Source organism: Saccostrea echinata, unplaced genomic scaffold (assembly GCF_033153115.1).
Source record: "Saccostrea echinata isolate AGI-Se365-2 ecotype Australia unplaced genomic scaffold, CSIRO_AGI_Sech_v1 ptg000047l, whole genome shotgun sequence".
NCBI classification, from domain to species: Eukaryota; Metazoa; Mollusca; class Bivalvia; order Ostreida; family Ostreidae; genus Saccostrea; species Saccostrea echinata.
The window spans coordinates 5,024,646-5,154,490 of record NW_026889796.1 but is presented as its reverse complement, the minus strand read 5'-3'; the positions used below and the strand labels follow the sequence as shown (position 1 = coordinate 5,154,490).

Genomic DNA, 129,845 nt, shown 5'->3' with positions numbered 1-129,845 from the left:
ATTGCGTGAATTATGATGGTTTTTGCCCCACTCCTTAAGCCTAAGGGAACAGGGACTGTGAAATTCATAATTTTGTTCCGTTCACTCATAGAATTGGTTCAGCAGTTTCAGAGAAGCTGAAGATGTACAAATGTTAACACAAGACGGACGACAACCGACAAAAAACAGATGGCAATAGGTCACCCGAGTGACTCAGATGAGCTAAATTAAAAACAAAAATGTCGATCATTCAAAATGTAATACAAGGAAAAAATAATGCTATCAACAGATATCGAACCAGAGTCTAGGAATATTGAGTCCATTTCATCAATTTGCAAAAAGTGACGATAAGAAACAATTTATCCCTTCGTCGTAGGTCAGGGGTTTTGTGCTCATTCTATTTCCACAAAAAATAGAAAACCTGAAAACAAGAATGTGTTTGTGAAACACTGATGCCCCCGTATGGCAACTTATAGCGAAGATTAAACTTTCTCAAATGCAAATCAAATATGTTGGTACCAAAAGTAAGGCGTGTGTCGAGGAATATACCTGTGAAGTATGAAAGCCCTAGCAGCAACCATTGTAAAGATATGGAAAAGGTTCAAGTTTTTCAAAAATAAGTCAAATATCAAGGTCAAAATTAAATGTGCCCAAGGAAAGGCCTTCTGCAAAAAAAAAAATACACATGTGAAATATGAAAACCCTAGCACCAACCGTTCAAAAGTTACGGTCACGAGTAAAGTTTTCCAAAAGTAGGTCAAACTAAGATCAAGGTTGTTGGTTTCCAAAGTAAGGTCTTGACACAACGATTACAAATGTGAAGTATGAAAGCCGTCGCACTAACTGTTCAAAAGTTATGTCCAAGGTTAACGTTGGGTAAAATTTTGCAAAACTGGGTCAATGCCACGGTCAAGGTCAAATATGATAGTACCCAAAGAAAGGTCTTGTCACAAGGAATATACATGTGAAATACGAAAGCCATAGCTCCAACCAATCACAAGAGGCTCATGGGCCACATTGTTCACCTTAGCACATTGGCTAGGAAAAAGCACAAATCAATTCAGCATTGAAAAGTTTACATGGAAAGGGGGGGGGGGGCAAACTTGAATTTAACACTTGGAGGATGCTTCCATATCAATATCAAAATGGCTTTGCTGTTCTTGAGCAGATGATTTTTTTAAAAAAAAATTAACAGATTTTTTTCCTATATATTCCTTTGTTAAAAAAAAAAATGATCCCCCGTTGTGGTCCTTCCCTTCCACTGGGGGGTCATGATTTTAACATACTTGAATCTACCTGAGGATGCTTCCATATCAATATGACTAATCATGGTTTTGCTGTTCTTGAGAAGATTTTTTCCTAGTTATTCCTTTGTAAAAAAAATTTACCCCCCCCCACTGTAGCCCCTCCCAACCCTCGTGGGTCATGATTTAAGCAGACTTGAATCCACACTACCTGAAGATGCTTCCATATTGATATGACTAATCATGGCACTGCTCTTTTTGAGACGATTTTTTCAAAAAAATTTCTATATATTCCTTTGTAAAAAATTTGATCCCCCAATGTGCCCCTTTCTACCCCCAGGGAGTCTTGATTTAAACAAATTTGAATCTACACTATCCGAGATTGCTTCAATATTAATATGACTAACCATGGATTTTCTGTTCTTGAGAAGATTTTTAAGGTTTTTTCCTATATAAACATATGTAAAACTTAGATACCCCATTGTAGTCACACCCTACCCACCCCATGGGGGGGGGGGGAAGGTCATGACATAAAAGTTGAATTTACACTACTACCTTAAGATGCTTCCATATTGATATGACTAATCATGGCTCTGCTGTTTTTGAGAAGAAGAAATTTCAGGATTTTTTTCTTATAATTATATATGTCAAACTTCAATCTCCCATTGTGGCCCCATCCTACCCTGAGGGTCATCATTTGAACAAATTTGAATCTACACTACCTGCTTCCATATCAATATGACTAATCATTGCTTTGCTGTTCTTGAGAAGATTTTAATATATAGTTATTCCTATTTTTTTTTTATGAAAAACTTTGATCCCCCATTGTGGCCCCGCCCTACCTCAGGAGTCATCACAGATGTGAATCTACACTACCTGAGGATGCTCTGATATCAATATGACTAATCATGGCTTTTCTGTTCTTGGGAAGATTCTTCCTATATAAAACTTCAATCCCACATTGTGGCCACACCCTACCCCTGGGGTCATGATTTGAACAAATTTGAATCCATACTACTTGAGGATGCTTCCATATTAACATGATTAATCATGGCTTTGGTGCTCTTGAGAAGATTTTTTTCCTATATATTCCTATGTAAAACTTTGATCCCCAATTGTGGCCCCACCCAAACCCTGAAGGTCATCATTTGAACAAGCTTGAATCTACACATGTAAAGGTTTCCTATAAGTTTCACCTTTTTTGGCCCAATTGTTCTTAAGGTTTTTAAAAGATACCACCAAATTTTCACTATTTCTGAATTATCTCCCCTTGAAAGAGGGCATGGCTCTTCATTTGAACAAACTTGAATCCCCTTCACCAATGCTTTGTGGCAAGTTAAGTTGAAAATGGCCCAGTGGTTCTTGAGATGAAATCAAAAATGTGAAAAGTTTACAGATGGACAGACAGACATACCAACAAAATGTGATCAGAAAAGCTCAATTGAGCTTTCAGCTCAGGTGAGCTAAAAGATTTGTATATACAGGCCTAGATGTCAGCATTAACTTAACACGAAGGTGGCAGGGGATAGCTTTGTACTAAAGTCTCGGTCAAATTTCTTTAAAAAACCAGAAGTCTCTGATGAGACTGTAGCTCTACTGGTCTGTTTGTATAACAAAAGAAAAGTAGCACTTGGATTTGAAACATTGCAACATGCAACAATAAATAGAATTATGTATCTTAATGTAGTCTACTTTTGTGACAAGTTATTGAAATCAAATGAAAACTAGGAGTAGTAGCGTTTTGAAAGTATTTCACGGAAATTTCTATTTTTAGTACCGGTAACCATGACAACACCATTCACCCAAATAAAAAAAAACAGAAATACATATTATGTATCGTAGTGTATTCTAACTGTGTGCCAAATTAGATTGAAATCAGACCAAAATTGTAGGAGGAGTAACGTTTTAAAGGAATTTCACAGACATTTCTATTTTAAGTAACCATGGCAACACTGTTCATCGAATTCAAAAAAATGCACTAAATTATGTATCTTAGTGTAGTCTACTTGTGTGCCAAGTTATATTGAAATCAGACCAAAACTGTAGGAGGACTGGGGTTTTAAAGAAATTTCACAGAAATTTCTATTTTTAGTAACCATGGGAACACCGTCCATCGAAATCAAAAAACCGATGCACTAAATTATGTATCTTAGTGTAGTCTACTTGTGTGCCAAGTTATATTGAAATCAGACCAAAACTGTAGGAGGAGTAGCGTTTTAAAGGAATTTCACAGAAATTTCTATTTTTAGTAACCATGGGAACACCGTCCATCGAAATCAAAAAACCGATGCACTAAATTATGTATCTTAGTGTAGTCTACTTGTGTGCCAAGTTATATTGAAATCAGACCAAAACTGTAGGAGGAGTAGCGTTTTAAAGGAATTTCACAGAAATTTCTATTTTTAGTAACCATGGCAACACCGTCCGTCGAAATCAAAAACCGATGCACTAAATTATGTATCTTAGTGTAGTCTACTTGTGTGCCAAGTTATATTGAAATCAGACCAAAACTGTAGGAGGAGTAGCGTTTTAAAGAAATTTCACAGAAATTTCTATTTTTAGTAACCATGGCAACACCGTCCATCGAAATCAAAAACCGATGCACTAAATTATGTATCTTAGTGTAGTCTACTTGTGTGCCAAGTTATATTGAAATCGGACCAAAACTGTAGGAGGAGTAGCGTTTTAAAGGAATTTCACAGAAATTTCTATTTTTAGTAACCATGGCAACACCGTCCATCGAAATCAAAAACCGATGCATTAAATTATGTATCTTAGTTTAGTCTACTTGTGTGCCAAGTTATATTGAAATCGGACCAAAACTGTAGGAGGAGTAGCATTTTAAAGGAATTTCACAGAAATTTCTATTTTTAGTAACCATGACAACACCGTCCATCGAAATCAAAAAACTGATGCACTAAATTATGTATCTTAGTGTAGTCTACTTGTGTGCCAAGTTATATTGAAATCGGACCAAAACTGTAGGAGGAGTAGCGTTTTAAAGGAATTTCACAGAAATTTCTATTTTTAGTAACCATGGCAACACCGTTCATCGAAATCAAAAACCGATGCACTAAATTATGTATCTTAGTGTAGTCTACTTGTGTGCCAAGTTATATTGAAATCGGACCAAAACTGTAGGAGGAGTAGCGTTTTGAAAAATTGTTTACAGACAGACGGACAGACAGACAGACAGACAGACGGACGGACGACGGACACCTTACTATCGCATAAGCTCTTCTGGTCTCTGACCAGTAGAGCTAAAAACTGAGATATCCCGTTTGATGTGAAGTTTTAGCGGACAAACAGACGGAAGGACAGGGCAAAAACTATATACCCCTGAATCTTCAATTACAGGCATAAAAAACATAGGTAATCAGAGATTACAGAGCTCACCTCAACGAATGCTGTCTTTAAGTAAGGCAAAGTCCCACACTAAACTTATAATCTAGTAGTGTGCATCCCTAGATGCAACATTTATGCAATTTTGGTCTGATAGAGCTTGCAGTTACTTAGGAATGGACTTATCTAAAAACTTTAAACTAGTTACTCATCCAGAAAATGCAAGTCAAATCCAGCATCTGAAGCAAGTTTGAGAGTGTTCGTCCCTTGATGCATCATCCATGCAAGTTTGGTTCAGATAGGCCTTATAGTTACTTGGAATTGAGATCTGCTCCAAAAACTTTAACCTGATCACTCATAAGGAAAATGTAGGTCAGATCCAGCATCTGAAGCAAGTCCAGTAGTGTGCATCCTTAGATGTATCATCCATGCAAGTTTGGTCAAAATAGGGCTTATAGTTACTTGGAAATGAGATCTGCTCCAAAAACTTTAACCTGGTCACTCATCCAGAAAATGTAGGTCAGATCCAGCATCTGAAGCAAGTCCAGTAGTGTGCATCCTTAGATGTATCATCCATGCAAGTTTGGTCAACATAGGACTTAAAGGTACTTGGAAATGAGATCTGCTTCATAAACTTTAACCTGGTCACTCATCCAGAAAATGTAGGTCAGATCCAGCAGCCGAAGCAAGTTCAGTAGTGTGCATCCTTAGGTGTATTGGCCTATAGTTACTTGGAAATGAGACCTGCTCCAAAAACATTAACCTGGTCATTATTTAGCTGAAATTGCAGCATCTGAAACCTTGACTGGTACATTGAAACACACTAGAAGCATCCCCCATGCATCTCTGATTAATGTAGGGCATAGAAGTACCTGAAAACTGCTCCAAAAACTTTCACCTGGGACACCGATGGTATTACATAAGCTCCCCCAACTTCGTTGAGGTGAGCTAATTACAGTTTTTTTCATTCTTCTACCTGAAATGCATTTATTGAAGTTTGATGACTTTTGGTCGATTTTGCAGTTAAGAGCCAATCAGGATCTTGCAATAACTTAATTCAAGGTCATAAACACCTACATTTCATGTGCAACACACCTTCTACCCAAGATGCATCTGCTGACATAGTCTGATTATTCTAGGCCTCATAGTATTAATTATGAGTCAGACACAAAAAAGCTAACAGACACACTGGAGGACATGAACGTACCTCAATACATCCTGTCTTAAGATGGGCATAAAAAAAAATATCACAAATTATTTTCATAGTTTATTCTTTCATCCAAAAGGTGAAACCAAGCTACAAAAAATGGCAAATGGTATCGCTTATCTTTTTTTACGTAAATTTTTGATCAAGTTTGAAAATATCACTGGATAATAAAATTAATCTTTTGTCAAATCTGATGATTAAACTTTTGTCCAAAAACTGATTACATTGAAGGCTGGTTGTAGTGGCACCATAACAAATGGATGCGAGACAAAATCCTAATTAATAATATACTAAAACTGTTCCCAGCTTAGCTGGCTTATTTTCTCCATATTCTACTATTTTCCCTACATAAATACTAATATCAATGCACATGGACAAAAGATACATACACAAACAATGAGGAAATGATCTGCACTACTTAAAATATAAGATGATAAAATTATGGCTACAACACTATAAATCAAACTAAACAAGCCGAGTATAAAATGAATGATTAATAAAATGATAGCATAAAAATGGGTAATGTTTCTGGAACACAATACATGAAAAAGTGGTTGAAAAGGAAAGAGAGAAAAAGAAAGTATTGAGATGACTATACATAAATATCTATACAATTTTAAAATTTCCAGACTTTTCATGCATACTGACTACTCTCTCACAATGTACACAGAATAAATATACAATCTTATTTGCCAATGAAAAGTAAAATGGACATTTTCATCTTGTAAGATTATTTCCAAATTATGTCCAAACTGGACAAGAATTTACATCCAAAACTTACATAAAATACTCTTATAATGAACACATCTGTGGCTGCTGCCTGAACACATTTTCTTTTTTGTAAAAGATTGCTTGCTCTTAAAAATCTTGTTACTTTCACCAATAAATATATAATTATTTCAGCTACATTTGATGAATTTGCCATTTATAAAAAAAAAAAAGGTCTAAATAAATACATAAAATACATCATTCATATGAAAAATTGGCTATCAAAAAATTTCAGAAATCACCCTTCACTTCCTCCGTAAGCGTGTCGTCCTTTTAGCTGGAGTTGGTGATTTTGCCACAGCTTTGCCTCTAGTTTTCTTGGGGGAAACTTTAGGAGTGGGAGCCGATTTCTGAGGTGCAGCTGTCTTGCTTTTTGCTGCTTTTTTGGGTGTTGTTTTGGCAGGCTTCCCTGTTGCCTTGGCCCTGGTAGCTCTTGATTTTACAGGACTTGCTTCTTTTACTGGAGAAGCAACTTTACTTTGCTTTGGGGCTGCAGCTTTCTTGCCTCGAGTAGTTTTTGTGACAGGGCTTTCTGATGTTACTTCTGCAGGTGCATCTTTAACTGGAGATGGAGCTTTGCTTTTCACTGCTTTCTTAGGAGTTGCTGCTTTTGTTACGACAGCCTTTCCTCTCCCTCTCCTTGCTTTTACAGGACTGACAACAACTGGCTCTTCAATGGTTTTCTGCTGTTTGGGTGAGCTTGGGCCCTCTAATGCTTTTCCCCTGGTAGCTCTTTTACGAGAAACAGCAGGAGAGGCAGCTTTCTTAGGTGTTGCTTTAGCAGCTTTACCTCTTTTCACTGGACTTACTGCAACTGGTGCTTCCTTCTTTGGAGTAACTTCTTTTTCTGCTTTTCGCTTGGTTACTCTGCTCTTTTTTGGACTTGCTACTGGGGTTGCAGCTTTCTCTTCTACTGCAGATTTCACTGGTGCTGCTTTTTTAGGAGTTGCTTTCTTTCCAATAGCTGTCCTTCCACCTCTTCTGGTAGTCTTGGGACTAACCACTGGTGTGGCAACTTTCTCTTCCACTGCAGATTTCACTGGTGCTGCTTTCTGAGGAGTTGCTTTCTTTGCTCTTCCACCTCTTCTGGTGGTCTTAGGACTAACTACTGGTGTGGCAACTTTCTCTTTTACTGCAGTTTTCACTGGTGCTGCTTTTAGAGGAGTTGCTTTCTTCACAGCGGCTGCCCTACCACCTCTTCTGGTAGCCTTTGGACTGACTGCAGGAGTTGTTGCAATTACTTCTTGTGTCTCGGCTTCTGCAGCTTTCTTTCCCCTAACTGTCCTCTTCTTGGGACTAGCTGCTGGTGTTGTTAGTTTGACAGGTGAGGCTGCCTTAGCTGCCTTTTTGGGCAGAACTTTTTTCGCAGTTGCTGCCTTCCTGCCTCTAGTTGCTCGTCCCTTCACCGGACTCTCCTTAGCAGGGGAGGTAGGTTCCTCTATTTTCTGACGTTTTGCAGCAGCTTCAACATCATCCTCTCTAGCTACTTCTCTCCCTCTTTTTTGTGCAACTGGTTTTGCAGGAGAAGCTGCTTTCTTTGGTGTAGGTTTTGCTGCAGCTTTCCTCCCCCTAGTGGCTCTACCTTTTACTGGACTAACTTTAACAGGTGTACTCTCTTTCTCTTCATTTGCTTCTTTAGAAGCTGCTTTTCCTCTAGTAGCATGCTTTTTAGTTGTGGGTTTGGGAGATTCTTTAACAGGTGTTGCTACTTTCTTAGCAGAAGCCTTTGTGGCACGTTTATGCTCTTTCTCTACTGCTTTCTTCATTGGCGTGATGCTCACCACAGGCTCTTTATCTTTTCCATTTTTGACTGGTTTCACCACCTCTTCTTCGACTTTTTTCTTAGCACTCATTGGTGCTACAATGGCCACTGGCTTGGGGGATGTCTGCACAGTTGCAGGTGACACAGGAACAGTTGCCTGAGCTTGTCTTCCTCTCTTTTTCAGGGTATCTACCATAAATAAAATAAACAGTATGATCATTGTAGTCTACCTCTAAATTTAATTTGCCTTGTGACTATAACATTTTTTTTAAGGCTCAATGTTTGCTTTTGAAGCTTTAGTGTTCAAGGCAGTGAGACGTGTTGTCAGTTCATACTCCATAGAAATGTGGGGAAATTCCACAAATTAATGATACTTTATATTTAGGTCAACAGGATTACCTTTTGTTAAATCAAGGTTCATGAGAGCTTTGATGGAATTTTAGAAATACTGTATATACATTAAGGATGTGTGATTTTATCGGTATACCGGTATATCGCGATTTTTTATTGCGTGATACGTATCGTGATACGGAGACTAAAATACTGGTATTTCGTACATAACTATAAATTCCGGAAATTATTCATTTATTTGTTCAAACTATGGAATGACTATTACAGGAAGTGTAAAAAAATGTTGAAAACAGTTAAACAACGGCATCCAAACAAGCTTTATATCAAATTAATAAAAATTTAAAAAATAAAGTTATGTTTTTATAGCATATTTTTAAAAAATATTTTGGAAATTCATTTGAAATTGTAGTAAAAATTGTGTGTAAAAATATCACGATTTATCGTGATATTTGTGGGGGAAAATCGAGATATATCACGATACGAAATTTTTGCCGATACCCATCCCTAATATACATGCTCAATTTCTATTTTTGTGCATACAGACTAGTTCTCTGTCCACAAACTAGTTATGTACATATTAAAAATTCACAGATATTATGGTAAACAAGAAAAAAATAATGAATTTCTTTCTGCATTTTCCTCCGCCTCAAATAAGACAAATATTGCAAAAAAACTTATGTTTAATTTACATGTACATAAAAAATTTAAATCATTATCAAATCAATCTATTGACCGAATCATGAAATGCCCAGTTTTAAAGACATTAAATTTTTGGAGGGGATTGGTATCTACACAGTTAATTACTACACATTTTTGTAAAAAGAGCTAATTTTGAACTTGAATAGATCATTAAAAATCCAGGTGAAGTTTGAATCTGAATGCTCCATTTCAATAAGCTTCAGAATGTGATTCGAATTGAGAGCTCTAGTTTAAATTAAAATGGCTCATTCAACACAGCAAGCATGGTGACCCTTGTTTCTGCCAGGCTACACAGGCACTACAATTAGTGCACTGAAAAAGCAAATTATCCCTTAACAACTCCGTATAAAACGTTATGCTTAAATTGGACTTAACCTTAACTAGAACTGTTTCTTACCTTTCTTTTGCTTAGCTGGGGTTTCTTTTCTGGCAGCAGTCTTCTTTGCTGCTACTCTGCCTCTATAATTAACAAATATTAAATTGAAAATTCATTATTTCATTCATAAAAGCTTTCTTTTTATGCTTAAAAATCATACCAATACAAATGAGGAACTATAAATGCATTTTTACTTTTCAAAAAAAAAGGAAAATACAACTGACTCTGTGTGATATACACAATTTTGTTCATTTATACTATAAGACCTGAATTTCAGACCTGTACTGTGTCATACGTACCCTCTTTTAGCTACAGGGGATTTAGCAGGAGCTGGGGAGGCAGGGGTGGCTAAAGCAGCTGTTACTTCTGGGGCGACAGATTTTTCCTCTGGGGTTGCCTCCACACGAATCTTCTTTGTGGGCTGTGGTGGGGTGGCTAAAACTTTGGTTCCCCTTTTTGTCCCTCTCCTAGGGAAAGAGTAAATACATGTAATTTAAAATTTATTTCCAACACCTGATTATCCTTAAAAAAAATTCTTGCATTTTTATCTGGGTAAACAAACTGATCTTTACCTTGTTGCTGGGGATTTAGATTTTGTGGTCTTAGGGCTCTTCAATTTTTTCACTGATGAAGCTTTTGGACTCTTTGCTTTCTTGGTCGATAAAGCTTTGGGGCTCATTTTCTTGGCTGATGAGGGTCTTGAAGATCCAGGAGTCTGAAATTCAACAGCAAATTGTAACACCTCTTCCAAAAGGTACAGGAAATTTGTTAAAACTTATAAAAACTATAAACATAACAGCTATTATTTCAACTTCAAAGAGAGACATTTGTACCTTCATTAAATTCTTGATTCCCAGTGGACTTGTAGGAGATTGTACATTCTTAGGCTGAGCAAAGAGCCTCTTCATGCCACCAAGACGAGGACTTGCTGCAGCAATGCTGTTTGACAGAGGTGACACAGCCATTTCTCCAGGTCCAATGGGAGTATCTGGGAGATCAGAAAATAGAGAGTTGGGTGTTCCTGTACTCAATGGGGTGCCTGCTGGAGATTTCCCTTTGGGTGTGGCAAACAATTCTTTGACTCCTGATGGGCTGACTGCCTTGTTCTTTATAGCCTACAAGTTAGAATACAAGAGTGACATTTTCTTGAATACATGTATGAACCTAGGTGGAATGCAAGAAACACTCAACAGTAAAGGAAAGAAAAGTACCTTGGACTTTCCAACCGACTTTCTTCCTTTCTTAGGTAAAGCAGTAGGAGTTTTGACTCTCTTCTTGCCTATGACAATAGTCACTGGGGAATCTGCATGCCCGGTAGTTGGTGCAGTTGCTCTTGCCTTGGTTCTTGGTGTCTTGGCAATGGACTGAAATGCAGAAACATGCAAACTGTAACTGCAATAATTCACATATTTCAAAATGTAATATATATGTAACTGCAAACCTCACACATTATGATGATGACTGAATTACATGTAGCATACGTCATCTTTCATACACTTAATAATGTTTTTGTAACTATAAGTAATTGTAAATATTCTTTGTAATAATTTCAGAGAAATAATTCTCCTACCTTCCTTTTATTCTTCTTGGCACTCTTTGCTATTCTCTTCAAATGCATAACCTTCTTGGCCTGTAAAGGAACAACCTTTTTGGGCACACCTTTCTTCACTACATCTGCCCACGATTTAGGTGCCATCTTTGGCAATTTTGGGGTTGCCCCTTTTCCATGAATTGCTCGGATGGCAACTGCTTTTCTTAGATCAGCCATAGGAGCATCAATTTTCTGTACAACTGGGGAAGCAACAATCATTCTGGGAGTCTTTTTCTTTATGGAAGCTGCTTTTTGTTTAGGAGTAGCCATCATTTCAGCAATACCAGTGTAGCTTGTCTCTGCTGGAGTCTTGGCAGATTTGACTTTTGGAGTGGTCTTCTTTACTGAAGCAGATTTTGGTGTTTCCATCATTGCAGAAATGCCAGTATAGCTGGTGTCTGCCAACCTTTTAGGAGTCTTTAGTAATCTCTTAACACCTACAAGATTTCCTGTGCTTGCTCTTCTGCCCTCCATTTTTTTCTTTGACTGAGAGGTGGTCAACACAGCTGATCTCCTCTTCTTACTGCTACCAACAGCTGGGGTACTTGCAACTACACTTGGTGATTGAAACAAATTATCCAGTCCTAAGGATTCATCCAAGGACCCTGTAGATGCAGCCTTCTTGGGACTTTTTGGTGATTTTTTAGGGGTAGCTTTAGGGGACTTGGCCTTAGCTTGTGGAGTTTTACTCTGCACAGGAGATTTTGCCTTTGGTGATTTCTGTTGGGCTGGAGACTTGGGGGAAGGTGCTGCTGGAGTGGAAATTGGTGTTTCTTGTGGTGATTTGCTACGTGGAGTCTTTGGAGATGCACTTCTAGGGGTTGCTGGCTTACCTCGAGGTGATTTACTTCCAGGTGGAGTTTTCGGTGATGAAGTGGGTGTTGCAGACTTGGCTGGCGATTTGCTTTCAGAAGGACTCTTGGGGCTTGAGGTGACAGTCTTCACTTCTGGTGATTTTGTCTGAGCTGAAGCCTTTGGTGAGGCCCTTGGACTCTTTGCTTTTGGTTGTGGAGATTTTCCTTTCTTTGGACTCCTTGGAGAACGACCAACAGCCTTGGGAGATTTACGTGGACTCTCCTCTTTAATGGGTGACTTCTTGGCAGTGGCAATTGATTTCCTTTTCAGCAGTGGTTTCAGTGACTCTGTGTTAGTCACCTGCCGTTTAGGGGTTGCTCCCTTTCTTACAGGTGTAGATGGAGGAAGTGTCTTTAAGAAATGCTCAGGGCTGAGTTTGGGTCCAAATGACACCCTTGATCGTTTTGACTTGGACTCCAAAGTATCTGTGGACTTTCTCTTCTTTCCAGAACTGCCAGGTGTTTTAGGTAATGCTGGAATAACAAATATGAAAAGTGGAAATTAGTGAACCTATATCATTTTTATTTATCAATTTAAAGCTTAGATTCTCATCCTTATTTTCTTAAGAATTTGGGCGGTTGGGCGGATTTTATGTTTTATTTTCTATTACTGTAAACATCTACATAACAATCTTCTTATAAAAAAAAATTTCACATTGTAACTCCAATATGGATAGATTTGATAACTTATTCTTTGAAAAGTATGCAGAAGATTCTTTCTGTATAAAATATTAACACACACACACACACACTTTGAGAGGGGTGGGCGGGGATGAGAATCTAAAGATTAGTTTTATATGGCCCAATGAAGAAAGAATTCTTTAATAGCAAGTAGTTCAAGACACACAGTTTCCAAAAACGAAGGATAGAGTACATCCTGGTATACATAAATTAAATTCTGGATATATATATCTTTTCAAAACTAACTATATAATTTATATTTAAAATTATATATAATTTATTTATTCCACATTTAAATATACTTTTACTGTACCTGTAGTTATTAATGGCCCTCCAACTGGCAGAGACTTAAAAAAGAAGAGAATGAGAACTTTCAGTTAATACTTATAAAGCATGCATGTACAAATCACCATGGTCTAAACTAAAGTGATATTAAAAGACACTCAAAATTTCTTTTATCAATGATGGATGACACTGACTGAACACATCAAAGCTTGTTCAGTGTTATCATTTCACAACTGAAAGCCATTCACTAGGATGAATAAATATGTCACTGACAGCATTAATTAACACCTTTGCTGTCAGCTATTTATTTACCCTATTTTAAAACAACACTAATCAATTCATGATTTTATACTAAATAGGAAACAATTCTTGATATATTTTTATACTCACTCTTCTTTCCATTTTCTTTTTATTCACTGAAAGAAATAATAAATATTAAAATCAACAAGTCATATTCAAGAAAATACAAATCACACATTCAGCATTTTTTTCATTATTGTTTATTATCATTTTCTTCTTTAAATATAAAATTTCTAAATAAATGACATTTTAAACAAAAAACATCTGTATGGTACCATACAACATTTAGTATGATTTTCTTATTTAAACTCTCATATGAGTGAAATAATCTGAAAGGGACATTAAACTACAACAATTTATCATTTAAGTTTAAATACCATGTTAATAATCATTTAAATTATAAACCAGCAGATTATTTAAACTGCTTACCAACTGGTGTCCATCCACTGGTGCTTGGGGACTCCAGTGTGGTGTTTGCAGACACAGCAGCTTTTGGTGAGGGTGTTCTGGATTTCTTACCAGTACTGGAAACTTTAGGAGTAGCTGGTGACTTAACTGGTGTCTTGGCCTTTGGAGAGGGGGTCCTGGATTTAGGTGACCTGGCCTTCTGTGCAGATTTTGGGGTGGCTGCAGGTGTTGCAGCCTTTGGTGAAACACTCCTGGACTTTCTACCTGCCTTAGGTGTGGACAAAGTTTCTTTAGAAGTTACTGCTGGAGTTGTAGATACCACAGGAGTCTTAGGTGATGCCTTGGGGGTCTTGGCTTTAGGTGAAACACTCCTTGATTTTCTTCCTGATTTTGGAGTTTGTTTTGGTTCCTCAACATCTTTTACAGGAGTGATAGACTTTACAGGTGTTTTTGTCTTCGGTGAAGCCTTAGGAGTCTTGCTTTTAGGTGAAACACTTCTTGATTTCCTACCAGACTTGGGAGTTTCAATTACTTCAGCCTTTTCAGCAGGAGTAGACACTACAGGAGTTTGTGCCTTTGGAGTTGAGGTTCCAGGTGTTTCAGCCTTAAGAGATGCACTCCTTCCAGGTGATCTTGCTTTGGGAGTTGCAACTTTTAGGGTTTTGGCTTTAGGAGATGCACTCCTTCCAGGTGACTTGGCTTTAGGAGTTGTAACTTTAGGAGTTTTAGCCTTTGGAGATGCACTTCTTCCAGGTGACCTGGCCTTTGGAGAACTTGCTTTAGGAGTTGCAACTTTAGGAGTTTTAGCCTTTGGAGATGCACTCCTTCTAGGTGACTTAGCCTTTGGAGACTTAGCTTTAGGAGTTGCACTTTTTGGAGTTTGGGATTTAGGAGAAGTGCTTCTAGATTTTCTTCCTGGCTTAGGGGTTGTCTTTATCTCTGTAGGTTTTGCTGGAGTTGACACTATAGGTGTTTCAACTTTGGGTGATATACTCCTAGATTTTCTTCCTGTTTTAGGTGTTGTCTTGGGTACCTCAGCAGCTATAGCTGGAGTTGTCGAAGCAACAGGAGTCTTGGCTCTGGGTGACTTGTTCGGTGTCTTGGCTTTCGGAGAAGCACTCCTAGATTTTCTTCCTGATTTTGGAGTTTTAGCAGGGGTTACCTTTGCTTTTGGTGAAGCACTTCTCGACCTGGGCTGAGATTTTGGGGTTGCCACCTTCTTTACTGGGGATTTTGCTGGAGTTTCAGAAATTACCAGTGTCTTTAAATTAGACACTGGTGTTTTTCTTGGAGAAGGAGATCTTGCTTTTGCCTTCGGAGTGGCAGCAGTATTTGAGCCTGGAGACTTGGGTGCAGCTGATGAAATACGCCTGTTTGGGCTTTTGGCTGAAGGTGTATTAGGCTTTTGAGGTGTTCCACTTGGTGGTTTAATCTTAGGGGTAAGGATTTTGGAGTCGGTCTTCATCTGCAACAATAAATAAAATTAAAGTTCAATTTTCCTGATTATCCAGTTACTCTTCAACATCATATTTAAAATTTACTTGACCCTTTATTAACAAGCTGAAAAAAAAATTTCCATAATCAAGGTTCAAAATTAATGTACCACTATAGAAAAATATATTAATGCACAATTTATGCAACTAAAAATAATGAAACTGTTAAATATTTTGGGTATCTTTACAATGTCTTAATGTCTGTTTTCATCAGATTGAATTTTTTTCATACACATAGACTTGACAAATCAAAGTACAAACCTTGTACAATGTTTGACATCTCAACGGGAAATATGGCTGTCAAGAAAATGCTTGACAGCTATAGGCCGCAATGTGAGGACGATTTAGAAAATCAGTATTAAAATTTTGTATGATGATGTAATGTATGTAAGCTTTCAGAAGAAAAAAAAACCCAAACATTTTACCTATATAAAAGTGTACCTTACCATTGTTAAAAGCCTAGGTAAAAAAAAATGGGAAAACAAATATATATATATTTTTAATTTGGCCTAATTTGGGGGGGGGGGGGGGGGCTTGAATTTTAAACTATTTGATGATGCTTCCATGTCAATATAACAAATGGCTTTGTTCTTGAGAAGATTCTAAAAAAAAATTCCCATATATTCCTTTGTAAAAATTTGATCCCCCATTGTGGCTCCTTCCTATCCCAGGGGTCATCATTTGAACAAACTTGAATCAACACTACCTGAGGATGCTTCCATATAAATATGACTAAACATAGCTTTTCTGTTCTTGAGAAGAAATATTTTTTCTATATGTTCTTATGTAAAACCTTCCATCCCCCATTGGGCCCCACCCTACCCCTGGGGGTCATCATTTGAACAAAATTGAATCTACACTACCTGAGGATGCTTCCATATCAATATGACTAAACATAGCTTTTCTGTTCGTCAGAAGAAGATATTTTCCTTTATATTTCTATGTAAAACTTTGATCCTCCATTGTGGCTCCGCCCTACCCCCGGGGGTCATGGTTTGAACAAACTTGAATCTACACTACCTGAGGATGCTTCCATATAAATATGACTAAACATAGCTTTTCTGTTCTTGAGAAGAAATATTTTTTCTATATGTTCTTATGTAAAACCTTCCATCCCCCATTGGGCCCCACCCTACCCCTGGGGGTCATCATTTGAACAAAATTGAATCTACACTACCTGAGGATGCTTCCATATCAAAATGACTAATCATGGTTTGCAGTTCTTCAGAAGAAGATATTTTCCTTTATATTTCTATGTAAAACTTTGATCCTCCATTGTGGCCCCACCCTACCCCCAGGGGTCATGATTTGAACAAACTTGAATCTACACTACCTGAGGATGCTTCCATATAAATATGACTCATCTAGGCTTTGCTGTTCTTGAGAAGAAGATTTTTAAAGATTTTTCCTATATATTTCTATGTAAAACTTTGATCCTCCATTGCAGCCCCGCCCTACCCCCGGGGGTCATGATTTGAACAAACTTGAATCTACACTACCTGAGGATGCTTCCATATAAATATGACCAATCATGGCTTTGCTGTTCTTGAGAAGAAGATTTTTAAAGATTTTTCCTACATATTTCTATGTAAAACTTTGATCCTCCATTGCACCCCCGCCCTACCCCCGGGGGTCATGATTTGAACAAATTTGAATCTACACTACCTCAGGATGCTTCCATATAAATATAACTCATCATGGCTTTGCTGTACTTGAGAAGAAGATTTTTAAAGATTTTTCCTATATATTTCTATGTAAAACTTTGATCCTCCATTGTGGCCCCACCCTACCCCCGGGGTCATGATTTGAACAAACTTGAATCTACACTACCTGAGGATGCTTCCATATAAATATGACTCATCATGGCTTTGCTGTTCTTGAGAAGAAGATTTTTCCTATATATTTCTATTAGGGCTGTCACGAGTACCCGAAATAACCGAGAACCGCGGTCCAAGTTGTTCGGTTCGGTTCCGGTTCCATTTTTCCGGATTTCGATTCGGGTCTGGTTTATATATTAGAGTCTGTTCAATACAAAAAATGGCGTCGAAATCAAAGTAATGATGACGATAACAGTGATAAATAAACATCACAACTGAAATCTACTTCATTCCATGACAAAACACTTGTCACGGAAGTATTAGATAATTATCAAAATGAGCAGGAATGGTCAGGTTGTGGCTAATAGTAGGCCAAGTCACCGATGTCTAGACGTTCGCATGGTTCAGACTTGTTTCCAATGTAAATTTAATGTAACAAATAAAGATTTTTCAAGTTAAATTCATGAAATTAAAGGTTAAAATAGATGTAAATACCCGACCCGAAAAACCCGAAACCGAACCGAAAATTTACGGAACCGACCCGACCCGAAAAATTTTGGAACCGTGACAGCCCTAATTTCCAAGTAAAACTTTGATCCTCCATTGCAGCCCCGCCCTACCCCCGGGGGTCATGATTTGAACAAACTTGAATGTACACTACTTAAGGATGCTTCCACATGAGTTTCATCTTTCCTGGCCCTATGGTTCTTGAGAAGAAGATTTTTAAATGATGCCATTATTTTTTCAGTAATTCCTAATTATCTCCCCTTGAAAGAGGGCGTGGTCCTTCATTTGAACAAACTTGAATCCCCTTTACCCAAGGATACTTTGTGGCAAGTTTGGTTGAAATTGGCCCAGTGGTTCTTGAGAAGAAGTCGAAAATGTGAAAAGTTTACAGACAGACAGACGGACAGACAGACAGACGGACGCTGGACAAAATGTGATCAGAAAAGCTCACTTGAGCTTTCAGCTCAGGTGAGCTAAAAATTATGTGTTAAAGATAAAAGATATTCAAGGAAATATGAAATCCAAGTTTAATCAACGATTTTTTTATCAAACATCCCAAAGATCCAATATTTCCAGGGTTTGAAAATCATAAATTTACATGTAAAGTACTGTAGTCGCTAACTATTGAACAATCACTGATAAAGGCATTGTGCCAGCAACAAACATATGAAAATTTTACTGTGAGTTATTATTCTGAAACTATGTTCTTCAATCATATTTGGTTTATCTTTTAACTTATCAAAGTACATTACTCTTTTTCTTGGTAGACAAACTTTCCAACTTAGCAGGTTTTGAAGCTCGTCTGATCGATTTGTAATGCAATTTTATTTTTAATGTAAACTGTAATAAAAGTGCAAGCTATCCATTATATAATCGATTGTATGCTTCTGATTTAATCTGATAATCTACAGCAACTAACTTTTTTCTGGTATTGCAACACTAATGTACAGCAGATTAAGTATCACACACAAATATAAATTAAATGCTTAATAAGAATACCTTGTGTGGAGATTTGACGGGGGTCTTTTTTGGAGATGTACTGCGCATGTTCCCAGGAAGTTCAAGTCTAAATGATCTGTCTATGATTGTGAAGACATCTTTGTTAGATAGTTTCTTCTTCCCATCCAGGATTTTTCCATTCAGAGAGACAGGATTAGAGTCACTCAGATTAGTTAGATATACCTTAAAAATACAAGACTTCATTTTTAATTTATGTACACAGTACATAAAAATAGTGTAGCAAAAAAGTTTCAAAAAATACAATCAAATAAGATTGAATTAGATAATAAATCTACAAATGGCTATCACACATTGTGGTGTTTACAACTGGATAAACCCAAGCTTAACTAATAAATCTACAAATATACATGTGTAAGGAAACTGTGTTGGTATAGATAAAAAATAACTGCTTGAAGTGTTTTCCCTTTATTTCATAGTTAACCTATAAAATGGTTTCTTTGGTTGTCTTAGTATTGGAATTAATGTTGCAGCCGTTGCAGAAAAAAAATGCATTATCTGCAAAAGTGGGTAATGTAATTTTTTTCTGCATTAGCTGCAATGTTAAGTCCCATACTAACAAACAAGAAAAGACATTTTTTGGCTTATATCTGTGCAAATAATCATGTTACGTAGGCTTTAGTAGATGAAAAAGTGTATTATTGTTTCACTGATGGAACAGCCACTGCTCCAAAAATCTGTAGAGGTGATTTGCTTAGTGGTGTTTACTGACTGATAAACAGCAATGAAGGGTAAGAGATCTATTATGCAGGTGTCATAACAATATTTCACTAGAGGTTCACGTCAAATCATGGCTGACGCAAAATAATTTCTGAATCTTCCCTTCCGATTCAGGCATTTTAACACGAGACTGGAGCTGAATTTTTTTATGAGATGAAAAACAATATGAAAACTTCCTGTATTGACTAGATTCATTATAATTTAGGGCGTGCTGATTTTTCTATACTGTATTTGAGAGGGGAGTGATTAGGTCCTGGACTTGATTTTCAAGCACCTGCTCGACTTCGACCGAAACAAACTTGCGTGCCTTGCTGGATGGATATGTATTTTTTGGTACTAAAATCTTTATAAAGAATTGTTTTACAAGATCTGAAAAGGAAACTTCTCAAAAGTTTGTTTTCAATTGATACCACCTACTCAATGTTGCAAATTTTTGGTAAGAATATATAGAAAAATTTAATACTGTTGTGCAACCTATAACAGGCTAAGGGTTGATGTTTATGAACAAAATCTCTGTGGACCTTACAACAATTTTTTTTTTAAGCAGCATTTTTGTCAATTGAAGAAGACAATTAGGTAAACACTGTGCTTGACAAGTTTAAATCATGAAAAGTTAAACATGTTTCAAAATTATTGGTTTATTGGTGTTTCTGGGATATGACTTTGTCACATGCCATTTTCTTTCCAAAGAGAGAAACTATGGTTCATACATTTATACAAGCACATAGTTAAACTTGACAGAATTAATCAAATAAAGGAAAATGAAAACAAAATCTCCTTAATCCGTGGGTATACAGCATATATAGTTTTATTTTTTAAAAACTGATTTAATTGATTGGACACTTACTTCACCATTTTCCACGGTCACTCGACAATGTTCTCTTGATACATTTGGCAGCTGTATTCTTATGTCACATTCACTGGACCTACAATGCAGAAATGAACACATAAAAGACACAAGAATCAACTTTATAGCCCTGTACTTACATGTATGTATCTACAGGGTTTAACTTTTTGTTTTATTATCAGAAATTAAATCAAAATCTTAAGTTAAATTCTATGCCCTTAGGGGATCATGAAAATCAGCAAGATTTATGAAATATTGCCAGAAAACATTTTTTTTCATACCTGCCAAACACACAGGTTTCAGCAGTTAATGGAAACTGTGCTCCATCTGCACCTGACCTTTTTATTACAACAATTTTTCCATGTAACATCTGCAGTAAAAAAATAAGTATAATATTATAAACCTTATTAAATTTAAAATAGCCTTATAAAATTAAAAATCAGAAAGTATTACTGCAAAACAGTTGAACAGGAACCAGTCTTGACTTTTATATACAGTAGGCCTACTGCCGCGAATTACAAACTTTCGATCAGCTGGTAAACTGTTAAGTACGAGTATGTACAAAGAGTAAGATGCAAATGTTAACTTGTAAGTGATCTAATGTAGGTAAACTTGTGAACAATAAAAATGTGCAAAATTTTGCAAAATCTCATTTTAATAAAACTTCTTTATGCAGTGCGTACGTATGGTTATTTCATTTTTCAAACCCCATGAAATACACAACATGCAACTTCAGTGCTTTCATTTTATATCGCTCTTTTTCAGACATGGATGGGATGATTTTAAGCTATGACCTGCAATTGTCAAAAACTTACCTTTGTTAGCACGATAGTTTTTTAACCCGGGGTAAATTTTTTCACATTTCCTACTACAAAGTCAAAGCGCGAATAATTGAGGACGAAAAACATCCTTCAGTAATAATCGTTCGATAAAAAATATAGTCCTTTGATTATTAAATGCACGTTTTACGCAGTAGCTATTTTATTGTAGAAATTTATTATATACACTGTTAATACGTAATATTATCTCTATTAGTTACAAATAAAGTCGTTAAAATATACCAGTCTACTATTTATCAAGCACGCGAATTTTTTTTTCAGCGTAGAGATTTATCAGCTTTCATTTGAAATTCATTATTTTTGATTTCTCATTGGTCGAATAACCACAACATCGCCATTGTTCTTCCTTATATGGATAACGCTAGAAGTTTAAATTTCATGTAGTTCCGGCGGCGAATTCGGAAAGAAGTAAGTGTTTGTGTAGATCTAAAAGCAGAAGTAAAATATATCCAGTCTTTTTTTTTATTTAGTAGAAGTTTCATTTTAATCACATCAATTTCTTTGTAATAGCTATTTTATTTGTATCGGAAACATATGTATTATACTATGGTAATATAAAATCCTCATCTCGAGTGTAAACATGTCAACAATTTTGATAGTGAAGGAAGGGGGGTGGGGGAGAGATTGAAAAACCTTTAATATGTGGTAATCCTTTATGTTTGATTTTGAAGGCTTAAGCTCCAAACTATTTATCAGTATTGTATTCTCTTCTGGCAAAATATGCCATCAGTAGAACTTAATTAAGTTAAGGAGGTTTCTCTGATAATCATGTTTATATTGGAATTTTGATGCATGTCATTTTGGCAGCTTCATTTCAACATATTTCAGCACAAAGTCTGTTGAGTGCAAAATTATGATAGATTTAAACTATTTAGTTATTAAGAAGTAATGCCACATTATAGTAAAACAAGTGTCACAAATGTGCCATGATGCAGTAATTAATGCCACATTGTAGTAAAACAAGTGTCACAAATGTATCATGATATGTATACTTAGAACAATCGTATGTTTTCAACATTTAGACTTTTTGACATTTATTTCTATCATATCAAATCAGGAAAAAGCCCAAAAATATCTCATATCACACTACACCCTGTTTTGAATTTGACATTGATTTAACAAGGCTGTGTTCAGGATCATGGTAACTAGCCTATTTGCTAGACTATAAATATTTAGGTCAATTGAACAACATGAACAAATTCACAAATCACGGCCAAAATGTACCATCCTCTACCATTCTGGAGAGGGCTTGTATTCAGACTCCGGACCCGTCCGACCATGGCTTGAAACAATGATTGCACTGTATGAATGATTATGAAGGCATATTATCCCTACATAGTAACTAGGCTAGCATATCGTTCAAGATTAGAATCAAGATTGTAGACCTAAGTAGCAGCTACAAATTTGAACAAAGCACAGTGTGTCAATATTATTTTATGGCTGCTTTGTTGCAGGCATCTTTACGTGAAGGGTTTGTGATATTGTTCCTCTACACAAATGGTATCACAAAATTATAGATGAACAATATATTGCAAAACCTTGACACTGTGAAGATGTGTTGTTGCTGATCAGAGGGTAAAAAAATTCTGGAATATGTGTGGCCCAATTATATTATATTTTCTTTGAATAGTACTGTTGCTAAATAAATTAAAACATATTTCCCTCATTGAAATCCCCCATCTCCCATCTAGACATTTATAGAAAACCTTACACAAGTTTATTTCTTTACATGCAGCATTGCTTCTTATCTAATATTAAATATTGTTTATTTTGTCATTGTATTTGAAGGGTAAGTGCAACAATGCCAGGTGTGTCCAGCAGAACCCCTCGAAGGAGAGGACCCCCCAAAACCCCAGAGAAAACAGCAGGGTAACATATTTACGATTTGAAGAGATTATGTGCATGTATATATTTTATCATTGTCTTAAGTATATTCACTAAATTGTATACTTTCTTTGTCTTTAACTTGTCTTTATTGTGAAAATCCAAAGGGAAAAGTTTCGGAAAAAAGTGGTTCATCATTAAATAATACAAATCACAAAATGATAATATTTCTTCACAACAGGTTGTCCACTGCTCAATTTTACAGTCCAAAAACTCCTGGCTGGGTATCTGGAAATCAGATGAAATTTGAGCTAGAAGAGTCTCCACTCAATAATGTTCGTAAAGGAAGGTGAGAAAAAATCAACATTAACTTGTTCTAGCATTGCCCTGAGGAAAAAAATTGCGTAATAGTTATCTTTGTCCAAAATTTGCAAGTTTTTCCCTCTTTGGTTTTTATTATAAAGAGGTAATTAAAAAGGCAGGGCCTTTATGGGTAATAGGTGCAATAAACATAAAGTAACTCTTTTGTTTTTCCTTCTGGAATGAAACACACACACACACACAAAGATATATTGGAGACATCTCAATTTGTCATTTTCAAAATAGCCTTGTTTATTTTATGAGGGCATTGATACATTATTCAATTATTAACTTTTACAACCAAATTTTTCATTTGTTTTCTCTCTATATATATGTGCATCCTAAACATGCTAAACTGACATTATCATTCTACCATGTCGAATGTTTTTTCACACTTAAAATCTTCTTGTTCTCATCTCGGCACATGCCTCTTTGCTGATGATGTTTTTGAGGTCTAAAAAGTATGCAAATATTTATCTCATTCTGAATAAAAAATGATTCTTGGAGCTATGCAAATACAAAGTGCATCCTGTGTAAAAATATTTTTAGCCGACTTATTCTTTAAGATCTTATATATTTCTATAGCAAATAAAAAGTAAAGGACTGAATATTTTATCAATATTTATTCTGAAATATTTTTTGCAGGAAGTCAGTTATTCCAACAGGAACAGCAACCCAGAAAACCACCAACTCCAGGAGACACACCATGTTCAAACTCCCAGAGCCTGTGAGGTCCTCTCCTATAGGTACAAGATCCAGGCGATCCTCCATATTCAATGTCCACAGCAGAAAAGGAGGGATAAGGCTAACCATTGCAGTTACCCCTCAGGAAAAATTAAAGAAAGGTCCAGGAAAAGTGGTCTCCCCACCCGGAGTAAAGACTCGTACCAGGAGGTCATCTGTATATCAGAAAGGTAAAACTCTTCAGGAAGCTTGTTCCCAGGTCCAGAAGACGGTAACAACTGGTCAAAACAGAAAAATGACAGGAACCAAGGAGAAGGAAGAAACTGCAGTGCCAAAGAAGCCAGTATCAACTCGCAGGTCTGTGAATCCAAAATCACCTGAAAGACCTCCTTCTAGAACTTCTTTACATGGAAAAATTTCATCTCCACAATCTAATAACTTGGCAACCAAAAGAAAATCTATCCAACCAAGCACAACAAAATCTGAAGAAAAGGACGAAAACATGCCAGCACAAAAGAAGCTAAGAAAAACACCAAGACGCTCCGTTACAAAATCTGCAGAAGAGCCCAAAGTTATGCCAGAAAATGTGGAAGCTGTTTTCAAGACCCCTGCACGACTAGTGTCCAGTGCATCAGAAGATACACAACCTGTCTCCACAAAAAGACAAAGAAGCAGTGTCAAAAAGACCCCAGTCAGTCAAGCTTCAAAGTCCCTTGAGGATGTTAAACCCAACTCACCAAAAAGAACACCTACAAGTATAAAGAGAAAGACACCAGCACAATCTGCCTCTAAACAACTCAGGTCTGCAACCAAGCGAAAAAGCAGAACTCCAGCTTTATCAAGAAGCACCAGGCAGAGAAATATCGAGCAATCAGAAGATGACAGTACAATTAGTGATACAGACTCGAAGGTAAAGGAACCTAAAGTGACACTGACACCAAAACCGAAAGAGGATATAAAGAGTAAAAGTCCTAAATCTACAGTAAAACGGAAAATGGATCTCCCAACAGAGTCCCCTCAGGTAAAAGTCAAAGTGACAGAAGCAGTGTTAGAAACCTCTTCTGGGAAATCCAGACATTCCTCCAGGAAAGCTCCAGCTAAGGTAAAAAGTAGTGTAGATGATAAAAGTGGAGATACTTCCCTTGATGAGTCCATTGAATTTAAAACACCAATGAAGACTCCAAGATTGGCAAGGTCAGCCAAGAAGACAACTAAATTATCAGCGGATATGACACCTCAGGTAAAACTTACAAAAATCTCTTTACCCAATGAAGACGCCATAAAAGAGGAAGAATCCAAAATTGATACTCAAGAAAACCAAGATGGAAATTCTCAAAAAACAGTACAGGTTGTCTCCCCTGAGTTGAGCTCTCCTGCACAGCATAGTGGAAAATTGGCAGAAAGAAGAGGTACCCCAGCGAGAGTTCAGCCTGATGCAGCAGACAAGGAGGTGTTGTTGAAAGGGAAGAACAAAAAAGAGAGCAAAATCAAGAAACTGAAAACTAAAGAAAAAGCTAACTCGGCGGTGTCATTAAATGGCAGTCTGAACACATCTGCTCACACCAGCATGGGTGCAAAATGTACCATCTTGTAACTAGAAGTGGGTGTGATACATGATTTTTAATAGAGTTATCTCAATTTTGACAGTAATACATGTATCTCTAGCATATTTTCAGTATTCATACCTAGTATAGGTACATGTAAATATTGCATTTCTTTCTCTGGTATTACACAATGAAAAAAAGTCTGTATAAATTTTCACTAACTGATGAACATGATATTTTACTGTACTTGTAACCAAATACAAGTGTATCTAGATTGATTTTGGCATGTGCAGCCAGGTATGTTTTGTAATTTTTGACATGATGCTGTTGTCTATACAAGAATTTAGTTATTTCTCGATATACTCGGGTATTTATGTCACAGTTTCAGCTGTATCTAGTGCACATATGTAAAGGCTGCATATTTGATTTGTACATAGAACTGTAAAAAAAAAAGTTGTATTAATGATGAAATAGCTTTTAAGATAGTCTACATTATAATTTTTTTTTTAATTTAGATTTTATTAGTTAAATTTGGTGCAATTTTGAATTATATTCTTTTATGTTTGTGTATGTTTTCAGGCATCTTTGCTGGCCAAGGGTTTCTGATCTGCTACTCTCCTCCTTTTTGAGGAGAGTAACGGATCAGAAACCCTTGGCTAGGGAAGATTGTTTTCAGGTTTTATCATTTTTTAAATCTGCCTTAAAATACAAGAACATGTAGAGAGATTTTTTCTTTCTGGGCAAAAAAAAAATTGTGACAATCATATTAATCTAATCTGTAGTGTAGATCTTCCTTCCCCTTTTCATCCTTATTTATATTCATTTGGACTGAGTTGATAAATGTGACATCATTTTCATTGAATGTTGATTTTGTCATCTTATATTATTTTAAGAAAAAAAGTTGTCTGAAGGTTTTCATTTGTGTTCTATTTTGTTTTGAAAATTCGGGGGGGGGGGGGGAAGAATGATATGAGCTCTTAAAAAATACTTTTATAATGTTTGTTTGGCCTCTTGAGTCAGTAGGTAGGTGGGAAAAATTTCCTCAGAAAATTTCAATATCAGTGCAGAATTTTCTAAATATTTTAAAATAAAATACTTGTGAACAGGATAAGAAAATTCAAATTGATAAAAAAAAAATGTCTTTTCTTGTGGTTGAGAAAAAGCTTTGAGTGGGGCCATTTTTAGCCAGTCGGAAGGAAGAGGGCAAACAAAACTTTTTAAAGATGGCCTTATTTAATCAATTCTTAACCAATTATCACTTGCACCACAGAAATAGGATTCTTTGCTTGATGGCAGATACATCTTCAAAAAGTTAGTGTTCAGTGTTTATTCAGATTTTTAATTTCAGTTTTGGAAAAAAAAAGAAAAATGTTCCTTCCCGTTTCTGACACCCCCCCCCTCCCCCCGGTTGCAAGTGCAAACATTTTTTTAGGAATGGCCTTGGGAATTTATCAAATGGGAGGGGGAGAGGCACAAGAGCAACTTTTCAATCAGATGAGTTATCAGTCATTGTCAGAAGGTGTAGGGGGTAAATGAATGCAGACAAGGTTAAAGGAAAAAGTTGAGAAAATACATTGATCTAGAGGGGTCTGGAACAACAAAACCCCTTCATCGGGTTTTCAGTTAAAAATTCTAGGTAAAAGTAACAAAAAATGACTTGGATAACAAGCACCATCACTCCAGGAATCACGAATCCCTCCATGAATAGTGTAGCTGAAGAGAATTGACTTAAGAAGGCAATTTCTAAACCACGCCTAACCACCCCCTTCCAATCACATTGTTTTATACATGGACCAGTGAAAAGGTTTTATTTAGAAGGTGACATGAAACAGTGAAAAAGTTTCATCTACATAGAAGGAGTACAAAAAAGGTTGTAAGAGCTACAGGTGCATGCTTTTGGACAGGACCGCCCCCCCCCCCCTCCCCCCGAATATACACTCTCGGACTGCTTGTTCTAGTACACATTTACAATGTATTTTTTTTTTATTGAAGCCCTAGTTGAAAAGTGTTCTACATGTAACACATTGCTAATGTTTTTATGGTGATTTTTTCTAACAGTTTCAGCTTCCCTGAAATTGCTGACTTGGAAATTATTACCATATTCAAATCTCACCAATTTAATGAAATTCTTTCCAAAAGAGAATCTAGGAGGCAACAGGTTATTATGAAACAAATAACGAGCTTCTTAAAAAATCATACACATGAAATAGGATTTGAGAGTTTGGACATGCAGTCTACGTTTTATTTGTCAACTCTTTGGAGCCCCCCCCCCCCCCTTTTGAAAACCGTTGCGCACTACAGACCTGGAATGATGGCCCCAGTGTGAAGTGAGGCTAAATAAGTTGATTATATATTGAAAAAAAAATTCTCATGGATACCTAGCAAGAAAATTTTAATTGTTGTAATGAACAGTTACCGGAAGCCCTGGAACAAACTGGAAAATCCAGGTTCAGAGTTAAGGTCCATCAGAGAGGGATTAAGTTGGACACATATCGAAAATCATCTTTAATCGTGGACATCTAGGAGGCAAACTGTATTCATGATCTAATAAGTAGTCTGTACGAAAAAAAAAAAAAAATGAAATCCAAGCCCTCGGAATCAAGGTCACGGATAGGGCTATATTATTTTTATACGCTCGTCTTAAGACAGGACGTATTATGGTATGGCGTTCATGTCCGTCTGTCTGTTAGTTTATTACTATGAGGCGTAGAAAATCAAATTTTGTCAGCTGATACAGCTTGGACAGAAGGTATGTCGCTATGACATTTAAAAAGATGATATGGACATATGACAAAATCATATGCGGCTCATATAACTGGAAAACTATTAGACCTAGAATCATCAAACTTAGTCAATTAATGCATCTTAGGTAGAAGGTGTATTGGTCCTATTGAAATGTCATTGTTGCCTTCAAATTTAAAAAAAAATCGTTTTCAAATTATGTATACAATTCCAAAAGGAATGGTGTAAGAGAACGTATTCTTACAAATTATATTATAAACTGTCAATCAAGAGAAATACACATTTTAATTCTTTTCAAGGTGAAGTATATATTCAGAATTATGAAACAAAATTATATAATATTTTTTGTGACAGTTAAGAAATTTCATTTGTCCCATGGGTGTAAATTATCAAGCAGTGATGTTTCAAGGAGAATATTGATAATCTGTCAAATTAGAGATTAATTAATGAGTTTAGTGTGACAAGTTTTCTGATATAGCATCTCTAATCAAGCACGTGTAATTTATATCTCTTGGGAACTGGACAGATGAATCTGGCCTTTTAAATGCAATTAATAGCATCAGTCAAATTAATGGCTAGCCATTACTTTCAAAATTAATTTGGTATAAATGTATACATTAATTTGATATTGTATGATATGATATTTTTTATTTCAATTTTTATATCTCAACAACATTAGTGCAGAGTGCCATTGCTCACTAATTAAGATGACGGTTTTTGCAGTCTAAGAATAATTATTAGTGTTCTGATGTTTCATTAGGCTGTAGCACTGTTCTTCATTCATAAAATATACAATGAACAAAGTTGCATGTGGACATTTGTAAAACTCGATCTTTCACAGCCAGTTGAAAAATATATGATGCATGTATTATTTCTATTTAATTACTACACCAAAGGGGAGAGGTCGACATGACTTTCTTCCTTGCACTCTGTATATAATAATTGAACAATATTTGACGGGCGTATCATGTGTTGTGGCGGTGCACTCTATTTTAATTAATTAATTAATTAATTTTAAAATATTTTTTATTGTGAATATGTTTGCCAGTTTAGTTAATAACTTTTTGGTGCATCCATTATGACGTCATAATCAATTTTTACTTTCTTTTTCCCGTACTTTACGGCTCTAATAGAATTATGTAGAAAATAAAGTATTTTCATGGAATTCAATTTGAAATCATGTGAAAAGTAATCCCGATACCTATATTCAATTTAATATTATTTTAAAGAAGAGGCCACGAACATACAAATTATCATTTTCTAAGAGACTGTAGGCAATCTGGATACATTTCCTTTGTCTGATATGGAAAAAAACTCCCGTATTCATGTCTGGTTTTCTTAATTTTTCATTGAAAATGACAGATTAAAATATGATTTTTCACCTTGTTCATCTACAAATTATGCCCCTTACTTGACCAAGCTAAAGTTATAAAGCATCATTAAAGGAATTTATTTCTCAAATTTGAGAAATCTGTAGGCACCTTTCATTTACTAGATCTTGACCTTAACCAAGTTCTGGAATGTGGGTCCCCATTTGCTCGATCTGTCGAAAAAATAAATAAATAAATAAATCATTCTTGGGTTATACATGTACTGCCTTACATATCTAATAAAACTGAAAATCCTATAGGACCTCTAGTCCTGCTTGATCCGCCCGATGGAATGCTATTTACCATTACATTGTAGCTTTTACACGAGGTGAAGCATCCGCATCACCCCTCCCTTTCAAAGATTTATAATCTGTTCACATTCCTTCAGTAACATATATGCATTACTTTATAACAAAATTTGGGATGGGTGGGTAGGTTGATATGGCATATACATGCATTTATTCAATGTCAATGAAAACACGGATCCAAGCAATAAGGTCCGAGAAAATATACTCGATACTGGTGAAGTACAAACAGTTAGCTGATTATGAGCTAAATATACGTTTGCTCAAGAACTTCTCAGGTCCTCTAAACAAACACTTTAGGAAGGTAAATGGCACCAAAAGATTTTTCATATATATTTATTTAAGCAAAATCGGTTAAAGCTAAGGCTAATAATATTTAAAGAATTTTCGACCAAAAAAGAATTTATAACTGAATCCAAAACGTTATTTATATATGTGAAAAATAAAATTTCTCATCTTTTTAAATAGATGTCCTAACCCGAGACGCGATACCATGCACATAAAGTCTATCAGGGCGGGTTTGAGGGCTTAATTTAAAGAACCCTCCCTAATATTTCGTAAAAAGAGATTCACCACCCTTACGTTTTTCGAATATGGACAGTTTTTCTCTCCCAAATCCTTTGACAAAGGTTCTTCATATATATATATATATATATATATATATATATATATATATATATATATATATATATATATATATATATATATATATATATATATATATATATATATATATATACCAGGCCAATAGGAAGCAAATTAAGCGGGGGGGGGGGGGGACTCACATTATTGAATCGGCACAAGCATAGCTGTTTTTTCAATTGTATATTATATGTTAGCAAAATTATTCCGGGGGGGGGGGGTTCTAGCTACGGCCATGCACAGGTGCTTGGTGCCCCCTTTTCTTTCAGTACCATAGAGTGTGAGTTTTTATGAAAGGTTAGTTTTATGCTATATTTTCGATTTTTCGATCGATATACTTTGTGAATGTGTCATAGAAAAATATTTTATAAATAGAATAGAATAGAATTTATTTCCAAATTAGGGCCTCATTGGGCATGGCATATATTATCACAATTATGATTACATAATATAAATACACATAAAACAACTCAGTACAATTTACATGTAACTAATTAGCCCATTATTCAGTATGTATAATAATACATGTATAATGATATGATAACACATGGGAAGAAAGTCTGTGGATTTTCTCCGGTGTTGCTTTAGACTGAATTCAATCAAAGCGCAATTAACGCTAATCTTTATATTACCCATGAGAGTGATGCGAGACAAATGATGGTAGCACTGTTGAGGGAAGGATCCAACATTTTTTTCAGATTTCAAATTAAAGCTTTAAAAGAGCAATATAAGGCCTTTCTTTGGAGGGGGGGGGGGTGATTTCAATTTCCTACGTGCTCAATAATAATAACGAGTTTAAAATGAAACATATAATTATAGAAAATAAACGAGTAAACAATAAACAATTTAAAATAAAAAGGTAATTAAAATACATGTTTGAGTTTGTAACCCTTATTTTGATGTTAGAAAGTCTTTAAGTGTATCACAGGTTACTAATTTTACCCCTTGTAGTGCCATATAAAAACACAGGTTTTTTCATAAATATGTCTTCGGATGTATACGGGGTGGAATGGGCTGATTTTAGGGCATAGATGGGAAGGAGAGTGTCGGGGGGAAAAGAATTAAAATTTCAAATATTGAGAAATATTGCCTTTGAATGCGTAGTAGGAAGGGTGTAAATAGGCCATGTTTACCTTCTTCTCAAGGGGTAAGTTAAGGACATGCGCAACGTAGTTTGAACTAGAGCTCCAATTGCTTAAATGAACTGTGTGCTACATTTTAATGTCTATATATGCTGTTGTACACATCTTTTAAAACAAGTTTGGATAAAAAAAACCATCTAAAATACATGTTAAGTAATTTGTGTATATTTTTCTTTGAATTATACAAGAATTTTCGTCAATTGATATCTTTTCAAAACCTCTGGTAATGCATGCTGATTTTTTGTGTACGAACATCTGATGGCACTATTATCTTAAATTAAGAATATCTTGAAAAGTTATCAGTAGGTAAGGTACGTTGCGTATGTCCTTAAATATGCAGGGTATGGGGTATCTCGGGGTATCTTAAAGAGACTTGTACACTATAGATTCTCCTTAGATTTAAGAATATTTTAAGGCTATAATAAAAAAGAAATCGCTAAATTTCAAGATAAATTTAATTAATTCTAAATAAAATTTAAATAAATTCCACATGCAAAAAAGTAGAAGAACGCGTGGTAGCAAAATAATATTGAGCATATTAAAGGAAATAAATGCTATAATTATCAATGACATCAATGACATCCGAGGAAAATATTTGTAAAAGTTTTTTTTTTTTTTTTTTTTTTTTTTTAGATCCACCTCTCCAAGATTCTGCCATAAGTTGTCCCGAATCACTCTTAGGGGAATACCGGTGATTAGCGTCAATAGCACTTATATTGATTTCAGCTCAAAGCTAAATCGGACGGGATTTCTTGGGATGATTAAAAAAGTCAAAGAACCCTTGGGGTACGAAACAAGGGTGGGGAGGGTGTGTGTACGTGTGCCAAATATGCGAAACATATACATGTACTGACATATATAAAAGCACTTTATAACAAACACCTGATCAGAACAGAATTTATATGTATGCCAAAGTGCTGCATGACCGAACCGTTAGTTCAGATGATTTCTTAATATTTCAGCCGTTTCGTGCATTTTTATTTATTTTTAAAAGGATTCTAGACATATGGATTAAAACTCAACAGTTTTTGATTAAAAAGATTCATTGTTTTATTAATATATTTCAATATATTTATACATATGCATATGCCCCAAAAGGCAATTTAACGGAAATAGATTAGATAATGTCACGTAGAGTACAATTTATCTCTACCTAGCTGTAGTGTATAGCAACCCAAAACTTTTAAAAAGTGAATAGCCGTTACGGGATTTAAAGTTGACGAATGCAGAGTGCTATCTTTAAATTAAATCTGCATCGAGTTTGAGACAGAACTAGGGCAACATATTCTACAGTTACCCCGAACGACGGAAAACTACATGCCTATTTTCTGTCAAAGTTGTTCAGTAAATCTTGGATCGATACATCTGGATGTAACCACAGTTTTATAAAGTGCAGTTTGCTGTAATGACTCTAATCTACCATAATATGAAACAGAGAAACTTTACATGGATCGATTATGCTTGGAGTTTCTTTTGGAGCTATTTACCAAGAAGAGGTTTTTATTAGATCGAGCTCAAAATGCGACAAATACAGAACATGGAGATGCAGTCACATGATCAAAAAATGGCGCCTTCCGGTGGTTCGAGGGACAAACCCATAAAATCAGAAAGTAAACAATCAATTGTGTCCAAACCAGACGAGGAATACGTTGTGTATGCACAAAGATGGTTCATTCTTCTTGTTATTGTAATTCTAAATTTATCAAATGCTATGGTAAGTGGTGTTTTTGTGCAGGAATGATTTGCTTATTTCGAAGTCAATCTCCAACAACAGAAGTATGTTATCTAATCAGGGCATTGAACAAGTGGAGGGTTGACAGAAGTTGATCAGACCAGACTATAGATTTGTCTTGTAGCTATCTATGTTTACACAATAATATTACATATTATGTAAATCGTAAAGTTGAAACGTAGTGTTTACAATTTATCAGTTTATATGCCGGTCTTTGAAGGGCAAGCACAATTTTCTTTTTTATTAATAAATTCTATATCTCTCAAACGGTAGATCTACCATTTCATTTTGCAAACTACAAAGCTTAATAAACCTCTTTTGCCCATGTTTGTTGTGTCTTAGATCATCATTTCTTGTTGCACAGTTTTTATTTTCTCGACCAACAATAAAGAAGATTTTCTTAAACTTTGATAACTCTCTATAACTTAGAAATCCCAATCATCTTGGATAATTCTCTAAAAATTCCAACAGAATGGAAGAAAAAACTGACACATTTTCTATTAATATCTGATCAAAGAATGATGTCATAAATCATAAAATTTGATAAATGCAGGTTTAAAAAGGATGCATACACTAATTTGTGACAGAGAATTATCAAGATTCCATTGACCAAAAAATTCTTTTTTGTAAATCTTATTAAGCAAGTTATTGCCATTCTGTGACCCCCATGTTGCCAACCCTGCAAAGAGAATTTGTTCACAAAGACTCATTAAATTTTCTTGAAACGATGTGTAGATTTCAGCTCAGATTTTCTCAGTTCTTGAAATTTGCTGTACAGTAGTTGTGTATGGCTAAATAATGAAGTTGAAAAACACTTCTTAAATTAAAGAAAGAATTGTTACCAACATATAGCAAAATGAAATTATTAATTGTGTTTTTTGCACTTTGTTTTAGACATGGATTACATTCTCCCCTATTGCTGACCTCACCAGTACATATTATGATGTGAATGCATTCAAGGTGAATATACTCTCCCTGATCTTCATGGTGGCATCTGTTCCTTTTGGTTTCACTGCTTCCTGGGTTCTGGACACTTATGGACTGCGTGCTAGTGTAAGTGTTACTGGTTATGCAGCATGTCAATTTACTGCTTTAGTCCCTTATACATGTACTGTACATATTTTTCTAAAAAAATGATGGTTTCATATCATGGTTATACATGTATTATACATGTAGTGGATAAGAAATTAAATGAACTGATTCCTTTATTCATTTTATACTGTAAGGCAGTGAAATATTAATTTTATTATGTATTATAAATTGGATGTACATGTAATTTAATTGTAGATTCTAGATATATAAATCAGTTTAGCATACATGTGATATGTACCGGCTGTACGCAAAATGTACAGTTTTTCGAGCCCATTCATCGTGTACCGGCGGGACACCAAAATTCACGGAATATGAAAATTTGTACAGTATTTTTACTTTCTCGCTAAATGCCGCCATTTTCCTCTCATTCTCGCTCGCGAGACACTGGAAGACGTCACCTGTGTTGACACTTGACCTTCTGATAATTGTGTAGTGTACACAACCATCGCGTGCGAAGGTGTGAACTGCCAATTGGGATAATTATCTTGCTATAAATTCGTATCAAATACCCCTTTAGGTAGCTTTATTTTTTAAGGGGTACTTAATTACTGTTAATGTTTCGTATACCTAACTTGATTGAAAAAAACTAAGCCAACTTCTAAAGTTGATATACATGACTTAATATACGTGAATCTGACCAAGATCTTCGTAGGTAAAAAATATACGATGTTTATCACAATGATTACGATGGAATTTCAGAAGAATTTAAGCGATATTTTATACCATTTTTTTGTACCGTTTTTTTGATAGGCAGTGTACAGTTTTTTCACCCAAATTCCAGTTTTTTTATGGCTCCTGTACAGTTTTGTGGTCTTTGACTTATCACATGTATGGTATAGTTGGTTGGAAAAAAAAATGATATATGTGGTTGCAGCCCTTTGATACACCAAATAAGATGTAAAGACAATGATATATAAAACTCACTGCAAAATCTGTTCTTAAAAGATACAGTGAAACCTATAATTAATATTCCTAGCATATAATAACGGAAAATATTCTCTAAGTAAAAATATGTGTACCAAAAGTTCCAAGATATTAAATGTAAAAAATGTGTAGATTTGAAGAATTTTCTAAATATCCTTCCACTTCAAGAAAAAGTCCCCCGTAAATTTTTTTTCTTTATGACTCTCTGAGCACTTTTTAAATTGAATATTGTATTATTTGCATTGTTTAATTCAAATATGTTTTAAAAATTGAATTGTAATGCATAGTTGTGACGTTAGAGGTTCTGAACTTCTGTTATAAGCTGACGAGAGACATACCTTAACTAATCATGAAACATTGATCGATGCTCTGATGTATTAATTTTTGTGAACAGATACTTTTGTCTGCCTGGTTGAATGGTATTGGAAATCTTTTGAGAAATGTGAGTACATTTGGAGGTATACCAGGTGACCTCAGGTTCTGGATTTTGCTGGCAGGACAGACTTTGGCAGCCATTTCTCAGCCTTTTGTTATGTTTGCGCCAACCAAGCTGGCAGCTATGTGGTTTATGGACTCGCAAAGAGCAACAGCGAACATGTTGGCATCCATGGGTAATATATGATTTATATATGCATTGAATTCATTTTTTTTTAACCTCAGAAAGAAATTTATCTGGTAAATAAAAGTCTCATAAGAATTTTTTCAATACAGTTATTACAAGAGATACTGTGAAACTATTATATTTATGTATACCAGATTTGGCAGAAATTGGTTTATTAACAAGTTAGTGTATATTTGATTTAACACATTTCTGAATGTGCTAAATATAAATATATATCTAGAAAGACATTTAGCAATGTACTTGATTTAGTGCATGCTGCTATCTGCCAAAAGCACTAAAAAGTATACACAGCCAAATGTAATACTGTATATAGGGAAATTTTCACCCCTGTTTTATTTTTGCCCCTTTTGCCCTTGTCACAATTTGGCAAATTTAAAATGGGGTGAATGCAAAGAAAAAGGCATTAACTCTTAAACAGAACTATGTCTGGGGGAATTCAAAATGGGGCAGATTTGTTTGCAGGTGTGAAAGGATGAAAATAAGATGAGGGGAAAATAACCCTGTATACCATGGTGTATAGTACTAGAGTCTAAACTATGGAGGGACTGTCAAAAAACTTTGAGATATCTGGACGTTCGAATACTGTAAATGTACTTATTTTAGTGGTGATCATATTTGAGCATTTAACTCAGCTTCTTTTCTACTTAATATTCATGCTTGTATATGATTAAAACTAATACATGTCATTTTTAAGACTCGCACAGATTTATAATAAAGAGGAAGATTGCTCTAAAATTTGTGTACACTAATTTATGTATGCTTACAGTGTTAAGTTGACACTCAAATCAATAAGTTCAGGGACTGCCTTTTGACTCCAGATGACTTGTAACCATTTTTATGACATATTTTTCAAGATACATAGGTTCATCTCGGTTGAACCCAATCTAATTAAAATTAGATCTTCCATACACTCCCTGTTTTTTTTATATGTTGCGAGGACGGGGAGCCCATGGAAGATCTAATTCTAATTAGATTGGGTTCAAGTTTAGATCACTATTAATGTAAAACATGTTTTAAAAAGTTCCATTTACTTCTCACTTAGCTAATCCACTAGGAATTTTATCAGCCAATTTGATAGCACCTGCAATGGTTAATGGATGCAACTCGGAGGAACTTCCCAGAGCCGTGAGTAACACTGATTTGGATATACAGTCAAACCTACTTATCTCGAACCTCATGGTACCAAGAAAAAATTTAGAGTTATCTAAAGATTTGAGATATTGAGGGTAAAATATTTCAATAATACCGGTAAGTGGTTTGGATTCCAAATCACTATGACATATTCATATATCAGTGTTCGAGATATTGAAGTTCAACTGTATTTGAATTGAAATCTATCCAACTTTAAATCCAGTAATCTTCTGATTTTTGTTTCCAATGTTTTGATAGCTATGGGTGATATCAGCGCCAGCTTTTTTGGTAGTTTTCATGGCAACTTTTGGAGTTTGTTCGTCCGTCCCTCCCACTCCTCCCACAGCCAGTGCAGAGGAGGATTCAGAACCATTTAAAGAGGGACTGAAAAAGGTCTTTACAGATAATGTTAATTATCTAATTTTATTTTAGCCTTATCCATTAAGTCTTTGAAATAGTATACTAGTATTTATTTCCTTGGCAGTCCCATATATTTTTTCAAATTATTATTATGAGACATGTATTATATTCATAATTTGAAATCACTGGACAAACCAAAGTCAATATACAATTCAATTTATTGACATCACCATTCAATATACATAAATGCATGTATGCATATATACATGTACAATATACATATTTACATGTATCCTTTTATTCTGTAACTAACAAACAAGAAGCATTGTAATAACTGAAATGTCCCACTGAAAGACAGGCTAAAAAAATGATTTTTTTGGACAATTAAATCTGTTTAAAGTGAGTAGTAAGGATTTAGAATTTAACATAAATCCACACATCAAAATTCTGTATAATTTCTGCATGTACAAGTACATTGTACTATATATAGAGATGAAACTCAATACAGATTTACAAAATGCAGTCATGTGATCTTTGAATCTTTTTTTGGACAGATTGTGAAGAGCAGAAACTACTGGGTATTGTGTCTAAGTTTTGGCACAGGTTTAGCTGTTTTCTCAGCAGTTACATCATTCCTTGACCAAGTTTTGTGCCCAAGAGGATATTCCAATGTAAGACATAAAGCTGTTAAATTAGATTTTTAGTACCTTGGTACATTCATTACAGCATTATTTTTGTACCTAGTGGTTTTTTTCTTTTTTTTTTTTTACATTTTTGACAGAATAATATGGTGAAAATTAGAAAATAACACTGTTATGAAACTATCATTAACAACAATTATTTTCCATGTACATGTGTAACAAGTTTTTCAAAGTTAAATCAATTCTTAGCTAGGGTTGTCCCTAAGACCCAGGGGCTGAGGAATTTTCCACCTATAATGATGTAATCCCTTGGTTATTTTGGTATTCACCCTTCACTCTCCATTAGAGAAGGAACCCAAGACCCCCTTCTACTTTTCTAATGTCCCCTTCTGAACTCCTGAACCAGTTACTATAAATAATTTTTTATTCGTGAGGACTTTATTTTCCCATAGTTAAATGAGACCGTGTGCTTGCAAAAATTTCATTCTTGGGTATATTTTTGTTATGAAGGATTATATTCAACAATATTAGAGTTCACGAAATTTTTTTCTCTCTATATGACTTTCTCATGAAAATAAGTATCATGAAAATCTATCATGATGATCTACAGGACTGTTTTCCAGATTAAATGTACTTGTTTTTCCAAGTAAAATAATAAAATGAAATTCAGAAAATGGAAGAGTTTTGCCTCTATAACATTAAAATATTATTTTCAGGACTTTGCGGGATTGTGTGGAGCTTTAATGATCGTAGGTGGTGTGGTGGGAGCCATTGTTGCAGGGATCTATGTAGACAAAACCAAACGATTTGAAGAAGTTGTCAAGGTGTCTTATGCAATAGCAGTGGTATTTGGAGTTGGATTTTTTGAGGTATAACTCTTAAATCATACATCCATGAGAAGAATTTTAAAAATTTGGTAAATGTTTGAATATTTTAATAAGACTGTAACCGTTATAAATTTACATTCACTGAATGTTATCTCCTTTATTTCTTAAGAAAAGCATTGTCGTTTATCGGTCAGTAAACACTGCTAAGCATATCCTTGAGCAGTGGCTCCACCAATGAAACGTACAATGATGTACATATCAATAATACAATATTTAACCTTCTTAATCCTACTTTAAATGATTATTTGCACAGATATAAACAATAAGATGTCTTTCTTTAGTTGTTAGAACGGGAATTAACATTGCAGCTATTGCAGAAAAAAATTATATAACCTGCTTATGTGGATTATGCATTTTTTTTGCAACAGCTGCAACATTAATTCCTGTACTAACAACCAAAGAAAGCATTTTATTTTTTAAGTGTATGTAAACAGGAAAAAGAATTTAACAACCATCTTGATTCAGTCACGTGTGTTCACATACATGTCCGTTTTACAAAAGAACTTATGACTAAGACCAAATACTTTTGTTGATTGCAAAATAAATAAATGATTCTGTTAACAACTACATGCATAAAATATAATTCAAATTTCTTTTTAAAAAGATTAAAACTGTTTTCAAATAATATATAAAAGAAAAATATTTGCAAAATTACATTTTGGTCTTAGTTGAAAGTTCTTTTGTAAAATGGGGCTCTGAACTGCAGTTTAAAACACACTGGAATCTACTCAACAGACTTCATTATAAAAACAGTAGTCAGTTTATGTACCATGCTTAAAAGAAACAAGATGTGTTTGTGAAACACTGATGCCCCCATATGGCAACTTATAGCAAAGGTTAAACTTTCTCAAATGCAAATCATATACATGTATGTTGGTGCCAAAAGTAAGGTCTTGTCTAGAGGAATATACCTGTGAAATATGAAAGCCCCAGCAGCAATCATTGAATAAATATGGAGAAGGTTAAAGTTTTTCAAAGTTAGTCAAACATCAAGGTCAAGGTCAAATGGTCAAAATTAATGGTGCCCAAGGAAAAGGCCCTCTCACAAAAAATACACATGTGAAATATGAAAGCCCTAGCACCAACCGTTCGAAAGTTATGGCCAAGGTTAAAGTTTTTCAAAAATAGGTCAAACTTCTAGGTCAAGGTCAAAGGGTCAAATATGTTGGTACCCAAAGAAAGGTCTTGTCACAAGGAACACACATGTGAAGATTGAAAGCCCTAGCACCGATTGTTCAAAAGTTATGGCCATGGTTAAAGTTGGGTAAAATTTTGCAAAACTGGGATAAACTCCAAGGTCAAAAGGTCAAATATGATGTTACCCAAAAAAAGGTCTTGTCACAAGGAATACACATGTGAAATATGGAAGCCATAGCTCTAACCAGTCAAAAGTTATGGGCAATGTTAAAGTTTTTGCAGACACACAGACAGACGGACGGACAGGGCAAAAACTATATACCCACAAATCTTCGATTACGGGGGCATAAAAAAATTCATTTGCAGTTGCTGTTTTTTCAGATGGCCAGATATAAAGATCAAGAAATACTCATAGCAGTGATGGTGACAGCATTTGGAACTTTCGCTTTTGCCATGTATCCAATATCTATGGAATTAGCAGTAGAAATTACATACCCTGTTGCCGAGGCAACAAGCTCAGGTCTATTAATTGTGTCAGGGTAAGTAGAGATTCTTTTCAATATTTCAGGCCCTTATGATGAAAAGTGGGGAGGCATGCATTTGTATTTTGTCTATCCATCCATAAGGTGTATGTTATAATATTCAGACTAAATATACATGAAGAGACTCTACATTTGAGCAGCGTAAATGTACTAAAGTTTTAGATCAGATTAAGGTCATAATCATATGCAGATCAAAGCTACGGATGGATGAAAATCATTTATTTTTGTATATATTTCTCTATAGCTCATGGACCACTACTGACATATTTTTTTATATTTATCCAAACTTTTAAATAGTGGAATAGAATTTTATTAGCACTTGTAGTAAAACCAGAAGTCTCTGATGAGACTGTAGCTCTACTGGTCTGTATGTATAACAAAGTAGCACTTGTACTTGAAACTTTGCAACATGCAGCATTAAATAGAATTATGTATCTTCTGTGCCAAGTTATATTGAAATCAAACGAAAACTCTAGGAGGAGTAGCGTTTTGAAAGTATTTCACAGAAATTTCTATTTTTAGTAACCATGACAACAACATTCACTGAAATCAAAAACCGAAATACATGTTATATATAGTAGTGTATTCTAATTGTGTGCCAAATTAGATTGAAATCAGACCAAAGCTGTAGGAGGAGTAAAGTTTTAAAGGAATTTCACAGAAATTTCTATTTTTAGTTACCATGGCAACACTGTTTATCGAAATCAAAAACCAATGCATAAAATTAAGTATCTTAGTGTAGTCTTCTTGTATGCCAAATTATATTAAAAGCAGACTAAAACTGTAGGAGGAGTAGCGTTTTAAAGTAATTTCACAGAAATTTCTATTTTTAGTAACCATGGCAACACCGTTCATCTAAATCAAAATTAAAACTGATGCACTAAATAATGTATCTTAGTGTAGTCTACTTGTATGCCAAGTAATATTAAAATCAGACCAAAACTGTAGGAGGAGAAGTGTTTTTAAAGAATTTCACAGAAATTTCTATTTTTAGTAACCATGGCAACACCATTCATCAAAATCAAAAACCTATCCACTAAATCATGTATCTAAGTGAAGTCCACTTGTGTGCCAAGTTATATTAAAATCAGACCAAAACTGTAGGAGGAGTAGCATTTTAAAGGAATTTCACAGAAATTTCTATTTTTAGTAACCATGGCAACAACGTTCATCAAAATCAAAAACGGATGCAATACATTTTGTATCTTAGTATAGTCTACTTGTGTGCCAAGTTATACTGAAATCAAACCAAAACTGTAGGAGGAGTAGCGTTTTAAAGGAATTTCACAGAATTTTCTATTTTGTTAGTAACCATGGCAACAACATTCATCAAAATCAAAAACTGATGCACTAAATTATGTATCTTAGTGTAGTCTACTTGTGTGCCAAGTTATATTGAAATCAGACCAAAACTGTAGGAGGAGTAGCGTTTTGAAAAAATTGTTTACAGACAGACAGACAGACAGACAGCTAGACAGACAGACAGACGGACAGACGACAGACACCTTACTATCACATAAGCTCTTCTGGTCTCTGACCAGTAGAGCTAATGAACAGCATACTCTATTTAAAAAAATCATCTACTGTAATAGAGTGATCTTGGGATGAATGCTACATCTTCACTTAAAGTGACGAAGATGTATCCTATTGATGTGGCACTGGGTGCAATTTCTTACACCTTCTCAACATTCTACCCTTAGTTTTAATGCATTAAAAATTGCATCAAGATCAAGATCATACCTGTATTACACATACTGTATGTTATTTTCTCAAGACAAATCCAAGGGATCATCATTATTCTTGTGACCCAGTTCCTGACCCAGCCTCTCTCTGATTCCCAGTTGGCTGACTCAGCATGTGCACAAGGTTAGATATCCATATACATTTATCTAGTGTTTCTTTAATACATTGTAGGTTCATACATGCACTAAATATATTATTTAACTATGCAGTAAACTATTAGAGCATGCTACCTGGGAGACATTCTGTGAAATACAAACAAAGTGTTTCCAGTTCACAGTGATAATTTGCATTTATGAATAACATTACCAAAATACAGTTAATGCCCTTTTTTGACGATTTATTTGTCCACTTTCTCTTAAAATCAGGATCTGGTTGCAGCAGTAGTAAGTCAGATTCCTTCACACCTCAAGACTGGACAGGTAAGTCGTAAAATGAGGAAGACAATATTATACAATTATTGCTCTTTTTGAGGTCAATAAGACAATTTAGCCACCTGAGGAGTACAGTATTCACTGAGACCGAAGGGCGAGGTGAATATTGTACTTTGAATGTGGCTTTATCATCGTATTGACTGGAAAAATAGCAACAATTGATTTATTATATGTTTCAATGATTAAATGATACAAACTCATTAAGCAATTCATGCCTATATACTTGTTTACATTGCCTAAAGTCCTAGCCATATGCAATGAGAGAAGCAGGGTTAAATAAACATTACCAATCAAATTTGTGGAATTTTTTAAAATCTACTTTATTTGCTATGACAAAAAATAATGCCAGGCTCTTTTATAGGATCAGTTTTGAAAAAGGATTGGGGAAAATAATAGCCCCCAAAAATCTTTGAATAGCCCTCAAAAAAGAGAATTCTATTAACTTCAAATGTTATTTTTGGGTTGGGGTGGGGTTAAGGGTGGGGGATTAAGGTCCTTTAATTGGGGACCAGCCTTTAATGAATATTTTTAGTCTAAATTAAAAGTAAAAATTAATGTTTAGAAAAAGAGTGGGTTTTTCTTGGGGGGGGGGGGGGGGGTCCCCTGCCCCCATCCCCAACTCAGATTATATATTCCCTATTATAATGTTCACCTGAGTGGATGTAGCAAGTAAAATAGCTTTCCAAAACTACATGTATTTGGAATTTCCCAATCTATTTATAGACCAATGTAGAGAAGATAAATCCTTATATTCACCTGGAAGGTCACCTGCAGGTGAATATAACACAGTATTTTTTCTACATTCAAATTGTTAGATTTCAGCCAATCAGAGAGAAAGGAATTATTAAATCATATAATAAAACATTTTTTACTGATTCACTTCACTATCCATTTGCTTGACAACATCTACCGTAAAACATGCTTATAATAAATTGATGCTTATAACGAAGTGATTTTCATTCCCTGTGGCTTTAAAATATATTATGAACCTAATGGATATAAACATTTATAATGAAGCAAAATTGTCCATCCATGGCATTTTGTTATAAGCCTGTTTTACTGTTTTCTAATTTAATTAAAAAAATATTTGAATGGACATTAAATGTATTTCAATTTACCTTTTATAATTGAATTTAAGAAAAAAAATTGTTAGCAGTACATGTACATGTGAATGAAATGATTTTCATGTAGGTTTTGTCATTTTTCCTTTTCAGTACCAGGGCTTTTTATGAATGCCTTAACTGCAGTAGCTGCATGTTCTGTGATTTTATTTATGAAAGGAGACTACAAAAGACTTAAAGCAGAGAAACAGTTAAATGCTCAGCGAGTCTTAAACCAGAGCTTAAGTAATGTAATAGATGTCACAGTGGACGTTAACATAAGGGACGTCAACACGAGGGAGAATGTGACTTAAGTGTCCACTTGCTTTCAAATTTTCAGGGGATATAATTCAGGAGCGACAGGGAATAGATGTAGTGCCAATTGCTGCCTGGTGTATGTGTGTGTGCCAGTTGGAGAATTTTCATCAGAGAGACTCAAAGATTTAGTTTTTCTGTGATAAAATTGTTTCCTTTGAATCAAAGGAATGTCAGACATGGGATTTTTTTTTTTTCACTTCTTACATTATTCATAATGTTTTTTATCTAGACTTTGTATTTGGTTTTTGTTCGAAATTTACAAGTACATTCTGAGAATATTTTTTTTGAATCATAACATATGCTAATTTACTCAAAGAATATATTTGGGGGGGGGGGGGGTACTTGATACGTACATGAAAAAAAATCTGGCTTCTATTAACTATGAATGCAGATAAAGTTCTATGAGGTAGACAGGTGTCAGGAGTAAGTAGCTGTTTTTCATACAAAATATTGAACATTTATGAATGATTTAAATTATTGCTTATAAATGAATGTACATGTATCAAACTTCACATTTGATTGGCAAAAACTTTATTTTTTGTTTTACTAGAATTTCTAAATGCAAAAATTTTGATGTTGTGAACAATAATAGGAAGTGCATGTAACTCTCTGATGGTTATTTTGAGGTTTTCCTAAATTTATATTTTGCAAATAAATGCACATGTAATGTTATTGTCTTGCTTAAATAATGTTACACAAAATATACAAGTATAAAAGTGTGCCAGGAATACTTAGAAATGAGGAGTTGGTAGTAATTGAAGATACATGTACATGTTCATGTCAGTGCAGCTTCAGTAGAGATTTGATTTATGTATATTGTTCCAAAGCATTGATGCACAATAAGGGAAATATATTTCAAAATCTGTGGAAAGATGTGTATGCAAGAATAGCAGTGCGAAGTTCTTGGAAATATTTCTGTATATTGCATCTCTTCAGCTTTGTCAATTTTTATTTACATTTCATTTCAGTATCATTCTATCTTGATTGCCCTTATTGGGTACAGGGTATTTTAGCAGAATTTCTGAAAGTGTGAATGGGTATTTTAAGCATAAAATTAAGTGGACCTTTTAGAAAAATTGGTTTAAAACTGGTTACCTGTAAACATTTAATATAGGCCCATAGGAAGCAACTTCAGTTGGGGGGGGGGGGGGGGGGGACAACAAAACATTTTCAGTTTTTGGGGGCGGGTTACCTACCAAGCAAAAAATCCTTGACAAGTACACACAAAAAGGATTCAGACATTATTATTATGGGGGGGGGGGGGGGGGGGGGAGAGAGATGCTTTCTATACTTATATCGGCAAAAGTATTTGGGGGAAGGGGTCACAACCCCCACCCCCTTTCCATTTCTTCAGCCATGTCATGACTATTTTAACAGATTTTTTCACATGTTAAATTAAAATATATTTAAACAGGTGACTAGATACTTTAACAGTGCTTATGTTTAGACATTATTTATAATAAAAGAAACTACATCCTGCTCAAAATCCTACTTCCACCTCCCTGTTGGTGAGCAGGTGGCAACAGACTTAGTCTGGCGAACGGAAGAGGTACATGCATACAGTTTATAAGTTACTGTAAACATGTAGTAGTAAACTTATGTACTGTATGAAAGAATCCCCTGTAAAGGTTACAAAGACCAAATGTTGCTTTCTAAGTTGATGGCATATATTGCTCAAAAGAGCATTTTTTTTAGAAAATGGTTAAATCGCAAAAATATATATTTTTTTTACATGTAAAAATATTTTTATTTTCCAAATGCTTTTATATGGATTATTTTTACTTGTTTCTGGTAAAAAAGACACTCAATTTTATGAAAAATTCACATGCTTTTTCATGGTGAATTAGTGTTGTGTAAATTTATCATAGCTTGTGCATTTGCCAAAATACACAAACACTCTGGATGCTTTTTAATTTTTTTTAAGAATTGTCCACAATGGATGAAGTACATTTAAATACATCAAAGTATGGATACATATAGAAAACAAGCTTGTCCTCAATAATAGGAAATACAGTTAAACCTCCTTATCTCGAACTTGTTAGGACCAAGAAAAAAAAAGACACATCTGAAGATTTGGGGTACTGAGGTTAAAATAAGAGAGAAAAGATAATTGGAACTTAAAACTCACTTAGAGATGTCCGTAGTGTTCAAGGTACAGTCATGTATTTCATGTGCACATTAAAAAAAATCATTTTAAGAAATTTTTGTAAGGTTAGCTTTTGTGTCCAGGCTTGACTGAAATTAACCCTTGTGTGAAGAACAATCATAAAAATACCATTTATATCAGGTATAACATCTTGTCAGAACAGTCTTGATAACATAGAAGTTTCTGTGATGTTTTAGTGTTAGTTTGAATATATATTTAATGGTTGATTATTGACAATCTTTGTTTTTATTATATTGACAGCATGAATGCATTGTGTAATCAAGAAAATGAATGAAAAGCATTGATTTTTTTTTCTTGTAAAAGTGCTACATCAATAAAAGGAAAAAAAAAAAACATATACACTTTTTATTTGTCATACAAAGAGTACCATGTATTTATTTTACAAACTGTATGTATCTCATACAGTTGTGCGCAACTTCTAGGATATGATAAACAATACTTTTAGAAGAGAGTAAGTTGAAACACAAAACAATTAGCTATTATGTTGACCCTGTGTTTGTAGAAATTCATTTAAGATTGGAAGATTCCACAGAGGTTCATATCATGTGGCCAACCCTTGTCCATGAATTTTCAACGATGAATAATGAAATCAAAAGGCCTTTTTTTCCATTTGCACCCTAAGAGTGTCTTTCCAAAAATGAAATTATAAAATGTTATTAATCAACAAATATAACCCTTCTCCTTAAAAAAATTACTTCCATAGAAAGTCTGAGGAATAAATTTAGAAAGGTTATATACAGTACTGGAAAGAAAATAAAATACAAAAATGTAATGTATCAATTCATCCTCAATTGAAACGGGCTAACAAAGACTTTCATCTCAACTGCTGAAAAGCCTTGACCTTTATGTTTGACCTTGAGTTATAGTCAAGACACACCACTTGCTTCAATGTGTGAAGTATCAAGTCATTCCCATTTCTGCCAGAAATACTGGTCCAAGAGGTATACATGTAGATTAGGCAATATTTACGTCAACTAATAGAATGACTGTGACATTTGAGAAATGAATTCAAGTTCTGGTCATGACAACACATAGTCAAAATATGAAGTCCTTTACTCATAAATGTGACTTTAGAGATACATATTTGAGCAGAGTAAAATTTCATCTCGGTAGCAGGCACGACTTTGACCTTTTTGATGTGATGTTAAGTCACGGTAACATATTTTAACCTGACCAAGCAGTGTAACTCAACAGATAAGAGCTTTTCAAAAGAAACTCATAATTAATGACCTTGACCTTTAGGATATGACAAGATTCAAAGTCATGACATAAAATTATTTACAATTCTAAAAGCAATGTTTAAGGTTTGATGATTTTTTGAGGCAACTTTAGAATTACAGAGGTGATAAGTACATGCACAAAATATATACACAAATGGACAGAAAAAGCACAGTATTTATCCAGGGTTAGAAACTCCCTAAAACTACAACTTGCAAATAATTGCGAGTACCAAGAAAGTGAACTCGCAATTTTATAAGACTACTCGCAATTTTCATATAAAGTTAAATTTATATAAATTAAATACATGTAACTTAAGGAAAAAGTGACTACTGTACAATACACAAAATACAACTACAGTGTGACTTTTATTCAAACTACTGATTTAAATCAAAAGCATTGTATTCTGTCATATTATATAATTTTGCTACAGTTTCAATGCAAAAAAATCAACTCGCAAGTTTTTGCGAGTTACCTAATTTTTAACTCGCAATTTGGGAATTCTAACTCGGGTTTTGCGAGTTGTATACAGTGAATTTCGAACCCTGTATTTATCAAATTTAGATTTGATGTGTACCTATGAATAATGCCCAGAATGGTTAACAGTTCTAGGGCACTTTTACTTTCTGCTTTATGTATGACAATTTTTTCAATTGTCCAATCAAACCAAGTTTTCATAAATTCTGATTTATTCTGAGTTTTCTTGGAAATATTTTGTACACTTTCCCAGTGGGATGATACACAATGACTATCCAGGAATGGAAGATTAGTAGTAGCACAACATAAGACTGGTATTGATGATTCACATATATATTTAAAAGATATTTAAGAAAACTTTGTCAACAATATTATTGCGTAATTGAGTATAACGTCACATTAAAATAAATACAAAGAAGTTTAATATAAACTTTGTACAAAATGAGACAAAAAATGGCTCCCACAATGATCACGATGCATCACAAGCACTCATTATGGCTGCCTAGGTTAACACTAAGTTTTCACTTTCACCTCTCTGACATGTATTTCAAGCATATTAAAGCTGCAGAGTTATCTCCCATTTAACACAAAGTACATTGACTACTTTTTGATTCCATCTAGAATTTGAGGATGTTCAGTCCAGAATTTTTCACTAATGATGTCACAATGGAGTATCTGGACCCGTGTACGAGGAATATAGTCGCCTTGTGAACTAAAGGAGACAGAGTTCCGAGGACTTCTTTCCAGAGGTGACAAAGAATTTGAGTCCAGCTCTTTTTCCTGAAATATAAACAAAATTGAAAATATCTAAAATACAGTTGAAGGGTCAAAAAATTGTTTCTAACACTTTATTCTACTTGCTGTGATACTAAGGCATGAATAACAGATGTGTGAATTACCCACAATTCAGTCTTATTCAACATATTCATTATACAAATCATACCTAAGGTGACCAAAAAAATTGAAGTAATTGCGTACAGATGTACAACTGTATTACAAATATTTTTTTATTACAGTTACTATCAGTACAGTATGTCTTGTATTTCTGTTGGCCATCAATGAAATTTTCCTGATGGAAAAAAAAGAGTAATTTAGTGTATAAATGTTAGTCAAACCTTTTGATGAATAATCACAGTCCCCTTCCTATACATTTCTGGCAAGTTATTGTAGTTCAAGTTGAATTCATTGAATAATATCTCATTTTTATCACTTGATAAGGTCCCCTGAAAGCCAACAAAACAATCATGAAAATAAATATCAAGTTTCTCTTTTCTGGTGTAATATTAAAACAAATTTGGTTTAATACAATATATTACATTTGAAATTAAAAAGAAGACATTTTAGCACCGTTTTCTTGAGTTTATTGTATGAGATATCTTGGTATCAAAACTTAATTCACACATTTTGATTTGATGAAAATGCTCATATACATGTACAAATAATATAGTGATTGAACATAGTTCTGACCTTTAACCTTTCCTGAGATTGAGCAGGAGTCAAGCCTCTTTCCTGGACCAGCTTCCAGAAACAAGTGTTATATAAATTGTTGATGTGACCTAAAAATATGATTGACATGTGCTTAATAAAAAACAGATTTTGTAAACAGTTCAAAATTTTGATATCAACAATGTTTCAAGGTTAATTGTGAAAAGATGTACCCATTTGCTTGTACCAATAGATAAAATATACTGAAACGCAAAAGAAACACAACATCCTATTTTAGGGGGAAATGTTATATATAAGATAAAATTTTGTATCTAAAAAGTAAGGACATCTTCAACTTTGTAAATATTGGTAATTTAATGGTTGAATGATTTTCATACCATTACTGGAAGTTAAGTTCGAGTCCGCTTAACAGAAATAAAAAATTGCATGTTCAACAAAATATTTGGCAATAATATGGGGTTTTAAGAATTTGTATCTGTCCATCATAAGTAATGAAGCAATGTTACGAAAAATAAATTCTCCTTTCTTTTCCATAAGCGATGCCAAGGCCTCTGCCCATGGTCCACAACGCACACCTGAGTAACTTTGGCCTTGCTGTTTCTCACCTGATTTCCCCCCTTGTAGTACTTATTGTGGCCCTACCCTATCCCCGGGGTCATTATTTGAACAATTTAGAATCTACACTACCCTAGAATGCTTCCACATAAGTTTCAGTTTTTCTGACCCAGTGGTTCTTGAGAAGAAGATTTTTAAAGATTTATACTACATATTTCAATGTAAAACTTGGATTCCCTATAGTGGCCCCGCCCTTCCCCCCGGGGTCATGATTTGAACAATTAGAATCTACACTACCCCAGGATGCTTCCACATAAGTTTCAGCCTTTCTGGCCCAGTGGTCCTTTAGAAGATATTTAAAGATTTTTTCTGCATATTTCAATGTAAAACTTGGATTCCCTATTGTGGCCCCGCCCTTACCCCGGGGGTCATGATTTGAAGAATTTAGAAACTACACTACCCAAGAATGCTTCCACATAAGTTTCAGCTTTTCTGGCCCAATAGTTCTTGAGAAGAAGATTTTTAAAGATTTTCACCACATATTTCAATGTAAAACTTGGATTCCCTATTGTGGCCCCACCCTACCCCAGGGGGTCATGATTTGAACAATTTAGAATCTACACTACCCTAGGATGCTTCCACATAAGTTTCAGCTTTTCTGCCCCAGTGGTTCTTGAGAAGATTTTTTAATGACCCAACCCAATTTTTGTCTTTTCTTGATTATCTCCCCTTTGAAGGGGGCTTGGCCCTTTACTTTAACAATTTAAACTCTCCTTCACCCAAGGATCCTTTGTATTAAGTCTGGTTAAAATTGGCCCAGTGGTTCTTGAGAAGAAGTTGAAAATGTGAAAAGTTTACAGACGGTAGGACAGACGGACGGACAAAGGGTGATCAGAAAAACTCACTTGAGCTTTCAGCTCAGGTAAGCTAAAAATGACTTAAGTACGTATTTCCATTGCTCTAGCTGGAAAATATCAAAATAAAGGTAATGGAGGGTTGCAGATGCAAATATGCAACACATTACGCCTCAACAGGCTCTTACGTATCATTAGCATGACAGACAGTCCTTGTACCGGAAGTCCAAGGGTTACAACACTGTGCTTGAGCTAGAGAAAATTTAACCTCATCATCTGAAAAACAGGCATTTAAAAATGGCAAAGAATATTTCTTTTGCTCAGACCTCGATATTGATGAACCTACTGTATGGTAGAAATCAAGCTGCAACTGTTTTACATGGCAGTCTTGCACGCTGTAATTGAATGGCCAGGGTGGGGGGTGTTATAACATTCATGTGTTACTTTCTAAAGTTAAAAGATTATAATTTAACATTTTTATCAAATCTCTGATGTTTATAAATCGAGTTTTACCTTACTGTATTCATTTTTAAAAATCATTAGATAAAAAATTCAAATATTTGTAAATTATTGCTTGTTGCGTTTCTTTTGTGTTTCAGTACATATTTGTTTGCACAAAACTAAGAGAGTACAGTAAAACTTGTCTAATCCGAGCACCTCTGGTTCCATAGAAATTGACTGGATTATACAACATTCAAGATTAAACAACATTTTTAACAATTGAATTATTGAAAGGGACTTAAAGTTTACATTGCATTAGGCAAGATTTTGGAATACACAACATCCAGATTAGATAAATTTAACTGTAAATTCCTTAACATTGGCCATCTGTACTCTTGCAGTCTATTGGTAAACATAAGTAGTCTACCTGTATAAATCTGAACAAAAATAAATGTACATGTATACTCGTATATCCTATCTGTAACTTAAGTCTAATTTAGACTTACAATCTGCCTGCCTCCATGACAGGTAGTCTCGTAGATTTTTGTCACTTGGATACAAGACAACACGGCCATCAAAGGCTGGTGGGTACTGCATGGCCTGTGTGTTGAAGTATCGGGGCCAGTAAAATACATAGGAAGACGTGAACAGACTGACCACATTACTCATTATTTTACTGAAAAAAAAATAAATAAAAAATAAAAAAAATTGTAATTTAAAAAAAATTGCTTCTACATGTACATATAATAAATCATATACAGCTGAACAATACTGTATCTTACTATTATACAACAGTAGTGAAAGCATTTTTACACAAAGTGAAAAAGTGCATAGCTCTCTGATAACTATTATGACTGCTCATGTCTGCTTAAGGAAATAGCAAGATAAGACTGTTAGCGAATAATTTTGAAAGAAAATGAGCAATTTATATACACTGTACATGTACTCACAGATTAACACAAAACAGTCAGTAAAATAAAGGAAAACCAATGTTGCTTTTTGCATAATTAAACATGTACTATGCTAAAATAAAAGCTTGGGTCATGCACTTTGTGTGAAAACCTTGACTGTTTTGGCATAGTACATGTACATGCAAAACACATCATCGTAATCTTATAAATATAGCAAGCATCTGGTCACCTTCCACGTCTGTTGAAGACATTGGTGTTTTTCTTGAAGACAAAACTGTACTCATCACTTTGTCCATAACAGAATACCACGTCTTTATATTCGTCCATAACACACTGGGCAGCTCGAGTCATCAAGTTCAAACCTCGGTCATCATTGGGCTTTACAAAGTGGTGGACATCTGCAAATCTGTTAGAATAAGATAATTAACATGATTATTACATTTTGACAGAATTTCAATAAGAAATCTTCCTATTGAATAATAAAATATATTCTTCCTTTTCAATGATTACTGCCCTTTTGTAAAATATGTCTATTATTATAATTTTACAGTCAAACCTAAATAGTCAAGGAGGGACTGTTGAAAAAAAAAATCCCAAGATATCCAAATGTTTGAGATATGGAGGTTGTATGTTATAATAAAGTCAGAATCACCTGTCCACTCAGATATATATACCGGGTACCTGGTGCAGTATTTTGATATGTCAAGTTTCAAGATACTGATTCAGAAGTTTAACTTTCAGAAGTGCAAAGCTGTGAACACATGGTTAGGCCATTCCAAGTTTTTTCTATGTTCACATGTAACATTCCTGGACAGATTGGTTTTTGAGAACGAAAAATTAAATATACAAAAAAAAAAAAAAAAAATCCACACATACAAAAATCTTATTGCTTTTAAATCTACAAGGATCAACATTTCATTCCTAATTAAATTCTTCTAAAGTTTTGGGTCAAATATTGGGTTTTGTATCTAAGAAATTCTTAAATGGTACTAATAGACTCATATATTCATTACTGTTGTGTTTTTTTTTAGTGTTCTGTGTTTTTCTTCCTGATAAAAAGATAGGTTTTTGATTTTTGGGTGGACACTAACCATATAAAGAATTGGAAAAGCCTTATTTAAGAAGTGTAATTATGCACTTCGGGCATTACTACTGCACAGTATTGAGTAAAGCCTTTAAAAAGGCATTCCTAAAAGAGTATAACTGAGTAAGTGTACTCAACATATGACTGATACTAAAAAAAAATTGTCTACTTCAATTATTGGATAAGAATACTTTTTGTCAAGAAATAGTTTTTATAACTTGTTCTTTTCTACTGTTATCAGAGTATGCATAATATACACATTTACCCAAGTCTATAAAATTGAATACAAAGGGAGCAGATCAATTAAAGTTCAAGATTAAAGTTCTGTTTTTTCATTGCTGCACTTTGTGACACTAGTATAATAATAATAGTTACATCATTACATGTACACCTGTACGGTGTATCTGTATTTTTGTTTTTTCTTAAATTTGTTTCGACTTCAAAAAAATATGAAAAGAAAGCAGTCAGGGCTTTAATGCATCACTGAAAATAGTGCATAGTTTAAAAGCAAGTATAACAATTTGAATATTAGAAAGTGAAGACAATTTTGTTCAAGCCATTGGGCAGTAAGACCTGGCAGAATGATGCCATAATATTCCTACTTGATTCTTCAGCCTGAATTTGCTTATAAAGGAAAAATATGCCTCCATATTGAAAAATTGTGATTTATGGGTGTAACTGTCCCTTTAACAGCTAATATACAACTCAATTAGAATTCTTTATGGCTTAAGTTAAATCTGTATTTCATATCCTAATTTTAAGCCATTAAATATATCACAATGAGAACTTTAGCATATTTTCCATGTTCTTATCTGGACTTTTTTCTGCTCTAGCACAAAATGGGTATATAAGCATAGATAAACTTGGAATTAAAAGATGGAATCTTCTGTTTGATCCATTATGTCATGTTGGAACACACAGAATTTTTAAATGGCACACCTCTGGATAAATGCCAGGTAGAATTAATCAATCTCTTTCCTTCAATAATATTACATCCAAGGCCCTTCACTTTTAATATGCCGTAAGATTTAATGAGGGTTTAGGATGTGAGGGCAGATTTTTACATATTTAGGCCATTCAATCAAAAATTTAAATGGATCGATCTGTACAGCTAAAAAAAAAATGTGTCATAACACTCAAGATCAACAAAACTGAAAATTGTAATGGATCAGGGTATAAAACAAACAAGGAGATTTTTCAGATGTCTAGTACTTCAAATGATAACCACACATACTGCCATATTTATTAATGCTGTCTTTATGAATTTTTGTAAAGACAGAGACAGATTATCAAAGATGCTGATAAAACATGCTATCAGTATTTCAAATTATGGTAATCAGTGTTTGGGGCCTTATTCCCTGGTCAGTGGTCCCTCTCCAGAAGGGGAATGTATAATGTTTAAGGCTGTCCTCCCCCTTCCCCCCATTCTTTGTTAAGCATCCACATCAACAAACCCTGACTATGTCCCTAATTATGCAAAGCTCTGTAAATGCCGAGACAGTAGGAAGTGTAGAAACCTTACACATAAAAGAATTTACATCATGGTGAAGTACTATAATGGATTGTGCACGTTGCACACTTCTTAAACTTGTTTTTAATTCACAACTATTATTAACAACATTCACATAAATATATGTCCAAGAAATTCCTTAATACAATTGTTTGAATGACAATTTCTTTGTACTAAACAATTCAGTGCTATGTCTGGCTTCAGCTAAAGCTATGTTCAGGGTTGTCCCTAATTTCTCTGCCTATGAAGACATTATCCCCCTGGTTACTCTGGTATTCCCCTCAACACCATGTTAGGGGAGGAACCCCAGACCCCCCTCTACTTTTTAATGCTCCTTCTACTTTTTTAATGTCCCCTGCTAATTCAATTCTTAGGGACAACCTTGTATGTTAATTGACTAAGATTACATTCTGAAAAATTCAGGATATTTTGTCACAAAAGCTCACATTTTATTTTAAAAGAGGAAGGAAGAGAATAAAATGTTTTTTGTCTGAACACAGAACTGCCCATATAAAATTAATATTGTGGCAAACTACGTACAGTAAAACCTATTTAAATCTGATGTGCCCTTAGTGAATACCTGGTTACAAAGAAATACAGTTATGCATCAGGGGTTCTAAATGAAGCGTTTGAGTTGTATATGCAAGGGATAACTACCTCATCAAATATGTTAATACTAGTAAATGACATAAAACATATTTCACTTTTCCAGAAGATGATATATGTACCTGTGGAAGGATTTTCCATCCACCCTGATAACGATCCAGCAGTTCGGCAGACATTTATCCTCCGATTCAAACTGCTTCACGTACTCAAACTTGCTCTTTGCCATTTCTCTGCTGAATATCTTCACTTCACTTCACTTCATCTTTGAAATTCTTACTACAAAAGAAATGACATTGGATTGAAATTGCTAATAAGAAATAAATTGATAACATATTAGTCCAGCTGTAGGCTTTTAACGGTACTCATTACTTTCTTTGCTCTTAATTAAAAAATTGATTCTGGCTAAGGAATTGACTGCAGTATTTAAATTCTTGAATACAGTGTAATGCTCAATATCAAAATTCAATGGTAAATGTTCCAGCGACTTTTTCCTGGAATTTGTTGGATTTGGTTCTGATCAACAATTTACAACCTCAGAGTAATTCAGTGGAAAAGTTGGAAAACGACTTTCAATATAAAATCAATACAGATGTTTAACCATAAAAGATTCACATAACATTTTTATGGTATGTTTTTCAGAGTTTCTGTAAAAACTTTTCTATAAAAAAATTTCACTAATTATATTAAGCAGAAAAAAATCTACCACTTGAACTTTTTTTAGACATCATAAACAGTATTACTTAATTCTCAAAGTCAAATTCCAGAAAATTTTCCCTCTAATTATCACCCAGGATTATGTCTACAATATTTCTCTTTTCAAAACAAAAACAAAACAAAAAAAAATTAAATGCAATTTTATTTGGTAATTTCTTGGTGGCAATTTTTGAGAGAGAATTCCTAAACATACGGAAGAAAATCAGGCAATCTCTTTGAATACTGGAATCTCATTGAATCTCTGGCTTTAAATCTGTTTATGACCTACATACAGGTGCAAAATGTGGAAAGTGTTATATTGATTACAGAACAGGTTCTTCATGGATGTGCCTACAGGTAGATTATCTATCAAACTACTTATGAAGATTCAAACTTGAAATGTCACTGAAAATGTCTACCATGTCAGGTGTAAACTTGTCTGTGAAAGATTGTTGAAGATTGCATGTCTAGAACTATATAATGTCTGCCCTACAGCATTATACTATCATTGTACAACTTTCCGGAATTTATTATACATTTAAAGTTATAGTAAGGATGATATACATCTGGTCCTACCCAATGATGTTATGGAATATACACTTTAAATATCTTATTTCTATTTGTGAGACATTGATGTTATAAGTATTATATATTCTTTATTGATCAAGGGTTATCCTGATATTTTACATGCAGTGCGTTTTACTTTGAATTTTTATTGCCAAACCTTATGTCATTAAATTGCGCTGAGATAACAGGGAGAAGACATTTATTAGTTATCGTGTTTTTGTCTATTAAAAGCTTGAAAATCTTCTGAATAACTGAATTTTGCTAAATAGCAAGAGATACTAGTAATCTTGTCTACATTGATAAATTATACTGAATATTGCAGGCAACATATGTCTGCCCTACTTTTTTTAAACTTGCATATTCATTTGAAGTAAATATATTCTACTATGCAATTCCTCACATACAGTTTATGATATATCAAATAGCATTTATCATATATGAAACAAGACTAAAATATAACATGTATAGTGACATAAAATCATTTCATTACGATTCAGAAATTTCAAGATACGTCTATTTTAAAACTGTACACATGGATCCATATTTAGTCCCAGCAACAGAACTTTGTCTGGTATTCTATTCAATGTGGATTGTAACAATTATTTTTAAAAAATATCTGCACAAACTGCTCAATAGCAAATTAAATACACCATAAATCTATAGTCAAATATTAAAACTTACCAAACCTTCCAATATTCTCTTTACACACACATCTACACTGAAGGGTCATTTAGGGAAGTGACAACACATATGGGAAAATTTAAAGGTATAGCTCACACACTGACAATTTTTTTTTTTGATCGTAGTGGCCCAACAACCCGGTATTTGGGAATTTTATTGGGGTATATATTTGTCAACATCTTGAATTACATTTAAAAAGACGAACAGAGGAATGTCATCTTTTGTACAAGACATTGCAATTTACAACCATTTTATGCTGGACGAGGACCCATTATGTACACATCTACATATGTATACAACTTCATTTACAGTCATTTAAAGCTGACTTTAAAATACATCAACAAGCTATGAACATCAATAAATTTCTTCAATGAAGGATCCCACCAAACTGCAACATAATTCATGCATACAGAAAAAAAGGTAGATGAGCATGCAATATTTTTTGTTCAATAATTCAATAAAGAAAAAAACATACCATGACAGATGTTGACTTAGTAACAGGGTATTGTATGAATTCTCGAGGGTCCCTCAATCAGATATCCAGGTTGCGACGTGCCTCTCTGTCATCTATACTTAAGGACAACTGAAATATTATTAGGTGTTAGCAACTCGATATAGACTATTCATAAATTCTCAAAAGCCTTCTAACGCTAAATATTAGGAATAACTCTTTGCCAAATTAGTTTCTGTGCTCGACTGAATCTATGAGCCTAGATCTGATAGCACTGGAAAACAGACTGTTGGCCAAAATATTTAGAATAAACATTATCATTTCCCGTAATAATAGGAATTAATAAAATGTGCCGGTAAGGCATTGCCCATTTAAATTTTTGTCAAAGAAGTCTTTGGTCGAACAGCGAGGCTTATCACAAGACTAAGTAAATGAAGGCTTACTGCCTCTGTGTGTTGAACATAACAATGTTATACAAAGGTTAAGTAACATTGCAATGGTCAATGGGTAGGATATCTTCATGGCACTTATGTCCACTTCAAATCAATACCCTCAGTCAAATTTAAATTGATAACCACATTTCAAAATGAAATAAGAGTCTGTATTAAAGTTAATTATTATCAACTATGTTATTATAGATTTATCAGCAAGATATCAGAACTTCATTATGTTCATTGAGAAGAGGTCAAGTACATGTTTAACACATGGGTTCTCGATCAAAAACACCCCTCCCCCCTCCTGGAATTTGCAGAGTCATTAAAAGTATATACGGAAGGAATAAAAAAAATGACATTATACCCCCTTAGAAGACGTGGACTCCACCACCACTACCACAAAATAGGTTTTTTTCATGTTCGGGAAATGCACTTTTTTAAACTTTTTTAAAAATTTTTATTTATTTTTCTGGGTTTGATACATTTGGAAAAAGAGTTAAGTTTTTTTTTTTTTGCTTGTTAAGAACACCCCCGCCCTCCCCCCAGAAATAATTCCTGGATCCATGTCTGTCTAAATATTAATCAGTAATTACAGCTGTCATTAATAAGTATGTATTCATGTCTGCAATGTGTAAAAATAATTGATCTGCATGGTCTCTTAGTTTTTTTCATCATGATAAACCTTCTTACACAGAGTGTATATAGCGCGGATCTAAGAAGTACGTTTTTCATTAGATTGAAAAAAAATAAACATAATATCTTTTACATTTATTATGCCACACTGCTAAATTTGTGCGATTACATGTATATTTACATATAAACCATAATTGAGTAAATTTTTAAAATTCAAAACAATATTCGATAGTCTACGAGCATCATCAATACAGACACTTTATATGTACAGGCTGCACTGTCCAGCAAAAATCAACCATATTATCAATAAATAAATTTCAAGAAAAAATCACACACTTACTTTCATTACACATAACCATGGTAACTGAACTTCTAAAATTAAAATTTGAGGACTATGTTGCTGTATTTCATAAAAATCCCAATCCCATCTCAATTATTATTTAGGAGTACTCAAATCCATTTTAACATGTTTAACACGTACATAAAAGAAAGACTATTTATTGAATATCAGTGAAATCCAGTTATATATGATAATTTTATTCATGCAATGCAACAGGCATCATTTTCCTCAGATTTCAGTTACACAAGAAGAAATTATATTACATTGATTTTAAAGGTTTCTTTTCCCTCATAAATGTGTAGTACAATTTTCACAGCTGAGAAACCAAACAAAAGTGAAAATGAATTGATTTTTTTTAAAATTGATGACTAAATCTACGACATCAGCATCAACATGGAGGTTGACAGAAATACTGAAAATCAAATTAAAAGATAATTCATAAACCCAGTTCAATCTATCTTGATAAGACCATTTCTAGAACGACATAACTTAAAAGGAAGACAACTCTTGCATTTTACAATCTCTATGTCAATATGCATTGGTGTTTCAACAAGAAGTTTGCACACTGTGACAAGAGAGAAGCCTGGACCAACTTGTAGCTGAGGCAGAGGAAGCGGCAGTACGGGGAGAGCAAGGGAGATTATATAAGATCACAAAACGAGTTTGTGGTAAATTTACACAGGAGGACCTATCAAGGACAAACAGAGCACACTGCTGACAACAGAAGAAGAACAAGAAGAGAGATGGGCTGAACACTTCCGCAAAGTACTTAATCAACCATCACTTGATGAAACAGTTGCCATACCTTGAAGCCACAGAGGATCTGGACATCGACACTGACCCACCAACTAAAGATGAGATAATGGATGCAGTCAAGACCCTTAAAAACAGGAAGTAACCAGGGCGTGACAATCTTGATGCAGAGCTATATAAAGCAGACCCTGGAATAGCAGCCACCATCCTCCAACCACTGCTGTGTGGGATGGAGAGAAAGTACCTGATGACTGGTGTAAAGGGGTGATTGTCAAGATCCCAAAGAAAGGAACCCTGAGCGATTGCAACAACTGGAATCACTCTATTGTCCGTGCCAAGTAAGATCCTGGCCAAGATAATCATCAAAAGAATGTCAGATGCTGTTGATGCTATATTGAGGAAAGAACAAGCAGGATTTAGGAAACATCGAGGATGTACTGACCAGATCTTTGCACTCCGCAACATCATAGAGCAGTGCACAGAGTGGCAGAGACAACTGTATGTAAACTTCATGGACTTTGAAAAGGCATTTGACAGCATACACCGAGATAGCCTTTGGAGCATCCTACGTCATTATGGTATTCCATCCAAATTGGTCCACCTCATCAAGAGCTTTTATAACAACTTCAGATGCTCAGTAGGACACAATGAAAAAAAAAATTTTCACAATGACTCTTTTTACAAGCTGAACAAATTGCACATTGAAGGAAAAAGTATGATAAAATATCTAAATCAAGCTATTTAGAATAGCTAAATCAAGATATATATATATATATATATATATATATATATATATATATATATATATATATATATATATATATATATATATATATATATATATATATATATCAACCCCCTTGCCCTCCCATTTAATTACAATGTAATTTCCAATTTTTCCACATTTTGAAAACCTATTTAACTTAATTGTTGACACCATCATGTTTACAATAATTATTCAGTGTGAAAAGAAATTGGAATAGATAACAACTCCAGTTCACTAAATTTTCCCAGCAGTAGCTGGAGTAAGCTTCATAGAATCTACACATGCTACATGAGGTGGTATAATAAGGTTGTAAAAATAAGTGATGCACAGCTCAGAAATGACCATCGATGTTTATCAATGAATGCAGAACATGGTAATTAGTTAATAAAATTCTCTTATGACATCTACTGCTGCAATGGTCATAAAAATATACACTGTAGTTGTTAATAATATCAAGATAAATAGTGGAATAGATCACTCTACAGGGTTTTCCTAAAACCATTAAACATCAAAAATACATTAGCCACTAATTTGTTGTATTTTTTATTTTATTTACATAATTTAAAGTGTATGTTCATTCTAGATGTGTATATATTTCTATTTAAATACAAATTACTGACATATAAGGTACATCAAATCCTTTGTTTATGTTACTAACAATTAGTATAAATCTGTACAAAATCAGGACTAAATTTTAACACATTTTTGTTTTACTGATATCAGGGACCTATATCATGTGTATACTACTGTTAGTATATAGGTCCCTGCTGATATTTCTTATTTTGAACGAGTTACTTTATTTTATAAACCTAATTTCACTTCAATGAACTAAAAAGTCAAATGTTATACTTTTTTTTAAATCTTAACACAGTTCTACAGATTTTAAAACCTTTCTTTTAAATACTGATGTCAGAGAGAAGTTAATTCTTCCTTAATTTAAGGGGGAGGTTGGTCCTTGGCAATTCGAAATGTCGATAAAAAATTCCCCGTTTTGAGACCCAAACTCCAGCTAAAAATTTTCAAATCTCCCGTTGTGTCACATGTATGAAAGCATAATCAAGAGATTGTGCCAGATCTGTTTATTAAATCATTCAAAAAATAATTAATTTTTACCCAAATGAAAATGTGTTTGTTATTCACTGTTATTAAAAGACCAGTGGATCATACATTAAACAGGTTGGGCACTGTTCCTTTTTCGAGAAAGCATTACTATAAAACAGGATTATTCCTCTTTTCAGTAAATAAATAAAAAACATTTTATAACTGTATACGGGAAATTTTGTCATATTTTTAAAAAAATGCCCCAAATCTGTTTATAAAATAAAAAGTGCATGAAAAATACGATGTGATGTGTTTAAACTTTATTAAACCAACCTATCTGACAAAAAATTCGGTCCTTTGGTGCTGCAGACAGGAGTAAGATGAGATTTAATCGTACGACATCATGATTATATTCTTCAAACGGATGTGAATATTTCCCTTATAAGTTATATTATTATTTGTTCAAAAACGGAAAATTTCATAGATTGGTTTCGTGAAGGTGAATCTTTTGAACATGCATAGGAATTTAAACTCACATGCAGCAGTAATCCACGACTTTTACTTTAATTTTCCCCGTTGATAAATGATATGAAAAGTATGGAATCTTATAAGGGCATTCATGCTAAAACCATCTTTGAAAGACTAGAGGTCTTTTAAAATTTAATATTTCAACTAATTATGCAAATCATTATTTTCATCTGTAAAAGAAGCAGTGGTATAAAAAAAATTATTTTTACGATGTCTTTGAAAGAAATGATATAAAATTAAATTAGAACGAATAATTTCATGAATGAGTTAGCAAGTGCTGAACATATTTAATCACAATTTTAACACAGATAAGCTTCCGTAAGAAATTTATATCGTAGAAATATTTCATCACTCTTTTTCAGCATTTTGCAGCGATAAATTTTGTAGTTTTGAGCATACATGTACATACACTTAATAGATTAAAATATTTAGAGGATGTGAAAATATTCTTGCAACTAATCTTTTATTCAAAGCAAACACGAGAATAGAGAGTAAACGAGTGAAAATTCCCGTATACAGTAATGTTTTTTTATTACTGAAAAGAGGAATAATCCCGTTTTATAGTAATACTTCCTCAAAAAAAGGAACTGTGCCCAACCTGTTAAAAACTGACAACTTATATATCTGACTCCTAAAAAAATCCACTTCCACAAGTAAAGAAATGGATTAGAAAACACATATATGATCACTTACTTGTTTACTCGGTCAAAATATCATCCACTCTAAAATACATTTTAAATTTACGACTTTTTAATTAACAAATTAGTTTGATCATTACGATTACCATGCCTTGTGCAATAGGAAACACTATTTGCCAGCTAGAAGTAGAATTTATGACGGTAAAGTTCTCGCGTCCCGGATAAGTCAATCAATTTCGTATGGATGTATTTTTCTCATAAAAAGATGATTCGTGAAAAAAAGAAAGGGACGTGGGGGTGGAGTGGGGTGGTGTACCCAGGCAACGGACCAAATTCAGTCAAGGACATAAATGATGAAATTTTCAGAGAAAATGGAAAAATTGTTTTGGTTACGAATAAGTCATGTCAAGAAAAGACAGGTAGACATTTTATTTATAAATATTGGAAAACAACATTTTTTTTTTTAAATCTGCAGATAAAATCATCAAGAAACATTTTACTTATAGAATTTCTAAAAGAAAAGCTACACAATAATATTTTTAAATTTTTCAAAAGAACAATTTTAATTAATCTGTAAACCATATTTGTACAGCAAAGTGTTTTTGTGAGATTAGTAAACATTTCCAGTTAATAAAATTCCAGTCGGGATAAGTTTAGTTAAATTTCGATCGGTTTAAGTTTGAAAAATGTAATTTGTTTTAATTCAATCGTTTTTTTTTTAAACACATTTTATTGAAATAATCAATTGGACAGAAAAAAAATCTCTAACAACTTTCAAGTTCCTATCCTTAACATATAGTTCTCATACAAAATAATTTCAAAAACATATGCAAAATAGAGGTACTGTGAGCACTGAGCTCATTGTAATACCCCGCTCCCATGTATTCATGAGTATAATGGCAAAGTCCATTTTTTGCTATAGGAAAGCCCAAATACCTATCCGACTTAAACATAAAGTATAGGAGGTGCACAATGGCACTACGAAATAAAGATTCTGTGAAAGCAGGGACCTATATACTAGCATATAGGTCCCCTGGTGAAAGTATCATTAAATTTTATTCAGTTGTATAGGAGGAGTTGCGGATAAGATATGGGTACCCCTGATATCATAGAGAGAATGACAGATGTTTTGCTATGAGAATCCTAAGATACGTGCCCAATCAAAAAGTAAAATAGGAGGTGCACTTTGTAACAAAGATTCTGTGAAAGTCTCATTAAAGGAGATGGGTGAACATAGCGTGCATAGATCCTATAGCTGCAGATATTTCAAAATCATGTTCAATTTGTGCATGAAATTTGTATTTAGAGTATAATGTTCTCATTATTGAAGTTTATGAAATTATGGTAAACAAAACTTTTCTAAGGACAATTTTCTCGGCAAAATTTATTCTTGTGTTAAAAAATAATGTGGTACTCGTGGGGTTCGAACCCTAGCAATAAAAATCCTGAGTATCATTTTCTTTCGAGACTAGCACGCTTACCCCTAGACTAAACAAGTCCTGATGAACAGTGGCATTTAAAGCATGTTTGTAATATGACCCTTGACTTAATGGACTTCAAGTATTTCTTGAAAATATGCGAATGTTATGTCATGAAAGTATATTTATAAGGTATAGTGGGTCTTTGCTCCGTGTTTTCGCTAACCAAAAGATGTATATTTTTTTGCAAACTTTGAGGATTAACTTTCAAAAAAAAAAAAAAAAAGGGGGGAGCGAAGACCCACTCATATCAAAAAATGGTGTTATAGTATGAGAAAATGACTTTTCCCTCTTTAGAGTGTGTGTATAATATTTGATGGGCAAATAATTTCAATCTTTGTGAGATTTTTGCAAATTGTAGAGATTTTTCATAAAGTATGTTTTAATGTTAGATGAAATATCAAGGAAATGTTGATATAATTGAGATTTAATTTTTCACCTTCATATTTGTCACACCATAGGCTTTTTGCTCGTCATGTTCACCCATCTTCTTTTATTCAGTGGTATAAGAAGAGACGAAGATAAGAGATGGGTACCCCAAACCGTAACGGACGTACAGACAGTCGGGCAACTAGATGGACACCCCCATCACTATACACCACCGCTTTTCAAGCGGAGGGTATAATAAACTAATTATAATATACAGCTAGATCCAACAATAAATCTGTGAACGGCGGCAAAAATACCATTGTTCAGCTCTAGTGATAGGTTTTCATTGGCCCAATATAGTAGTTGTACACATATGATATCTAGATCAAATCTGAAAAGATGTCCAAAAAGATCATTTCTAGCATTAACATATACAAAAAAGGGTAGGCATCTTCTTGTTTACCACAAAACAATAAGGATTTTCAATAATATTGCATTCATTACTGAGTATCTTGATTGAGTATGCAGTTATTCCTTAATTTAGTCTGTATCATATTAGTTATGCTTTTGCCGAATGAAAAATAAGAAGGTGCTTCGCAATTTCGTGTCAAGATCATTTTTTTAAAATAAATTTGTTTGTCTCTAAAATAAATTATGTTAAGCCTTTACTGTCTTTTAATAACAAAATCTATGTCAAAAGAGATATTGAATAAGTTCTTGATGTGGCATACCACCCTAAATCACAGGAAATACATTTCCTATACTTGGATGTAACAAGGATGAGATTTGGAGACAATTGCAAATATCAACTTTCTTACACGTAAGATTAATATCTTCCCAAAACTGAATTTTGGCTGTTTATTTCTATTGAAGTGGACTCTGAAGACATATTACTTCACATATTATTTTTATTCAAGGATACGTATTGTAATGAGTTTATTGACGGTACTCCCTTTTACCTCCAAGAAGACACTGGTTCAGAGATAGCCTATGGAGCATCCTACGTCATTATGGTATTCCATCCAAATTGGTCCACCTGATCAAGAGCTTTTATAACAACTTCAGATGCTCAGTAGGACACAATGAAAAAAAAACTTTCACAATGACTCTTTTTACAAGCTGATCAAATTGCACATTGAAGGAAAAAGTATGATAAACTAGAGCCGAGCTCGTTGCAAAGCAACGAATAGGTCTTCCGTTGGAGCTGCAGGCAGGAAGAAGTGACCTTGAGTCAAGGTCATACCATATCATAAGGTTATAAGCAATCTTGTAAGAGGTATCAACTAACAATGTTTCACTCTGTAGTATAAAGACGATAAAGGAATGCATGTGACCTTGAACTTGTCCAAATGACCTTGCGAAAGCCATGACACACTCTGGTTATGAGCAATCCCCATCTGTGTATTACTAACTTCTCAAATTCACTCATGTTCATACAGTCCATACATCCAGTCAAAATATTTTATCCTTAGTGACCTTGAACTTGAGTTTAGGCCATGTCACACTCTGCATGATACCAACAATGTTTCACTAGAAAAAGACGGTAACGAATTTAAAGCTTCTCATCCAAACTCATCCAAATGACCTTTCATCAAGACCTTAACACATACTGGTTAAGAAAAATCCCAATCTGTGAGTTATTGACTGGATAAGGTTAGCCATGTTCTTTCAGACCATAGATCGAGTCAAATAATTTATCAGGTTCCACACAATGATTTAAGGATTCATTGTGAATGTTTTTGTCTAGTTTGGATATTGAACAAGACGTGTTTGTGAAACACTGATGCCCCGGTATTGCAGCTTATGGCAAAGGTTTAAGTTTCTCAAATCCGTATCCAACTCCAAGGTCAAAGTCAAGAGATAAGAAATTATGTTACCCAAAGAAAGATCTCGCCTCAGTGAATATAACTGTGAAATATGAAACCGCTATAAGACTAACTATTGAAAAGCATGGCAAAGGTTTTTTTTTTATACTCAAGTCAAATGTTAAGGTCAAGGATAGATTAACGATGTCCAAAGGAATGCCTTGTCATAAGAAATAGACATTGAAATATGAAAGCCCTAGCATTAATTATTCAAAAGTTATGACAAAAGTAGGTCAAACCCCAAGATCAAGGACAAAAGTCAAAACTGTCGGTACTCAAGGGAGGGTCTTGTCACAAGAAACACTCGTAAAAATACGAAAACCCTAACATCAACCGTTGAAAAGTTATGAATGAGATTAAAATGTTTCAAAGGTAGGTCAAACTCTAAGGCCAAAGGTAAAAAGTCAAAACTTTTAAATTTTTTTAAAGTACGTCAAACTCCAAGGTCAAGGTCAAATAGTAAAAATTGTTGATATCCAATGAACAGCGTTTTCACAAGGAATACACCTGTGAATGTGAAAACACTAGTCCCAACCGTTCAAAAGGTATTGCCAAGGTTAGATTTTTTTAAAAAGTGGGTCAAACTCCAAGGTGAACGTCACAAGGTCAAAAATATTTATTCCAAAGAAAAGGTCTTGTCACAAAGAATTTCGGATGTGAAGTATGAAAGCCCTAACGCCAACTGTTCAAAAGGCTTTTTGCATAGTTGGTCAAACTAAAAGGCTGTAGAAAGGATAAGAGAGAATCCGAGATATTCAATCAAGCAAACTTATGATATTGCAGATCAAATAAAGCATGAGCTATAAGAGCAGGCACGTAGCATCAGCCTCCCCCTTTTTTCAGACCTAATTTTTTACTTTAGTAATGTTCATTGAAAGTCCCGTTGGCCCCCACTTTTTGTTGCAGTATTGTCCCGTTGTCCCCACCCCTTTCCGCCAGGAAATAGGATTCTGGGCTATTTTCCGATTTTGGTTTTGCTTGTGAAGTCTTTTCAGGTAAGTTAATTTTTTTCTCTGGCTGCCCCCCCCCCCCCCTTTTCAAAAACGATGCTATGTCCTTGAAAAGTAACATGTAGAAATGTCTGTCCTGGCATATGTTATAGTTTTATAATCTACAGCCTAACTTTGCACTTAAACCACAAACACATACGTGTAGTACAAAATAATGATAAAAATAGAAATAATCAGTAATATTTAAAAAATGAAAATAATGCAAAAAATTCTATATTACATATATAGAGAGATTGTCAATCAAATGGCATGTTCAACGCAATAGCAGCAATAAGAAACTCGCCGACAGTTTTTTTTTTTAAAAATTCCAAATTGCTTTTTAATTTCTACAGATATTTATAATCCTTTCAATGTATGTTCGTGGATTATTGATGGAATAATTTTAGTTACATGTCAAGTTTAATATTATGGTGTTTGTGCTTTGTAGCAAGGATTTGCTAAATACTTATAATTTTCTATGATTGTACCGAAAAGTAGATACATGTTTTAAAGCAGAGCTACCGCTCAAGCTTTATTTCTGTCGTGTAGATCTAGAAGTCCTTGTGTATATATCATAGGTAAAAGTACCAATACCGATGATCACATCCCTTCAAAGTTATATTATTCTTGTTTATTACGCCCCTTGCAGTGGCAGATCCAGGAATTTCATAACGGGGGGGGGGGGCAAAGTAGAAGGCAGGGGAGGGGTCTGGGGGGGGCTGCAATGAAGCCCCCAGAGGGTCTATAACAAAGCCCTGGTGGGGATCCAGGGGCGAAGCCCCCAGAAATTGACAAATTCTTACAAATAAGAGATGTTTTTTCCTTGATTCAAGGATAATGGACATTTTAGTTCTACATACAAAAAAATTCGAAAACGGAACGGAAGGGGGGGGGGGGGGTGCGTGCGCCCGGCGCGCCGGCCCTGGATCCGCCTTTGCTTTTTTTTATTTTATACATGTAGTTATGCACCTCACCAACCCTTCTTGTGTTCAAGATGTTTCAGTCGTTTGTTTGCATTATATTTTAACAAGAAGTCCGTGATTTTTTGTGTGAAGTTTAGTTTTTAAAATTCCGAAAATGACAGGCTAAAAGGATATTTATTATTGATGAAAATAATGAAATTGGTGATCAAAGTTCAAAATACACGTGCGGTGGCGATATTCAAAATTGACAGGAAGTCGCTTGACTTTTTAATACACTTAAAGATGGTGTCAAGAGGGAAGAGTTTGAAAGGTTTGATAAATACACACATGCATCACAGAGTTGACCAATATGAATGCATTATGATCAGGTCACGTGGTAAGTACCTCTATCACAATAATTGACACGTGGAGCACCTGCATTGATTTCTTATAATTAAGTTAAAAATTTGTTTTAAAAAAAATGAAGATATTAGTTAATAAAAGTTTTATTAATTATTTATTAATTAAACTGTAATGGTTTGGGTCGTGGATATCGGCCTGGGTAGCTCAGTCGGTACAGCACCTGAGTAGTGATGCAGGGGTCCCGAAGAAAATTAAAGAATATTTGTTAAAGGTACGTGTATAGTCAATCAGATTAGAAATACAGCGACTATCAGAATTCCGGGCCGTAAAAAAGATCTGATTTTGATTAGATCTCAGGTATAGGCGAATGTGTGTGTACTGAAAAGGTTAGTTAATTCATTCAAGATTTATTATATTGTTCGTTTGGACGAAGGCTTCATAAAAATATACACACTGCCTGTACAGGTACACTATACCGATACACATCAATGAATGTTCGGATTAATTCAAAAATTGGCGGACATTAATTTATTTTAGTTATCTAAAGGCAATGTTATTTCCAGAGACATTTATATTTTCTGTTTTTTATGTCTCGGATTTTTCTTTTTTGTGATTTACCGGTTTACAAAGGCCTGTGTTTTAACAGCTGTTCATAAACGCTGCCAATTAATATATGATCAGAGAAAACGAGACATCTCCCGGTAATTCATTTCTTATGGAAAATATATGGATTGAAATCTTAGCATTTACCTGTGTAATTACGATGTTACAAACCGTGACGATGACTGGCCAGGAGGACTACCCGTTATAAAAACAACTCATGATCAACTCAGCGGACCTATAATTCACTTTAATATATGCTGTAAATCAATAAAATAATTTCAGTGTAGTCGATATTTTATTGCAAAAATAATGAAAAAAAAAAAAAAAAAAAAAAAAATACGGGATTTAGAATTTTTCTGTATTTCAAACTCTCGATATGCATATATTTGGGGCGCTCTTGCATATGCACTTATAAAACGTGCATGTTCTGTACTTGCATGCGTGTACATTGTATGTGTCCGTAAAACCTTAAGAGAGCTGATAAATGTGTTCTGATTTTCAGAAAAAATAATGGGAACCTATAAATAATTACACGTTTATCATTTTGTTCGCATACAGTAACAAGTTAAGTAGAAAAAATAATTTGTTCAACATCGAGGTGCCCGCGGCTCTCTGTGGCCACGTGTATGTAAACGAGGACTGGACTACAATACTTAAGACACAAAGCGGCAGAGATGGATGAAACTGTTTGCTATATTACAAAGACTTGAATTATATTACATGTATATTTGAAGGAATTTTTATTTATGTTAATGTTTATTTAATTCTATAAATAATAAATGGACATTCACAAGAGTGATGGTAAAAATAATATGTGCGTAGCATGCGTAGTAATTACAATTATTTACCGAAGCCCCCATTCAATTACAATTGCAGATGAATTAAAATACAACAACACGGGATAGAGCAATACTTTTTTAAAATGTATTGTTGCGTGAACAGACAAAAACAGCGATTAAAATTCAAAATGATTTTTATGCACCAGTGTTTGGAATTAAGATTATAAAAGATCGGTAAAGTAATCTTACTGATTCGATATAATCAAAAACATAACTTTCCATTAATTAATAGCTCTTTGTACAAAATTGACATTATACGCGATCACAAATACTAGCTTTGTTTATTGCCACAGGTGGCTAGTACACTGGTGACCTCGATCAAAGGCGTGGGATTCGCGCGTTGGGTTACATAACTAAACATCGAGCTGAACATGGAGACCGTAATATGCATACAGCTAATGATCGTGAATTATTCAATGCATACAGTTTAAAATCACTTACAAAGTTTGTTGTAATAATAAACGTAGAAAGATAGATTTAATATTCTCCGCTTTTGAACACTATTAATCTAATTTAAAAAAGAAGAAAAGAAAGACTAGTTGTAATAAATAATTTAATAGTGAACCATAAACCACGTTTTAAACCTTATTAAAAAGAAAATTAACATTAAATACCGCAGGGTATATTATTGATAGCAAGTCTGTTTAAGTTATACACATGAAGAGGTCTGATTTCCTTGCCGAATGAAAAACGTTACCTGTTTACCTGGCCTGCTTTCTAATACGTATTACGCAATACCCATGGTATACTCGAACAAAACAACATTTTCATCAGATCAAAAAGGTGTAAAAGAACAATTTTGTTCCCAAGATCCAGATCGAAATATTTACCGTTTTTGAGTTATAAAGCAAAAACTTTTAAGGGCCCAAGATCCCTAATCATAGGGGCCAGCCCCTTTTAAATAGTATAATATGAAAGCCCTTGCAATTATGCACAACTTTTGTTCTACATGTCTTAACAAAATATTTCTAGTTTTCAAGATATAAAGGAAAATATGTCAAATTTTTTGCTGTTTTCCGCGTTCTAACTTTTGACCCCTCTCTAGCGCCATTTTTAATGCAAAAATCAAAAAACAAAAACCGATGTGCACAATTTCAATGCTTCCTCTTTTCAATTTCAAAGGGTTTTGTGCTCCAATTATAACCATTTCTGAGCCTTTGTCTGGAAATCGGAGGCATGCAAAATTCAATCAAAGGGGAATAACTCGTGAACAGAAGGTAATTTCCGAATTGTATTACGGTATTCTGACAGTGTTTTGTAAAGTCTAAAAGCTCTGAAAATTTGAACAAAATCTGTTTAAAAATGAGGAAGATATGAAGCGTCAAAGTTGGCGTCTAGGAAAAAAAAAAAGAATAATAAGAACTAGAGCAGAGCTCGTTGCAAAGCAACGAGTAGGTCTTCCGTTGGAGCTGCGAACAGGAAGAAGTGACCTTGAGTCAAGGTCATGCCACATTCTAAGGTTATAAGCAATCTTGTAAGGGGTATCAACTTGCAATGTCTCACCAGTAGAAAGACAGTTAAGGAATGTTGTTTCTCCGTTGATGACCTTGAACTCGTTCAAATGACCTTGCATCAAACCATGACACACTCTGCCTGGTTATAAGCAAACCCCATCTATGTGTTACCGACTCGACAAGTTAACACATGTTCTTTCAGACCATTCATCCAGTCAAAACATTCTTTCCTTAGTGACCCTAAATTTAATCAACATGGCCGTAGGAACCGAGGGAGGGGGAGGGCGTGCCCCCAATAATTTTGCCGATATATAGATTACTATAGTAGACATAGATACTACAGCTTGTGCCACCTCAATAAAAACGTCTGATAACCTTCTTTTTTTTTTTTGCTTGTCAAGGAATTTTTGGTAGTTGGTGACCTTTTTTTTTGCTTGTCAGGAAATTTATGGTAGTAGTGCCCCCTCAACTGTCAACTGAAAATGTATGGTTGTGCCCCCCCCCCCCCCCCAAAAAAAAAAAAAAACTGAATTTGCTTCCTATGGGCCTGATCAAGGCAATGATACACTCTGTATGATATCAGCGATACCCTTTTGTGTGTTTCGGACTTGACAAGTTCACAGTTTGCATTTATTACATGATAGTGAGGGAGACATGAAGATTTCTTCGCCCATAAAAAATCATATTCCCCGAGGGCAACATGAAGATTTCTTCGCCCATGAAAAATCATACTCCCCGAAGGCAACGCCCGAGGGAAATATGATTTTTCATTTGTGAAGAAATCTTTATGTCTTCCTCACTATTATGCAATAAATTGTTTATAATACCGAATTAACCAAAATGCAGGAATTACAAAGGAGATCCAATGAATAAAGCAACCATGCACTTGATGAGAACGATATGAAAGAGATGTAAGTTACAGGTACACCAATAGCCTCGTTTCATTAAAAAAAAAATTCCTGTGATCACACCAGTAACATTCAAACACCATTACATTTTTACACATTTAAATCGACACAATCAATCAACGATAATATGTTGACGGTGCGACCGTTGGGCGAGTGCATTGTTCACTTAATTTTAAGATCCGCCTCTTCAAACAGCACGAGACATTTGGAACGTCTAGACTGTGACGTCTCATGACGTATGTTAGCTGTATTTCCATAAACGAATTTTGAAAAGTGCAAACATTTTAACAAAGAACGTTTAATCTACTATCTGTATGCAATTTCATTAATTAAGGTGATTTTTTTGGGGTGAATTTTTAGTTGTTGTTACCGCGCGAACGAAGTTAGCAGCGTTGCTATAAACAATCTAACTCCTTACTCGTTTAATTGTGACGTCACAATCGTGAAACACGACGTTTTGTTGCAGGGCAAACATGATGGACACGTGACTTTCTCGGCCAATCAAATTCTATTTTACTAGTGATTTTTCACTTGTAAGCTAGTTTTCACAGAGGTATAATAAACGTTTTTTTTAGACCATACATCGAAATAAATTATCATAATTTCTATAGTCGTAATTTATTAGGTTCAACTCACTGCTTTAAAGGATCATAGTAAATGTTTTATGCCCGATTTGGATAATGAACAATGTGTGCTTTTGAAACACTGATGTCCCCATATGGCATCTTATGGCAAAAGTTAAAGTTTCTCAAATGCAAGTCAAACTCCATGGTCAAGATCAAAAGATAAAAAAAAAAATGTTATTACCCAAATAAAGGTCTTGAACAAAGAATATACTGTGAAATATATAATAGTATGAAAGCCACAGCAGCAACAGTTTAAAAGTTATGGCCAAGGTTAATTTCTTTAAAAGGTCAAACTCCAAGGTCAAGGGATCATAATTGTTTGTACTTGAGGGAAGGTCTTAATTGTTACCAGGAATACACATGTGGTATTAAAAAAGCCTTAGCACCAACTGTTCAAAAGTTAAAACCAAGATTAAAGTTTTTCAAAAGTAGGACATACTCAAAGGTCAAGGTAAAATGGTCAAAATTAAAGGTATACAATGACAGGCCTTGTCACAAGAAAATTACCTATGTAATATAAAAGCCCTAGTACTAGTCATTCAAAAGTTATTGTCAAGGCTAAAGTTGTTTAAAAGTTGGTCAAACTCCAAGGTCAAATGGTCAAACATATTTATACCCAAGAAGGAGACTTATCACAAGGGATACAGATGTGAAGTATAAAAGCCCTAGCACCAACTGTTCAAAAGTTTTGGCCAAGGTTATAGTTTGGTAAAATTTTGCGAAAGAGGATCAAACTCCAAGTTCAAGGTCAAGAGGTCAAATATGTTGGTTCCTGAAGGAAGTCCTTGTTACTAGGAATACACATAAGAAATATGAAAGCAGTAGTTCCAACCAATCAAATTTTATGGGCATAGTTAAAGTTTTTGCGGACAAAGAGGCTAACACAGTCTAACAGACAAATAGACAGGTGGACAGGACAAAAACTGTATGCCCCCGGATCTTCGATTACAGTAGCATAAAAAAATGTCGGCGTCTTTGGGTTTTCGCATTGGCCTTAAATCTGAAAATCCAAAGGATTACAAGGTGCATTACGATACGCTGTCACATCATGTTCTATAACCCAGAGCATATTGTCTGCAAAGATAAATATTTAATTCAGTATTTAGTTAGCTATGCATAATTATCTATGTTGTTTTAAAAAGGAAATATAAAAAAAAAATATTTGTTTTATATTTTTCGATGTAGAGATATGCAGAAAATGTTTTCCAATTTTAAGTCCTATCGCAATACACATTTAAAAAAAAAGTGTGTGTTGGAGGGGGGGGGGTCATTACATTTTTGCTGGGATTCGCCTATGTATGACCGTAGAGAAAGAAAGAGTGGGGAGGGGGCAAGCAACAACTAAATCAAAATTTACATATTAAAACTACAGCAAAAGACTATTTTCAGAAGGTCTGCCCCCCCCCCCCCCCCCGTACAATCCGTACAACGGACCTGTGAAAAAAAAAAATACTGATCCTACATTCAGAGTCCCAGGGCACCAGGAAAGAGTGGCAAAAAGAGAATATCGGTTTATTTCAGTCTATAAGTCGAATCAAAATATCTTTTCCTAAAGAGTCTTCTTTCTTTGAGTTTATCCCAGTGATCGTGTGATTTATTTCATTTATTTTACATTCTGTACTGGACTTGGAAAATTAGGACATCTTTAGGTTCCTGAGCTGGCCTTGAAGCCCGCAGAACAGATTTTCTGCTTTATGATAAATTCAAGTGATATGTAATTCGGTATTAATTTTGTGTTGATTTTTTAAATGTTAATTTCATCAAGAAATATGAAAAATTAATGTTTTAACTATACATAGTGAGGCATTTTTTGTGTGGAACGATTATTTTGGGGTTTTCACGATTTTTTCATATGGTACACATGATGAGTAAGTGCAATAAATATAATTTGTGGAAAAAATGTCCAACAAGCCCCGGGGTTGAATATCGGGGGGGGGGGGGGGGTCTGTCCACAAGTACCTGTTGTCAAGCCCGTAGAAAGCAATTTCAGTTTTTTGGGAGGGGGGGGGGAGGGCAAATAGAAATTTCCACAGGTACTTGTACTCGATTTTTTCCTATGGTACACATGATGAATAAGTGTAATAAATATAATTTGTGGGAAAAAATGTCCAACAAACATCGGGGTTGAATTTTTTTTTTTGGGGGGGGGGGATCCTGTCCACAAGTACCTGTGGAAATTTCGTGATACATTAAACAGAATTTAAAAGCATGTATAAGACATCAATTGAAGGGGAGAGGGCACGTTCGTAATTAAATGTTATATAGAGACTAGGAAGGAATGAACTGTCATTAAATTTTGGTTAAGAACTATTACGTAAACTCTTCACTTTCACATTTTCAATTACAGATTCTTGTTTTTAAAAAGCGATACATGTACATTTATATGTATCTATTAAATGCATAAATTATGTTATTAATCATTTTATCTTAAAGGGAAAGTAAAAATCTCAATCAAACTTGTTCCGCATATTATGCTCTCTGATTCATTACTCAACAGATGCTTCATATACATATACATGTAAGAAGGGAAGACTGCAGGCTGCAGGTGTGATAAATTCACACCATGCAGCTCCAGCCTTAATTCCAACTTTGTTCCAAAATATTATTATTCAACGCGAAAAATTAGAATTAGCCGATAGAATATTTTGAATCACTTCGGAAATGCTGCCGTAACACCAGACTGAGTTCACAATATCGAGTGATTTTGATTGACAGGTGTAGCGCCGTTGTGCATGGATTTCGTGTAACTATACATGTACTGCAGATTGTGGTTGAAAATAATAAACAAACAGATCTAAAGAAAAGATATTGTATACTGTACATATATTTGTTAAGAACCAGTTCATTCATGAAACGAATTTAGTCGTATTATGTGGGTCCATGTTAGATTTGACAGGTTGATTTACTAGTAGAAATTCAATGGACCACAGTTATTTAGGGTATTCCGAATCACCCAGCATATCGCGACTCTCGGTAATTTACGTTACCGCTGTACCTCGCACGACACATGCACAGGTGTGACAACCAAACAGTCATTATTAGTAAGGTCTATACTTATTGCATACAACAAATAAAGAGGTAAACATAATGCATTAACTAAAAGAATTAATTATTTTAATTCATTAACTTCCTATCCTTTTCGAAGAAAATGCCCGTGTAGAAACGTTGCATGGTATTTCTCATCGATGTCGTGGCGTTGTTGGTGGATGAAACATGGCGTATTAGGTATCGATAGAACGGCAATTTTATAAGCTTTTGTGAGTATTATTTGTTTTTTATAACACCTCAAAAATATACTAGTTATGGCCGCATTTGTAGCCCCCTACAGTTTCAAACCACGTGTGTACATGCCCCTAGCCAAAAAAATTGCACACGCTACATGTATGCTTGTTATATGTCAGATTATTATTTTTTTTAACATTGTTTTTCTTAAATGCAAGGGGTATGAAAGTAATGATTTGACAAAGCAAGAGCTATAATAAGACTATCCCGGGTCCCGGTATACACTTGATCAGTGTATTTACCTTGACCTTGACCTAAGGGGGCTAAAATAGGCTATGCCTGCTGCCTAATCCCATTCACTTCATGTGAATAAAATTATGTATAAATAAAATCAATGTTGATATGTACGAGTACACGTATGCAGTGATATACGTCATTCTTGATAATCATGAAATCTAAACATGAGTTGGTTTAATTCCTTTTCACAATTTTTTTTATCATCATTATATCATTATTTGGTAGCCTACTCGTAGAATTATGACAGTTCAATGTTAATTATTTGCATTAAAAAAATCACATAGGTAAAAAAAATTACATAATTATCATGATTATATTTACAGGACAACAATTTACAATCAGGTAATTTCAGAAAGTAATATTCTGTTGGTATTTGCTTTTCTGCATGATCCGCCTCTGAGAACGCTGTTTTATGGTGTGTCTACAGAAGGGGGGGGGGGGAGGGGGGGGGGGGCTTTAATAACTTAATTAAAAAAAAAAACAACAACATTCAACAAGAAAATAATTCTTTTTATTTTTTTGATATTTTTGGTAAACAATACCAACTAATTCATTAATTATAATGTTGTTACATGTATCTGACTGTTTTTAGCCATTTACCTGGTGATTCGAAATACCCGAAGTGACCTGCAATACACTAAAAAGGTGATGTAAATATAACCCCTGTCAGGGCCGCTGTATCGTAGATAGACTCGCCGTGTAATTTGATTTTTCATTGAATTGGCTTTCCTTTAATACCAACCAACCATTTATAAACTTGTTAATAAAATCGTTTACAGTCAAAATGTAAAAAGTGATTCGGAATACTCTAAATGTACCCGTTATAAAAACAACTCATTATCAACTCAGTGGACCGATCATTTACTTCAAAATAAGCTATAGATCAATAAAATTGATTTCAGATTAACCAATATTTTGTTGCAAAGATAATGTAAAACAGAGACCGGGGATTTTGTATTTCTCTGTATTTAAAACACTCGATATGCGTACATTTGGGGCGCTCTTGCATATACATGTACACTTGTACATTCGAATTCATGATCGTGCATATAAAAAGAGCATGTTCTGTACTTGCATGCATGTATGTATCCGTAAAACTTTTCGATTTTCCCGAGAATTCGTCCTCCCAATGTCAATTAAGGTTCCGAAATCACAATACCTTGACATTGTGAGGATGCCGAGAATTGAAAAAGTCACCTCCACTTACAATTATCATGCATGTGTACATGCAGTTTAAAACACGAGACAGAAAAATAAATTGTTGCAAACTTAATGGTTAAGTCGGCAATTAAAATGCGTAAAACTTGAAATGAATAAATGCACGGGCGGTAAGGATTGATAAAAATAAGCGTGAGATAGAGTAAAATAAAATAATATGTAAGATTCGAAATGATTTCAAAACCAATTTTCCATTAATCGCTATGAGTACACAATGTATTTTAACACCGATATGACCCCGGCTCTCTGCGGCCACGTGTGCACGAAGACTGGGTTACAAAGCGACAGAGCAGAATGTAAACTGTGCTGTAAGAAGGCGTGAATTATTGTATGTTTAAAAGTATTATTTGATGTATATAGTTTAATATTTAATGAAAAATTAAATGAAGAAACAATTAAGAGACTGATAGTAAAAATTATACTTTACACAAGTATTAATACTTAATACTTCCATCACTAATTGCAATTATTTGCCTTAGCACCTTTTCAATTACAATTGAAATAGAATACAATTACACGGGACAGAGAAATAAATTGTTTTTTTTTTAAATCGCATTGCTGTGTCGACAGTGAACAGGCCGGTAAAAAACGATTAAAATTCGAAATGATTTTATGCACTAGTGTTTGAAATTAAGATTAAATCAAAGATGAGATTAAGTTATCTTAAAGATTCAATATAAATTAAAAAAAAACACAATGTTTCATTAGTCGTTGTTTCTACACGATGGATTTAAAACGTGATCACAGTCTTCACAGATATTTGTTTTGTTTACATGGTTTATGACCGCAGGTGGCTGGTCGATGGTGACCTCGGCAACGTGGGATCGCGGGTTGTGTTACATAATTAAAAACATCTAGGTGAACATGGAGAACGTAAAATGCGTACAGTTAATGATCATTAATTATTCGATGCTTAAAGTTTAATATTACTTACATAGTTATATAGATACATTTAATTCCTTCCTTTATTTGAAGACGTTGTTCCCTTTAAAACTAAATTAAAAAAGAAAAGAAAGTTGTAAAAAATAATTTATGAGAGAACCACAGAACACGTTTAAAACCTTATTTAGAAGAAAATTAACATTAAATACCGCAGGGTATATTATTGATAGCAAGTCTGTTTAAGTTATACAAATGAAGAGATCTGATTTCCTTGCCGAATGAAAAACGTTACGTGTTTACCTGGCCTGCTTTCTAATACGTATTACGCAATACCCATGGTATACTCGAACAAAACAACATTTTCATTAGATCAAAAAGGTGTAAAAGAACAATTTTGTTCCCAAGATCCAGATCGAAATATTTACCGTTTTTGAGTTATACAGCAAAAACTTTTAAGGGCCCAAGATCCCTAATCATAGGGGCCAGCCCCTTTTAAATAGTATAATATGAAAGCCCTTGCAATTATGCACAACTTTTGTTCAACATGTATTAACAAAATATTTCTAGTTTTCAAGATATAAAGGAAAATATGTCAAATTTTTTGCTGTTTTCCGCGTTCTAACTTTTGACCCCTCTCTAGCGCCATTTTTAATGCAAAAATCAAAAAACAAAAACCGATGTGCACAACTTCAATGCTTCCTCTTTTCAATTTCAAAGAGTTTTGTGCTCCAATTATAACCATTTCTGAGCCTTTGTCTGGAAATCGGAGGCATGCAAAATTCAATCAAAGGGGAATAACTCGTGAACAGAAGGTAATTTCCGAATTGTATTACGGTATTCTGACAGTGTTTTGTAAAGTCTAAAAGCTCTGAAAATTTGAACAAAATCTGTTTAGGAATGAGGAAGATATGAAGCGTCAAAGTTGGCGTCTAGGAAAAAAAAAAAAAAAGAATAATCTTAATCATCACAATCAGTAGAAGGTCTTCCGTTGGAAACGGAAGACCTTAATAATCTTAATCGTCACAATCAGTAGAAGGTCTTCCGTTGGAAACGGAAGACCTTAAATATCTAAATCAAGCTATTTGGAATAGCTAAATCAAGATTCCAATTTTTCCACATTTTGAAAACCTATTTAACTTAATTGTTGACACCATCATGTTTAATATAATTACTCAGTGTGAAAAGAAATTGGGATAGATAACAACTTCAGTTCATTAAATTTTCCCAGCAGTAGCTGTGATGTAGCTTGGATGTAACAAGGATGAGATTTGGAGACAATTGCAAATATCAACTTTCTTACATGTAAGATTAATATCTTTCCAAAACTGAATTTTGGCTGTTTATTTCTACTGAAGTGGACTCTGAAGACATATTACTTCACATATTATTTTTATTCAAGGATACGAATTGTAACGAGTTCATTGACGGTACTCCTTTTACCTTCCACAAACACACTGGTTCTGTGCCTCGATTATAAATTATCAGATACTTTGTGCAATACTCACAATCCTGCGTAGATAATACTAAAAAGAAATACTACATCACCAGCTGCCATTTGGAATACAGAATATGTACGCATTATCCCACACCTCTGAATAAGAAATACATTTATTATTTAAAGTAATTACTTTAAAAAATCGATTTGAAGATACACATTATTAAGAGGAATAATCGTGTCAGTTTTCAGGTGTTAAAAATAAAATAAAATTTAAAAAGAAAAATATTTTTAAAAAACACATACTTTTCTACAAAACATAATTCAATAAATTAAATGAATTTGTCCAGAAAACTCAGTACTATTTATACCTAAAGCTCAATCTTATGGATTCCGAACAGTTATACGATTTCTTTTCAAGAAAGAGACTTGGTAGAACATTGACTAGATCCTACTATAGTATATCTTTGCTAGTATCCTGCTAGTATATCTTTATTTGTAAGAACTTTTATGACTTTTTGGAAACCAGTGTGGGTATTTCATTAAATCCAATCTTGTGTTCGGATTATTGAAAACTTTAAAAACCCACATATTTCTATGATTTTAAAGAATTTCTTCCCTAAAAATTGATCCATGAGTAAAAGTTGGATAACCACTGGTAGGATCACATGTACATCCAATTTCCTCTAAAATGCAAAATTCTGTAATAACGAGCCTTGCAAAGAAAACATGTAATGGTGTTACATGTTCAGCTGGAGGTACATATTGATCCTAGCTGTAATTTATTTTCAAATGCAGAACATGTATATGTAAGGGACTACACGTATGTTAAAAGAAAATACTTCCATTTTTCGAATCTTCGTACATGGATCTTTTAACAAATGTAGAAATATTACATACTTGTACACCAAATATGGAACTGAGTTAATTAAAAGTTGCATTTTAATGTTATATTCACTGGTTTTTGAGGAAATAACTTAGAACTGCATGGCTCCGGGGCCATAAAACTATAAAAACTTAGACAAGCTCAGGTTTGATCTCAGCCTCGCTTTTACAAAGGGAATTTATAGTGGAAAAATGAGACCGACCTCAAAAGTGAGCTCATTTAAGTTTTATGGCCCCAGAGCCTGATTAAAAAAGGAGATTAAATTACTGAATCAAGCTTTTTGTCTTTTTCTGCATCACTAAATTCATGCTCAGCGCTTCTCTGTCTCATTTGTATATAGAAATTCGTTCTCTACTGTACTGTTGTTCTAATATTAAAAGAATTATTTTTAATTAACAGTGACTAAAATAATTAAAAATGCACCAAAAGGTAAATTAATATATTTACTTTTATTTTTTAGATAATTACTACCAAAAACTGGAATGATGTTCTATTATTTGACCCACATTGGAGGTCTAGAAATGATGCGAACCTCTTACTAAGGAAGTTTCCCTCCAGAATTTGAAGTGAGCAATATATTTTCAAAAAATTCCAAGGATTTTGAAGGAGATTTTTAATTAGCCGAAAAGCCTTATTAAGCTAAGGAGAAAAGGAAAGTTGGTACTTTGAAAGTCTTTTAATCTCGCCTTATACTTCTGTTATTTACTAAATAATGAATTACCGGTATAAGTACACGATAATTATAATTGATATGTACTTACGAAATTCTGTATTTAGTAAACGACACTTGCATAACTTCGAGTTAATAAGATGGTGGCCTAATTCAGTAACCTGTATGATCGGAATCATTACTGTTATTGTAAGAACAGAAAAGTTAATATTGACAAACTATGCTTTAATTCTCTGAAATTGCGATTAAATACAGCCAGCGTGGCACAGTGGCAGAGCGTTTCCTCTAGAGTCCCGGAGTAAGGAGCTGTTCCTTACGTCGCGGGTTCGAATCCCACTGCAGGACGTGGATACCGGTCCTTCGGATGAGACCTATAAACCGAGGTCCTGTGTGTCGCAGTGGGTGCTGGCACGAAAAAGATCCATCACTGCTCAAAGGCCAGATTTGCCGAGTATAGAGATCTAAATTTGCAGCCCTCCACCAGCAAGTAATGGCATCTCGAAGGGACGTTGAACAAACAAACAAGCAAACAAACAAACGATTAAAGACAACTAGTTTAAAATATAACCATTCTACATTAAAAGTGTTATTTTTGTGGAGAATTATTGATGAATTATTGGTGTTCAACCCAAAGATACTAGAATTAATATGTCACTGAGTACTGAAAGAAATCAAAGAATATATATTGCATGGCCAAAGCACAATACAGTGTAAATATAGAATTACATAATATTTTAATCTGATTGAATCGGTCAAATTTACCATTGTGATACAAGTACGAAGCAGCGGTCTACGATGTTGAGTGGAAAGGTAAGCTAAAATATGTGAATATCTATAAAAGTGTAGTTCTGTTTAAAAGTTTAATATTCTAGCACCGAATTACAGAGTAGAATCAATCGAACAGGACTAAACATAAAAGGTACTTTCTGCAATTAACTCCCAAAGATGCTCCTATATCATCTGCCTCTTCTCTTTGCTATAGTATCAACGGCTGAACTGACCACTCTCCTGAAAGGCCGGAATTTGACCAGTCTGGAAGAACGTCTGTCAAAGACAGAACAACGACTGAACGCCACAGAGCGAGTGCTGGGACAGCTACTGACTGGAAAAACTGATGTCGATGTGTCCTCTTTGGATGTTCTTGCCCTTAGATCTGGTAAGAAATTATATGAAAGGTTATTAATTGAGACTGTTAAATAAAGTTATATATAACCATTAACTATAGTCTGATGAATCATTTTAAATCTGCCTTATAGTGTGTTTCTTTTTTGCAAATTCTGAAAAAAAAATCCAGAAGCAATCCTAATAAAGACAACTAAACTGAAAGAATATCAAATTTGAAATGATTATCAAATTTCTTTTTATAAGCCAACTGTAACAATAAAATAACATTTGTTAAACCTGGAAAATCCAAGCTGGAACATATTTGGAAACACTCGATTTACGCATGGGAATTTTGAATTTCTTTAATAGGTACCTTGGTCGAACAATCAGATCCTGTCATATTTTCAGCATACAAATCTTCATATACAAGCGGTATCAGTACCCGGGTAACCGTAAGATTTGACCAGACCTACATCAATATTGGGAACCATTACCACACAGAAGACGGAATCTTTATTGCTCCCATGACAGGTGTCTATATGTTTCATTGGACCATAGTCTCAGGAAGCTCTGATTTTACTACCCAGCTGATGGTCGGAGGTTCAGCTCGCGCTTCGAGTTATGTGCCTTACCCAGGAGGAGCAGACTCCGGCTCTGCGATGGTGATCATCAATGTGAACAAAGAAGACCATATCTGGATACAGATTTACGGTTCTAGTGAATATGTCTATGGTGGTAGAAATAGTGAGGGGAGCATTCAATCGACATTCACTGGAATCCTTTTACGAAAAACATAAAGTGGTGTGATCCTTCTCAGGAAAACATTAACTTGTGAGATTCTGGAACGTGTACTGCTGTGCAAGATGGAGAATGATAACTAAAATTAAGAAACACACAATATAAATAAAAAATCTTTCAGGATGCCGAATCGATTGCCTATATTTACAGCGTTGAGATAGTTAAAAAATAACGAATAATACTCTTATCTGAAAATGTTCTTTTGAGAAGTCTTCATTAATACTTAAATCCCCTTCATCTGCATTGAGAAAGTTTATTTTTCATATTTAGGATATCAAATTTCAATTTAAAGTACGAGTTTGTCATGAGACTAAAGAAACGGTAATTAAGACATACAGTATATTCATCCATTTTGGGAAAGTCTAGGCAATAAAGTGTCACGTTTTTTTTAAAAATTTGATCATCTTCTTTATGGTCTGGAATTGTGAAAATATTCCTGAGGAGCTTTAAAGAATTGGAAAAAGATATTTTTGTAGAGACAGAAGACAAGTTGGCAAATTAATAAAAAGTATCATTTTTGTTCAACGAATATGTTTTCAAGTTTCCTGTTTAGAAAAAAAAATGCTTAGACTTAGAGATCCTTTTATATTCTTGTCAGTCCTCTGACAAATCCATAGCGTTTAAAGCGATAAAGAAAGGAAATTGATATAAATCATGCATATTGTTTTTCATGAAACCTTTTCGATAATGGGATTATGGATCTCGTAACCTTGGATTTTACCAAATATTGTAGCAACAATACTTCATACTGTCAATATACATAATATGTTTGAACACGAGAGAGAGAGAGAGAGAGAGAGAGAGAGAGCATTTATAAACCACTCACAAACAGATGGCGCAATAATGCGACGACGATGAAGCGATGGCGCGACAATGCAATGACAATAGTGCTATAGCACGATGGAGCGATTGTGAACATCGCTTCAATTCATCGTCATCGTACCATCGTTATCGCACCATCGTGTCATCGCTATAGCACCGTCACATCATCGCGCTATCGCTTCATCGTGGCATCACATTGTTGCGCCATCGCATCATAGTCATCGCACCATCGCTTCATCGTCATTACATTATCGCGTCATCGCACTATCGACCCAAACATCGATGGTGCGATAGTGAACTACATGTTACATGATCCTATCCGGATTCCATAGTCATCCAAGTTTAAAGAAAAAGGCTCGATCGGGGATACATACAACTCGTTGGATAAAAATCATATCCAACCACAAAGCATGGAAGATCCTATATATACTAGTATTATTATCTTTAAATATATGCAGAATTACAGGCCATATGAAAATGAAAACTCATTTGCTTTTATAAGATCTTCGAAAACGTCACCTGTTGTGCAACCTAAAATCGATTGGACTGTCAGTTATGCCTACGGTTTGCTTTGCAATAATCATTTAATATTTCATTAGATATGCTTATTTCTTGTTAAGACCCTTGCAATTTTTTCCCACTCATACAGGATGTTTCATAATAAACATCACGTTTTGAATCTATAATTTGATAAACACTAGACTGGATACTGAGGTTAAGTGTTTTCATCAATTTAATGTATGTTTACATTAGTTTCAATTTCGTATATTGACCACCAAAATATTAAACCTTTGAAGAAATCTCAGCTAATTTATGAAAAATAGTGAATTTTCTAAACTGTTTAATTTCACAACGTCAAAAGCCAATTAATAATCACTTCAATAACAAGAGTGCTTCATGATTTTTTTTTTTCAAATTACCTCTGAAACACTCCTCATTTGAGGTTTCATATTCTCTCCGCGTTTATTCAGTATCCACATGTTTGAAGATTGTAGACCCTATCCATAAGCATCCCCCCAACCCCACACAAACGCAATCTTTTCTCAAGGCGGTACATTATTGAATGACTTTATTTATCCCATGTTTACCCCTTTATCCCGTGGATATGACTCATTGGATAAATTTTCCATAATCCACAGTTAAGTGCAGTTGTGACGTCACAATGGTATTTTGCGTTAGCGCGATGAAGTAAAATAAAGTGGAGTCCTATATAAAACAGTGTAAAACATTGGTTGTGAAGTATTAAACATGGGATAAAAAGAATCTCCCATGATTTGTAGTTCGATATGACTTTTATCCAACTCGTTGTGTGTTTTTATCCCCTCGCCAAGGCTCGGGGATAAAAAACACACAACTCGTTGGATAAAAATAATATCCAACTACAAATCATGGGAGATCCTATATATATAATGCTGCAAAGGTCTTTATACATATACATTGGATATATTGGTACTGTCAGCATCAATTTCTGAAAACATATTTTTTGACACATTTCTGGGGTGTTTGCAAAACAAGTATCTATATTTCACTAATGAAATCTTTGGTTCTTGAATTCCTTGGTCTTCACGGTCACTCATCGTATGTTGTCAATGTCTTTTCAATTTTGAAACTAGCCTCAAAAAGCTTCTGACAAGCATGGTAGAAGGCTTCTTTTCTTTAGATTATCAAAATTCCTCATTTTAGGTGATTTAGATTGATAATAGAGCATCACAATTAAACCTTATTAATTGGTTTCATGTATTTTGAACTATTTTCAAATTGTGACATCGGCATTTTTGTCACAACTACTAGTAACCATTGTAATGCCGTGATTTCCCAACTTTTTTCACAATGAATGCGAATGTAGAATTTGCTGTTTAAAACGAAATATGATTTGTATTTAAATATTAAGATATATAGATATCAAGAAAGATATCTAAACTTTGAAATTAAACACAAAACTTATTTGAACAACCTTGTATGGCACTCAGGTGCATTGAGCAATGAAGGTTCTTTAGCATGCAAGGGCCTGCCGTTACATGTTGCCTCTGATTTTATAAGGTCTTATCTCTTTACCTCAGCTTGCGAAGGAACAGTTGCTACTTATTATTTTTTTTTTTATCGTTTGTCGACTAAGGTTTGTCGAGGACGGAGCGCAGATCAGAACCTTCCGACCAGAGTGCTCTACCGAACACGTTACCGTGCCGATACGCTAAATATGATTTTTAGTAAGTTTGCTTTCAATATATAAGATGAAAATCTTATACGGTACCAATTTTGATGCACTAGATGCGCATTTCGACAAATTATGTCTCTTCAGTTATGTTGGAAATCCAAAATATTAAAAAAAATCAAAAAAAAAAAAAAAAAAACCCAACAACAACAACAACAACGTTTGAGGAGCTGAAGAAGGGAGTGCCAGAGACCGGAGTGAAATACGTATCCTTTTTTAAGAGCCCTCTATACACTGGACACTAGAGAGTTCTGATTTTGTGGTATTTTTATGCAGATAGAGTGATCTGCCCTTTGATCAAGAATACAGTAAATTGAAATGTACAGTTTATTACTTAATTTGTGATCAAATCAGGCATTCATAACACTTTAATAGGCCAAAATGAATAGACAGAACACTTCATTTGCAGGTATTTTGCTCACTTAAGTAAACAACAGTGATATATGTTGATCAGTACTTCATTGTCTTTGAACATTTTTACTGGGGGTAAATGCAAGGCACCCTATGTTGAAAATGTGATAGATAAGCTCAATACATACACCTTTACGCACTATAATTTTTTCAGTGTCCAAAAAATATTTTCCTCTAGTGTATAGAGGGACCTTAATAGATCTGTTGAATGTGTACTTTAAAAAAAAAATTAACAGTATTTTTCTTTTGAGTACGTACATATGTAATATATTTTATATATAAATAACATCCAGTCTTTTCTATTTGTAGAAGTATATCCATGTTCAATTTCAAGACAGAATTTACAGTTTTCTCACGTTGTAAACATTGAATTTACCTGATGCTTGTAAATACATTAGAGGCTGACATCTGTAGTCATATTGTGTATCAAATGCATAATTGTTTCACTTATATGTGAATTTGGCGAGCCATATTTTCATAGCATCTTTCAGTAAAAAGTATCTCCAAAAAGATAAAATTTCACTAATCATTACGAAATATATATGAAATGGTTCTGGTTATACCGAGTTCATGTCCCACAGTGTTTTTAAAATAGGCACTGAATGATGGACACACTAGTGTCAGAAGTCATTGTTATGTGTCTGTATAACATTAAATGACATTAAACAGATATGTTGTAATTTTGGATAAATGGGTTAACAGAGACGCATTGCATTGTCCTATGTATGGTAAATTGTAATTTAAAATTATTTCATTGCTGAATTAATAAACAGATACCAAGGGATAGAGGCGTGCCAATCGAACAGGACCAGCGTAGAAGTGCTTCAGAAATTGATTTAAAAGATGTTCCTTTATTATTTGCCACTTCTCTTTGCAATTGCCTCAACGGATGAAGTGACCACCCTCCCGAAAGACTGGAATTTGACCAGTCTGGAAGAACGTCTGACTAAACTGGAACAGACGACAGAACGTCGACTAAACACCACAGAGAAAGTGTTAGGACAGCTACTGACAGGGAGAAGTGATACTGAACTGTCATCAATTGATGTTCTTGCTATCAGATCTGGTGAGATTGGTTTTGTGGATGGTACTATATTGCGTCTGTTTAACACAGTCATACGATTGAAATTCATTATTTCAAATTTTAATATCTTATAAAAGATAGTAAAAGACATTAAAAAAAATTAGAATGTCAATTACAGTCTTAAACCAAATGTGTTTTACATGTGTATTTTAACAAAAGATTGGAAAATGTACACTGAAATATTTTGTGTATGTCACTTGCATAAAAGCGTTTCAAAGCATTAGAATTTTTTTTAAACAGGTATTCTAATCAAACAATCCGACCCCGTCCTTTTCTCTGCATATAAATACTCAACTACAAACGATATAAGTTCACAGGCTATTATAAGATTTGAAAAGACGTACATCAACATCGGAGGCCATTACCACACAGAGGACGGAATCTTTATTGCTCCAACCACAGGTATATACATGTTCCATTGGACCATAGTGACGGGAGGCAGCGATTTTCATACCCAACTGATTGTTGGAGGTACAGCTCGCGCTTCAAGTTATGTACCTTTCCCAGGAGGATCAGACTCCAGTTCAGCGATGGTGATTATAAGTGTTAACAAAGATGATCACGTCTGGATACAAATTTATGGTTCTATTGAGCATGTCTATGGTGGCTGGATTGGTGTTGGAAGTTACAAACAGTCCACATTTACTGGAATCCTCATAAAGACTAAATAGACACAATTTGCTCTAATTTACGTTGGAAAAGAGAAAATAACCGTACATCAGCAGTAAAAATTTTTTAACTATCTGGAAAAAATTACATATAATTTGAAACATTGAAAAGATTGAGTTCACTCTCTTTGACTGAATTAGCCTCATCCAATGTACACACAACAAAGCAAACTTGATGACAATTTATTGCATTTGCTAAAATATTTTACTTACCCCAACTATTGATATTTGCAATAGAACATTGTCTTAGAAGATACATGTACATGCATTCATAGTCTATGAGGCCGGGAACTAATCATTCTGAACGTACAACGAATCATTACGTTGATTGTAAGAATTAAGCGTATAGCGCAAACTTACTTAAATTTCTTATTTTCAATAAAAACATTTTTTTTCCTTGCAGCTGTTAGTATTTATACATTTATTCATTGTATTTTCCTGGCTATCCTAGGAATAATTTGCAAACAAAATTTAAGGAGAGGAACCAGTAAGTTGTTAGAACTTGTTTCTAATCCTTTTGACTCATTCAATAAAATATGTTCAAAACAAAAGAAAGGTGTGCAAGGTAAGGGAGAAAAATAATTTAAATATTTATTGGTTGGTGAGTATAACAACGCTGGCCTGGATGGCAAATATTTTACGTATGTTTTATGAATTTTGTCCAAAAATGGATAGCATATGTGTAAAGCAAAACATCGTTTAGTTTCGATCCAAGTCTGAATTGTATCATCAAGTAGAAATTTCATTTATTACATGTAGTTATATCATATGATAGGTGTTAAGAAATATTGCAGAAATTCTAGTTACCGGAATTAAATGATGGTATCTAGAACTGTTTTGAGTCAAAATCAGATTTATAAATATTCGCTTATAAAAATTTTAAAGAAAAAAGTTAAGCAGACGCTGATATTTAACTATTTGATATTGTTCAGTAACAGATTAAAATATACATGTATTTTCATTCTATTTTGTTTTGGAAGGCACTGAATACAACTGTATTTATACACACGGTCTTGTGCTCATGTGAAAATTCATATCCTTATGCTTTGAAAAAGATACAAATCATTCACTCGAATGTGATCAATAGGAAAGTAGTTTTAAATAAGTATTTTATGATTACGGAAAAGCTCTACGTTTAATTCCGGAAGTGAGAAGCAGATATATTTTTCATATAACCAGTCATTTTCTCAGTATAACCTTGTAACAAATGCAAAGATTACAAACAAACAAAAAATGAATCAGAAATTCATTGGGCTTCAAAGATCTAATTAAAAAAAAAATAAATGTCTTACGTTTTTATTAAGGTAATATTGAATAATCTCCTGTTCTATAGTGCGGTTCGCTACACCTTTTGGTATTGCTATGTACAGTTAATTTACAACATGAATGACTTTAGTTTTTATTGTACTTAAAAAACCTGAATGATGTTTTTAAGCTTAGTTCTCTTTCGATAAAATTTTATTGAAACATTAAGTACTTTATTTCATCCCTATTTTGTATGTATCCAAAAAAAACTTGCTTTGTTTTAAACTCTGTTTTCCCAAAGATATTTGAAAAGATACATGTCCTCTTATGCATATTTTATTTGTTTTCGAAATTTTCAATTATGTACAGTATGATTGACATAAAGAATCAAATCTATATGTAGAGACACAATAGAGAGTAATACCGTCTTGTAACATCTCTTACAAATGCTTAGAACCAAATGACATCTGGAAGACATACATGTACATTGTAAATTAGTAATTGACATACAAAAATATGAAAAATAGGCCTGTTTCTTTTTCTTATAAGTATTTTGTCAAACATACTATAAAATAAATTAAAATGATAAACATTGAGAGATAAGTAGAAGAGGTAATATTAAGATGCAGAGCTATGGATGCACAAGTGGAAATCCTGTGAATTAAGATTCTTTTAAAAGTCGTATAGGTATTTTGGACGGCAATTCGCATGTACAGGCTGAATTTTGCTGAATAAATAAGCTTTCTCGACAATATAGTTAAAGTAACCACGATGTTTGAGCACACTATTTCAACATGATAGAATATTACCATCCATAGAAAAGATTAAAAAAAATGTAAAGGGACAAAACTTCAGTCTCTCCATAATGTACTGAGTATATAAATATGGCCGAATACGAATAAAAACATATACAGTTCTATTGGTCTATCAGTAGTACTGGTAGGATCCATGGAAATTATAACTGATCAGCATTTACTTTGCTTAATCGAATGTATTTTAACCATGCTTAAAATCTTAGATATATGTTGTTTCAAGTCCATTTTAAGGAAAACAGTGTGATTTGGGACTCGTGTAAAAAGATTATACAGGGTCCTTCATTTCCCTCGCTATATTTGATACACACACACACACACCTACACACACACACACACACACACACACACACACACACAGAGAGAGAGAGAGAGAGAGAGAGAGAGAGAGAGAGAGAGAGAGAGAGAGAGAGAGAGAGAGAGAGAGAACACTGTGTTTGTAGGGTAGATGCATCTAGTTTGTATATTTAGATTTCTACAGTGAAGTTTGCAGACCAATCAGTAACGTGGGCCACGTTTAGTTTTACTTTACTTACTCCTTTGTTATCTATCAAATATAGTCCTGAGGTACAAGAACCATGCTTTCGGATATAAGAAATATAGTTCCATTAACATTAATTAGGTTCTGGTTTATATTTCCAAGAAAAAAGAAAAGTAAAAGTTGATATTACGTTGAGACATATTTCTCTTCATCACTGGATCTTCAGTTAGTAAATTCTGATCTAAACTGAAAATAATTCATCAATCTTAAAACAAAATTCACTCGTAGAACAGTTATCTACTGTATAATTACACTCACTCTCTAAGGTAGTCTAGACTTTTTCCATTCTTTTTTGAGTTTAAAGTATCTTTTAAAAATATCAACAGCAGTGAAGGAGAAACAACATGAGTACTGTGCAACAAAATATTCGAGAAGTGGTGTAAATCAGATGTGGATACTAAAAAATTCCAAGGAACATTTAGAAAATTTGAAATCGTAAAATTTTACCAAAATTAACAACATACAAGCTAATTCAGAGAATTTGTGTTCCCCGTTTAGGGAAAAAAGAACAGCATGCGCAGTTCGGGGGGGGGGGGTGTCACACTGCCCCCCTGTATTTGTAGAATTATTAATTGTATACATGTATATTGAAGCAAATTTAAAAAAAAAGTCAATATGGATATAAAGATTTGATTGCTTATTCTTTAATATGTGTATAGAAGATTCTTTTTAATATATTATATACAGAATATTTATCACACCGTAATAATGATTTTATGAGTTTGTACACGCCAGACATCATAACTTTTTCATTGCACATGTTGAATAGTATCATTTAGTCAATAAAAAAAATATTTAAAATAAAAAAGAGAATCGTCCGGAGATTGAACCCGGGCCTCTCACTTGCTAAGCGAGCAACATACCACTAGACCACGGAGGCACTTAAATTTTCAGCAAATTAAAGGCAAATATTAGGTCACATATAATGTTTATTTTCACGTTTGATATTGTCAAAATTTTACACAATAAATGTTGTATAATTTAGCCTTTACTAAACAGTTCTAATAGATGTAATTCGAATATAAAGTCCGCCGACCACTTGTATTATACGTAATAACTCTCGACATGCCCCTGTGCTAAAAATAGTGCCAAGCGACTTTTAATACAATAAATAAATAAAAAAAGGGGGCGGGACACTTTGAGAGGGGTAAGAGAGGCCCTAGGGAGTTAGGTATAAAATTTCATTGCAAAAGCTTCTTGAGATATCGCCCGGAAACGAAAGTGTTACACACAGACGGAATTTACGAATTTAAGACCTTGAACTTTGACCTTTTGACCTCAAAATCAATAGAGGTCTTCCTTATGCCACAGGGAGTTGTTATGTAAAATTTCATTGCAAAAGCTCAAAGCATTCGCGAGATATCGCGCGGAAACAAAAGTGTTAAAACAGGCAGAATTTATTAATTTATGAGACCTATTTTTGTATTCATATGAAGCAGAATTTGTTCAAAATCTTGTACATGAAAAGAAGAAAACATTTGCTGTGGCTTTCAACTCGACAATTAGATATATCGAAGACGGATTGTCAATTAACAATGGTTATCTCCATTCTATATCCCAGTGAGCTTGAAATAAAGGATACCGCAGAGTCTGACACATCTGTTTCATATTTGGATATTTTACTAGAAAAAGACGTTAATGGTATTCGAACAATCAAGCTTTAAGATAAACGTGATGACTTTAACTTTTCAATCGTCAACTTTCCTTCCTCATCCAGCAATATACCTTCATCACCTGCATACGGGGTTTATATCTCTCAGTTGATTCGATACGCAAGAGCATGCTCTACAAGTATGACCAATTTCTAAAAGAGGTACATGTAAGTTATTGGCAAACAAGTTCATAAAACAAAAATATCAGCAGTCTCCTTTAAAGTCGTCATTTCGTAAGTTCTATGGTCGATACAAGGGCCTTGTCAGCAAATCCAATTTATCATCAAGTCAAATACTGACTGACGTTTTTCAAACTAATTGTTAGGCAATTATTTACACACTGAGCTGTCGACGGATTTTTCGGTTAATATCCGATCGTGACAAGGAGCACACAGCGGGTGTGACCGGTCGGCAGGGGATACTCACTCCTCCATGGCATTTGATCCCACCTCTGATGATTTAGAGGTACGTGTTTCTCTGCTCCAAAATTTGTATTGTTTAATGGACCTTTGGTCTTGAATACTGTTCGTCATCTCCATACATTTCATTAATTCTTCATTAAACAGATTAATCACCCCCCCATAAAAAATTTCCAGCTTTTTTGAGTGCCAACATATTTCCTACTCGTTCATGATTGTCTTATATGCCTTATTGCTTAAACATGAGAACTATCTGTAGTCTGTATTCTTAGGTACTGAATTTCTTGAGTAAAAGTCAGTTCCTCTGTTTTTTTTGTTTTTTTTGTACTGAGTGGGTTTCAATGTCTGGCATACAGAGGTATATGACTACATTTTAAAGAAATTGGATTCTTCTTCAGTAGAACTTTTCCTATGCTCATGAACAAAAACATTTCTTCAGCTGAGCAGGCTCAGGTAGCTATGACTTATTTATTTTACTTTTCTATTAAGGGTATTCTTGATTCAAATATAACTTTTATTTTATAACCGAGGAAGGTTGGTTACAGCGCAAGTTCAAAATGTTCTTTGTTTCTTGATTATGCCAGTCATATAAAATATGTAGATATCGAACATTTATCAAGTTCAAAAGTTCATGTAAACAATACAAAATGTGAACAGAGCAAACAAACACCTCTGAAAACATCAGATGTGGTATCAAGTTTTTTTAAAATTCTAAATGTCTGTCTTTTCTCAAATTTGCACTTGTTAAGAATTTCGCCTTTTGGCATTACTGATTTCTTCTTCGTTACGAGTTACATCCCTTGTGAGATCGGCAGACTCCAAAAGATCCAGAATCATGCAAATATATTAGTGACTTACTTATACTCTTTGTTAATGGGTTGAATTTCAAATTCTTTTATCAGTCTTTCTATAAACGACTGGTTATCAATGCTTGTTTGCTCATTTTTTCTTCCTGTGCTGTGATATGAATTTCCATTTCTTCCATATCTTTGTCAATGAATTCCGAGGCTCGATGATCCCACTACTGACACAAAAAGTATCAACATGTTTCTCTTCGTCACTGGACCATTAGTTTCTAAGCCAGGATTGAAAATCAAAATTGTCAGATTAAAAAATAGGATTTTCGTGGGGGTTTAATATTCGTTGTTGTTTTCGAGGTATGAAGAGTCCCATGAATTCATGTATGTCCACCACGAAGTGGTAAATTATCGTACATAACTACTCACCACTTCCCTAACCACGAAATCAAATCCCCTCGAAACAATATTTTTTCTACAAACCTCGAAAATATGTGATTTCACAGCACTTATTAGGATGTATACTAATTTACTGCGAATTTAATTTGAACAGCGTTCACACGGGGAATTTAATGCGAATTAGTTTACTACGCATTAGTACTTGGCATTACCTCCGTGTGAACGCTAAGAGAAGCTAATTCGAATTAAATTTTGACGCATACGTAATGACAAAATTAAGTCACATGCCACATGTAGGTGGTCAGTCATAGGTACTTATGCTAATTTTTAGTGAAGAACAGAGGAAAATTATGTTAATCACTAAAATGTGTACAGACACTATGACATTATGTCAAATGGATCTGCTCTGCATAAGGTGACGTGATTTGAAAATGACGTCATAATAGCCTTACTGAATAGCCTCATTGTAAAATAAAAAACAACTTTTAATTCGCATTAGCTTACTTCGCATTAGCTGTGTGTGAACGCAATTTAATTCGCATTAGTTTAATTTGCATTAGTTTAATTCGCATTATTTTACCTTGCATTAAATTACTGTGAATTAAGGTATTTCCACTCTCACGAATTTCTGGGTTCAAAATAGAAAAAGGCATTTATTTTCACTGAATAAAGTTTAAATTAATTAATAATCTCCAAAAGAGTATAGGTTGCCATATTTTTTAAAACTTAGACATACATAAACAAGAAGTATATGTCAGCATAAAAAAATCGTACATTTTAGTTAACAGTATTATAAAAAATTAAGTAAAAACTGGTTCAAATACATAATTCTGATGCTGGAAGTTCCAAAATAATTGCTATTTTAAAAAATATGTTTGAACTGTGAATATCAGGGAAACCATTTTACATTAGAAGTACAATATAGAAAATGCACGAATGAAGATACATCAGAAGGAGTTACCGCCCTTAGCAACATTTTTTAAGGATTCAATAATTGTTTAAATAAGGAAAATAGTCAATTTTTTAACTCTTTTACTTTACAATATTTTTCTTTACACCCATTGAAAAACATTCTTTTGAAAGATAGTTTATTCTAAATCCTATGACATCACAGGAGGGTGGAATTTCCTTAAACTCTCCGTGTGAACAGGTCATAATTCTCCGTGTAAACGTTGTTCAAATTTCATTTGCAGTAACTTACGTTTAATTCAAATTAAACTCTTCGTATAAACAGGGCATTAAAGTATTCCTTTTTTACCATATTTTGTAGCACTTCTGACATCTGTTTTTTTTTTTAATTTTTCATTAAACATTATTTTAGAATTTTAACACACAATATCACATTCAAAGTTTGTAAAGGAGATCATTTTTGATATTTTTTTTTTTTATCATTTACAGAAAGTTTTTCATATATGTTCTTGACTTCAAATTATGCTTATTTGACTATATAATATATATTTAAAAACAAATGTATGTTTAGTGATGAAATCTATTCTGTAAATCGACTTAGAAACATTCTATTTTTATTCATATGCGAAATCTAGCATTCTTTCACAACATTTTTGTAACATTTTAATAACGTTGTTTTTGCTGGAGATAGGGAGCAACTAATGCCGATAATGTCAAACATTCCTCTAACATATTTTTGGGGGAGAAGACTACCGTATTGTATTGTAAATCAGCTGTTTCTTTGTCTGCTGAATGTCCTATTGTAAAAAAGATTATTAACAAGAGGCCCAAGGGCCTTAACGGTCACCTGAGTATAATACAACAATTTAGAGGATCCATAGAGTATAAAATGAACTGAAAGGTGAAGCTCTGTTGCCCAAAGCAAGAAAAATAGGGTGATCAGGATCAACAAAATAATTAATCTAGTATTCATTAACTGTTCATAAATTAGGTTCTAATATGTTCCCCATTTATCACTATCACCATACAGTATATTAACAAACTATCAGTGCTTCTGTACTGTTTTAATTCCTTATTGAAATCTCTTACATTGGCCTCTCTTGGTCTTTAATGAACATTTAATAAGACAATTTTTTTGTCTCATTTTTATCTATCTATTACTTACAAATCTTCCTGATCATTAAAACTATGAAAGTATTTTTTGTATTATACAATAAAAACTCTTGCATAACTCTCTTATTCTATTAACCTTTCAAGTATATTATTTACAGTGATTAATTATCAAAAGTAAAAGGCCAAGGGGAAGAACTCCTCTCAGTAGAATACAAATCAATAGAGCCCTGGCCAGGACCAGAACACTTGACCAAATGGTCCAGATGTTCAAAAATCTGGTAAAAATACCCTTCCTTATTAAAACTTTTACTCTGCCTCCGATATGCCCAGGAGCAGAGAAGATTTTCAAAGAAATAATGCATTTTTACTACAGATTCACTATATTATCAATAGAGCCCCCCCCCCCTCCCCACCGAGAAATACCAGAGCCTCTGACCCTGGGACAAGAAGTTTGCTGATCATAGGTAATAACTTTGTTTATCTGCTTACATGTAACACTAAGGAGCAGACAGGATTATTTAATAGAATTAATGCATTTTCACTATATTGTCAAGAGCCTCACCCTTACACCAGCACATCTGACCCAGGGGTCATACAATTCACTACTCTGGAAGAAGCACTCTTGCTCATCATAACTATACACTTAGTTTCTTTGCTTTTTAACCAAAAGCAGAAAAGAATATTTTCAAAGAAATTTTGCTTTTTCTTTATATAATCAATAGGACCCCCCCCCCCTTTCACCAGAACCCTTGACCCTGGGGCCATGAAATTCAAAATTTTGGAAGAGGCATCGTTGCTTATCATAACAATGTACTTAGTTTGTTTAAATAATACTCAGGAGCAGAGAAGAAGATTTTCAAAGAAATAATTCACCTTCACTATAGGATCTATATAGCCCTGCCCTAACACCAGAACCCCTGTTCCTGGGGCCACGAATTTCACAATTTTGGAAGAGGCATCCTTGCTTATCATAACAATGTACTTAGTTTTTTAAATAATACCCAGGAGCAGAAAAGAAGATTTTTAAAGAATTAATGCATTTTCACTATATAATAAATAGAGCCCCGCCCTAACACCAGAACCCCTGATCCAGGGGCCATGAAATACACAATTTTAAAAGAGGCATCCTTGCTTATAATAACTATGTATGTAATTTGTTTAAATAATACCAAGAGTAGAGAAGAAGATTTACAAAGAAATATTGCACTTTCACTACATGATCTATATAGCCATGCCCTAGCACCAGAACCCCTGACCCTGGAGCTATGAATTTTACAATTTTTGGTAGAGTCACGTCACTCTTGCTTATCATAACTATGTATTTAATTTGTTTTAATAATACCCAGGAGTAGAGAAGAAGATTTTCAAAGAAATAATGCACTTTCACTATATGATCTATATATTCCCGCCCTAGCCCCTGACCCTGGGGCTATGAATTTCACAATTTTGGTAGAGTCACTCTTGCTTATCATTTCTATGTATTTAATTTGTTTCAATAATACCCAGGAATAGAGAAGAAGATTTTCAAAGAAATAATGCACTTTCACAATATGATCTATAATGCACCACCCTAGCACCAGAACCCCTGACCCTGGGGCTATGAATTTCACAATTTTGGTAGTCACCAGTGCTTATCATAACTATGTATTCAATTTGTTTCAATAATACCCAGGGGTAGAGAAGAACATTTTCAAAGAAATAATGCACTTTCACTATATGATCTATACAGCCCCGCCCTAACACCAGAAGAAACCTGTCCCTGGGGCTATGAATTTCACAATTCTGGTAGAGGGCTCAATGTTTATTACAATCATGCCAACAGTTTAACTGCTTGGTGTCCAGGAGTGAAGAAGAAGATTTTTTAAGATAGCACTGATTTTGATGGTTTTAGTCCAACCACCCAGGCCCCAGGGGGGCAGGGACAATGATATTCACAACTTTTGTACCCCATCACCCATTGATGCTATATGCCAAAATTGGTTGAAATTGGTTCAGTGGTTCAAGAGAAGAAGCTGAAAATGTTCAAAAGTTTACGACCGACGGACGACGCACGACGACGGACGAAAACAGATAGCAATAGGTCACCTGAGTGACTCAGGTGACCTAAAAATTGATATCATTTTGAATTTTATAGCCGTCTTACGCAACTACGAATGTACTTATATTTTTCATGTAAATTGTATCGATATTTCAGAGAAGTTCAAAATTTCGAAGTCATCGGACGGCAACAGACAAATGTGAAATACAATGCATGTCGCAATCTTGTTGGTAGCCAGGCGCTTACATTAAAAGGTAAAAGTAAAATGTATCTTTTCAACTAATAGTATCTCTGATAACAAAGTTGGATAGAATAAGATGACGTGGTATTTGACCTGTGTTTTCTCTCTGTCTGCACAATATCTCAGAAAGTTGAGAAAGGATTTCATGAAAATTGAGGGGGCCGACTAGGGTTTTCATTTCGCAATATTCGCACAGCATAGTATAATCAAGCTCATTTACACTTTAAAAGCAAATTAAACTTAATTAATAAAAAGTAAAAATTCTAAATCTTATTTAAAAAACTTATTTTTTAAAAGATTTTTTAGCTGTTAGATAAATGGACGTCGTAATAGTGTGTTTGTGACGTTATTATCGGCCGCAGCAGCGGCCAGTCTATTTGTGGTTGTGTTAGAAAGTGCACATGGGGAAATGAGGAGTTATTTTTTATTGGTCCAGATCTCGATCGAATAACTTACTATTGTTAGCATACATAAAACTTATGGGTAAAAAAAAATGAGAAAAAATGTTTTACACTACGTATTTATAATTGATAGTAATGCATTCAACTATTTTGGTCATTTTTAAAAAGGTATATTTATATATGAATTTATAAAAGGGTATACAAAAAGTGCTCCCTAAAGTAGGAATGCGTAAGGTTTAAAGCAACTCGATACAAGTTTCCGGATTATTAAAAAGGAGAAAAATTGGTATTAAATTTCGTTTTGAGTTTGCTACAACTCCTAATGAAGCAACACATTTTTCGACATTTCACATTTATTGTGATATCATCATCTGTATGAATCTATGTTATGATGATGCCGACAATAGATCCAGGGTATCAACACGTGAAAAATTTTGCGGCCGATTTGATGCTTTGCATCAATAAATTATCTTGAGATAAAATGAAGCTCTTTAAAAGGGGGTCATAAAAATAATTTGAAAGAAAAAAAGTATAAAATATATGCTTTTGACATTTTTAACACAGGAATTTGGAAATCTCATAATTATTTTCTGATTTTTTTGGCTATAAATCATCAGTATCTATCATATTTTGTAATAATACAGAAAAACGGGAAAATTTAACATTTTTAGATGCCCCCTCTGGAAACCAGACTATAGAATTGAGTGTTTCTTACATATGATGTACAATATCGTATAACTCATCTTATATTATTATTTGAGCAGAAAGTCTATTGTAGTATTCGTAAAATTCGCTTTGAGGTGCGAAAAACTAGTACTATCCCATATAATCCTATAGTAAATGTACAATGTACCTGTATTTTGAGACAGTTCCTTAAAAAAAACCCAGACGATAGATTTTTCCTTTACTTGGCATTTATACTGAAGTCAATGTAAGTTACATTTGATATAGAATTGAAGATTTTTTTCTATTGTAGTTTTCACACAATAAAACTCCAGTTGGCTCGCTTCGGATAAACTGTAGGTCCTGCAGCAAGGATACATCCGATAGAATTCGGAGGTACGTCGTCTTAAGAATGGAGATGCTTAAATTTTCCTGCAGCCAGCTTTTCACAAAATCTGTGGGTGTTACTGTTTCTAATAAAATTTGAGAAATGTTGAGAATTTCACACTAAGGAAGACTCCCTTTAAAATTTCAAAGTGAATAATATAATTATTATAAACAATACTAAAAAATTTAAAGGAGGCATTTTCTTATCAGCTAAAAAGCTTTACGAAGCTAAGGAGAAAAGGAAATCTTGATGCTTTGCACATTTTAACTTTGCCTCATACTTAAGCAAGTTTAATAAGATGTTGGCCTATTTCAGTAACCTGGATGAAAGAATTCATTAACAGAAAAAAGTTCAAATCAACTAGATATGCTTCAGTTCTGACACTTTGATACAATATCTTTTGAAAAAATAATTTACATTTCGTTGGAATTGTCTTTTTTGATAATATGATATAATGTAAAAATATAAATTACGCCATTTCCAGAAACTAAAAGTGTTTTTCTTTAATTATAAACATGCTGGACAGAGTACTGAAGGATACATATGGACCTACAATACATTGTAAATCCCTATTCACATAGTTCAATATTTAAATCAGACTTTGAAGTCAAATCGACTACAATTAGCAAATGCAAAATAATGTAAGTGTACTTAAAAAAATGGGCTTCATATTTTACCGGCTTTGGCGCAGACAACGATGCGCTAATTCATGAATACCGTTAAGAAATCATTTACTAATACAATTCACGGCACGGACATGTGTAGCGCTAATTCATGATTACGCCAACAACTCCATACCCCTTGATTGCGCTAAATTTTGAATCCGCCAATTTATGTACACGTACAGTAGATTAACCAAAATGACATATAGGCGAGCTAAAATGTGTATATTTATAAAAGAATCCACGACGTGAAAGATTAAGATAGCCTCCCCGAGCTACAGAGCAAAACCAACCAAACAGAGCCAAACGTAAAAAATCAAAGATGCTCCTTTATCATTTGCCTCTTCTCTTTGCATTTGTCTCAACGGCTGAATTGGCCACTCTCCTGAAAGGCCGGAATTTGACCAGCGTTGAAGAGCGCTTATCTAGACTGGAGCAGACGATAGAACGTCGACTGAACGCCACAGAGCAAATCCTTGGACAGCTATTGACAGGGAGAAGTGATGCCGATCTGTCATCATTGGATGTTCTTGCTATCAGATATGGTAAGAAATGTTTCGAAAGTTATGGATCATGTATAATTTATTCAACAGGGCAAAGACATTTCGAATACGTTTTATTTCTTCACTGTAGTACTGTGTATTTCTTGCATTTTAAAATTTATAATATACATCTAGAAATCTATAAGAATTTTGTTTAACAACTTAGTGCTTATCAAAAAAAAATAGACCTTTAAGATCATTAAATTTATTTCATTTTAAAATCCTGTGGTAACCCAATTAAATTTTAAAGAAAATTCTCAAAATAGCTGTTAACACAATGATATTTGAAAGCTTTAGACTTGCATGTTGGAATTAAATGATTTTCATTTTTTTAAATAGGTGTTCTGGTCGATCAGACAGATCCTGTATTTTTTTCTGCATACAAATCCTCAGGAACTAGCGGTATCAGTACCCGGACAATCATAAGATTTGAGCAGACGTACATCAACATAGGAAACCATTACCACACTGAAGACGGAATCTTTATTGCTCCCATGACGGGCATCTACATGTTTCACTGGACCATAGCCACAGGAGGCACTGATTTTTATACCCAGCTGATTGTTGGAGGTACAGCACAGGCTTCAAATTATGTGCCGCACCCAGGGGGACCAGACTCCAGCTCAGCGATGGTGATTATAAATGTGAACAAAGATGACCACATCTGGATACAGATTTACGGTTCTAATGAGCATGTATATGGCGGAAGTCATGGTGAAGGAAATATTCAATCGACATTCACTGGAATCCTTCTAAGAAAAACATAATATCGTGTAATTTTCCTTATGAAAAGTTCTGCTGCTCAAGATAAAAGAAGATAATTAAAATAATTAAAATGTATAAGCATACACAAGAACCCCCCCCCCCCCAACACACACACAAAGTGATAAAGATAACATGTTCTACAGTAACGGAAAGTGAACTGGTATGATTACTAGAGATATATTATAAAAGTTTATGAATGACAAATTATTTATTATTCATCTACTTCTGTAAAATTATCTGTTCTAATTTTGAAATCTGTAACTGAAGTTTGTTTTATTTACATGTATGTTTAGAAATGCATTTTTGCACACACTACCGGTAGTCCTTTCCTGCCTATCAATGTGATTTACTCATGTGTTTTATCAAAATTATGATTACGGTTAGGATTTTGATTCCTTCAGTATGCTATGATAACATGTAGTTCCTTGTAAATTAATGTCATATTGATTTCCCCTGTTCTTGCATATCTTTCTTATTATCGGCAGGTCAGTTTGAAAGTGTGCGGAGTAGTCAAAAATTACATGTGTGAATTTGTGTTTCAGTCATTTTCAAAATTTGTGTTGAAATTCATTTTCCCCCTAAAATATTACATGTATTCAGACGTGAAAAAATCGGAACTTTTAGCAGTGTTTTATCTTTGCAAAAGTATAAGTTTACTAGTATTTGCAGAATTAATCATACCACGAGCTGAAGAGTATTCTCCATCTGATCACTGTTAAGCAAATTGTCCACAAACGCAGTTGTATGCTCTGTAGTTTTTCTAGATTATTTTACAAAAAGGTTGAAGGGTAGTGTTTAAATAGTATTTAAATTAGAAGAAAATATTTGCCTGATGTGTTTGTTAATTAAAGACTTAAAGGAAGTAGTATGGTCATTTGTAATCCAAAAAATATTAACTGTTTTTCAATTTTAAATATACCTGTCCACGACAAAAACTTTTTTCTCTGATTTTTTTTTCTGCATACAATTCCACAATTTTTTCTCTCTGAATAATTCAAATACTTATAGGTAATAATCGATATTTACCTACCTGTTTATTCTATCCTAATACATGTAATTACGAAAGCCAGGAAGGCTCGTTCAAGATTCGAAATTCGAAACACGAGATTCGAATTTCGAGGTTCAATATCTAAATTAAGTTAATTAACCAATCAGAAGGCGGATTCAAGATTCGATAAGTCCCCTTTGCTAAATGTTTCCTATCAAGAAATCGTTGTATATATTTATAATGAACAGGCCATTCACCTGCCCTGTCCCCATTGTCATGAGCAGTTAAACATAGTAAACTCAGAAAATAATGGTCTCTTAATTTGTATGAAAGACGACAGTCATCGTTTACCCTAACGACAGATTGTATTTGCGAAAAAGGTCACTGTATCCATAAAATCTGCGAAATGTTGACTTTAAACGAGATTACAGATATCCTTGTTTCATCAGCTTATTTGTCAGAAGTCTGCCTCGTATTAGAAATTTTTGGTATTGTTCCCATATCGAATCATCTGGGAGATATTAACTCCCTATGCAGGCGATAATGGTATATTGAAAACATAAATAAAGGTAGTTAACAATAAAAAAAAAAGTTGAAGTCATTACTTTTATCATAAAAAGTTAAGTTGTTATTTTGATATCAGTGTCATTTTCTAGTAAATAATCAAAATAAGAAGCAAATGTGTCCGACTACTAGGTGTCTTTTATTTGGAGTTTGAACAAATAAGTAATCTAGCTAATTCTAGACTGATCAAATGCTGATCCAAAAGACCCGCAACTTCACTTCAAAGTGCTGAGCACTTGGCGAAGGAACAGTTGCAACCTATTTTTATCGACTTAAGTATATCGCGGCAGGGGCTTGAACCCACGATTTTCCGATCATGGAGCGAGCGCCCGACTGAGCTACCGTGACTATTTTTTTAAGGGTTGAAGTTTGCCGCTGAGATGTAGCACCCTTACCCTTTATATATAACAACTTTCTAAAATAAATACATGTGTAGGTGATACTTTCACAGTGAAATATCAGAATTGATATTTTGGGTAGACTTTACTTTATCGGTCCCCAGATCGGCAAAATCCGCGCGCCTATTGTACTATGGCGTAAAATTTAGGTAACTCAACCTTTGCATATTTCTCTGATTAGGGTTAATCTTGCACCCACCTGAGAGTTAGTCCTTGCACAAGTTTTCCACTGATAAGCGCTAGTCTCGCATCCATCAGAAAGATTAGGGTTATTCCTCGCACATGGATTAGTCTAGCATCCGCTCGGGAGATTTGGGTTAGTCCTCGCATACCATCCGAGAGATTATGATTAGTGTCTTATTCTTTTAGATTAACTAAGAAATTTAATTGCATCTGTATTTTTTGCAAGATCTTAATTCAACTTCAATCACATCTCGTTCATTTGATTACATGAAAAAAAAGTCTAACTACGAAAGAAACGGCACTAAGCCTGTACCGCACGCGTTTCATTGACAATATTTTTTTTGGTCTTTTTTCGATGAACAAGCAATATTTTTTTTTAATTTTTTCAGAGAGCGAGGTTAAATCCGTAGAAATCGATTTTGGGGTCAAAATGTCTAAAACCTCATACTTTTTATTATTTTTTTATTATTTTTTTGATCGCTCACGCGATCTTCTATATATTGAGCTCACCTACGGAGAGACTATATTTTAGCGCGTGTTTTGAGGACCAGTAAAATAAAGTCTTTCCGACATTTTAATTAATGAAAATATAAAAATCTGCCAGTTTCTCAAAATTGTTGATATCAAAAGAAAGGACTCACTCACAGCCGCTTAACTATGACGTCACAGCAAACAACATTGCACGTTACAATAAGCAAGGGTATTTTTACCAGATTTTTGAAATTCTTGGGCCACATAGCTTCATCTATCTTCATCTATCAGTAAATTTTGTTTTATTTTTCTATGGATCCTTTACAGTGTTGTATAATACTCAGGTGACCGTTAATGCCCTTTATCCTCTTGTTGATATTTGCTAGAACTTTTTTTTTAATTATTGGAATACGGATCTGCACTTCATCTATTCCATTGATGGGAAAAAACCTTAAAGAATTATAGATCGATATCATGCTAGAAAAATATTCTAGGTTCTTACAAATTCATCTTTTCAATATACCATTGTTCAGTGATCTTGACCTTTGAGATATGATCTCATGATAAGGTTTTAAATCATGCCTCATGTTTTTGATCATTAGGGATTCAAAATACGCTGCATGTCGCATGACAGCTAAAGAAGCGACCTGCAGTTGTCAGTAATTTCATATAGCTATATTACTATTGGACATTTTCAGTTGGGTGAACATTTACAAAATAGCGACTAGTCACGGATCTTCAGTATGTAGCGCACTGGGGACTAAAACTAGTGCTGTCGACGAGAACTCGTTTACCGGTTTACTGTCGAACGATGCGGGTATCGGTTAATAATTTTAATCTTAATTTTATTTATTGATTTCCTGTGTTTTGGTCGGACGAGAACAACTTTAAGAAAAAGTTTACACATCAATAAATCTCTCAACCAGAACTATCTTCTTGGCTTAGCTTTTATTGTAAAAAAAAATGAAACAAATCGTTACTTTTAGTCTGTTTTAATAGCTTAACGATTACAGAAACTTTAAATTAATAAAAACAATACTGACGACGTACAGGACTGACAGACGAGAATGTTATGTTTATGTCACTGTCAGATCAAAAGTGTGAAATCTCATATATAGGATATTATCGTCGTTCCTAATGCTAAGCAAATCAGCCATGCCCGTAGGAAGCAATTTCAGTTGGGGGGGGGGGGGCACAGCCATAAATATTTAGTTGAGGGAGTACTTTCAACCAAAAATTCCTTGACAAGCAAAAAAAAAAAAAAAGGTTATCAGACGTTTTTATTGATGGGGCACAAGCATATAGTACCTATGTTTCTATAGTAATCTGTATATCGGCAAAATTATTGGGGGGGGGGGGGGCACGCTACATTTTCAAAATAAATGAATTCATAGCATATCAAAACCTATATTCTAATATCTGTTATCATTTTTCATTTTTGCTAAGTTTTTTGAGGTTGTCACTCTATGATATATAAAAATACAGCATTTCAAATGAAATTTATGCAAGCGGTAGATGAGGGAGATGACGTTTTACCAGCCCAATCGGTTCATACCCGTTCAGAATGATTTGTTTATACTAAATTTGTATTTATTTGCCTGACTTCCTTCCACTGGCAGCGAATCAGGAGGGATATTAATCAGAAATTCTGTAGTTCATATGCAGAACACACATGGTTTTGAGCCATTCAAAAATGCAGTATCTAATGTATCCAGGAACTAATTTGGTTGGATTACATGTATATAAATTTTATTTGTATTATTAGATTTTTTCTTTTTCGCACAACATGGTTTTCACACTTTTTATCCATAGTCGATAATAGCTGTAGAAGTTTACCCAACCGAAAATGTCCATTACTACACCATTAAATAAGCGTTAAATAATCACTTCGTGATCATACAAAAGCTGAACATATCATTCAGGAAGTTATAGACAAACATTTTTTATTTTCTCACTGAAACCGTTTTACATACACAAAAGATAACAAACATGCAAATTAAAAGAAATGCGTAGGAATTGGGTTTCAGAATCTAATCACAAATGTTTTTAACGTTTTTACGCTTATTTTAATAAATTGGTTGATCCAGTGCTCTTTTCCATACCTGCACTTACGTGCTACATGTATTTTAATACAACTAGACCAAAAACAAATTCAAAACACAGACATGCAGTTTGAATATTTTAAAGCAAGTCATAATCAGAGCATGAGTAGATAATTATGTGATAAGGGACAACTAACAACTGCATGACAAAGAGATGACTTTTTTGGCTTTTCCATCGTCAATTTTCCTTATTTATATAGTAATATGCACATTTGCTGTGTTTTTTTTTTACTAAGCCAACTATGAAATTGATTTGAATGCTATTTACATCTATCGTCAATCGAAGAAATATAGCGTAGCGCGCTTCATGAAATATATGATAATGATATTTTAATTGATATTTACTTGATATATGATATATGACAAGTCTGTGATTTACACACCAAGTACACACACAAAACTAAAAAAAAAAAATCCTTAAATATTCCACTATCACCTGCATATGGTGTTTATGCCTCCCAACTTATTCGATACTTAGAGCATGTTCAATGAAGAATTAATTTTAAAACCGTCAAATTAGTTGATGTTAAAGGAACTAGATGAAATCCCGCGCAAGCGCGGGGAATTGAATTTATACCACTACCGACAGAAAAAATCTAATAATAATATTATATGTATTGTAGTTTCTACTGTCAGCCTTCAGGATTATAGCAGGAAGAAATAAGAAATACTTTGTTCAAAATCCCGCATGAAGTAGAAGTACGTCTCCACCCCCCCCCCCCTCCCCGTAAAACTTAAATAACAATATCATTAATTGACGTTTATTGAGAAACCTGTTATATACTATGTTATGGATATTGTATATACTATGTTATGGATATTGTACTTCAGATGCTCTTATTTCATTTCCGTCAAGAATAAAAGCAGTGAATATGCACATTTTACTGAGAAATAGATTTTTTTTGGGGGGGGGGGGGTAAAAATTCACAGGTACTTGGGTCTTGGTTTATAAATATGTATGTACCTTATTGATATGTAAAAACTGTACCTTACCTCTTTTTTCAAATATCAATAAGGTATATACATATTTATAATCCAAGACCCAAGAACCTGTGTAAAAATTAGCTTTTATATAACGCCCTATGAATTCACTTGCAGACCCCCTCCCGTTTTGTGTCCAAAATACATAAAATTTAATAAATCAATTTTTTTTGGTGTGTCCGTGGGCCCCTACCCCAACCCCAAACTGGTCCCCCCCCCTTTTCAAGATTCCTGGATCCGCCACTGGAATAGGCCGAGTATTTGATACAAAAGACTGTATAAAAAAAAAACTGAAATGTATTGATTAAAGCAAAATTTTACAGCATAATTGTATTTGAATAATGCCGTATTCATTAATATTCTCTTTTCATGTAAGCAAGTTTATTACGAAGTACAAATTGTACTTCGGGTTCGTTGCCATGATGCCCTCAGTGAGGAATATATGCAAATTTTACCGATAAATTTATTAGGAAAACTTACTACATATATGTAATAGCCTTTCGATATATAAATATATTCACAACTTACAGTGTTATCAATGATTTACCACTATTTCAATGACCATTCATTCAAAAGCTTCTTTTTTTATGTTAAAGCAGCTATAATCGCCTCGTTTTTCTTTTCAACATCGGGCTCGATGCTATATATGATGTTCTGGAAGTTTCTGTCAATATTACGATCGGTGAATGACGAAAATAATTAGCACATTTTCCTTTTAAATCGGTTATCACAACTTATTTCTTTTATATCATTTAAATCAAGTTTTGATTGAATAATTCAGTAATGACGTTTAATGAAATAAATAAACGATTGCTTGTTGTCATGCAGTTTCATTAAAAATTGCCAGTAACTTAGATCCGCCAACCGGAAACGCCACCGTACTCACGTTTTTGCTATTTCATGGCTGTTTATAGAAAATAAAAGTAGACTTTTAATTTAATGTACGATACTTACAATGCAAGTGAAATCTAAATATAGTTTACGGACATCATCTTGTATACAGTGTATTGTTAGAGGAGTAAGTAAGAACTCTGGTGCACCCGTTTCGGAGTTTATTTGCAAAATTTATTAATTTATAAGTATAGATTTCACCAACCTCGCTTTAAAGTCAGCATTTCATAAATTCAATGGTTGTTATAATGACCTTGTTAGCAAATATAACCTATAATTTGGTCGTTTTTGATTGACATAGTTACATGTATTTCATTCCAGTTATTAGGCCTTTGTTTTTATACTTAATTTGACAACAGAATATTCCGTCTATCTGATCAATACATAGTGCTCAGGTGTGACCAGTCGACAGGGGAAGCTTACTTCTCTTAGGACCTGATCCCACCTCTGGAATTTTCAGGGCTTTGTGGTTTATGCCCTATTCACAGATTAGTATTGTTCGTAGATTATTTGAAATCGATCACACGTCGATATCTCCAACTATTCCACTGTGAATCTATCTGAAATACAACCATGTATCTTATACATGAAGTAAATATTTTTGTGTGATTTTATGTATTTATATCATATTTCAGCTGGAAAATTTTCAGTTGACGTTATACTTGTTTTTGACGTCCTCGTAAAATGTAAACACGAAACTTTTTTTATTATGATTATGTCTTATTGAATGATCTCCTGTTTCCGGTTGCACGAACGTTAGTTAAATTTAACTGGCCGTTAACTTTTCGTTAACGCGACGTTAAATTTAACGGCCAGTTAAATGGGTTGCACGAAAGTTAACTGACAGTTAAAGCTTCATTAGTTTTCTAATTTAACTAACAGATTTAACTGAGGTTACCTAGGTACATTAAATATTTAATTAAACATTAAAAATCAAAATGGCGGATTTGTTATTGTTCGGGAATTTGTTTGCGGAGAGGAAGGAGAGAAATTACACAGAGAGAATGGAAATGTCTGACTTAAGTGACACACAGATTCGATCACGTTTTCGATTTAAACGAGATTCAAGTACATATATTTCGGACATGCTGCGAAATGATCTGCAAAGAGCAACAAAACGAAGTCAGTCCATATCTGTGGAAATGCAGGTACTTTTTTCTCCGAGTACATATACATGAATTGTTATTACGTGGATATTTAAACTTTTTATCTAAAAAGATCAACATTTTACTACAGCATAATCCCAGGATCAATTACTGAAAAATAGATCAAACACATCATACTAGAAATATAAATATAAATATATATATATATATATATATATTTATATATTTTGCATAAGTGTTTTATGAAACTTCTCTTGGTTTGCCTTGTCAGACTTACCTCTAAAAATACTATATTGATCATAGTGCTTCATGCCTCAATATGACGTAGAAACTACATAATTTGTAAATAATATTGCATTGTTTAACGTAATTATCAGTTTTTACTATACACGTAGTATCAATGTAAAAATCCATGTTTTTAGTAATTAAAAACCTATAGCTACATTGTTTATATTTCAAGTATTGATAATCATTAATAACACATAATATTGATGTAAAAAAATCATAACTTCTTAAGTAACAATATAAGAAGTAACATCTCATTTTAAAGTAAATAATCTTAGTAAATTAACGCTTATAAAATGACGTCATTTTGATTGTGACGTCATAAATTTATGCAAGAATGCTGACAGCGACGTGAAAACATGTGCCCTCATTAGACCCTTTTGAATACATTTTTAAACCAACAGAAAAGTTTTGAAAACAGTATGAAATCCTTGCAGGTTATGCTGGCGCTTCGCTTTTATGCGTCTGGGAGTTTTATGGAGGTGATAGGCGATACTATGGGGTTAGACAAGAGTACAGTTTGCAGAGCCATCAACAATGTTAATTACTGATGCACTCCTTGCAAATAAAGACAGATTTATAAAGTGGCCCAATCAAGAGGAGATTGTTAGATCAAAACAAAATTTCTTTGCAAGGGGAGGATTTCCAGGAGTCATCGGTTGTGTCGATGGAACACATGTTCGAATACAAGCGCCGTCGGAAAAAGAGGCAGTCTTTGTTAACAGAAAGGGGTATCATTCCATCAATGTACAGGCCATTTGTGACCACGAAGGTACATGCATGTAGTAGTGTAGTATCTCATCATATATTGATCTCAGTTTTATTTTTATTCCGAAAAAAAAATCTTCAACAGTTCTAATTTTTTCCTTTGGCTTCGTTGAGAACAAGATCTGGAAAAGGACTGTTTGTTTTAATTTATACCGCATGTTTAGCTGTATGATTGTAGTAAAAGTAGGGATATACAGAAAATTACGTTACTGCAACCTGCTTTAACATTCTGCGGTTATGAAAAACTATTTATATATTGTGGATTTACATATTAAAAACAGTGTAAATGTGCCCCCCCCCCCCCCGAAAAAGGAGTTGGCGAACAAGGCGTGCAGAATGTGTACAGCTACAGAGATATTTATATAAAAATCATATTCAATTTGTGAATTTAGTATTTACAGTAAAGTTATTGTTATTGAAACTTATGAAAATATGACAAACAAGACTTTTCTGAGGAAATTTTTCTCAACAAAATTTATTTTATTACTTAAATAATTAATATGGCAGGGGTTGAAATTTTCCTCATGAAAAATCCACTAGCCCAGGGGCTACTGAGCAGTATACAATTGCTAGCCCAAACCTCAAACTAACTATCCCAACAATTTTTTATGCAAAAATTTTTATTAAAATGACTAGCCCCGGGCTACTGTATATTTAAACCCTGTGTGATATTTTTGGGGGTTCGAATCTTAGCAATAAAAGTCCAGAGTATCATTTTCCTTTGAGACTAACATGTGAACCACAACGTTTCACCATTTAAATCATGTATGTGATATGACCTCGGGCTAGACTAAATGGACTCAAGTATTTCTCGGAAAGATCTATACAAATGCTGTGTCATAAAAGTGTATACTAGTATTTAAAGAATAGAAACTCTTTGCTCCAGTTTTTGTTAACTAAACATGTATATTTTTTAAGCAAACTTTGCGGATAAACTTTCAAAGAAATACATTTGTACTGAATTCACTCCAATCTAAATCCAAATCTAGATGCTATGGGAATTTCTGAACATGATCTTTATCATACTATATTTTGAACTCTCCTTGAAAACGTAATAATCTATACAATTCATTTTATATTCAGGGAAATTTATAAACATCAATGCACGGTGGCCTGGCAGTACCCACGATAGTCATATTTTTCGGACGTCTGACGTCTGCTTATTCTTAGAAGGAAACCATCATGGTGTTGAGGACGGCTATCTTCTTGGTGATAGCGGCTATGCTTGTTCCAGGTTTCTCATTACCCCGTATCTCCACCCTGCGAGGCCTTCCGAGGAAGCCTTTAATGCAGCCCATTGTCGCACACGAAATTATTTTATACCATTGACCGAGTTTTTGGGTGGTGGAAAAGAAGGTTCCATGTCCTGCATAGTGAAATTAAAATGAAGCCTGCAAAAGTCTGCAGAATAATTGGTGCATGTGCAATTCTGCATAATATTGCATTGTCTCTTAAGGAAGAGATGGAGGATGAGGATGAACAAGATAACGACCCCTCTATTCATTTGGCTTATCGTGGACCTGAGGATGTAAGAGCAATCAGAAACTTTATCACCAGAACCTATTTCTAATTTGAATTAACAGAAATAAATTTCTGAATGAAACCTTTTATATGTTAATGATGTGATTATATGATATTTATTATTATACACAGTTATTATATATATCATTTTATTCATCGGTAATTGCGTGGAGTGCTAGTAGAGCATTTTCATTCTGAGAGACAGTCTGCTTCAGGCATTCAATCTGTAGCGCCAGCTTGGCGTTTTGTAGTTGAATGTTCTTCTTCTCGAGGTCTGTCCGTTCTAAGTCTCTAATTTTCGAAGATTTCTCTCTACATTGCAGGCACATCTCACATTACACCCCATATTTTTAGTTACAAATGACGGGACGTACAATTTTCGATCTCACAAATCATGTATTTATACATGTACACGTCTGAGATTTTTTAACAGGATTATCCTCAATACAATTCTATGCGGAAGTCTGGGAACACATTGGATTGTAATTCCAGTTCGAAGTTGATTTTTTTTAATCCACCCGCTAAGATATTCCAATACGATAGACCAAGACGTAATTTCAATTCCCGAATAGTTTGAAACTGTTTTGCAATCTGAGTCGTATCTTTGTATAAAGTAATAAATATCTCACGGCATAATATAGAGTGTACAAAGATACTGAGAGTACATGGAATGAATTTGAACATTTATGATTATATCCACTACATGTATATGTGTACGAGTGCATGCGTGGATCTACGATTTTTTTCCCAAGGGGGTGGGGTGTGTGCACACCCACTCAAAAAAGGTCCAACTCAGAATTTTGATAAACAAGATCACATTGGATTGTATTTCAAATCCACCTAAGATATTTTATTACGCACAATAAATCAAGATGTAATTTCAATTCCAGAATAGTTTGAAATTAATGTTCCGCAATCTGAGCTAGATCTTTGTAATGCTATGCAGTGTGTTCTTCCATCTTTTAGAGTAGAGTCTACTCTCTCTCTCTCTGAGTAACGCATCTAACACCCTATTAGTGCCCCATTTGTGACGTCATGTTCGCAAACGCAATGCATTGTGAATGAGTTTCCACATCGTCGAAAACCCACGGTCCCAACAAGGTTGAGTGAAAGGATTATACTGTTTTGCGTTCTACAGATTCAACTGCATTACTGATACATTTTATCCATGGATTTTATACATGTGCCATGATTGAGCACTTAAAGGATAGCATGGTGGAAGCATGTGATCATCTATGCAGCTGTAGCAAGTAAGAATTTTATGATTTGCTAATGAAATTCCAGTTAAAGGGTTTACTAGGATCAAGAAATCGCTTCATTATCTTTGGAACAAATCAGTCTGTTTTAAACACCAATATAGGCATTCATATCTAGTTAACGTAAGTTCAAACCTAGGTACATATAGGCTAATCTGAAATATGACGTCATCATTTTGTCGGCCGATAGGCCTAATGTAAACAAGCATACGAACATCTGATGTCTGTGGACTACAAGTATTTTAATTTAAATAACTAAAATGTTATATTTTCGAGTTAATTATTGACTTCTTTACATGTTACATTCTATATTTGTTGTTATACCTGTTGTGCCTGGCATTGATGACTCGAAGCAATCCCACAGAAATTTGGCTTGTCCTTCATTAAATCAATTATCTTCTCCTCGGCGGCAGTAGGGGGTTTTGGTGGAGGTCCACCGCCTGTTTTCCTGGCATGTTTACGGGCCTCTGTAAATGTCTTCTTAGCCCCCTGTTGCAGATTCCCCCACTTAAACCTCACTTGTTCTACCGACCTGCGTTGTACCCCAACTGCATTGACCAGATCTGTTACTTCTGCCCATTTCCTGTTCTTTTTAGCGTTTGTTATCAAATTGCTCTGTTTGGCTTTAAGAACTTCTTCGTTCTTTTCGACGAAATCTGTTAAAACAGTTATTTCGGCCAAGGACCAGTTGGTACTTCTCTCTCGCTTTACACTTGCAGCCATTTTTACTTCGCCGTAGCCCGTAGGTACGGGGAACGCGCGCGTGTAGAACGATTTTAACTGAAAGTTAACTATAAGACATCAATTAAATGTGAGTTAGCTAATTTATTTTTAATAGGCTTTCGAACAACAAAATTTTAACCGACAGTTACGTAACTCGTCGTTAAAATTTAAAAATTTAACAGCTAGTTACGGCACTAACTGCATGGTAGTTAATTTAACTAACGTTCGTGCAACCGGATCCAGTCTATAGTATGATTCTCTTCATCTTTCGACATTGCCACAGTTAATCAATCAACAACATGAGTTTAATTTCTTTTAGCTTAGTTTCATTTTATAAAAAAATAAATTGGTCTAATATACATGTATCTGATGTACTAGTAGTATCCATGAAAACTTTTACCGGAAAACATTTATTTTGCTTATTTAAATGCCCTTTAAGTCTAGAATATATGTTGTTTCTAATAATTAAAAGAAAAAATTTAGCTTTGGGACTCAAAAAAAAAAAAAAAAAAAAGAAAAAAAAAAAAAAAAAAGGAGAGAAAAAAAGTGTGCTTTATTTCCTTCGCTTTAAAAAAAAAAAATTATAAGCAGAGATATTATGTTTGGCCAGAGTAGATAGATCTGATTTGTCAACTTAGATTTCTACAGTACAGTTTGCAGATGCTTTACATTACTCCTTTGTTTTAATTTCTATCAAATATAGTCCTGAGGTACAAGGTTCCCGAGGTTCCATTAACATTTATTTTGTTCTGGTGAATATTTCCAAGAAAAAAGATAAGTAAAAAGTTGATATTACTTTGTGACGTGTTTTTCTTCACCGTTGGATCCTCAGTTACTGAACTCTGATCGAGACTCAAAATAATTTATCAATCATATAACAACATTCACTCGTAGATCAGTTATCTGCTGTGTACTTACATGCACTCACTCTCTGAGCTAGTCTAGACTTTTTCCCATTCTATATTGAATTAAAAGTTTCTATTTATTCTTCATTAAATAAATTAATCACTTTCTTATTTAAAAAAAAACATTCCCACTTTTTCGAGTGGCAACAAATTTCCTTCTTGTTCCTGATTGACTTATCTGCCTTATTGCTTAAAGATAAAAGCTATCTGTAGTCTGTATTCTTAGTGATTGTTTTTCTTGTGCACAAGTCGTTTTCTCTTTTTTCTTCTGTACAGAGTGGGCTTCGATGTCTGGCAAACAGACGTATAAGACTATAGAAGTTGGATTCTTGTTCAGTAGAGCTTTTCCGATGCTCAAGAAAAAAAATCTTTAGCTGAGCAAGTTCATGTAGCCATGATTTATTTTAATTTTCTATGAAGCGGATTATTGACTCAAAATCTAACTTTTATTTTGAAACCGGATAGGTTACATTTCAAGTACGAAAAAGTTCTCACTTGATTATGTCACTCAGATGAAATTTGAAGACAAACGTCCAAGTAAACAATACAAATCGTGAGCAGAGCAAAACGAACCTCTGGTAACATCAGAGAAAGGATTAAGTGCCATGAAGAAATAAGCATCCTTGTCCACCAATGATACTCGCCGTGTACTCCTTGTCATGATTTGGTAAACGGATATATGTAAATCCATTGCCACAACAATACGAAATTAATGTCAACTAATGAATTGTTCCTTTTCTGATGAAAAAAAGTATCAATTCATTGATTTTTTTAACTTAAATTCTAAATGTCTGTATTTTCTCAACTCTGCACTTGTGTTGAGAATTTTACTTTTTGACACTATTGGTTTCTTCTTCATTACAAATTTCATCCTTTGTGAAATCAGCAGAAAGATCCAGAATCATGCTAATATATTAGTGGCTTACTTATATTCTTTGTTAATGGGTTAAATTTCAAATTCTTTCATCAGTCTCTCTCTAAACTACTAGTTATCATTGCTCATTTGCTCAATTTCTTCCTCCATTGCAGTGATCTGAATTTCCATTTCTTCCATGCTTTTATCAATTGAATGTTAAGGAAAAAAATCTTTTGAATCTCGAGGATCCCGCCACTGACACAAAAAGTATTAAAATATTTCTCTTCGTCACTGGACCATCAGTTATACTAAGCCGAGATTTAGATTCAAAACATTCAGATTAAAAAGTAAATACTTGCCCGTCATTGTTACTGAATAAATCAATAATGGAATCATATTCTTACCATTATACTTCGTATTGTAGTGAAATTAATATAAATTAGTAAAATACCTTCAAGATATTTTGTTACAATATGAGAAAGACAAAGCAAAGGAAGTTAAAATTCTAATACGTTAAGTTCAGTGAAGCATTGCAAAACTAATCCTTTTTATGCAAACGAGACTGATATTGCAAAAATAGCAACTGGAATTTCAAAATGCCTCGGGACAGTAATGAAACACAATGTAATTATACTTCTTTGTTTCTGATATGTTGTATTCACTTTCTGGAAATTTGATTTTATGTCTCATACAAATTATTTCATACTTCCGTTAAGTAACAGGTGAATCAGAAAAACATCTCCGCAGTATAAACATGTACTTTAATTTATAGTGCTCAGGAAATAACCTTTCGCTGTAAGTTGTTTATTTGATTTGTTGAGCTTTGTTTACATTTGTGGTCTTAGACATTATAAACATGATAGACTTATTTTCAGCTGTATCAGAAAGACACATGTATTAAGCCAGTAGTTTATTCTATTTAATCAATAGTTTTTAGTGGTGTTAACCTACGTTTATAATGTATAATCAAAACATCATTCAGTAAGTAAGTAATATTTACACTTCCTAAACGAGGTCTGTGTACGATATACATACCAATGTATACAATATAAATAACGTCATTACACGTTTCCATTTTTTCTGTTTAAAAACCTAGATTTATATATTTTTACAAAATGTGTTCATCGCATCATCTGATGAAAAGTTAATAGGTTTGTATTGTAATATTAAAATAACATATAGGCGTCAAAAGCAAATCGAGAGTGGGGGCTAATTGAAAAAGGGGGGGGGGGCTAAACCAACAACAACAAAAAAGTTTTGGGACTAAGACCCAATAATATATCTATCTTTGCAAAAAAGTGGGGGGGGGGGGTAAATATGGCGTCTACTTAAAGAGTGAAACATTGAATCGTATCACATAGTTAAAATCTTTTTTCAATAGATATGGGTATATTATGCCTCGATTAAAATGGCTAAAAAGAATTTAAACTATCACAAACGACCTAACACATTTAACTATTTTGAATAAAAGATCAAGGTATTTTTCACACAGTTGGTTAGAGGAAAGTTAATGTCTTGGCAAACATGAATTTAAAAACTATCAACATTTTTGTATTTTTCTTCAAAAAAGCTCTTTAGGTAATTTAGTAAATGAGTCGATCTGGTGCTGATATGAAAGTTTATTGCAAATTCCTTACATCCACTTATAAATGAGAAAATGTAAATTACTCTTAACAATAGGCAAAAACTGAACATCCCATTCCTAAATTGATGCATCAATAAAAAAAAAAAAAAACAAAACAAAAAACTATTTTCTTTACCGTTGTTCCATTTAAATAAGAGAAGAAACAAAAATGCATTTTTTCTTTTTAGGAATGCACTAACCAGTCTTTTTTTTTTTTTTTTAACTTAACAACTTTAAAAGGGTTACAAATATTGCGTCATAAAGGAGAAAAAGAAGATTCTTTTGGAAAACTGAAAAAAACTAAAACACAACTTAGTCAACTATAGTGCCATAAATGTAATTTCTTATATAAGAAATGAAATCCTCATTTCAGAAACTTGTAATTAGTTTTAAAACTATGATTTTAGGAATTGTTGATGTTTTTCAAAAGGTCAAAAGGACACTACATGTATAAAGAATAATTACTTTTTGTCTTAAACTATAGAAGCATCGATATGATATTGATTTTAATATGTATAGGACAGATTCTTATAATTTCTAACGATTTTTTTCCAATAGTAAAAATAAAATAATAATAATAATAATTACAAAATATTATTGGCTATTTTGTGTATGGTTGTTTCTATAGTTTAAAGTGAAGCATATTTGTAAATAATGCTAAACACACATTATATTAAAAGACACTAGGAAGTATAAAGAATGGTTTGTTGAAAGACCTTTACGACCAAAGAGGTTTGAATTTAATCACCAAGCAATTGACACAAAAATGGCTTATGATGAGAGATTTAAATTCTTTATGTAATTACAGGTATTTTCAAGTTGTAAAGGAATGAAATGGACATTCAACAGGTAAGTTTACAAAATCTGAAGATAAAAGCACTTAATCAACGTAAAATCGGCTGAAATATTTGAAATAGGCTTGAGGAAATTCCAAACCTCCCTAAGTAAATATCAGTATTATGAAATATAGAAATGTCGAGCATTTACGTCCGGTACTACTAGTTATAAAATATTTGGAAATTCTAAATGATGGACGAAAATTGACAAAATGCATGATGGATAATTTTGATATACCCAATAACGGACTGTTACTTGAGGTGAGAATGCATTTTTTTGTGCCGATGATTGCATGACCTTATCTGTTTACCTGTAACTTCACAGTACACTTGGCCATCTTTCGTAATACAGGTATTTTGTCCTTTTCAATGAGAAATGTATTTGTTTTGAATCCGAACATATAATGAGAAGGATTTTGGAATGAAAATTCAAATTGAATCCATGAATGTAGCATCAACATATCTTGCTAAAATAATTGAAAGGACAATTATTAATTGCATTACATTGTTTTAAATGTAGAAATTGTGGCTGGCCGCGTTGGATGGTCATACCGAGGAGGCACAAAGACTGACGAAAGATGGCGCTAACGTCAATGCTGCTACAGACCTGGTGAGTTTTTCCCTCAGAAAGTTATCTGATAGAAAACTCTATAATTCTTTTTTCTTCTGTGCCAAAAACTTTCATTAAAAGAAAAAAAATCAAAACATTATATTTATGATAATACGTACAGTGTATATATGCGTTTATATGCATTCATTATACAAATTTGGATTTCTCATCACCCCTTGTTTCAATCAACTCAGAATATATATATAGTTGTAATGTTAGTATTAAATACTGTCATAAAAACAGCTATGAAGAGGTAAATATAATGTGAAATGTGTCTATCCTTAATTGACTTAAATCTGTCACCGCTCACTGAATCATAGAGTTTACATACATTTCCTATGTCTCTGTTTTGTTGAAATTACGTCATGGGTCAAAATAAGCACATTCATTATGATTCAAAACAATGTGGCATCTTATCCAGTAAATGTATGACATCCTTGTAGAATGATTTCTTCTACAAGCAGATTCAACTCACTCTTTCATTTTTAAAGATGTGTGTCTTGTTTTTAAAATGATCATTTATCTTTAAATTTTGTCTGAAGACACAACATGGTAGTTAAAAAGGTGTTTATCCTTAATCAAATTGAACACAAAAAGCATTAAAATTTGATGCTGGTTAATGTTTAAATAATGTTATAAAGCGTTTTCAGGATAAAAGTGTGTGTGTTTTTGATAAGCAAAATATTTGAAATAATTATCAAATTATTGCATTATTAATAAGTGTCTCCTATGGCTCATTTTCCCATTTCAATCATATATTTATAGTTTAAGGCAACAGCATTACACCGTGCCTCTTTAATGGGGAAACCAATAGCAGTTGATGTCCTTTTGAAGGTCGGGGCCAATGTAAACCAAGAGGATGGCGTAAGTGAACTAGACTCGGTTGTCTGTGAGAAACATTTTTATTTTGTTAAAAAACTACATAGTTGTATAAATTATTTTTGTTATTAAATTGTCCCACCTAATTAAGTTACCTGAATTAAGTTACTCCAAAATATTGTAACAGGTGAGGAAAGCCTTTGCACAATGCTATGGCTTTTCTAAAAGACATAATAATAAATACAAGGAATTTTAGGATGGTCTTACTGCATTACATATGGCAGCCAACATTGGGAATAGGGTGATCATCCAAAACTTACTTCGATCAGGGGCCACTGTGGATGCTAAAAACAGGGTAGGCCTAATGAATTTTTTTTTTTTTTATTATACATTTTTGAAATTTGATGTATTGAATGGTTAAAATTTCAGGTTAACAAATTTCATTGTTAATATTGACACCAGCCTATAGTAGCAATTATGGGAAAATCCTTATGTTTATTTTGATGAACTAATTTTAATTAGGATGGACGGACCCCTTTACATGTTGCTGCTATGAACGGAGATTTCAAAACCACTCAGTTCCTCATCCTAGAAAATGCCACGACTGATGCTTTGGATAAGGTATTTATTTATGTAGTATCCAAAAAATAAAAAAGTGTATTTGATATTAATCTAATTATTTATTCTTACACAAAGAATCAAAGAAAAGGATTATAATAAAGATTTGGATGGCAAGCGTTCAACATCCACATATACTTTAGAAAGACATACTAGTACGTTTGCGAGCCAAAATAAAAAAAAAGGTTACTCCTGACTCTATGGCAGAATTATTTGCATAAACAATTTCATAAATTTTAGGCACGCCACACACCATTAGATTTAGTCAAGAGAAAGATTGAAGAGAAAAAAGATGAAGGATTGACAGAGGCAGCGGAACCTTTGTACAGGACATTAGCTCTTCTTGAAAGTACCTTAAAGGTAAAAATAACCATAATTGTGTATGATAAAGGTAGACGTTTACGTTACCTTTTAAAAGAGTCATATTTGTTACTCTTTTCTTACTGTAAACCAACTTCAATTCCAATAAATAGCCCATTTATAAATATGTGTTGTATGGAAAGATGAATTTCTCATTTAATGTAAACGGATTTCAATATTAGGACTCGTCAATGAAAACTAATTTATATAGTTCACATATTACTTGGCAATTTTATCGTTTCCTCTGTTTCAGAAAGCTAAAGACAATAAAGGTATGAGCAACACTTTAGTAATGTTTATCATTCTCAATTATTGAGCTTTCCAGATGAAATGTTTTTAGACAAAATATGTGACATTTTCCAAGACACTTAGAATATGGATAGATGAATAGGTCAAATCCTTAAAATTAGCGGTCAGTTTAAACTAAAACATATGAAAGTTTACTTATAAAAATTGTAGGTAAGTCAAAAAGTATTGAAAATGTTTTACAACATATCGTAAAATCGGTATGCCTCATACAGGAAGTTAAATACAAAATTGAAGAAATGTAAGGGTATTATTTTTCAAGGAACGTCAAAATTTATTTCCCTGCATTAGAATAAAGAAATATATAATGTGCCCGAACATAGTAAAAATATTCGGATCAAAAATTACAAATATAATTGTATAACATGTATCCTCGGTATAAAACAGAAGAACGTAGCCTCCTTCGAGACTATGGAGAGGAAGTAGAGGAGAGGTTTCGGGAGTATCTGCGACAAGGATCAGAGGACTATTACGAAATAAATCTGATGTTTATTGGTCAAGCAGGTGTTGGGAAAACAACCCTTACCAAAGGTATCCTTGGAGAACTCGACCCAAATGCAATTCCAGACAGCACGAACGGCATAGACCTACATCTGCATAGATGTAAATACGACAGGCAATCCAGACAAATTTATCCAGTTTCAAAAGGTGTATATATTGGTTCATGTAAATCTAGCTTTTTCACTGTTTTTAAATTATCAAAAGTCAACTTTTAAATTTAAAAAAAAAAAATAAACATACAGTTTCATGACCACTTCTTGAATCTCTCATACTTTAAAAGCAATGAATTCAATTGTTTATAAATTTTTGATTGTTTAAGTCGAAATCTGGATTTTTCTTTCTCTCAGATATCAGTGAACAAGTTCTGAATCAAAGAATAGGAGGTTTAATTCAAATGTCCTTAAAGGCTAAGCCTGTTCAATGTTCAGGGAAGGTTCCGGTAGAATCTCTTGAAACACAACTACCACATCTTACACAAGACTCGACTGTAAAAGATGAAGTAAGCGGACCCTTATTACATACTCAGTCCTCAACAAGTGTCATAAAAGAACAGGATTATTTTGAAAAAGTGAAAGGAAATAAAGAAAAAGAAACAAAAGATGATTCATCTGGGGCAATGAAATATTTTGGGACCGCTCTGGAAAATTCAAAAATGGAGAATTCGTCTTTAAATCAGGAAAACTCTTGCGGGTCTTTTCATTATACTATGGGTACAACAACCATAATGAGTGAAAACATATCATCGGAAACTACTTCTGTGTCTCTTATTACTAGAAATGTGGAATCTTTAATTAATCCTGAGGCATCAGGTTCAATTTCGTCATGTAAATCAACGCATGTCAGTACTCTTGTCTCCAGAGCAAAGGTTCCTTCATCAGAAGAAAGAATCGAGAGACTTGTTCCAATAACGATTTGGGATTTTGGAGGACAAGAAGTATTTTACACAACTCATCAAACCTTTCTTTCTGCCAACTGTATCTATATGATGGCATTCAACTTGTTTGAGTTTTGGCAGGAAGCGGATTCCAACAAAAGATCCAACACCACACTGGGTATAAAATTATTTTAATCTTTTGTATTTCCAAAGATCTTATTGAATGCGCAGTTGGAAAGTTAAAAGAACAAAAATATGAAAATTTGACTTATCCTCTTAATTTTTACATTTTAGACACCATCACCTTTTGGATAAACTCTGTTGTTACGTATGCAAGACATGCTGTTCCAGGGTATCCTAAAATTGTTCTTATAGGAACACATGCTGACTGCTTTCCTGTAGTACGTATATTACGCAAACCATCCGTTAACATTGATTAAAAAATTTTCCACAATATTCTAAAACACACTAAAAGAATTATTATGTTCAAAATAAATAGTATGATGAGGAAAAAAAAACAATACTACATAAGCGTACACATTAATTAAATTATTCCCGTGGTACTTAAACTTTCTATTTTGACGATTTGAATTTATATATTAAAAATCATGCCTGTTGTATTTATTTGCACACCATAAATTATCTATAGCCTTTGTGTTGCAAATCACACTTGTACTGTATCACACTCTATAGGAAGAAAAAGGGAAGATCTTATGGATGATTTTCCAGAAGCTTGAGAAATACTTTCGGAGAAGTGTTCAGAGACAACATTTAATCATCAGTCCTCGACATTTCCTTGATGCTAGAGATGCTGAAAGTGTGCCCTTTGACCTTCTACGTCAGTGTGTCATGGAGATAGCGGAATCTTTACCGGACTGGGGATTACCCATTCCACACAAATGGATTGTTTTAGAAAACATCGTTGCTGATTTGAGATCTTGTGGATGCAAAATTGTTTCTGTTAATAAACTACAATCGATGTTAGAGGATGAATTTTATTTTAAGCGACAAGAAATTGAAGACTTTTTGACATTTCAACAATCAGTTAGCAAAATTCTTTATTTCAAAGACAGCTTTCTCAATGAAAACATCATTCTGGATCCTAGCTGGGTGATCGATGCATTGTCTTCTTTTATCACTGATGAAAGAATTTTGTGTTATGATATTAATCAAAGGTCATTAGGATGGAATAATTTAAGGGAATGTGGGCAACTGAGGATGAATCTCATAGATGAAGTTTGGAAGAACTCTAATTTCTATCCTTTCAAGGATTATTTACTCGATGTCCTTTGTAGACTAGATTTGATCACAAGGAGCAAACACAGAGATTTCTTCTATGTTCCAGGAATGGTGAAAGAAAAGTGTCCCGAAAAGATAATCAGTGATATCCACTCCTCGACAGAAGTTGGACTGGTATCTTTCAAGATCTCATTCAAGAATAATTTTCTGCCACCTGCAATTTACAATAGAATGGTGACAGCATTTCTTTCGATGTTTGAAAGCTCCTCACAATCATCTACACAACTGTTCAGCAACTGTGCCATTTTTGAACTCTCTAGAAGTAGATGGACCATTCTCCACAAACAAGGATATGAAATCGAGATATTTACATACATATGTGACCGAAGAGGCAGAGCAGCAGACATAAAATCTTTTCGTATGGTGTATAGCATTACGTTAGACTGCCTAAAAGATCTAATGAAGATTTACAGCGCGTTCCAAAATGTCTCGGTGAGACAATCCGACTTACCTTTTGAGGTGCGATGTCAAGGATGTAGAATATCGCAATGTTATATCAGTAAAGGTGATTTCCATGAATTAGAATGTTTCAGATGCCCGATTCACGGAGAATATCTTTGTAGTGTTGAAACTTTGGAAGAAATCTTTGGATCAAAGGTAACATTTTAAAAATTACTTTTATTTTTATTTGTCTGATTTTTATTGTTAAAACGGAACTATTAAGTACTGGTGACAATGCAAGCCACAGACAAAATTAATATACATTTGAATAACAGAATCTTTAATTTACCTTTAATATTCAGAGCATTTCATTATTTTCCAGGAATTCAAAGAAGAAAATGGCCCTTTCGTCAATACGGCAGACATCCAACCCTATCCTTGCATAGCATTAAAAGGTAAATTTTTTTTCCAAACAAAAGAGAATATTCATTCATAACACTGAGTGGAAAATCACTGTAAATGTGTTATATTTAGTTGCAAAATATTTTGCACAAAGTGATTTTACACCAAATAAAGAATAGATTTGACTTAAAGGTTTCTGAATGAATAGTACATAAATATATGCATGCAAGGCATTAAGCAATGTACTTGATTTAGCGGAATCGCTTCTGTCATAGCTGATAAATAGGATAATAAAAAAAGTTATGCTTTTGCAGTATATGTTTTTCAAATCTAAATTGACACTGAATTTTTAGAAAATGCTGAGTGCTTCCTGGACTATATTGCCAGCAAAGTCTCTGGAAGTGAGTGTGTGTTCTTATCTGCTGCTCTTGGATTTGGTGTAACATTTGTCGAAAAACAACGCCATGAATATTCAAGCACACATGAATTGGCCTTTAGCATTCTCTACAACTGGCAGACAATCCACTCTCTACCGCAAAATATCCACCAACTTATGCAAGCTTTTGGTGATTTCGAGCGACAGGACATTATTGAGGAGATGAAATGCTTTACATTTCACAAGTTTTGGGAATCTGCCTCCTTGATAAATATTCCAAATCCAGACAAACATATCTCAGACGAGGATCTTGTGATTGTGTCAAAGAAAGTGAAATATATCAAGCGGTTACTCAGATTTCTGCAGATCCCGCAAAGGTTTATTGAAGAATGTGAACTTGAACTTAAAGGATCTCCGCCGGATGTCATAGCATTAGTGACTTTATCGAAATGGGGAGAGTCCAAAGTAAAACCGTCCAGACGAAGTCTCATTGCAGGATTATTGTACGTTGAATTTAAAGAGTTGGTCGACAAACTTACAGAGAAATGGCAAACAAACGTCTAATGTAAGCTATTGAGTACTTTCAAAAGTGTATTTTAAATGCTTTTGTCTCAGTGGAATGTTAGTGAAATCTATATTATTTGTTCAATGACAAGTACTTAAATAAAAAGTGTTGAAAATTTAACAAAACGAGAGACCATCTTGAAGCAATTTCTTACAGAGGGCTTAAAGGTGGCTTAAAATTAAGTTCTTTAAGCCACCATTAAGCGACGTTTTAGCTGCAGCCTATAGGTACTTAATGTCCAAACTTTTTTGTGCCACCATTAAGTCATCTTTAAGCCACTAACTCAACTATTTTAAAAAAGTCTTTAAACTATCTTTATATATCATTTACGCTCGTAAAATCTTTAATGAATACTTTTATCTCGTTATTTCAAACGATTTTTTTGAACGCGTGAAACTTGGACACCTAGAACACCTCGTGCAATTACCTTCCCCTCCCCCCCCCCCCCCAAAAAAAAAAAAAAACCAGTTCGTTTAAGTATTTGTTTTTAAATTTATTTTTATCCATGAACACGTGCTTCATATTTTTAAAATTTATTTTATATCTTTTCTTCCAATTTTTTTAAATTTTGTTTTTCTTTCTTGTTTGGAAAACTACGATATCTGTACAACGACTGCTGTCTTCATTCACAATTTTCATCTTTGGTAATAAATTGTATCCGTTTGTTGAATTAAATTTAGACTATTCTACTATTTTTCGGTATGATAGGCCAAATGATATTAAATCATTGACTACACATGCTGTGACATATTGTCGTTTTGTACATATTGTCGTCGACGACAATATGTACCTACCTCACGGCACATATTGTCGATATGTACCTACCTCACGGTACACATTGTCGCCGGCGACAATATGTGCCGAGACAAGCCTTATTTTCTTCTGCATAATGGACGACAAAATGTACAGTCAAGCACCAGCACATATTGTCGTTGGCGACAATATGTATAGTCAAGGTCAGCACATAATGTCGTCGATATAGTGTTTTGACGAATATTTACTTGAGTAAGGAAAGAGAGGTTGACAAACACACACATACGCACGAAGGGAGACAGACAGCATTACTAGCAATACTATAGGGAGAAAACGTTTTGGTCAGAAAATTGTGTCCAGGATTGATGTACTTCACTATGATTGGTCAAAGATTCCGTAATTCTTGAGATATCTGAAAAATAAGCCTATTCTTTTTTTCTTGTACTTTATACTTGGAGATTGAATACATGTATTAGTGTTTTTTGTTCAGTAGTATTGATTATTTGGAAATCAATTTTGGCGTTATTCTTATACAGTCAGGTGCCGTTATAATTGGTGTTGGGGTTGATACTTTTAGATCACCTGAACTGGAAATTCAAGTGAGCTTTTCTGATCACATTTTGTCTGACTGTCCCTTTCGTCTGTAAACTTTTCAGTTTCAGCTTCTTGTCAAGAACTACTGGATCAATTCCAACCAATCTTGCGACAAAGCAGCCATGGATAAGGGGATTCAAGTTTGTTCAAATGAAGGACCAAGTCCTATTTCAAGGGAAGTCGATAAGAATTAGTGATAATTTAGTGACATCTTTTTAAAAAAATCTTCTAAAGAACCACTTTGTCAAAATGTTGAAACTTATGTGAAAGCTTCATTATGAAGTGTAGATTCAGTTTTATTCAGATCTTTCAAAATCTTTTTTTTCCCAAGAAATACTGGGTCAGAAGAGATGATACTTATGTGAAAACTTCACTACATAGCGTACTTTTAATTTTGATGTGCAAGATGACACGAGAAAGATCCCTCACTGCTCCATGACCCTGAGTGCCAAGTATAGGCATCATTCTGAAATTTCTGGATCTACCACTGAGAAACAGCAGTTGACCCTTGATTAGTGATGTTTATATGGAAGCATCCTCAGGTAGCGAAGACTCGCGTATCTTTAAACCGGGACTAGGGTGGGACCACAATGGGCGATCAAAGTACATAGAAATATATGGGAAAATTCTTTAAAAATTATCTTCTCAAAAACAGGAAAACAATGATTAATCATATTTAAATGGAGCTTTGCCGTGCATTGTCTTGCGACATGTTCTGAAAAACGACAATATGCGCAGTGAGGGTAGGTACACATTGTCGCCGGCGACAATATGAACAGGACGACAAAACGTACCGTCACAATCAGGCTGCATGAAATAGCAAACGAGACAGGTCAGTGTGATTCACACAGTACACCAATTACATTCACAAAACTATCAAAACACAACAAAAGAAATGTTTAAGCAACAATATCTGTGGGACGACAATATGTACAGTGAGGGTGAGGCACATAATGTCGCCAGCGACAATATGTGCATATGTAACTTTTCAGCCAGCGACAATTTGTACCGATGGACGACAATATGTGCAATGAGGGTATATACATATTGTCGCCGACGATAATATGTACAAAACGACAATATGTACCGTCACACATGCTTCGACACAAGAATTGTTTCTTAAAGAAGTCTGCTTCGAAAAAGATTTACAAAGAAAAAAAGACTTAAATTCATACACGCTTCTACCCCTGATTTTTTTTCCGGACTTATCTGACCACGACCAGGCTACTAATCGTGAGCGAAAAATAAAATAAAAAAAAACATTGAAATTGTTCATTCTTGTTTTGGATTAAGAAGTTTTATCACTTTTCAGTAAAGCATATAAAGGGTTTCACGTGGAAGAAAATTTTAATGCCTCACTTAAGACAGAGCATCATCTAGAAAATTAGTGGTCCGTTTGCTTCATGACATGATGATCAAGAATTTAGGCCTTTCAGCTACCGCTGTGGTTTGATGTAAAGAACAATATCTCGGAAGTTGTTTACAGCTGGTCCGAGGTAGCTGATTCTTTTTAAGTTTTTTTTTCAATTTATAGCGTTTCAAATTCAGCACATATTAGCGGACCTATTCTTGCTGTGGCCTTCAACTCGACATTTAGATATCTTGACGACGTATTATCAATTAACACTAGTTATTTCCATTGATAAGTCGACACGATATATCCCAGTAAGCTTGAAATAAAATATACTTCAGTGTCTGACACATTTGTTTCATATTTGGATATTTTACTAAAAAAGACGTTAATGGTAATCTAACAACAAAGCTTTATGATAAACGTGATGACATGGGGTGTATATCTCTCAGTTGATTCGATACGCAAGAGCATGCTCTACGTATGGACAATTTCTAAAACGAGGCAAGCTATTGACAAACAAGTTGATGAAACAAGAATATCAACAATCTCGTTTAAAGTCATCATTTTGTAGGTTCTGTGGTCGATATAATGACCTTGTCAGCAAATACAATCTATCATTAAGTCATATGCTGACTGACGTTTTTCATACTAATTGTTAGGATATTATTTACACCCTGAATTGTCGACGGATTCTTCCGTTATTTACCGATCATGACAAGGAGCACACGG

The 129,845-nt window shown here is 34.0% G+C and overlaps 8 protein-coding genes and 2 pseudogenes across 13 annotated transcripts; 7 read left to right on the top strand and 3 right to left on the bottom strand.

The window, feature by feature from the left end:
* Window positions 1-5,819: 5,819 nt before the first annotated feature.
* On the bottom strand, window positions 5,820-20,618 carry LOC133202631 (nascent polypeptide-associated complex subunit alpha, muscle-specific form-like). 3 transcript variants are annotated; one of them, XM_061338484.1, is made up of 14 exons: window positions 20,530-20,618; window positions 20,249-20,327; window positions 18,664-18,846; window positions 14,641-15,312; window positions 13,869-14,610; window positions 13,530-13,555; window positions 13,168-13,201; window positions 11,299-12,647; window positions 10,940-11,092; window positions 10,562-10,843; window positions 10,301-10,443; window positions 10,028-10,195; window positions 9,750-9,811; window positions 5,820-8,491 (listed from the first exon to the last, which is right to left on the bottom strand). In XM_061338484.1, exons 1-14 carry the CDS (start codon window positions 20,616-20,618, stop codon window positions 6,786-6,788), a joined length of 5,688 nt encoding a protein of 1,895 aa, XP_061194468.1. In that variant the 3' UTR covers window positions 5,820-6,785. The 3 variants fall into 3 exon arrangements, with proteins under 3 accessions (XP_061194468.1, XP_061194467.1, XP_061194466.1); XM_061338483.1 differs by having other exon boundaries at window positions 13,869-15,042; window positions 15,073-15,312; XM_061338482.1 differs by having other exon boundaries at window positions 13,869-15,312.
* A 2,259-nt stretch (window positions 20,619-22,877) lies between these two features.
* On the top strand, window positions 22,878-26,415 carry LOC133202635 (mediator of DNA damage checkpoint protein 1-like). Its single transcript, XM_061338488.1, has 3 exons — window positions 22,878-22,956; window positions 23,153-23,260; window positions 23,917-26,415. The coding sequence occupies exons 1-3, from the start codon at window positions 22,889-22,891 to the stop codon at window positions 25,547-25,549; spliced, it is 1,809 nt and encodes a 602-aa protein (XP_061194472.1). The 5' UTR covers window positions 22,878-22,888; the 3' UTR covers window positions 25,550-26,415.
* A 6,817-nt stretch (window positions 26,416-33,232) lies between these two features.
* LOC133202636 (solute carrier family 49 member A3-like) lies at window positions 33,233-44,610 on the top strand. The gene is made up of 11 exons (XM_061338490.1): window positions 33,233-33,414; window positions 34,327-34,485; window positions 35,843-36,059; window positions 37,113-37,195; window positions 37,460-37,594; window positions 38,116-38,232; window positions 38,919-39,071; window positions 40,608-40,765; window positions 42,543-42,634; window positions 42,877-42,930; window positions 44,157-44,610. Exons 1-11 carry the CDS (start codon window positions 33,238-33,240, stop codon window positions 44,354-44,356), a joined length of 1,545 nt encoding a protein of 514 aa, XP_061194474.1. The 5' UTR covers window positions 33,233-33,237; the 3' UTR covers window positions 44,357-44,610.
* Window positions 44,611-48,539: 3,929 nt separating this feature from the next.
* On the bottom strand, window positions 48,540-63,320 carry LOC133202613 (probable tRNA(His) guanylyltransferase). 4 transcript variants are annotated; one of them, XM_061338460.1, is made up of 8 exons: window positions 63,301-63,320; window positions 58,046-58,153; window positions 55,752-55,905; window positions 52,659-52,835; window positions 52,025-52,194; window positions 49,690-49,778; window positions 49,338-49,445; window positions 48,540-49,002 (listed from the first exon to the last, which is right to left on the bottom strand). In XM_061338460.1, exons 3-8 carry the CDS (start codon window positions 55,853-55,855, stop codon window positions 48,823-48,825), a joined length of 828 nt encoding a protein of 275 aa, XP_061194444.1. In that variant the 5' UTR covers window positions 55,856-55,905; window positions 58,046-58,153; window positions 63,301-63,320; the 3' UTR covers window positions 48,540-48,822. The 4 variants fall into 4 exon arrangements, with proteins under 4 accessions (XP_061194444.1, XP_061194441.1, XP_061194442.1 ...); XM_061338457.1 differs by lacking the exon at window positions 63,301-63,320 and adding an exon at window positions 63,210-63,288; XM_061338458.1 differs by lacking the exon at window positions 63,301-63,320 and having other exon boundaries at window positions 58,046-58,349.
* Window positions 63,321-83,042: 19,722 nt separating this feature from the next.
* On the top strand, window positions 83,043-84,591 carry LOC133202302 (multimerin-2-like). Its single transcript, XM_061338093.1, has 2 exons — window positions 83,043-83,316; window positions 83,634-84,591. Exons 1-2 carry the CDS (start codon window positions 83,106-83,108, stop codon window positions 84,059-84,061), a joined length of 639 nt encoding a protein of 212 aa, XP_061194077.1. The 5' UTR covers window positions 83,043-83,105; the 3' UTR covers window positions 84,062-84,591.
* A 3,700-nt stretch (window positions 84,592-88,291) lies between these two features.
* LOC133202299 (complement C1q tumor necrosis factor-related protein 2-like) lies at window positions 88,292-89,661 on the top strand. The gene is made up of 2 exons (XM_061338090.1): window positions 88,292-88,573; window positions 88,832-89,661. The coding sequence occupies exons 1-2, from the start codon at window positions 88,351-88,353 to the stop codon at window positions 89,260-89,262; spliced, it is 654 nt and encodes a 217-aa protein (XP_061194074.1). The 5' UTR covers window positions 88,292-88,350; the 3' UTR covers window positions 89,263-89,661.
* Window positions 89,662-101,835: 12,174 nt separating this feature from the next.
* On the top strand, window positions 101,836-103,708 carry LOC133202301 (adiponectin-like). Its single transcript, XM_061338092.1, has 2 exons — window positions 101,836-102,084; window positions 102,421-103,708. The coding sequence occupies exons 1-2, from the start codon at window positions 101,862-101,864 to the stop codon at window positions 102,846-102,848; spliced, it is 651 nt and encodes a 216-aa protein (XP_061194076.1). The 5' UTR covers window positions 101,836-101,861; the 3' UTR covers window positions 102,849-103,708.
* A 7,547-nt stretch (window positions 103,709-111,255) lies between these two features.
* LOC133203041 (putative nuclease HARBI1) lies at window positions 111,256-113,153 on the top strand (annotated as a pseudogene).
* A 1,499-nt stretch (window positions 113,154-114,652) lies between these two features.
* LOC133202920 (uncharacterized) lies at window positions 114,653-115,083 on the bottom strand (annotated as a pseudogene).
* A 2,521-nt stretch (window positions 115,084-117,604) lies between these two features.
* On the top strand, window positions 117,605-126,564 carry LOC133202634 (uncharacterized). Its single transcript, XM_061338487.1, has 14 exons — window positions 117,605-117,639; window positions 119,277-119,317; window positions 119,825-119,914; window positions 120,680-120,778; window positions 120,990-121,088; window positions 121,256-121,354; window positions 121,592-121,711; window positions 121,965-121,983; window positions 122,405-122,665; window positions 122,866-123,570; window positions 123,687-123,793; window positions 124,086-125,288; window positions 125,455-125,527; window positions 125,828-126,564. Exons 2-14 carry the CDS (start codon window positions 119,303-119,305, stop codon window positions 126,412-126,414), a joined length of 3,477 nt encoding a protein of 1,158 aa, XP_061194471.1. The 5' UTR covers window positions 117,605-117,639; window positions 119,277-119,302; the 3' UTR covers window positions 126,415-126,564.
* Window positions 126,565-129,845: the final 3,281 nt, after the last annotated feature.

Excerpts from the sequence above, each read along its gene's own strand:
- LOC133202631 (XM_061338482.1), bottom strand. The coding sequence starts at position 20,618 with ATGTTACATGGAAAAATTGTTGTAATAAAAAGGTCAGGTGCAGATGGA. Across the intron at positions 10,844-10,939 it reads AGTCGGTTGGAAAGTCCAAG|GCTATAAAGAACAAGGCAGT; the intron begins GTACTTTTCTTT and ends TCTAACTTGTAG. Across the intron at positions 10,444-10,561 it reads GAATCAAGAATTTAATGAAG|ACTCCTGGATCTTCAAGACC; the intron begins GTACAAATGTCT and ends GTTGAATTTCAG.
- LOC133202635 (XM_061338488.1), top strand. The coding sequence starts at position 22,889 with ATGCCAGGTGTGTCCAGCAGAACCCCTCGAAGGAGAGGACCCCCCAAA. Across the intron at positions 22,957-23,152 it reads ACCCCAGAGAAAACAGCAGG|GTTGTCCACTGCTCAATTTT; the intron begins GTAACATATTTA and ends TCTTCACAACAG. Across the intron at positions 23,261-23,916 it reads AATAATGTTCGTAAAGGAAG|GAAGTCAGTTATTCCAACAG; the intron begins GTGAGAAAAAAT and ends TATTTTTTGCAG.
- LOC133202636 (XM_061338490.1), top strand. The coding sequence starts at position 33,238 with ATGGAGATGCAGTCACATGATCAAAAAATGGCGCCTTCCGGTGGTTCG. Across the intron at positions 42,635-42,876 it reads TGACTCAGCATGTGCACAAG|GATCTGGTTGCAGCAGTAGT; the intron begins GTTAGATATCCA and ends TCTTAAAATCAG. Across the intron at positions 42,931-44,156 it reads CACACCTCAAGACTGGACAG|TACCAGGGCTTTTTATGAAT; the intron begins GTAAGTCGTAAA and ends TTTCCTTTTCAG.
- LOC133202613 (XM_061338460.1), bottom strand. The coding sequence starts at position 55,855 with ATGGCAAAGAGCAAGTTTGAGTACGTGAAGCAGTTTGAATCGGAGGAT. Across the intron at positions 52,195-52,658 it reads GTCTTCAACAGACGTGGAAG|TAAAATAATGAGTAATGTGG; the intron begins GTGACCAGATGC and ends TTTTTTTTTCAG. Across the intron at positions 49,779-52,024 it reads GTCATGGAGGCAGGCAGATT|GTCACATCAACAATTTATAT; the intron begins GTAAGTCTAAAT and ends TCATATTTTTAG.
- LOC133202302 (XM_061338093.1), top strand. The coding sequence starts at position 83,106 with ATGCTCCTATATCATCTGCCTCTTCTCTTTGCTATAGTATCAACGGCT. Across the intron at positions 83,317-83,633 it reads TGTTCTTGCCCTTAGATCTG|GTACCTTGGTCGAACAATCA; the intron begins GTAAGAAATTAT and ends TTTCTTTAATAG.
- LOC133202299 (XM_061338090.1), top strand. The coding sequence starts at position 88,351 with ATGTTCCTTTATTATTTGCCACTTCTCTTTGCAATTGCCTCAACGGAT. Across the intron at positions 88,574-88,831 it reads TGTTCTTGCTATCAGATCTG|GTATTCTAATCAAACAATCC; the intron begins GTGAGATTGGTT and ends TTTTTTAAACAG.
- LOC133202301 (XM_061338092.1), top strand. The coding sequence starts at position 101,862 with ATGCTCCTTTATCATTTGCCTCTTCTCTTTGCATTTGTCTCAACGGCT. Across the intron at positions 102,085-102,420 it reads TGTTCTTGCTATCAGATATG|GTGTTCTGGTCGATCAGACA; the intron begins GTAAGAAATGTT and ends TTTTTTAAATAG.
- LOC133202634 (XM_061338487.1), top strand. Across the intron at positions 125,289-125,454 it reads AAGAAATCTTTGGATCAAAG|GAATTCAAAGAAGAAAATGG; the intron begins GTAACATTTTAA and ends ATTATTTTCCAG. Across the intron at positions 125,528-125,827 it reads TCCTTGCATAGCATTAAAAG|AAAATGCTGAGTGCTTCCTG; the intron begins GTAAATTTTTTT and ends CTGAATTTTTAG.